The following is a 121896-nucleotide window of genomic DNA, read 5'->3' as shown; positions in this document are numbered from 1 at the left end:
TTAGAAAGATCTTCCTGAATTTAAAGAGTATTTGGTACTTCTTGCTTTTCTAAAGGCCTGAGAGGTGCCCTATGACATAAAAAAAGTGACATCAATTTTTGGCAAACTGTGCTGTTCCAGATGTGTAGCATATCTTTAGCAAATACAAAAATCAAAGGGGAAACATACAAGGTGCTAGTTAAACCACTTATTTAGTATTTTGTCGTCATGTTTCTTTGCAGATTTTTGGTCCTCATCATGGAAAAATGTGATCTAATAAAGTACTGATGTCAAAAATAATGTGTGGAGGTCCAGTTGCGCAGTAGCTTTTAGTTGCCTCCCTCTTTCTGCACCATGCAATATTGCATCCAGGAAGCAAAAGAATGATTTCTAGTCCCAGTGTCAGAGTTTTCTCTCTTCCATCCTAGCTCTCCACAAGTCATTTGCTCCAACTCTACCAGAGTCTAGTGTGAACATGTTTAAAAGTCTGGATCAAGTAAGGCTTTGTAGCCAGAGCACATCAGAATTGAGTCGGGTTTGTGTGTTTCTATCCATTTCCATTTCATGCAGATTGAAACATAACTGTGAAGAATAATAAGCAGCTCTTCTTTTGTGTCTTTGGTTGTGCTGGAAGAGGAGAACTAAAGAATTGAAAGAAACAAGTTTAGTGTTAAGAAATAACCACTTTCATGGCCCTCCCAAAAGTCCTTAAATATCTGCATGTTTCTCTTCTAGCTCAGAAGGTGACTGAGACAGCACATGATGCATTGCCTGATGCAAGAACTATGTTCAGTTAATGCATATTGCCAAGTTTGTGTCTGCAAACAGGAGCTTGATTTGCTATGTCTGGGCTGTGACTGATCTTACTCATTCACAAAGTGAGCAAACAAATGGTTGTATAAATGTCTGGTAGAATACAGGAAAGAGTGTTGAGCTTTTTGATCAATTATTCTAAAACAAGGATGATCAAATATAGGCCATAGGATTAAAACACAGCCTGAATCTGTCCTCATTTGTAATACAAAGTTAAACATTTTGGAATGATCTATCCCTTCCCAGTCCACCCACTCTTGTTAAAAAATGATGCAGTTGGATTTGCTGGTGAACCAAAATTCTAGTAAGCTATCGGCATGGTCTCTGTGGTTAATCAGGGCTTCCTGATTTGTTTCACTGGTTTGTTACCTCCTCAGCTGTTGGGTTACGAAGCAACAAGGCAACATTTATTATACAGCTTCTCTCAGATATCACTTCCTCTCTATTCATCTCCATTCATAGTTACATACGACATGCAATATTATTTTCAGCTATATTTGGCTTGCATGTAATCCAACTTTCCAGCTCCTCTCTGTATTATGTAAATACAACAGCAGGGAAAAGCAGCCTTTTGTCCCCTTGTGCCAGGAGGATATGCTGAACATCAACATGGACATGTTCCTGAAGACCAAACTGTTTTCTGGAAGTCTGCACACAGATTTCATAATCCATCTGTTTTCTGTAGAATGCAGTTATTTAAAGCAACAAAGTTCACTTCAGAGACATTGTACAGTAGCTGCTCTTTATGTTGATATTTCTGATGAGACTCAATATTGTCTATTTTCCATTATAACTCAACAGTGTCTGTAATTGCCTCCTTCCACCAGATTTACATATTATCCCTCCCGGCTGTTCACACACAGACTTTCCTTTACTTGGCAATCTTCCAGTCACTCCATACTACAGACAGAGGTACTAAAACAGCAGAGCAGTTGATAAGAGTCAAAATAAAACTACATTATGTTATAATACATAGCCTACAGATGGCTGAACAATTAAACCACAGAGCATCTGAGACTGTCATCAGAAGTTGTCTTCCTTTTCTTAAGACTTTGTTTTAAGTATTTTCAGGCACGTATGTAACAAGGTTGTAGAGGCTTAATAAATGTTTTTTCAACTGTTATTTGAATAATATTTCCATTATTTATCACTATTCCAAGGAAGCGTAAGTCAGAATTAATGATTCTCTTGAATACCAACTGAAAATTGTTCTTACAGGAATTGGCTCCATAACCCTAACACCTGAGACACCTGGGGAAGAGGAGACATTCCCTGGAGATCCACACAGATCATTAACACAGACAGTCTGACTCAGCAATACATCTGCGCGTGCCTAACTGCAAAATTATAAGGAAGCTTAATGGTTTTAATACGACACTCCACATAAATACATGCCTATTTCTTGAGTAGGTACATTCTTGAATTAAGGCTCTAGCTTCTTGCTTTCTAATGCACACAAACCCCACTGCTCCATCATTGCCACTAGCTGCTGGTGTCCAATGATACATGGAAACCAGCAACATGCTGCTGTATACCACAGTGAAGAGCTGCTTTGGCTGTGCTGCTCCTCTTACCTCACTCAGGCACAGGTGAAGCCCCCAGGCTTCTGGCAAACTGCCACTGTAAACCCAGCATAGTGCATGTTAGCTCAAGTGGGGATAAGGCCTCAATATTGCATTTCAAACACTGATTAGTAAAGCGGGCAATTGAAAAGAAGTGTTTATTTAGCTTATGGAGACGGCAGAAAGGAAAACAGCTCCAGAAATTGGAAGCTAGAAATGCTAGAGCAATGTGGTACGTCAGATTCCTAAGAATGAGCTTCCTTCCCACCACCTGCAGCTGCAAGGAGGACAGTCTGACCACAGTGTCTTTCACAGATGCTGTGCTGGACAAGCAGTTGAAATGCAGCTCAACTAAAAAACATTCAAAAAGGGTCAAGAGCAAGGATTCAGGCAGAAAAAATAAACACCTGGAGATGGAAAAATCCTTCTCCGTTTTTCCTCCCACATGTTTTGGAATCATTGTGCCAGGAAATTATTAAATCACATAAATTTCAATAATGAATGCATTGCTTGGATGGCACATGAAATTGCTGGGGAGTATGGTTAAGGAAAATAAAAACTTTCCAAAGTCAGTAGTGAAGAAGGATCAGACAGAGGAGCTAGGCTACGTGTTATATGGATTCTGAAAACAGTGCTGGTATGGGATGATACTCCCCTGCTTGATACAAGTGAGCATTAAGAGGAAGTGTGTGCATAAAAACCAGAGGAATGTGTTTAATATTTTGTAATTCAGCACAAAGGTTCCCCATGATATTTTTGCTCAACTGAGAAGACTCTGCCACCTAGTTAGGAGAGGGAGAAAGCAGATCAGCTAAAGCACTTCTGCATCTAGAAGGCCATTTTTATGTCTTTTGAGAACAAGGCTACTTTTGCTGTGACACAAATGCCAGTTTGTAGCACACTAGAGTTGTTCCTTGGCTTAATAAGGATTGGTGCATTGGTAACAGGACCCTGACAAGCTAATTTTCTCACCTGCACTTTGCTTAATGTTGCAGTTCAGTTTTAGTTCATTAGACCTTGCTAAACACATACTAATAAAAATTAACCCATCACTGAAATATTGCAACTATGTCATTTAAGAACAAACATCCTTCTCTCCGTATCACAATAGAGTATGTTCTAACGAATATCTTCTACCTGGCTCAGTCACAACTCAACACAAGCACGTGAAGGCGAGGTGGGAGGTGGCTCCTGTTTGCAACACAGCAAACCAGGCAGCTGCGTTGTCACTGACTGGGCTTGTGTTGCCGTTCTGAGCACACGTGGTGAGGTGGGGAGAATCCCAAAGGCAGGCACTGAGGATTAGCACCCACAAATGCTGCTGCCTCCTATCTATACTATATGACTGCATGAAGTTTTGGGAATAAAAATAAATGCCAGAAATGTCAACAGCCTATAACACAACAACATATGATGAAGCAGATAAAATGACTCACAGGTCTCCTCTGCAGTGTTGTTAGCAGCCTAAATATTTTCAGAACAGAAAGCTGCAGAACTTTGAATCTTTAATTGTCTCAGTTTCCATCAAATTCCTGCCTTTTAAGGGTTCTTGGCTTTCCACAAAAGTCAAGTTACAAGTCCTCAGACATTCAGTCCTGATCATCCTGCATGCATTATTCCAGGAGGAAAAATACAGGCTGATGCTGTCCCTCCCTCACAAAGCTTTCTCCATGGGCAGGTGAATGCAATCAAATTTTAAGCTTTGCTTTCTTACGTGACAATTTTGTAACCTTTGTATTACACTGCTGTATTTCTTGGCTGCCTCTCTGCCTAGACTTCACTCAGAGAGGGAAGAAACATCCTGTCATCATCATCCAAGAGGACCAGTGGGCAGAGATATAAACAGATTGGCCAATCCAGATGCAAGACAATAGTGAAAATGGGCAGTAAAGTTAAAGATTATCAAGACATGACATTACGAGTATTGGTATACGGTAACTTACTACTGACAGTACAGTAGGTCTTACTGGACGCCAATAGCAGACTGCATTGCCACCCTTTTCAGTTGCTTCACACAAGGGAATTCCTGCAGGAATTTTTCTTCAAAGGCACCCAAACATGCTAGCCAGGTAACACCCTCTAGCCAACAAACATGAGATGCAAACAAACACTGGGGTTGCACAGAAATTCTAAGAGAAATCTAGGGCTCAAATCTTTAGGGCAAAGCAAGTCAGACTTTAGTACCTACATAATTTGAACTCAGTTAAGACTGGCAAAATTAATACTGATGAGAACTTATTGAAGAAAAGTTCTTCCCTTAGCTTTTTCTTTCCCATAGGATGGAGAGTGAGTGAATTTAAAGGGTGAAAGTACAAGGAAGAAATGGGTGAAGACAGAGGAAATGTTCAGTGAGACAAAGCAAACTGATTAATGTCTTGAATGTAGGGAGAGGCTAAAAGTCAGGAATGAAGAACCGAGACTTTACCTATTTTACAAAATACATGATGTCAGTAAGAAATTTTGTTGAGTCAAACCAAAGGAAAATAAACTGTATATTTTTTTTCCAACAGCTGTAACATGCCTGTCCTTGAGTTATAAACTTTTTTGGGCAGTCTCTCCCACTCTCTAGAGCTGTCAGCACCCAACATACACATTCCAAGCTGTATTGTTTTCTTTCGACACTGAAGGGTTAATACAAAGAGCACGGCTCTGGTGGCACACTTCATAGTCTTGCTGTCCTAGCTGACCCTGGAAGGCTGTGAGACACACTGGAGCAGGACAAAGGTTTCTTCTTCCAAGAGACAGAAATTCCAGTGGCTTTTCAGAGTACTGATCTGCAGGCAGAGCCCACCATTGGCAAATGGCTACTATCCATTAACAGAAAGAGCAGATTTACAATTAATGTGGAGGAAAAAGAAGGATCATCTAGAATGAAGATGCCAAGGAGATCCATTGTTTTCCCAAAAGTATCCACAGCTAGAGCTAGAAGCCCATTTTCTAGAATGGTCTACCTCACCAACAGCAAAGTCACAATCCATCTAGACTTTTTATAGCTGAGGCAGGGCTCCAAAGTCACTGTATTTAGAAAACCCTGCCTGGCATTCAGGGATCTTCCTGATTTGGCAGTCTGTTTATTCTGGGGGCACCTCCCTGCTTTCTTTCAAGTGAGCCTTACCAAGCCTTGAGTGCTGGCCCTAATGCAGATCTTCATATTTTCCCATTTTGGGAATATGTAACATTTATTTGGAAGAAAACAAACAAATGAACCACCTACTAAAATTAAATTAAAATTGTAGAACTCCCTCCTAAAACCAAACCTCTGTTCAGAAGTAGGAAAAAGGGGGAGAGGCAGGCAGAAGCATGAGGATCCTTCATTCCAACAGCACCTGCTCTGCCTGCTTTTACATCCATGAGCATCTTTTACCTCCCCTTCCCTCTTGTTCTCCAGAAAGGCAGGGACTGTGTTGTAAGTAAGAAAGTCCTTGAGAAAATGGAAGGGTTGAAATGCCTGACCAGCCATAAACAGATTTGTGTGAGATACTCTCTCTTCTGAGACTCAGAAACTGATTGTCCCTGCAAGCAGAGCAAGCTAATAATATTCCCGGCAGAGATCCAGAATCCACTGCACTGCTCCATTCTCTACCTTCTTCACTGTGCTCTTTGCATTATTTTGATTTTTCTATATGCAACAGAGTACATGGATGGAAGAGCTCTCAATTCCCTTTTGTTGAAGAACTCTTAGTACAAAGGCAGCAAAACCAAGTTATCTGGATTTTAAAAAACCTGTCAATCTCTTTAGCATATTGACTTTCCCTTTCTAGAGCTTTTGTACTACCACTTCTGCATCTCTGCTTTATGGTATCAAACAAAATTAAAATCCACTACAAAAAAATTTTGAGAAGTCAAGTTCTTCCCTTCATATACAGATAAGAACCAAACTGAAAGTCAGGACAGTCTGAAATTTTCTGCCATCACCAAATCTGCGACCACAAAGGAATATTACATACCTGTTGGTTTTAAGTTTTCAAGCGGGTAATCATTTTTTTGCCTTACTCCTATTCCACTTGCCTTATTCATGCATACATCCAGTTTAGATTGTTCCTAGTAAAACCAAGCACTATGGCAAGATTACTTTTCAAGCAACATCTTGAATTATTTTATCATCACAAGTTTTGCAAATAAATGCCTGTTTGCATTCCTCTTCCCAGATCTAAAAGAATCTACTGGAGAGTCAAGTAGAAATGTAAACACCCTCTTTTTTTTCCTCAGAAATCAAAACCCACCACCTGCAAACTTATTTCCATTCTGGCACAAACTTAAAGTAGGTCCAGCATTCTAACAGATCATAGGAAAGAAGTGTCAATGAATTTGTAGTCAAAGAATTTTGGGAAATAAATGCAAAAACTCTCCATTAACAATAAGCACCTTTATTGACCATCTTATGATTCAACACTCATTTAGTTCAATCTCCTAAATTGCTGAACTACAGTCCAGTTTAGCATTTAATTAAAAGATTTCGGTTTGACTGGTATAAAAAGTGTCATACCTGGGTGGCACAGAATTAAAGTACTATTCAAAAAAGCCATAGACACAAATAATTGCTACCTGTGATTTTGAAAATTAAGCTCCATATATTTCAAAGTCAAAATTAACACATATCCTCCATATGATGTTACGCTTGTAAAAATGCCTACAGAAAATGTTTGTTCAGAAGGCAAAGTGGTTGGAAAGTATTTTCTATTTCACCATTTAACAAGTGACATCACTTTACACAAACTACTAGGCAGCAAAATATTTCAGATAGATTTCACACATTAAAAGAACAACCCAACATCATACAGTGTCCCAACAATTTCCATAGGCCAACAGAGTTCACCACAGCAACAAATCTGTGTAGTACAGACTAAAATTCAGCTATGCATCATGTTATAGTAATCCAATGCTCAGGAAATTTAAAAATTACATACACCTACGAATCTAGTGGTCAGATACCGGTTATTCCCACTTCTTTTTTTTCCCTTGCTGTTTTTAAAGGATGTCTTCTTATGTTACAAAGGGTATGTTACTTCCTGGTGTTTAAAACCTCTTCCAAAATTTATTAGCAAACTCTTTGAGAAACAAGAAAATAATCTCTTATAGAAATGACTTAACTATGTGGGGTTTTTGCTATCTTCTTCTGTCCTCAATATTAAACTTCTACTCAAGCCAGTAAGAATAAAATTAATCAGAGCTATTTTGCTGCAAGGACACCAGTTTCTATGCCAACACGAGTATTTAGGCAAAATCACTTAACTTATCAAGTTAGTGCTTAGTATAAATTAAATTTCTTCTGAAAGTCCTATACCCTTATACAAGGTAAGTTTTTCAACAACATCCAAGAATTAGAACTCTATCTCAAGAAACAGTAAGAAAAGCTTCTGAATTAAGTCCTTCATAACACATACAAAATGACATTTCCTCGAAAGGCGAATGTCTTTTTTTTTTTTTTCCCTTTTCTGCAGGATGCAAAGTTATTCAAATGAGAAAAAAAAATATCATCACTATTACAAAATAGCATTGTCTTAATGTCAGACTTAAGTTCTTTATCAGCATAAAGCATCTGAAACAAAGCTGAGAAAAGGAATTCAGTTTGTAGCAGGAATTCGTTTATACCCATGCACAATCTTTTTTTCCCCCACAAAAGAAATCCAATGTGAGAAATAATCCTTTAAAACAAGGCCAATATAACCAAAACAAAAATAGCAAATAGAGCAGGAAAGCCTAAGCAAAGACATACATTACTGAGACAGTGAATGGGATCGTTAGAAGAGATGAGAAGTTAGACCTCTGTATAACTTCCACACGGCTGAGATCCTGGTTTTCTAGGCTGCTTGAATAATGAGGTTCTTAAAGCAGAAATAGGGGTTTAATTTTTTTATTCCCCTTCCCTGCTTGTGTTTTTAAAGGCATCAGAGATCTCCAGGATGCAGTAAATGTTTCATAAGGCTAATACAACTAAACAGTTGACCAAAAACTTGGGTTTGTTTCATGAAATAATTTATACTAAAAAAAAAAAAAAAGGAATAGCTTCTATCAGAAAGGCTACATACTTCACTCTTAAATCAACAAAAAAATTTTGCTTGGATTCAAGCTCTACTTTTTTTATTACACATAACACAATCAGACCTTCCAGCTACATATTTTCCTCCATTAGCCATAACTTAGTGGAGAAAGTCTCAGCATACATCATAGTTACCAAAGTCTTACTTTGGAAAAAATTTAGTTGTGAAATAGTTCCATTCAGGTGAAGGCAGATTTCACACTAAAATGAGTATTATTAATTACCAGCAATTTTTGGTATTCTCTGTTCTGGAGAGAATTTATACACCCCTTCTAAGATGTAAGCATTGCTGTTAACCAGCGTTGGGATAGGAAAAAATACAAGTCTTTTCACCCTTTTTATTAAAAGGAGAAAGTCAAACAAGAAACTGAAACAGGTGTAAGTCTTTCAGTGAGGTACTTAACATTTTCAAAACTAATGATTGTATCATTTACTAAATAAATGTTAACAACCATCTTGAGACATCAAATCATATCATAAATACTCTAACAGAGTAAGAGAGAATTAATCATGGTATACACCCAAAAAGTTAGATGATACATTGATATCAATAAGGTTTTTTATGGTTCCAAATAAGCATAAATGACACAAAGTGAAAATTAAAAAGAAATTAAACATACTCAGTAGCTCAAAGTTTTATGTCCCTGCAAAACACATTTTCTTAAGAGACTGAAATCAATGACATCAATAACATAAGGTGAAACAGAGGCTCACCTTAAAATAAATTCACAACTCTACTTTGCTAGTAATCCCAGGAATAATATTTTTTTCCACAATACCATGTCCAAGAACTGTAGCTTTTTTAACTATTTATTTTTGTTCAGGTGAACTTTCATAAGACACAGTAAAACAAGAAAGGCTCAACATTTCTTTTATCTCCTTACCAGTGGGGTGCACTTTGTAGCAAGTGAGCTCAAGGCAACAAATCCCTTGAAAAAAGGGAAAAGGGAGGGTGTGCATGTGATGTTCATGAAGGATACAAGCTTGATAGCCCTGAACACCAAGGTCGCCCTTTAATTCACAAGATAATGTGGCACCAGCTCAGGAAAATCTCTCTCTTCTTAGCCACTCATTATCATTTGTGATAGCAGGTGTTGCAATACCGACACGGGTCCCTTGGCCTCTCCAAACTGAAATAACTTACTTGTTTTCAAGACAGACACAAGTTCTCATTGTCATGTGTTCAGGCTGGAGCAGAATTGTAATTCTTAAAACCAGTCACATTACCTAGGAAAACACAGCATCTGCTCAATCCCTAATCACATTTTAAATAAATTTTAAAGAATAATCTCCTATGATCGGTTTGTGCAGTATCAGACCAACTCTCCATTTCTAAAATGGAATCTATTTTTCCAATAACCACCTAACTGAATAAGCTGAGGAAGAACAGAAAATAGAAAAGCAGATGCTGACAAGTTCTGCAAAAGAATCTTTAAGAGCACATATGTTTAAGTCCTCATTTGTTATCCAAACTTTTTGTGTGTCAACCAACATTTCTCTCAGACTGTAAGATACCCATAGAGATCTTTACTGAAAATACTGTAAAGGTGATAGCATTTAGTGACCCAAACATAAAAACCACAGGTTGTGAATCTACCATTTGGCAGAATTAATCTTAGAAAAGGGAACACACAGAGAATATTATCATTACTGCATGACACCCCTGATATTTTACAACTTCCACAGAACGGTTCGTTCCTTAAGCCCCAGAAATGCCAGAGAACAGTCACTTCGAATTATTTTTACAGCTGGATATCGGCATTTTTTCAGAATTTAAAATAGCTGTAGGTAAACAGAATTAGCAACACTTGTTCTGAACAAAGAAGCACATTCTGTTCCCCCTGCCCCCTCCCCAAAAGAGGCAAAATGCAGTTACTTTTCTCATGACAGCTCCCAGGCCAAGGACACTGAAGCTTTGTAGATTGCAAATTCCTCCATGCACATGACACAGTTATACAATTGAGCAGGGTATCCAGCACAAAAGCATTTACCAAGTGCTGAGAGATTTTACTCAACATGCACTCTTCCCACATATATTAAGAAGAAATTTAAGGTATTATGCTGCACTTAAGACTATGCAATTTTAATGACAACAAAATCAATAACGTATCAGAAAAAAGAGAAACAGATACTGTCCAAGATTTTTTTAAGAGATTGGTTGAGCTAAAACATCCAAGAAGAACTGACGCTGGACAAAAAAATTTCTAAAAGCTTTTACAGTTGTCGGACTTTTTTATCAGTGCTTTTAATATTGACGTCCAGTGTCTCTACTTTTTTTGTTAGCCGATCAAGCATATCATCTTGCTCATCTATTTCTGTCTGCAGACCAAGGGCTAGGTTTTTCAGACGACTCAACCCAGAAGACATCTCATCTGTTAACAAAGAGAGGGGACCATAAGGAATCAAAGCAGTATAAAGCATGTTGTTTAAATGGATACTATCAGGATTCCTTCTTCTCCAAACCCCTGGGTTAGAAAATGTTAGTTACAACTGCTCAAGTCGGAATGTTCTTCAATAGTGGAAACACCAGTATTTTAACACTTTTACCCCATTACTACCAGAAATAATTGCTTCCTTCTTTTTCCATTACAAGTTAAGTACAAATGCTTAAAACTGAACTGGATCTTAAGTGACATACCCTGTAATGCAGTTTTTACTTATTTTAAAAAATGTGTTTTATATAAAATTTGGTACATTGTTTCTCAGCTCAGTATATGCAATATGCTCATTGTCTCAATTGTTTTTCTTTAAACTTCATGCAGAGACATGGGCAATACACTGAAGACTTAAGCAGTCAGTTATTTAACATAGATGGAAAAATCCCATTTTCAGATTTTCTAATCTGGCTACAAGGAAATAATTTTAGTGCAAGGCTGATTGGTATAAATGCTTCTGAGGCTAGTAAGTTTTGCACAGCTTGGGAGAAGAAATATGCTTCCGCTGGCTCTCATGCTTCACTATTTCTCTTTGATCTATTCCTTTCTGATTTCTTTCCAATCTCTTCTTTCTAGGTCAGCTAAACAGTGATACATGTAAGCAAAGAGGCACTTTGTATATATGCTGCAGAACAAAGGAAAAGAAAGTCAGCTGAATGGTTTTGGGGAGTAATAAAAGAAATGCAGCAAATTCACAAATTAAATATTCAGTGCCTTTCAATTCTTCTATTTTCTGCAAAACATGTTTATTTCAGAAGCTGCATACAGTTGTAAATTCTTTGGGTGCTAACTGATGTACATTTTAATATCTAAGTATCAGTTAGGTAAGCCGAATGCATCTTTAGATGTAAGTGGTAAGCTTCAGAAAAAGAGGTAGTAAATATCCATACTGGTACAATCTGGATGTCAATTTGAAGCAGTATTTCCTTATTAATATTACCAGTACCTGCTTAATAAGATTTTTCAGAATGGATAGATAAGCCTTCTTATCCCAGTGATATTCCAGTCAACTTATAGGATGAATCAAATAAACATTTTCATATCCTGAATGCAAGTGTTTTGGGATACTACAGCACCATCTCCTCTTTGAAATTACAGAGATTTGTTAGCACATTCACATTTGGTAAGGGAGTTTTTCTTATTGTCAATATATGATCTAAGGGGACTCATGCTTTTAGTGTGTGTTTTTTTCCCCTGGTCTCTTTGCTCAGGGACAGTTCATAATCTAACCATTTCTAAAGCACAAGCATGTTGCAGAAGAGTTGAAGTACTAATGCCAATCGTGTATTAGTTTCTGCAGAAGATTTATACTATTCCAGGCATCCTAGCCAGTTTGTTTCCAGCTGGTTTTGTGTGAAATGCATTTTCTAACTCAGATCTGTTATTAATATTTGCAAGTAGTTGACCCACATGACATCCCTCAGCATTCTACCAAATAACGTAGATTTCAATCAAATTCTAAATTCTGCTACATAGATAGTTTTGAAATGCAGAATACAAGCAAATGATTTTTTTGTTTTATATTCTCAAATTTCACATGTGAACTAAACAAAGAAGTGTTTGTTGGCAATATATTACTTAGTAATTTTCTCTGGCTTAAGAACGAAGTACTGAAAAGTGTATTAGATCAAACAGCTTCAATTTTCTCACTCACCTAAGTTGTTATCAATTTTCTGGTGGTAAGCTCGCAGGTGTTGGTTCTTTGGATAGGAATCCCTTTGCACTGAAGAAACTAAATCTGCTTTGTTGAAATCACTGTCTGTTATGAGTACAAAATACAGAATATTATATAATAAAAAAGCTAGCAAAAAGAGGCTTTAACGTTTTAGAAGGGCTATTAAAAATTAGTCTGACCACAGCTGCCATGTAATCACATAACCTGCTAACAGGAGTATCAAAAGTAGCCCAACACCACTATAGGGCACCCCTCAAGATGAACCATTATTAAGCTACACTTATTCTCTTTTGGGATGCCTTTTGTAATTCTACTAGGTAGGTCAGAGAAAAAAGAAAAAAAACCAGCCACCCAACCAACAAAACAGGTAGGTTGGTAACCTCTACCAGCAGTGAAATGTTCCCCCAGGTCAAGCCACCAGAGAGTTATTTGTGCCCTCTACTGTACAGACTTGTAATATTACAGGGAGTGGAAGTGACATCAGTGTTACCAAAAAGCATTTCTTTATTTACAGAACTACAATTATAAAGATACCTTACTGCCTTCTCACTCTTTAACAAGTAATTGAACCTCACTTAAAGAAAGGAACAGTTCTTTTGTACATAAAAGTCACTACAGAAGTTAACACATTGTGAGAATGGGGAGCAAGGCCAAAACCTGTGCACTTCCTTGTATATATCAAGTAATGACTCCTGTATGAAGGGTTATATTGAAATAACAAGGAAAACATATCTGAAAACTGTAACAAGTAATGGTTAAAAAGGAGAACCTCTGAATGTGGAAGTTAACATTCTGGCAAACCCAGGACAATGTGCCTGCACATTGTGTGGATTCTTGACTATAGTCTTCTCTGTGCAAATACAAGCACTGGATGCTTTTAAAGTCTTTAGTGGATATAGCATAAATCCCCCACAAGAAGGGCTAAGTAAAATCTATGTCAAAGTTTCAAGACTTCACTATGACTAGAAGGAGCTTTAGGGAAAACAATTCCCTAGAATTCACAGCCATGAAGGCTGGGATACAAATCTCCAGATGTTAGGCAGCAATGCAAGTCAGCAGTTGGGCAGGCTGAAGGGTCTCTGCCTTCACCACGGCACAAGTCTGCCCCACGATGATAGATACTCAGTGTATAATAAAGTTGACAAACCTGAATTATCCAGCTTCCTTAAATTTGGATGAGTTTCTTGGTATTTTGACTCTTGTTCTTTGCTAGACATCATTGCTTCTTTTAATCTAGTAATACAGAGAATAAAAAGAAAACATTCCTATGGACCACAGGACTCATTCTGAATCTGTTAAACAAGAACTGGTATCAAATTTATAAAATAAGAGCAAATTTGTTTGACCTGATCTAAAACATTCCTTTAAAATAAACTGTTGGCATTTGTCATCAGTGAAAGCAGAACTGTTTGCTTTAGTGATGAAAATAACACACAGAAACTTTTATATCAGAACCAGAACTGTATCTTCCATCTTGGAGGCAACCTGTTCCTTTCCTCTAGTGAGGGAAGAAGGAAATCAATCCATGCAGCACTGCCAGGTTTTACAGAAGTTTCTCAGTTAAGACAGACAAGTACTGTAAGACACATTAATTTAACAGCAATTTATTTTCAGCTTTTAATAGAAACTAGAGAAATACACATATTTCACTGGAAACATGTTAATGCTACAAATCATGATTTCCTGGTAAGACTGAAGTAAGCACAGTAATTCAGAAGACTGAAGAATTACTTGTGCAATTTTCTGTAATTGTTTGAAATAATTCCCCATAAATACGCAGTTATTCTTGCCACTACAAATATAAAAGTAAAAATATTTTTCTCAGAGTTAAAAGAAAAAGGGAGCTAGACACCATCTCAGGACTTTACTTGACAGAATCAGATCTTTAAGTTCTGATTTTCTGGTGACATTTCAGAAATACTGTGGGAGATAATTCCCAAGTAAAATGTTCATGTTACTTACCTACTGTTAGCACAATATTCAGGGGTTCCATTCTGCTCTGGCTTGCTCTCTGGAGGTTTGGCTTTGAAGTAGTTTACCAAGCCCCCCCAAACACTCTTAATGCTATTTATGTGCCTTTGACTAGTCTTCAAGTCCTGGTCCATTTTATCTACCATCTGTTCTGTGCGCTTCAGTGCCTCTCCTTGACGTACAAGCTCCTAACAGATATTGACAGAAAAAGAGAAGCTAGTAAAGCCAAGATAAACTGAAACATCAAACATTTAACAGACATTCTACAGAAAAACAACAGAGTTCCTCCATCTACGTAGAATATTTCTGAACACATACTGCTTTTTCACTCACCCCTCTTCCTCCAGGGCATTTCAATCAAGAGTTGCTAGTCAGCCACAGCATTAACCAGCTATAAAATCCTCATCACTTCACAAAGGTTCCTGACACCTACCACAAACAGCATCCAGGAATTTTCTGTATTGGTCTTCTGTCAGGTTGACATTTGAATCTCTTCTTGATGGAATAAGCATGGCACCAGATGGGTGATGTAGTGAAAATGCATAGGTTTGTGACAGCAAAATGAGCAAGCAGAATTATTTTTAGGTGTGAATGACACCTTCACTGGAAAGGGATACTATTTTCACATTACTGATGTTCCCAATAATGATGTTACAAACAGAATAACCAGAGAAAATAAACACAAACAGAATTTTTTCCTACTGCAGGAATAATCTTTTAGCTAATACTAACAGAGCAAGATTTAGACATTTTGATATATACAATTAAGCTATTTTATAATTCGACAGCACAAACGCTATTCCAAAGTAATCCAAAGATTAATTCTGGCAGGCAAGTTACCTGCAGCTAGTGCAAAACAAAGAACTTGTTTTGAATTCTCTCTAAACTTTGGGGAATTCTAGTTTAAATTGCACACACACCCTCAAGCAGCAAACACACACAGTTCAAGTTTCACCGCGAGCCCTGTGTTAAGTCTAAATTCTTGATTCCTCATGTCTGCTCTTCCAGACAGACAAATCACGAGCCCCCAAATTTGCAGAAGTGCTACCAAGAGCCCTCTCCAGCATAAGCACCTACTGCAGCTTCTGAATGCTCTCGGGTTAATTTAGGCAACCACGTTACTAACGCTCAATGAAACCTCCCATTAGCCGGTGACACAATGGACAAGACCTTTACGATGCCTCTAAGTATAAACTCTGTTCTGAAACAAGGCCAAAAGAATGAAGGAAATGATTAATCAGGATGAAGCCAGCACATCACAAACAACTAACAGGGCAGTTTCATCAAGAGAACTGCTGAAAACTTTTTAGTCTGATAAAAACAGGCATAATAATGCCATTGATAAGATTTAGTAATGAGTTGTTAAAAGCAGGTGAAAACACAGGTGAGTCCTAGTCTCAGTATTATACAGAGAGAATCTACCTGGGATTTTTTTTCCTCAAAAACCAAACTGCCTCCACCCAGAAAATCAGCCTGCAATAACACAGAGGGATATGTTGTCTCCGAGCCACTGAATAACTCTAAATAAAGAGATGTTTCGGGAGACTTTCGGGGGGAATAGAGAAAACAAGACACACACTCGCACCCCCCAGGAGGTTTAATCCGGACACGCGTGGCGGGAGGCGGCGGGCGCAGGGCAGCCCCTCGGCGGCACATCGCAGCCGCCCCAGGGGGAGAAGGCTCCGTCCTCGGCTCGCCCCCCTCCCCCGGGCTGCGCTGTCCCGCGGGGCCGCGACCCACCTCGGAGGCGGCCACGCCGATCCGCTCGGACTCGTAGAGAAGCGAGAGGGAGCGGGTGGTGCTGTCGGCGGTGGCGGCGGAGCGACGCAGCACCTCCTGCTGCAGGTACCGCTGCCGCGCGGCGCCGCTCAACTCCCCGCTGCCCCTCTCCGGCCGCCACGCCGCCGCCTCCTCCTCCTCCTCCTCGGCGAAGGGGTTGTAGCTCTTCGGCAGGGCCGACATGGTGCCGCCGACAGCGGGCCGCGAAGAAAGCGTCGGCGGTGAGCGCTTCAGGGAAGCGGCGCCCTCGCTCCTCAGGGGCCGGGCCGGGCCTGCCCCGCCGCTCGCCGCCGGGCCCCGCCTCAGGCCGCGGCCCGGCTCCTTCCGCCCACAGCCCCGCACCGCGCGCCGGGCGGAAGCGCCGCGCAACGCCCCCAGGGGCGGGGCGAGCGCGCGGGGTGCGGCGGAGCGACCCGCGGCTACTGGGCGGGGCCACCGCGGCGGGAGGGGGCGGGGCCACCGCGGCGGGAGGGGGCGGGGCGGCGAAGCCGCTGCGGGCGCCGCCATCTTTGCGGTGTGATTGGCGGACCGAGATCCCGTGGGAGGCGGCGGTCTCGCGAGAGGGGGCGGGGCTGGGCGGGCTGGCCCCCGCATTCCCCCGCAATATGGCGGCCGCGGCAGTGGCGGCGGCAGCGGCTGCTGCTGCGACGGCGGCGGCGACGGCAGCGGCGGCTGCGGCGACCACCACCACCACTACGGCGGCGGCCACGGCTCCCTCCGCGGGCGCGGGGCGGGGGAGCAGTGCGGGCACCGCGCGCGGCTTCTACTTCAACACGGTGCTGTCGCTGGCGCGGTCGCTGGCGGTGCAGAGTCCGGCGCCGCTGGAGAAGGTGAGGGGCGTCCCGCGCGGCTGCGTCCGGCGGGGCTGGGGCAGTGTCACGCGTGGGGGCGGTGGGAGGGCTGGTCTCGTGTGGGCGCTGCGTCCGTGGGGACCCTGGGGGTGTCACGCGTGGGAGCCGGCGGGGTGCGCAGGGGCGTCATGTGAGTGGGAGCCGCGTGTGTGTGCGTCACGCGAGTGGAGTCTGCGTGGAGGGGTCGGCATCGCGGGCGCAGTGGCAGGGGGGCAGGGAGCCCTTCCTGTGGAGGCTGCTTGTGCCGTGTGGGTGAGGAAGGTGGTGGTTCGCGGCCGGGGGGGGCGGGTCTGGGGCGCTTCCCTTGCTCCTGTCATGCGTGGGGACCTGCGGCGCGTGTGGGGAGCGGGTCAGAGCCGGTGTCTGTGCCCGCGGGTGGGTTTGTACCCTGGTCCCGTGGGGGCTGTGGCAGTGGGAGGCCGGGGCTGGTGTGTCCATCTGTGCCCAGAGCATGCTGCCGCCCAAGGTGGGGGCTGTCCTGTGGCCGTGGGAGTGGGCTCCAGCACACCAGCTGTGTCTGTGCGTGGTGTCTGCTGGGCCTATAGATGCTTGCATGGCCCATCTCGACCCCAACATACCATCGCAGCAGGAGGTGTGAGCCCAGCAGCCATGGCTGGCACCCTTGGAGCAGTGCCCATGTCCTGGTGAGGGACGTGGGTCCTCACAGTGGTTGCATATCCCTGAAGTCTGCGGGATATGGTCTTGCACATGTAGTTAGTGTCAGCCTAATTAGGGCTCTTTATTCCAAATATTTGGTTAAATGCAAGCGATGTAATGAGCTCAAGGTAAAAATCTACTAGGTTGTGATAAATCTCTCCTGAATGTAAAACCCGCCAGGGAGATCTTCATCTGGGCTGTTCCCCGCGTGGCACGGAGCAGCTGGCGTGCTGGAGTGGTGTGCTGCTGCAGGGAGGAGAGATGGACAGCCTGGTGTTTTGGGAGTTGGCTGCTCTGAGCACAAAGTGATTGAACTTCTAAATTGCCTCGTGCAATAATGAAAGATGACTAAATTGTTGAAAAGCACAGCTCTGTGCTGATGAAAACTATAGTGGTTGTTCTTGGCCAGCTGTTGCAGGCTTCTGTTCTTGGTCTTGTTCTAGAAATCTACCATTGGTCTGACAGCCAACTGTGAATAATTTTTTTAAGCCTTGCTGTTGGTTCACTAATGGTGGGCATTTCTTTTTTTTCTTTTTAGTTCGAGACACTACAATAACAGTTAGTAACAGTTCATATCTAGCTAAAGTTATTTACTCACATTATTGCAAATATTAACCTGATGTGGGAAGCATGCATCAGAAGTTATTTTCCAAAGTTTGTATTTCCTCTACTGTATTTTATGTTGAGCAAGAGAATGATTTGTGTTGTGTTACAGGTCTTGTAATTGTGAGGTCTGGCAGTTTAAGGACCAGAATCTTAAATTCCACTGTGCATCCAGTAAATTTTTCTAATCCTCTAGGGAAATAGATTCTTGGTTTAGAAATTTCAGGGTGGGGTGTTTAAAGTAACTTAACATTCAAATATAGTTTTTTTTATTATGACAGTCCTTTTTATGTAACATCAAGGAGGTTTACAAAAATACAATATGCTAGTTGCATTTTCCCTTTCTTAACAGTTCCATAGGAAAACAAAGTATTTGGGAGATTTGATATATTCCTTAGATAGTTGTTTGCTGAGTATGGAGTGAAGTAGTAGGTAAGTAGTGAGGAAAAAACTAGTTCTGGAAACTTAATCTGTTATGTTAAAAAAGTCTGGGCAGAAGTTGTACTCAGCTAGGTAACAGTTTGTTGTTCAGTGCTGTATATGAAGAAGGCATTGGTGCAGCTGTAACCAAAGCTCCATCCACCCGGTTATTGTTTATAGGGTCAGAGTGAATATGATACATACACCTGCTGCATATTTCTTGCGCACCCAGAATGCCCAATGACTTAGTGGAAGGAAAGTTTTGTTGTACCAGGGGTGTAGGAATGAGCTCTGTGTATGTGATGCTTTGAAAAGTTGCGTAAGTTCTCTTCAGATGTGGAAACACAAACAGCTTGACCAATGTTGAAAAAAACTGTTAAATCAACCCGTGTTGTGGTAAAAATGTTTGACATCTACTTGAGTCTTCTCTCTTTTTCTGGTTTCTGTCATTCATTACTCTTTCCTAGCCGCTCTCGTTAAGATTGATGACTAAAGGAGGGTAATGTGGCCATCTGTCTTCCAGAAGATGGAAAGGCTACTGTCCACTTGAGGCATGGGAGGTCTGAATGAGTCTTGAAAACCGCAGCCTGTCAGCTGTTTCTCTGCTGTGAAAATATTTGCAATTGTTGCTAGCCAGGCCTGTTGTTTGGCGTGCTCTAGGGCACGGACATGAAGGCTAGCTCTGCTCCTTCGGAGAGAAGCTGGGAGCTATCTGCATTGCTTTCCTGAGGTCTGCTGGTAGATTTTTGAAAGGCAGTTTTAACACACATACTGTTGTTCTCTTGCATTGTTTTGACACTTTGCATCTTGTTCCATTCCCATGGATTGTTTTGACAGTTTGGGTCTTGTTCCACTGTTCTTTTCCTCTGCTGTTTTTCAGGTACAGAAACTGCTCTGTATGTGTCCAGTGGATTTCCATGGGATTTTCCAGTTAGATGAACGTCGCAGAGATGCTGTTATTGCTTTAGGAATCTTTCTAATTGAGTCTGACCTTCAGGTATTTTTTTGCCCTTAGGCTAAGTCTATTTTTGAAAGATTTTGGATTAATTCCAATTTAGTTGTTCAATGAATGAAAATTTGGTATTTGCTTTTTATAAAAATAAATAGATGAAATATAACAGATGGATGCAGGCAGGAGAGCACAAAGAAATGAGGACAATACTGATGAGTGTGATAGCTGTCATGGCACTGCTATAGGCAAACTGCTGTCATGTTTTTTGGTCATCATAGCTTAAGGAGAGAAAGGAAAGGCTATTCAGGAGGATTTGCTCAAGCCATATGTGTTGTTGGGTGTTCTTCCCCACATGCCTCTGAATGATAGGTGTGTTCCAACATACTCCTGAACAATCAGGTTTGTAATAGGTCTTTTCATGCTTGGCACTAGCTGGGATAAAAAGGCAAACAATGCACATAGGCCATGTTGTATGTGAACATCCCTTTTGTATCTCTCAGCCTGTTTATGACAAGCTGGTTCTTTTCGCTTTGAACTCTGGACACGGTATTGTTTCATCCAAAGTCATTAGACCTCACTTTAAGTTTTTTAATAGGTTTACGTCAGGCCTGAATTTCCTCCTATTTAATATGTATTTACTATGATAGAGTTTACATCTGTATTATTAACGTTGTTCTTTTTGTGGTTTTTGTAGTATGAAGTTTAAATAAGGTAGCTGTTTTCATGTTTCTTAGCACTTTTATGATGTTTTTAAAGCCAGTGGTTAGTATTAATAAATCCAGCTCTATGAGGAAGGAATGTGCTGTCCTTTGATTTGCAGATTAGGGAGTTGAAGTGTTAACACAAATGTGTTAAGTAACTTGCATAAGGCAGTGGGATGGATCACATGTACTGAATTGGGACTGGCACTAAATTTCTGGATGTCTTAAAATTATTTTGTGACCTTGCTGTAAACTAGTAAATTGTTCAGGGTCAATCACTGTTCTGGAACTCTTTTCTCCAACTTCTGTGGAGAATGAACTGTTGCCTAGAATGAAAGGATTGGATTTATAGCACTGAATTGGTTTACTTTCATTTGCCTGTGTTGAAATCAATTTTGCAATATTCCAGAAGTAACGTGGAGTAATCATTAGAAGCAAGTTCTGTGTGTGGTTAGTGTAGTCTTTTCATATCTCTCAACTATCTTGAGATTGTACAGTTCAGCTTTTCTTATCCATTTTAAATATAGTATCTTCCTTTTTAGCACAAAGATAATGTGGTTCCTTACCTCCTCCGACTTTTGAAGGGTCTTCCCAAAGTCCAATGGATAGAAGAAAGCAATGCACGAAAAGGCAGAGGTGATGTTTGGGTTTTTTGATCATTCTCATGGAATGCCAGCCAGGAAATAGAAATAACAAAGGTCATTCAGGACATGATACAAGGCGAGATGATAGGTCTGGCTAGGTTCTTAGATACTGACTCAACAGCTTTTAATATTGATTTTCTTTAGAGGCAAAGAGGAAGTTGAATAGCTCCCAGCTTTCTTGCTTGACTTTCTGATAAATTGCACTTTTCAAATAATTCTACGCTCAATGTATTTTGTTACTAAATTGGAGAAGATTGTGTAGTGGTTAGAGCAGGAGAGTGGAAGCCAAGATCTGTATGCTCTACTTCTAGCTTTGATGCTTAGTTGTTATTTAAACCACTTCGTTTCTTGTTCCCTTAATATCTCTTAAAATTGATGTAAGAATATGTTTTCACAAAGGATATTATAAAATGTCATATTTTTTCAACTGCTTGAAAGCCTGAAAGAGTGTTTAATTATTAAAGTTATTCTTTTAACATTTCATGCTGAAATGATGATGGTTAGAGTATACTTCTAAATTTTGAATGTTACACTGCATTTTAATTTATATTTATACTAAGAACTGTATGACATGGGAATCACTTATGTCTTTTTGCGTTATTATTATTTACTCTTTCTATGTTGATTCTCTGTAACAGTGCTTAAGTGGCTTATTTTCTGTCCGTTACTTTACAGGCTTACTTCCAGTGGCAGAAAACTTCAGCTTCTGCTTGGTAACATTGTTATCGGATGTCGCTTACAGGGATGCATCTCTCAGAGAGCAGGTAGAGTTTAAGTTTGTGCTAATGTAGTACCCAATTCTCCAACGCTGCAATACTGGCAAGTATCTAGAGTACACCACAGCTGCTTCTTTCTTGCAAAGGGATTGATTGCTTTAACATGTGTACTGTTGCGTTATTTTGCCTGTCTTAATGAATAGTCAAGTATCTGGAAAATATTTGTAAGTCTGCTGTTACTTGTGTGTGTCAAAGGACGTCAGTCACTGAGCCCAGAGTTTTAGAATTCAAGTTTTGATACTGAGATTAGGGCTGCTGCAGTTTTATTCTGCTAATACTTAGCACCTAACTGCAGACTTCACAAAAGAAGCTCTGTAAGCTGACTGAGGGCACACAGCATTAAAAAAACCTTTTTTACAGAGGTGTCTACATTATCTTTTACTAGATCACTATACAAATGAAACTTGCAAATATTAATGATACCTCTTTGCCAAAAGTTATTTTTGTATTTCTGTCTTGATTACTTTAGATTTTGGATGCAATTCTACAAGTAATGCAGTTCCTCTTGGGAATGTGTCAGACCCCACAAATGCATGATAAAGGTATGATTAAAATTGTTATTGTATTTGTAACTCCTGTCCTCTCAACTTCTTTTGTGTGTTCAAATTATCAGGATCACTCCTGAAAGTGAGTAGCTTTTTCTTTCAGCTTCCTCTAGCACATATTTATTCTGTTTGTTGCGGAATGGTAAATACAGACGCAGAAGTGTATTAATTTGTGATACCTTCATGGTTTTTCCCTTACTTAGACAAATAAATCTTCGTAAAGCACACGAGGCTAAAACAGTTTAGTGAAGTGGTAGCAAGACCGTGAAGAGGAAGCTCTAAATTACTGCTGATACACTGTTTTATGTGTTTTTCTTTTCCAGAATATTTATGCAAGTATGCAGTCCCCTGCCTGATAGGAATTTCTCGAGCCTTTGGTCGCTACAGCAATTCGGAGGAGGCTCTTCTTTCAAAGCTTTTTCCAAAAATTCCCCCGCATTCCCTGAGAGTTCCAGAAGAGCTTGAAGGAATTCGCCGACGATCCTTTAATGATTTCAGATCAATTCTTCCCAGTTCTCTACTCACTGTTTGTCAGGAAGGAACACTAAAGAGAAAGGCTAGCAGCGTATCTAGCATCTCACAGGTTCGTATAACTTGCTTCATGTTGAAGTCAGTGCTTAGATGATTTTGTGGTCTTGGTGGAGTTAAGACGGCATTAAGCCTGATTGTGCAGTCTCTTAACACATTGTTTGGCCGTATACAAAGATCTTTATTTTGGTTCCGCAACTGGGTTTTGAAGTAATTTTGTAGTTTCTGAGCTACAGAAAAATCAGTAGCGATTAAATGAACAACTGTACTAATAAGTCTTCACGTGGAACAACTGGCAAATCCTATTTGTTGTGTTATTCTTGTGAGAAAGCATTGGAATGTATATCTGAGAATTTGGGAAGCTGACAGTGACTAAAGTTTTCAGAAGTACTGAGGATAGATGAGCTCTCTCTGGTTTCACCAGGAGCTGTGCGTGTTCGTTGTCTTACGGGAAGAATGGATGTAGATGCTAGTTTTGAAACACAGATTAGCATAGTTACATACAGTATAGGAGTCATCATTTTGAATTCTTCCCTTTAGTCAAAAGCACTGAACTAGCTTTTTAACTTCCCATTTTGAGTTGAAATTGAGCTGTTAGGCCCAGCAATACATGGTTCCTCTTAGTTTTACTTGAAGCTGTGTTTCATAATAAAGTGTATGAACCATTCTCTGAAAAAAATTTTAATGTTTTATAAAGTTTTTAAATTATGTCTTTTGTGTGATGTTTCAGGTTAGTCCTGAACGTGGAATTCCTCCTCCCAGCTCTCCTGGAGGATCTGCAATTCATTACTTTGAAGGTAAATTATTTTGCAAAGGAACAGTTTGTGATTTGAGAGTTTTGTGATCATTCGTAGGAAATTGAAAACCAAAATCCTTTGACCCCTTTTTCTGCCCTCTCAAATTCTTATAGTAATTCTCTGTCACGTACTGCTAGGATTCTGAAAAATTTTGGGGTATAAAGACAGTGGGAAATTATTATTAACACCAGTGGTTTCCAGGCTCAGTTGTTTCTGGCAGGCTTCTGAGAGAGACATCATTTCCTGACTGCTAGGCTGTGCCTAGTACTGAAGAGCTTAATTCAACTAAGCCAAAAATATTTCAGGAGATTAGGCTGAGGAACTTTAAGGAACAAGTGTTAATGTTATGCTTCACTAGACAACTAAATTGTTAGACTAGGGTCTGGAATTTTGAGACCTTTGTGGCACACTGTATAAATCTAAACCAACTATTCCTCTTGAAGTAAATATGATGTGGTTGTTTGGTAAAACCTAGTAATTTGCTGAAGTGAGAAATAATAAAGGAGACACTGAAGTTGAGTGCTTACTAATGTATGCTAATTACTGTATCATAAAAGGCAGAAAATTTAAAAATCTTCATGAGTTAATATACAAACCACTGGGTTTTGGTAGAGCTCTAGTTGTGAGTTCTGTGTCAAAGCAGGGCTTAAAACAAACTGCCATGAATAAAGTGGAGAACTAGCTCTGCATCTGAGGTGTTTTAGTGTCTGGTTTTGTCTGGCTGTTTGAGGTTTTTTGACAGTTTGGGCATTCTCTGTTTCTGGGTCATTCTCCTCTCTAGAGCCCTGGCTTAAATTAATTTCTTCCACATTACTTTACTTTTCTTTTTCCTTCATGTTACTATTTGTAGAGGAATTTGTCTTCTTCGGTTATATCATGGAATTGCAAGGTAATTCAAATATGATTCTTAAATTGCCAAGCAGGAAGAGACCTGTTTGTCGTCTGTCTACTCTGTTGAACCAACCTATACTTCTTCGATTTTATGGTCTTCATGTTCTGAATTTAAAAAAAAAAAAAAAGCTGCAGGTTAGAGAGAGGTTGTAGTAGTAGAACAAAAATAATCTTAAGTAAAACCATAGGTGAATAGTGGACAGCTTTATAAAAACTTGGGAATCATTTTAATTGTGTCTCTAACAGAGTTATGATGATTCTAATCAGGAATTTGGTTTCAGTACTGTTTTGCCAATTATTAGGCCTAGCATAAAGGACACAGCCAGCATAAAGGTGAACCAATAACCAAATTGTATTTGATACAAAAGGGTCAGTACATGGGTGAGCGCTGGGGGTACAAACAAGTCAGATTATGCATAATCAACATCAGTCCCACTGACCCCAACAATGACACCGCATGACCAACAATGGGTGGGATAAATGGTGAAATGCAGCCTCCCATAGAAGGGATAGGAGACAACCGAGTCAACAAGCCAAACACATCAGACCAAGGAAGCCACATACTGAATCTCTACACAGCCCGCATTTAGAAAGGCCAGACCTGACTGGAGCCCAGTTCCAGGGAGGTGGGAGGTCCTTCCCCAACAAGGAACTCTGCACAGGGCATCCACCTCACAGACACTGCCTCTTCCTGCAAGTGGTCCCAGCTTTTATCCCTAAGTAGGACACCTGACCCTTGTTTACTTAATGGGGGACACGTGGGGCTCATTTACCCAACGGCTCTCCCTGCTAGGCCGGCCCCACCCTGGAGAGAAGCCTAAAGGCAAACTCACCCCCCTTTGGGAAGGGCTGTGGGAATCACCCACATGTCAGCCTTAGTGTGGGGCTTGGGGTTGAAACCCCAGCATTTCAAATACTAACTTGTGCCAGGTATTTCAGATACAGGCAGCCCTTGTATTATTTCCAATAATATATTTTGTGATTATTTTCTGAGGAAGATGAGTAATGGCCTTCTTTTTATTCTGGCCAAGGTTAATGGCTTAGGAAAAAAAGGCTGAAAACATGTTTGTTTTTTTTTATCGTTGTTGTCAATAAATAGCGTTGCTTGAAAGCCTACTAATCACAAGAACATTACTTTAGCGCAGGCAGCTGAGAACTTTAAAAAGGCAGATAAGTAATTTCTAAAGTGAAACCAGTGCCAAAAGCAGTATGTTAGCAAGTTGTTTACTTAATAGAATACTTGAATCTGAAAAAGAATTTGATTTCTCTTTTTACCTTCAAATTGCAGTAGTGGATTGGTGCCTCTTCTAAGATGAAAGCTGTGCCATGTGTTCATTTTATCTAATATAGGGGAAAACCTTGCAAAATAGTTTTGACTTAACCTGTTCTTTGTATCTCTGTGCTTTTGAGCAAAATGGCACTTACAGATGTTTGCAGGTAAATGTACATCAGTAGTATGGGAAGACTTATAGTCAGGAGTGTCTCTGACATGAGCACAAGTCATTGAAATTAGTTATTCCATTGTGATTGTAAACTTCTAATGAACAAATCCGTTTTTCATCATGGTTTTCTGTCTTGATTTACAGTAGATTATCTGAAATGCACCTCTTGATAGCTTGCAAAAGTTGAAGACTGCCTGTGTTGAAAATAACTCTGTATTAGTAACTAAACTTTATCATTAAACAAAGTTTATATATCCTCTCTCTCCCTAAACTTTTATTTCTTTTTTTTTTTTTTTTTTTCTTCTGATCAGGTTCGTATCTTCCTGATGGGAGTGCACTGGATCCTGATTATTACTTCTGTACAATCAGCTCCAGCTTTTCAGTTTCTCCTCTCTTCAATGGCATTAACAATAAAGAGTTTAACATCCCACTGGAAATGCTCCGCCAGCTGTTGAACATGGTATATGACGGCTTCTTATGAAGGCTGCAGTGAGATTGCATTCTAGATATTCATGCTAGAAGTAGATGCAGTTTAAGTTTTTAGAATTGCAAAATAAAAGGCAGTGTTTGTCTCTCAAGCTTTGTGTAATGTTATTTTTATGGCATTTAACTTCATGCTTCAGTAGTATTCCTAAAAAGCTCTCATATAAACCATGAAGAGTTTGGAAAATCAAAACCATATATGTCGTCTTCCTGTTTGACTCTTGCAGACCGCTTAATCTGAGCAAATCTATGTATGTGTAGTTGCTGAAATTGAAGATTGTTTTTTGCTGTGAGAATGAGACCCTTTTCTAGAAATGTTAGGTGCTGGGAATTCACACAAGTGACAGAAACTACTGGTCCTTTCTGCTTCCTGCACCAGCTATTTTGAAACATCACACAGAGGCTCAAATGTGTTTTTTCTTGTTGCAGCCAGAAATTCTTATAGCCTTAACTTTATCTAACATTTCGCAGTCAAGTGGCTTGTGTTTTCTGTGCACGGGCAAAATTGCATTGTCTTCCTATCTAGAGTCATCAACAGGAAACATGCTTGCTTTTTTTTTCCCCTCTGTAGGTGAAACAGATCGTTGGGGATTCTCTTCTAAAGACTTTAGATGCAGTTGTAGCTGAAGTTGCAGAGGTATGTTTTATAATTCCTTTTCTAACAACCTGAATATTTTATTTTTTTGTCTTAACAATTAATACTTGGAAAATTAGTCTTTTACCTATGTAAGGTATGCCTTCTCTAGAAAACAATACTAATTTCCTGTTTGTTCTTTCAGTGGTTTAAATCTAGCCTTGGAATGTGCAAAAATGGGGTGAGGAAGGAGGAATGTTTTTCACTACCATAGAAGGAAATAGTTATTCTCTTTAAAAAATGAACCCTTTTCTTACTTTATCTCTATAATCCTACTAAATTACAGCATTGGTTGCCCAAAATTGGTTTACTGTAGACTAAGGTCTTTATTGCATATTGCAGTAGCATTGTCTTTTTTTCATGTAGATAAAATGTGTTGGTTCTTTTCTCTTTCTGGCTTGGAAATGAGTGCTGCTCTTCTGGGTGTCATTTCTACAAGTTTAGTAGTGTTACAGTTTGTGGACTTTACTTTCAGAGGTGGTGTGTTTCTCTAGGTCTGTGAGTCCTTGTTCCCCCTTTCCTGGGTGCAGTTCTGTAACAGCCTCCACCACGGTTTGCAGAGTTAGCCTTCTCTCCGTGGGGGCGTCAAGCTCTGCTGAAGGGAGTATCTGTTCAGTTGTTTGGGAAAATGACTTTGCTGTTCTCTCCAGCCTTCCTTTGAGTACTGCCATATTTGAAATGTAGGCCTAAGTGGAATAGCTTCAGGTTCTCTTTTTGCTATCTCAGTAAAATAATAGGTTTGAATCGTCCTTTTGTTTGTTTGGTTTTTTAACATCACTGTTAGAGGGAACATATATGTGCTCTTCAGACTGAAGGTGTGACTGAATCTCATGTAATGCACTGAAGGGCTGTACTTTTGATGAAGATGGGGGGAAGGCTGTGAGGTTACTTCTGGTACCTGTTTACATCGTGCAGGAAAACAATTATGTGACTGGAATAAGAAGTTTTGTTTATCCTTATAATGGAAAATACTTAATTTTGAATCTAGCAGGTTGCTTCTTTTCTCTTTCAGACGGGTGCTAATACAGATCTCTATTATAAAACATTCAGTGACCCCCTTTATCTTGCTCAGTTTAAAATGTTGAGAGACACATTATACTATATGAAAGGTACAGTATTTGTTCTGGGTTTTTGGTTTGGGTTTTTTTTCCTTCTTTATGTTTAAGATCCAAAGCGTTGTCTGCATTATATTGAGTGCTTGAATATTGGGGTTTGCATTTTCTGGGAACTCCATGTATGCTATGAAATTTGTATTATGAAATGTTTCTATATAAAAAATGTGCTATGGAAATAAGAAAAGAAATAATTTGAGCACCAATGAAAGGATTAATAGATGGCATTTCAATTGTCTGCTTTCTGGTGAGCTTTGCTATGAAATGTATTTTTTAGGTAGGAGATAAACTTCATGAAATCATTTAATTTATGACGTAGCAATGAATCTTGTATATGCTGTCATTCTGATACACTGACTTCTGTCCTAGTATAATGCTATTTCCTTTTATTTCTTTAGACCTTCCCAACTCATTTGTGAAGGAAATCCATGATTTTGTGCTAGAGCAATTCAACAGCAGTCAATCAGAACTTCAGAAAATCCTTCATGATGTGGATCGACTGCACAATGAATTGAGTCCTTTAAAACTGCGTTGTCAGGCTAATGCTGCCTGTGTGGATCTCATGGTGTGGGCTGTGAAAGATGAGCAAGGTAGAAAATCCTCTTCAGTCTTTGGAATGTCTGTCTTTTTTTTAAAGTTGTAGAAGTACTTATAAGTTCTCTGAAAGTAGATGATGCTCAGAGAAATATAAAATAAATTTGAGTATAATACTCTGCTATTAGAATACAAGAGAAAAACTTCCATCAGAAAGTTGTCAGATTAGTTGGCTAGGTAGCTAGACATTCCTTCATAGAAATGCAAGCAGAAACATCCTATTGGCTTATTTACAAGAGATGGTGTAATTGCTGTATTACATGCAACTGCTTATTTTATAGTTTAGTTTATGTTTCTAATTATTGTTCTTAGCATCTTAAATGTTTCTCAGTCATTCTTTTAAAGAAAATGTTTTTGTTGCTAGCGGGATTGGGAACCTCTCACTTTTTCTCAATCTAATTTCTTCTATAATTCTTACGTATTATGGATATGTGAAGGATTTTGTCCTTTGGACCTTGCAATACTTGATTTCTGTCAACTGTGAAGTAACACTTAATTACAGTACTTAAAGTTGATTTTCTTTCAATCGTAGTGTTTGACAGAGGTGTTTGGTGCAGATACTAAGTTTCCAAAACTGTTTTTTACGGAAGCAGACTAAATCTCTTTGAGGAATTGTAGTATGAGGAGAGTGAAGCTGATATATTTTCTTATTTTTCTATATGTTTTAGAAATTGCAGTAAGCATTGCATTCTGTGTGGCCTAATTACAAATCTGATAACCATAAGTTTTTTTCCATTGGATTTTTCATTTAAGGTGCAGAAAACCTGTGTATCAAATTATCAGAGAAGTTGCAGTCGAAAACCTCAAGCAAAGTCATCATTGCTCATTTGCCACTCTTAATTTGCTGTTTGCAGGTCTGTCTTTCCAGTATTTGACATTATTGTATCAGTGGGTGAGAGTTTGGGGAGTTTTACAGGTTTCTAGAACAACGCTTTTTATCTGCTATTTGTATTACTTTCCATCACTGTGTTCTCCACTTGAATTTTAGAGGTCTGGTGTGGTAGAACTGCAGTAGAGTAGTGCTTTCAAAATTTTCTTAGCTCAGCTGCTTCTTGAAGAGTAATGAGGTTTTCTTAACCAGTATTTAATTTCTGAAATATTTAGCTTCTTAGTCCATTACATGAACAGTTAAAATACTGGGACTGACAGATCACTGAGTTTTAAGACTAAGGCTTGGTTATTCTAATATTTATGTTGTCTTACTGGGCACTTATTCGTAGTCCTACAAATGTGGTGTTTTCCACCACATAGTAAATAATCAGGATTCTCTAAATGTTGGAACTTGTCCATTAACTTTATTTTTTAGAGAGTGCAGATCATTTCATGTAACTCCTGTGAAATCACCCAGGAAGAAAGCAGCAAGGCTTGACTGGCATGCAGCACTCTAGGATAACCTACTAAAAGAATTAGAGGCTTGAAGTGTCTAAATCTTCTGCTAAAAATTGAATCTCAGAACTATGTATAGTTTGTTTTGGTTTGGGTTTTTCTGTATTGAGCTGAAGTTGCAAGCTTAGTTGAAATAAAAATTGTGCTGTTATGTTCTAAAGTTACATTATTTTTTAATTTGCTTTCTTTTTTAGGGTCTAGGTCGCCTGTGTGAGAGGTTCCCAGTTGTGGTTCATTCTGTCAATCCATCCTTAAGAGACTTTCTTGTGATACCTTCCCCAGTGCTTGTGAAACTTTACAAGTATCATAGCCAGTATCACACAGGTAAAGGAAAAAAGGCTATATTCTAAAGGATATGCTAGTAATGGATTTCCAGCTTGTGTAGCTTTTTGATGCTTTTGGATATTTTGTGTGGTATAGCTGTAGTGGGAAATGGAGATTCATTTTCGGTTTTGGATTGGGGGTTTTTTTGAGGTGAAGAGGAGGAATGCAAATCAAATTCTGTTAGAAGTGTGTCTGAGGACAGGCAATATATATAGAACTGCATTTTATCCTAGCAGCAGTATTGCTGTGCCTCTTCTGCTGAAACCAAGTCTTATCTCAAGCACTTTTGTCCGGAGTGAGATCACCAACGACTCTACTGTGATCCTGCAGTATTGAAGGTTGTGTTATGTGTGTCAACCTCCTGCACATGATTCAGAGCAGTTTGCTTAGGGCTTTGTCCACATGGGCCTTCAGAAACCTTCAAGGACAGAGATTCTGCAGCGAGAGCCAATGCATAATTATCCTCATAGTGGGGGAAAAACCATCACACATTCAGTTGGAACCTCCCTTGTTTCAAGTTAAGGCTGTTGTGTCTCATTCTCCCATGAAGCCTGCTTCTGTCTTTTTGATAACCTACTTCATGCTTTGGAAGGCAGGTGTTAGGTCTGTCCAAAGCCTCCTCCAGGCTGAACGAGGCTGTGTTACTCAGACTATACAGCTCCCATGCTCCAGCCCCATGACCATCTTGATGGCATTTGGCAGGTTTTTTGTTGCTGTTTTTAAATTGTAATATCAAGTTATGATTTCCAAAAAAAGAAAATGTTCAATGTAAATCACTTGCTAATGCAAAAGCAGTAATGCTACAACAGAGTTGGTAAAATGAGAACTGAAGGTATCTAAATTTAGGAATAGTTAAATGCAGTAACAACTTGCATAGCTAGTGACAACACATGCGTTTATTTCCAGAGTTCTTCAGCTCAACTCTGAGCTGTAAAGTAGGCTGTTATGCACCTACCAGATACTGCTCTGCCTGCGTGCTTTCATCTTGGGGAAAAAAGCTGTTTCATATGCTGTTGATTTCCATACTCTGTGTTCTTAGTAGGTGGTAACGACATCAAAATTAGTGTAACCAATGAACATTCAGAGTCCACTCTAAATGTAATGCCTGGCAAGAAAAGTCAACCATCCATGTATGAGCAGCTGCGTGACATTGCCATAGACAACATCTGCAGGTAAGAGAGACTTGCACCATGTTGGAACACGTGTTCTGTTTCCCTAGCAGAAAAGTATTGTGACCGTTTAGAAGGTGCTGCTCTGTGCTGCTATAAAGGCTTTTTGCCTTTTTTTGATTATGACTTCATTTTTCTTCAGACATCTCTTTCTGTTTATGTCCTAATTGTAAAATAATAATTAAAAAAAAAAATTTGTTTTTTTTTCCCACGTATGTAATTCATGCTAGTCACCGTTTTGATATTCAGCAGGGTTTTTGTTTTCTGCTTAGATTATCATGTTGAGTGAGTTTCCTGTAACAAAAGGATTGTTACGTACCAAATGTGGGCAGTGTAATGATGATTCTTCCATTCTAGACAGCTACAAAGAGCTGGAGGGAAGACATAGTTGGTGACTGGAGACAACAGAGTGATGGATTCTGAATTTACCTTATTGCATATCCCCATCTTTATTGTTGCTGGAGAAAGCAGCAGTAGAAACTCAGCTCATTTTTTAAAATACATCTGCAGCATTCCTAGGCAATCATTTCTTATACTTCAGTATAAAATTTTTTCCCTTATATCAGGTGTGCATTTACAATAGTAAAAAGTTTAATGTTTAATTCATGCCTTTTTTTTTTTTCCCTATAGCTGTTCTAGTAAGTTTTCTGTTCATTGTTATTCCAGGTGCTTGAAAGCTGGCTTGACTATTGATTCGGTGATCGTTGAGGCCTTTCTTGCCAGTTTATCTAACCGTCTGTACATCTCTCAAGAGAGTGATAAGTAAGTTGTTAGTCATCAAACCATTTTTTTCCTTCACTCAGTGAACCTGAAGCTTATTCTAAGATATAAGTACAAAGAGCGTTATTTTAGAATTAAGTGTCTCAGAGATTAGTGAGCTTGGATGTGGGGTCAGGATCTTCCCATGCAAATCTCTGCAGAGCTGAGCCCTTGTTTTCATACTGAGAGGTATGGATTCATTTTTATCTGAATGTTTTGAGTCCTAGATTGAGTGATACACTCTTCTGCTTTATTCTTCAGGCTTCAGCTGTCTTTTATGTCTTGACACAGCTTATCACTTGTGGCGTTTGACTTGCCTTATTTTTAAGAGACTTGCCAACCAAGAAACCTCCAAGGGGAGATCCTGTTGTAGCTGGTCTGACTGTCATGTCTTAATGTTTTGAAGATCACTTTTACATCTTTTCACTGTTGTTTCTAGAACAGTTTGTTCATGGATTAGTGTGGGTTTCTTGCATGCATAGTGTGTTTTGGGGTTTTTTGTTTTTTATTTTGAAAACCAACTTGTGCAAGTATATCTCTGATGTTAATGTTGGAAGTAGATGGGTATATAAAGTGGCAATATTAAAGCTGTTAGTAATGTTTAAATTTAGCATACATGAAATGCCAGCATGCTTGGAGGTCTTGATAACTGCTGAACAGTTACATGTATGGTTTGGGGGTTTTTTGTTTGTTTTTGTAACAGGGAAGCTCATTTGATTCCTGACCACACAATTCGTGCTCTAGGGCACATTGCAGTGGCACTGAGGGACACCCCAAAAATGATGGAACCCATCCTACAGATCTTGCAGCAGAAGTTTTGCCAGCCGCCTTCTCATCTTGATGTACTCATCATTGATCAACTGGGCTGCTTGGTCATCACTGGAAATGTAAGGAGAGAACTGGTCAAGATTGTTGACAGTTCATGATCCCTTTCCTTTAGTTAAAAGGAAACATATTGAGAAACTGCATTGGCAGAAGTTTAAGGTTTTTATTGTCTTTTCTTTACCACAGGTACATGCCTGTACAATCCTTATGTCTCTGGGACATGAGAAAACAAAAGCTAATTAATAATGTATAAGATGATGTCCCTGTAAAGAAGATTAGTCCCCACAGAAAATAACAAAAGGGGTTTTTTTTTAAATATTAAAAAACCACCAAACTCAATGTTTTCAAAAGTTATTAAGAAGTTTATACATTTGGCCTATGTTCTGAATACATGCACGCTACCTTGTTTTGTATCAGTAATTACCTTTCAAAGTCTTCTAGGTCCATGCATTTAAAAGTATAGGTTTCCACCTTCTGTCATACAAGGACAAATTGACTTACCTTTTCCAGATGTTATTTGTGCCTCTGAGCAAGCAATTAATTGCCAGAACTCAGAAGCCTGAAATGAAGTTTTCCATCTGGAAGGTGGAGTTAAATAATAAATTTTTTGCAACTTGAACAATTAGAAACACTAATGAAAGCGCTTCCATGGTGTGCTTTATGGAAGCTGAAACTGTTGCTCAGGCTATGACTAGATACCTATCAGAAGAACTTTGTAGTACTTTTGTGTGTTATAAAGGGTTGTTCTTCAGAGAGATTGTATCTAATAAGCTTTACTTAGTGGTTTGGGTTTTGGGTTTTTTTACAGCAATATATTTACCAGGAGGTGTGGAATCTGTTTCAGCAAATCAGTGTTAAAGCAAGCTCAGTTGTTTACTCTGCCACAAAAGATTATAAGGACCATGGATACAGGTAACACTTAGCTGTGTCCCTTAAATGTATGAATATTATATCGAATATCCTTTATTTTCACTTTTTCCCAATATAAGTTTTATAATGATGTTATAAATAGTATTGTTCTTTTTTATGTTCAAAAGTAATACGTTAGTTTAAAAATAGTAGCACTTCACAATGTAAAGATTCCTAAAAACATTTTTCTATGTTTTTTTTTTTTTTCCCTCTGTAAGGAGTTAATGTTTGTAAGTGATAATTGAAATTGATGATTTCTGTTACCTGTAACTAGAGTAATTAATCCCTTAGCCTAGAAAAGCTAAGGAATTTCCATTGGGCTCTGTGTGTGTGTGGTTTGGGTGTTTTTTAAATGTGGTCCCAGTACTTTTTAGGGATTAAATGCAAACATTAGCAATTTAATTCTTAGTATGTAAGTATGCATTTTAGTACCTGTTATAATTAATGATTAGCACTGACTTCGTTGGTAGTTGGGGTAGGCTGGATATCTTTTAATGTCATATGTGAGTAATCAAGAAGAGTATTCCTGTCAATGTGTTTTAAGATACTGTCTGACCCAATGCAATCTCAGCTTTAACAATGATACTAGTTCTGATTCTGCTCAAGAGCTTTCCCAGTCCAAAAGCACAGCCCTTTGCTACTTCTTGTCTGTAGGCATATCTCCTACCAGAAAGTAATTTCCTTTTGGCCATGACAATATCAAAAATGAAATGTCATCCAGAGGCAAAGTTTACAAACAATTTTTCACTTAAGTACTGATTGCATTTCAATTATAAGTGATGTGTCATTATTCATAAAAATAAAAAATACACCCCATCCCCCAAAAAAATCTCATGAGTGAAAAAATGTCATTAGCTTTATTGCAAGAGTTACTATCAGCATTATGAAGAAAGCACTGAAAATATTAAACTTGGAGGAACTGTTTGTTCATTAACTGTCTTTTCACAGGCACTGTTCGTTAGCAGTCATTAATGCCTTGGCTAATATTGCTGCTAACATTCAAGGAGAACACCTTGTGGATGAACTACTGATGAACCTGCTGGAGCTGTTTGTTCAGCTTGGGCTAGAAGGAAAGAGAGCTAGTGAGAGAGCAAGTGAAAAAGGACCAGCACTGAAGGTCAGATATTCACTGGTTTTTAATTGTATGCAACTGTGCATTTATACAGGTGGCACTACTAAACACAGTCTTCTGTGTGTCTTTTGAATCAAACCCATGCCCTTACACTCACAGAAAGTATCATGCTTCTTTAAACCTAAGAATGTCTTCTGATTGTGGAATATGAATGCAGATCTAGAACACCTTTCAAACCCCTAATGAATCTGTGTGTATCTGAGAGAGCAGCAGTATACCTGTTGTTCAGCTGAGTCTGGTTTTGTGTGAGGCTAAGTAAACTGTCTGGAGTGTTCTGCTGTTAGAGGCAGAGCTACAGAGAAACCCAGAATGCTGACTGCTGAACTCCTCTTACTAAATCTTGAAGTGTCTTTGGATGTGACAGAATTCTACTTCTAAATCTAGTGGTGTCATAGGATCATAGGAAAATTCAGGTGGAGAGGACCTCAGGAAGTCATCTTAGTCCAGCCTCCAGCGTGACATAGCCAGTCTGTCATTCTGACTAATCTTGCTGTTATGAGTCAGTGCGTTTTGATTTTTTTTTTTTCCAAGATCCAAGTTGATGCAGGTCTATCTGTCTGGGCTTATAATGGAAACAGTGGAGTGAAGTGAAAATTAGAGATTTAATATAAATCTCTGCTGATTTTTAGGAGTGCTTTAGAGAGCAAGTTTATTCAGAAAAGCTTGCATAAGAGAGGAGACTTGTCTCTTAGATTTCTTTGTATGGTAGCAATAATTTGCAGAAGAGTAAACCTGAGTGGGTTTGCCTTAAAATAGAGTTATTTTAAAATGCAGTTTCTACTTTTGATTTGTAAAATTTAATACATACTGACATTTAAAAGTCTATGAGAAGGTCTGGAAGATGACTGTCTTTAAATGCTACCTAAATTTATATGCAGGAGCAGTTTATATGCAGTTAATTTATTCACTCAGAAGTCTCTGCTTTTTTTCTTATGTGAGGAATTTTTCATTTCACTTCATACTAGCTTTTCTTCCCATTTCAATAAAGTGTCCAGAGTACTCAATGTGCCTGTTCTATTTAAGAAGCAAACAGAAATCTCAGCCTTTCCCACAATACCTGCTTCTCATCTTTGCTCTAAAATACACTCATAAACAAGCTGTTAACCTTGACTTTTGCTCTTGAGATTTATATTATCATTTGAAAAGCAAAATGTGGTTGCTTCCTACTCATCAAAAATCAGAGCCTTGCTCTGGTTATCTTCCTCCCTAGTGTTCAAATGCTGGAACTTCTTGGCATTCTGAGCACTCCCTTAGGACAACTTTTAAAAACTCAGTGTTTGATATACTGATTTCATATTTAAAAAAATACACTTGTATGTTCATAATTCAAATGTGTTCATACTCGAAAGTTAAGGTTTTCTTGGAGATGCGGTTTGGGAACTGTTCCCTGCATTTTAGGGCAGATAGGTAACACTTCCTTTTGAAATAGGTACATTTTCCTAGTACTAAGAGGAACAATGGGTTTTTTCTTTTTCACCTTTTTTTTTTTTTTTTTTTTCCTCCCTTCCTGTACATGCTACAGTTTAATAGTCCTAAGTTCTGTCTCTATCCTTTTATGGGATGGATCTTTTGGTGAATCCCTCAAATTAATCTGTTTGCTTTGAAGGTAGACTGCATTTAATTAAGGATGGCAACCCTTTTCAAAGGGAACTAGGGCATCTCTAGAATCTGCTTTTCATGAGGTCTCTGGTGGAAAATCTCTTTCCACAGGTTTCATAGGTTCTTTTAACCATGGATAAGTTAGCTGAAATGGTGACAAACAGATTGTAAACATTGCTCTAAAATGGCATGTCTAAATTAGGTTCCACCCTCCTCCTCCTCCTTTCAGGGATTTTTTTTTTTTTCCAGTGTTTCAGTTTTGGAATCACTATAGGAAACAAACTGCTGCGCTGACTTAAAGCTTAAAGCTGCCTGCAAAAGGAAAAATATATGATTGATTTAACATGAATTTGAGCTAGGAGGCAGTGTTTCTTTATTATGAAGACACTGATAGTGTTTTTTCTTAGAACATTCTTTATTCAATTTAGAGTAAAAGTTATGAAAGGTATTCAAAACACTGAGTTACTTAATTTTCAAAAAGAGTTAAAGTAGATAAAACAATGCGCATACAGTGCTCCCAGAGAAAAGCAAGTTTTTGACTGATAGTTATTAGATAGTTTGCCTGTGTCCTCTGCTTCTCAGCATACCTTTTCATGCACTTAAATTTGTTCACTAACCATTAAAATGCCTCAGTGGCATATTTGTTATGTTTTAATACAGATCTTTCAACCATGCAAAAGTAGATTCAGTGAAGGGAAGAAAAATATCATTCTCTTTTTTTTTTTTTTGCTATCGCTGATAGTTAACACAAACATTCTCTAAGTATGCTCAGGGATGGAAGTCATTGCGTATTCTTCATCCTCAGTGCAAATACAGCGACTTTTTCCACGTGTTCCTACCTCTTGGAGTGATTTGAGTGACGTTCTTTTATCCCCTTATCCCCTTCAAAAATATTCAAGGGTCTGTCTTTTGTTTTGCTTTACCTTGGACACTACAGGAAAGAACTAAAATTGTGGTTTAGTTGGGTTGTATCATTATTGTTTTATCTGAGGACTTTTTGTGTCTCACCTCTCTCCCTTCTCCTTTTTTTTATTGCTTCCTTTTGGTTTATTCTACTTCATGCAACGCTGTACCCTGTTAGCATGTCTGCCTTGCCTCCTCCCTGTGGGACCAGCAGTCACTGTACCTGGTCTGTCTTTCGTAAGGAGGAAACTGCAGAGTTCTCTCCTTCCCAAATCCAAGATGGAGAGTATGGGGAGGTAGGGAAAGGCTTTAGAGGGAAGATATCAATGGTATCAATGAATATTTTCCCTCCTTTCACTCAGGAAAAAGTATCTGACTTCCAAATACAGAAGACACTGTGCTCAAAGGGGCATCCCAGCCTGTCATGAGCTGCCTGAAAAGCTTTGTTGAAAGACTCCTGTATGTCCCAGTCCTTTGGATTTCTGGAGTTGTCTCTCAGCCACCTCATGCATATCTGTTTGAAAGATACAGAGTTGTAAATGGCATAGACAGTAGGAATGTTTGATGCTTGAAATACATCTTGTAGTAGGTATTTTAGAAATGCTTTTGTAGATGTTTTGATAACTTCCTTTTTCTTTTTCAGGCCTCCAGTAGTGCAGGGAATCTGGGTGTGCTTATTCCTGTTATTGCTGTGGTGAGTATCCAGTGGTTGGGTTGTTGCAAACAGAATAATTTTTCTCGCATATATCAAAATATTGATGCTATTTCATGATCAAATGGTTTGGTTAACAGGTAGTGCAGAAGTAAGCATCCAAAATAAATATAATAGTACTGTAAAATAGTATTTCTTGTTCCCCCCCCCCTTAGAGCATTTGTTTAATGATGACATATCTCTCAAAATAATGAATATTTTGTGGTTGGGAGTTGGATTGTTGCTAGTCAGGAATTCAAGAGATTCGTGAGATAAATAATACCCCAGGGGATATTTCTTTGAATAGTGTTTTGCATACAGTGTAATAAACAGCACGTATGTGTGGCCTGCGGAGAAGTTAAAACTAAGTTAAAAATAAATCTTAGTTTGGCAGCACAGTGAATTCTTCTTCTTAAAAGGAAATAAAGAGTCATTGAGAAAGGAGGGAGGAGGGGGAGGAAGTATCCTGTGTCTTCTGAAACAAGAATTGGCTGTCAAGCTGAAAGCATTTTAGGAAATGTGCAAGGACACTGATGTCCATTCCAGATTAATTTATTTTGATGTATATCTGGTTTCAGTCTCAGATGACAACTTTTTCAGGGGAAAAAGATTTTTTTGTTTTTAATGAAGTATAACTACTAAGTCAAAAATTGATGTGTAACCATTCTAGAGCTCCAACAGAAAAACTGATGTATTCAAGTTGGGTTTCCAGGTCAGTAGGACTAGTTGCCTAACTGCTGTAGCTTCTACAAAAAATGTCTAAAAGATCCATAGATTACTTCAACTTACTGGAGAGCAAAAAACCATCATGTTACTTTTTCCCCTCCTGAAACTGAATTCTTCTGAGGAACTTTTCCTGCACAGCTAGTGAGACAGAATGGGAAAAAGTATTACATACTTGCAGTAGGCATGCTGCTTGTAACTTGCTCATACAGCACAGCTATTAACAAGCAGAAAAAAAACATTTAATTTCATACTGTGCCCTCACAGACCTCCTTACTGAAGCTTTTCAAAGAGAAGAGCTTAAATTAGCACTGGTTAAAGATCAAAGAACTGTTCCTTCCCCTTTCTCTTCTGCCACTTTCCAACATTAGTTCTTCCTGAATTCACCAGCAATCAGAAGGGCCAGATCCTAGCTTTACAGAATGTGTTTATAAATGTCTTGGATCACTGTTATTCAGTAGGCTCAGTTCTTCCATGAACGAGCTAGTCCTGTGTTGAGAGATGTTCTAGTGGGTAGTAGTTTTCAGCTGTCAGTAATGCCAACACTGATTTGAGTGAAAGCAAGATCATTCCTTACATATTGAGAAATATTAATGTTTCTTAGAGACTTAATGTAAAATTTATGAAAGTACTTTTCTGTTTCAAATTTTTATTCATAATATATTTGTTCTGAATAGCTGGTGATAACTGCATTTTTCTTAACCAATGTGACCTTTAAATAGAGTCAGATAGTGCCAGAATCTGAAGCAAGAGTTAATGGTTACATTATGGTTGTTGCAGCAAATATTTGACTTTCTTGCACAATATATGAAGATCATGAGGTTTGAGCAGTAGCTGATTTGCTTTTCTGCTTGAACTCTCTCTCTTGAATAATTCCTGTTACTTAGGTCTCAAAACCCCCATGTTTCAGATGGTCCAACTCATTTAATCATTAATAAACTAATTTAAATCTGGGGCATGAATATTTAAACTTGTGAATATGCTTTTCTTTTTTAATATAGATAAAACAGTAAAATGTTTATACAGATGTTAATGATTTCTGTTGTGAATACTGCAAATCGTCCCCCACATGGTGGGCTTATAAGTAAGCACAATGCGAGACAGGAATAGAGAAACAACTGAGATTCCTAATCGGTATCAGCTCTTCGTCATCCTTCATCATCTAATACTAATATTTCACTGGCTGTCATGTTAAAAAACTTTGTGTATCGGGACAAATAATTGTAGTAGATGCAAAATTACAAATGACACTATATAAAAGCAAAATTAAATCCATAAGTTAATAATGGAAAACACATTTTTATGAGAATTCCTAATCCTTAAAATAACTGATGGTTTATAGTTTAATTTGTGTATTTTTACTAACATAAGACAAGTTTATAATATGAACATATTTAGCTACAATATTTGATACGGTAAATAATTATAAAATACCCTCACTGGATTGTGAGGCACTTTTTAAAAAAAAAAAAAAAAAGGTATGATGCAAAGGTGAGTGTGTTCATTGGCTTTAATAACTTGAATGTAAGATGCAACTCTGTTCCTTATACTGGATAGGTATTAACATGCTACAGAATGCAGGTAAATATTCACTTTTTCAAATGTGAAACAGGCTTTTGGTACAGCATTCGTGTTGTTACCAGCATGATTCAGAGAGCTTTACAGTCTTAGTTTGACTTGAAAGGTTCTGTCCATTGAATCAAGTATGAAGAGTGTGTTTGAATTCTCAATAAATATTGTGATTGCTATAAAACACACTTTTTTGTAGAGAGGATTAGGTGATATTGAGCCAGTGAAAAGAGCATTTTGCTAGCTGCTTTCACTATAAAAGGTATTCTAAGGATCTTTATATCATTTTCCTGGCTGGCCTAATGGTGATACTGCTGATGACATAACTGTATTGAAACCATACAGGTTAGGTTGGGGAAAAGTAGTGGATCCATTAGTATTTCATTCCTCCAAGACGTTTTTATTTCCTCTTACTTGGTACACTGGTCCCTAAGTTTCATGGTGTGTATGAACGTTAAATGATGCAAGCAAAAGACAGAATGTAGATACCTACTCTTTTTCAAGTTAGATTATGTAAAATACACAGGGCAGACTTAGGCTTCTAAGACTGGTCCACTATTCAGGATTTCCTTATTCCTATTTATTATAAATAGGCATCCTGGCACAAATTTAGAGCTAAACTTCAAGAATCCAGATAGTCTAAATATTTTATTGATTATATTTTATACACTGAAGTAGAACACAAAGTGTAAGTTACTTTGTGATTTATTTTTTCTTAATACACTTGTATCGATACATGGCACTAACCATTTTAAATTGCAGTCAAATTATCTACTTCTATGAGTCCATTCATGTGAAACTACCTGTAGATAATATATTTTCTTTTGATACCAGTGGCTTTTGTATTAGCTAATATGACAATAAAATTTCCTTTACAATACTGGTATATTAACTGGTAATGATACAGCCCATGTGTAACAGCGTGTTGGAGGTCTTCTCTGCTTTTAAGACTTGGCTGGGTTGGCAACTCTGCCCATGAACAGAAGGCAACTGGTACGATGTTCATAGATAAGAAACAAAAAGGGGCGGTCGACAATAAAGCGAATCTGAGTAGAAAGAGGCATGAACCCGACGTTGGTTATTGCTCCAGCCTCAGTGCCTTCCTCATTCACAGTTATTGTGCCTTGATGATTGAACTGTTTAAACAAACAGAAAAAAGAAAACAAAAAAGAATTTGAGGATCTCCTAAGTATAATCAAACGATGTGCTCACAGCCTTCCCCCCTGCCTCCGTGGCTCCCTTGTGACACTCTTGCTGGTAACTCCTATGCGGCAGCAATCCTTTGCTTTTGGATTGTGAATAAACCTGTTTCTGACTGACCATGATGCTTTTAGTGTCTTTGACATCTGATTTAACATGTTCCTCATTATATGAATAGACAAGAACATGCAGAGAAACCCACATCCCTCCTATGTCCCCCAGGAAAGGTGAGAAAAAAATATTATTTTAGCTTACTGTGAATTATTTTTACTGTGTTGCCATGTTTTCAGGTGATTCAGTTTAAAAAGAAAGGGAGTGAAAAGAGGAGTAAATACCCTGTCAATGGTGACTTTCTCATCTGATATACCAGAGTAATCTCCTTTTTCATTGAACAGTTCTTCTATTCCCATGGATCTCAGATAATCAATCAAGTTATAACTCTTCTCCAGCTTAAATTTAGGCAGAACCACTTCTCTTGTTCTAGTAAAAATAAAATCAAAAACGAAAAAATCATTGAGAAGATACATATTTACATGACTCCTTTGTTTTCCCTATCTGTTGTGATTTGGGGCTTTTTTTCTGTTTTCAGCAAGCAGGACACAGAAATATACAGGACTGTTTACTGTACTTTTACTTTCAAAACTTGGGCATCATTACTTTTAAGCGGTGTTTGAAAAAATTAATTTGCCTGCTAAAACTTAGTTTGTCAATTTAATACTTCACTTATGATTTACATTATATATGTGTATGAGGTACAGCTTTGAACAGTTCAGTACATGGTTGGTTATGCTTGTAATAAATGTTCAACTGTCAGATTTTGAGTACTAAATTGGAGATTTGTCACTTATTGTATACAATAGAAATAGGTTGGGTTCCTGAATAGCCCATCAAATCAGCTTTTAGTCAAGTCTGAAGAGAGATACCACCTAGTCTGTCATCTTGCACAAGAGGAACGATATAATTTTTTCTCTCCCATAATTTTGATGTCCATTGTTGATTATTGAATGTGTGCCTTTACACTATATATTGAAATGCATGATGATGAAATGAACATAGGCTGCTTTCCATATGATCGAGATTATTCTGCAGAAATAACCTGTTATTATCACACTCCTGTTTCCTCCTCATTGTAAACTTTGTCAGTAAGAACTTTTTCTTTAAACCTACATCCAATACTTAATAGAAATAATTTTGGAACTCCCTTAGAATTTTCCATCTCAACCATCCTTGATTTCTTGATGACATTTAAATTTTGAGAGATTACTGGTCCATTTTTGATTCAATAAATCAGTCTTTTTAGGGTTTTTGTTTAGGTTTAATGTTTCTAATAAAAATATCATATGTTACCTTCTGTGCTTTTCATTCACATTTGCCAACCTCATCAAGAAAATACATTAAGACTTTAACATGATGTACTTCTCAGCAGATACCTGTTTGTCATGCTCTTCTGCCATTTTTCCACCACGTGAGGTGTTATCTGCTTCTCTAGAGCTTTCATGCCGGAGAGTTTGTGTGGAAGTACAATCAGCATACTGATGTTCCCCACGAACGGGAGCTGGATCACACCACAATCTAGCTCAGGGTCTGCAGCAGCGAGGAAGTTCCCTTTAGTCTGCATCATAGGAACCTTTACTGTTTGCTTCTCATTCAGTCGGAAACTTCTCTTCATTGTCATTTCCACTGGAAACTTATTCTCCCAAGTTCCTGTTAATACAATACAGAAGTCAGATAAACAAAAAAACCCTAAGATCCTTGTTTAATAAAATATTCCCAGAATAGCAGTTTACATTAAGTTTTCATTCATGTGAATTGGGAATAACTGTAGGAGATTGTTGATTTCAATTAAGCCTGAATAAGAAGACAAGTTTTAAAGTGACTTTAAAATTTATGGCTTTATTTTTAACTTAACATTTGTCCGATTTGAATGTTCTGAACTACAAAAGCAGGTAAACACAAGGAGATTTGAAAGGGCTTGGAGTGTACTTTTTTTTTTTTCTACGAGGAACCTGGGAATTACAAAGTTCAAACAGGTGCAGAGTTTTTAACAGGGTTTGCACCTAGTGAAACAACTGACACAGCTGTATTTTCCAAGAGATCTGAAACTTGAAACCAGACTGTTTCAAGCCTCAGAAACTTCAAGCTAAGTAATGGCTGTTTTCATTTTGCGGAAAAGATATTATGCTGAAGGTATTACCTTGACTTAGTCCTTTCAAGCCAGTTAAATTTCTGTGTTAAGACATCCTGAAGAGTTTGGGTGTTGACTACTTAATGCTGTGACCCAGTTTGATGTCATTTCAGCACACCTACACGAGCCTGTCATTTGACAGGTTTATGCCCAGAGAATACAATTAAATGTATTTTGCAGCCCAGAAAGCTTTGCCATCAGGGTTTGAATCTTTATATGTGAAGATTGTTTGGGTACCCCAGATATTTATCAACTGTGTAAAAGGTGCTTTTTAAAAGTGGCATTCCTATTGATGTCTTTTTTAGAACTGAGGCTCTGGAAAAAGCTGCTTTTTTGTTTGTTTGTTTTAATGGGCAGAATTTTTAAGCTAGACTTTTATAGTGGAAATAGGGTTACTGGCATTTCCTGTTAAAACTCCAGATTTTAGTTCACTGTTGGCAAGCAAGTACCTGGGGACTGTGGCTGTAATTGTGTAGAAAGACTGCAAATTTAACTTTAATTGGTAACCTTTTTTTAAAAGGTTACAAGTGATTCTGAGATCCTTAATCTGACTTTGCCAAAGTGTCTGAAGTAACAAAAAAAGCCTTAACTCTAACTTCAATAGTTTCTTCATATATTGGGCTGACACGGAACAGTTTGAGAAGTGATCAGACTGTGGTTAATATTCTGAAGGGAATGGTATATAATATGGATTATGATATGCTCAAATAAATTGTTTCACTTCTCAGGAAAAAACAACATCTAACAGTTCTTTAAGGAGCAGAATTCCCAGGCATAGGATTAGCTAGCTAAAGACAGGAACATGCTGTGGGTCGGGGGAGCTTCGCCAGCACTGTCATATTACCTGAGGAATGAGAGACATTTACCAGCTCCTCCTAGTAAAAGCAAGGAGCTGGGGAACTTTTTTCTTGAATTCACTTTTGCAGATGTGTTTGTCTTGGGGTAAAATACTGTTCATCAGCAGGAGGCATGTTGTCTTCTGGGGTCAGCTGAAACCAGCTGGCACTTTGACTTTTGTGGCTTCCTGTTTTGAATCTTCCCACCAAGACGTCTTTGAGACCCATCTGTGCTGGCAGAAGTTACCTCAGCTAACTTCTCTCCTGCATTTGTGACTAGAATCTGGTAGAAGCAATTTTGGATCTGTCAAAATTTGTCAGTTATCAAAAGCTGCCATGATCTACCCTGGCTAAAATAACCAGCTCCTAACTTGATGGGAAGCTCATTGTTCATATCTCTGTAGAATGGAGGGTAGCTCTCAGATGGAGGTAAACTGGACACCTGTACCAGATAGAACTTCCTTCTTACCAACATGAATAGTTTCCAGTAGTTTCTTGATGGTAGTTAATGTAAAAGGAGCTTGAGTCTTCATGGTGTTTGGAGAGTATCCCATTACTCACCATCACTTGTACTGAGCATTTCTGTGTACCTGAGAATAGTCATAGGCTTCTTAGCTCTTGAGTGCTTAACAGAACTTGTCTGCAATGGTACAGACAGTGTAAATATTGTAAATAGAAAGATGTGGACAAAAATTAGCATGTCTGGAAGGACTGGTGGGGAAGGTAGGAAACCAGGAGCAGAACTTGCTTTTAAAAAGTTCAGTTCCACTCAAAATGGCATTACCATGAGACTTGCTGTAAGATGAAAGAATAGGAGACAGCAATATAGAATTGATCTGTTTGGTTCTGAAGGTTAGAAATTACAGCCTTCAGCAGACAACACCGAGGCAATTTGGACTAACAGGACTTCATGGATAGAAGAAAAAGCCAAAAGTCTTTTTGATCTTGATGACAAGAGTTCCTAAATACTAAAACTGTTTAATTTTTATTGGTGTTTTTGCAATTTTGAGATAGCACAAGTATTTTATAACTTCAGAGTAAAATAAAAAGATTTGACCAATTTGTGAAAAAAATTACATGTTTCACTTTGCATAATCCCTTTCTTAGGACGGTCTAATGGACAGTAAAGCCATGTATTTCATATGATATGATCATCAGAGATATACTTAAGGATACAAAGTCCCTTTTGGATGGTACTTCAGAATAGGGGATTATTGGGATTTTATGCTAATGATTGCTTAAGATCTTTGAGACAAGTGGTATTATTCAAGGAAGTAATGCCTTACCAGAGAGTAGGAAAAGGTACATTTTGTAAACTTAAAGGAATGGTGTTCCCCTAAGTTCCTATAATCAGATGCTGAGAAGGCAGGTGTAAGAGAGCCCTTGAGCATTTGTTTTCTGGAAGCAGGGATGTAATTGGGAAAAAGAAACTCCTTTGTAAGTTATGGAAAGGAGTATGTTGTACTTCCAAAAACATTGTTAGCCTCATGTTTAATAGATTTTCCTTACGAATGTTTTAAGTCACCTTCATTTGTTTTTCATCTTAAACAGTAACTGTTTTCCTTTTTTCCCTCAGTTCATCTTTCATTGGCACCTTGCACCTTTTGCTCATTTAATACCATTTTAAAGGTTTGTAGAAAAATTAACAAACTTGCAATCTGAGGCAGATAACTAATGTTGAAATTCTCACCACAAATGCTTAGTTTAAAGAAGTTGAAAATAAGGATTCGTAATAAGAATATATTGTACAGGTTTCAAGCCTCTTTAACTGTTCAGCCTATAGTGATACCTGTAGAAGCCCAGACATTTCATGCTGGATGAACTGAATCATTCCATGTAGTGAATGTGTTTGGTTTTAGTTGTAGAAAAATACTGGTTTGGTTATTCTCTTCAGTCCCCTGTATAGGCTTGTTGCTCTGATAATGTGAAGAAATACCTACTTTAAGGTGAAATTCTTTATAGTCATTCCTATGAATCCTGAATACTTCAGAAATGTTGAGTGTTTTAACTGAAATTAACTTAAACTGTTTCAGTGAGGCCAGTAACTCGAGGCAAGACTGAATGTAACTAATAACTTGCACATGCATTAATATCTCACCATCTGAGACTCCTACAAAGCTTGTGCTATCTGAGACTATTCTGCATTCATATGTTGTTTTTCAGTCTCACTTTTACACTATAAGATTTTGGATTTAATAAATATTTGCTGTATTTGTACAATACCCACTAACTTCAGAGCATGACTGGAACATCAGTGTGCTACAGAAACATGCAATAATGGGCTGATAAGATAGAGTCTTCTTAATTAAGGAGTCAATAGGCTTTTTTGAACTGTAGACTAGATTTAAGTTCAATCTGGGATTTCTAATTAAGTATGCAGTGAATTGCAAACAGAAAATCCATTGCCAAGATTGAAATAATAGATTCATACCTTTAAAGTAAAGACAGTTGAGAATCATCATCAGCGTTGTAGGGTTTACGTTCACAAGTGCTTCCTTTATTAATCCTTTGGTCAGCTTCAAGATGCGTTCATTGGTTTTAGTTATGAAAGTGGGATCTGAAAAATCAGCTGGTTGGGCATCAGCAAAGTAGTATGTTTTCATGTTGTTTCTGAAATCATTCAGAATAGAAAAGTCCTTCTGAATGTAAAGATCATTGACAGACCTCAGGGTGTAACCAAAATTGCGCCTGAATAACCGATGAGTGAGTTTGCGGAAGAGGTTATGAACAGTCATGAGCTCATATTTGGTGCTGGCATTAATGAAATCTTCAAAGCCAAGAACAGATAATACTTCCTGCTGAGTTTGATCCTTCAGACCCAGAGAAATCATAGCCATTGCAGTAGAAATGCCAACGGGAGCCATGAGAATATTCTCTGAAGAGTTGGCTTTGTCTGCCACACTGCGGTAAAGGTCGAAGCCAAAGTTTGCGTTGAGGATATTGAGGCGCTGGATTCTGGTTTTGCCTTGGAATAGTTCAAGAATATTTCCTTGCTGAATTTCAGAAACCATGTATGGGCCAGCGTCAATAATGTCACTGTAGTCATCTTCACCCAGTATCTTGTCAAGATCTAGATAGTCCTCTTCCTCCTCCTCTTCAGGAATCAAGTCATTAGTGATAGTGTTTTCTCTGTGGAACTCTGGTGATAAGTTTGGCATATCATAGGTCCCATTTTCATGTGGCTGTGCATCTTTAAGGCTTTCAAAATGCTCAGTGAAGTCCTTGATTCCACAAAATGTGGAGGTTATGGTGAGAGCAAGGGCAAGCAAATGAAATAGGAACTTCATTCTGACAGGTCAAAACCTGAAAGGCAGCACAGTTGAGAAAGAATAATTGAATTTTGGTTATCTATTCCCTAATTTTAGGTCCATGCTGAATTCTGTCACAGCAGAAGGTCTATAGTTAACCTTATTCAACAGCATTTTTTTTTTTTTGGAACACAGCTTAATTAGATGTCCAAATCTGTTTTACTGGTAATTGGTTTTGCTTACATAATGCCTCCAGCCTGCCAAAGACCTCCTCCCATGGAAGTAGTCATTATTGGCATATTTCAGCAGTAACAAAATCATTATCTAAAATATGTGGGATTCTTTATTTATAAAGCTGTCACACTTAAAATGTGTACTGTGTTACTAGTGTGTTCTAAAAATATGATGTGAAGATAAGTTTGAAGATTTGAGCTGGGTAGGAGGAGGGACTAGGCATCCACTAAAGGAGCATACCAGAAGGCTGAGATCTACTGAAGAATTTGAAAAACAGACATTCCGTAGCTACAACAAAAAATGGGAGTTTTATGGGAGTTTTTTTGAAAGAGCAAAGCTGAAATTTGATGGAATAAAGAAGATGTAGGGATTTAGCAACAAATCTGGAGAAAGATGTGCATTTGCACTAAATACCATTAGTGGGACTGCACTGTTAAAACAAAAATCTTACTACAGTGTTGATTAGAATGTTTTTTAAATTAGCAAATAGTCCAAAATTCTGTTCTGTAGAAGTAAAGTATATAGGTATACATACCTGTACATCTGTGAATAAAACCAGTGCTTGAAGGAAAATATTTTCAAACATGTTGTAGCAGGACTGAAATAACTTTAATTAGTTTAATAATAGTTTAATTTTTGAAACTCTCCCCCTGAACTGATTAATCTTAAATTCTAAAAGTGTTTAATGCGATTATCCTATTAAAAAAATGAATTACTTTGCAACAAGGAAGGATCCACAGAAGGTGCTTTTAAAATGCTTTTTACACTGTGACTGAACGATTCGAGTCAGTCCTTTTCTCACTCTTTCTTCATAAATTCATTACTTTTTTTTTCCCCGCCCCCAGAAGTCAGTCCCTTAGGGCTGAGATACTCTGTCCAGTAACCATTGATAAATGTTCTCTGCTTTTGGCATAGAAGAATTTGCTGTCTGTAGTTCCCAACTTTACATTCTCATCTTCACCAATGTTCAATTATTGCTTAGCAGCACTTAACACAGGCAAAACTTTCCCCCACTCTACAATATATATGTCTTTGGTCAAATCTACCTAAAATAACAGAAGATGTAAATGAAGCTTACCTTTAAGCCAGTGTACAGAAAGGATGTGTTGAATAGCTCAAGTAAGGGGAATGGCAGGGTTTAAATCTGAACTTTGACGCTAGTTTTTTGTGTATCTCCCAAAGTAAACATTCTCTAAACCAAACACTGCTAAACTTACTTCGTCAGCCAAAATCCCTCCCTTGCTTAGTGATCTCTGCTGAATTGTATGTTGTTTGTTGAACTATATTATGGCTTTGCAGGTACTTGTTCACTTTTGAGGAAGATCTTTGAGCAAAAATTGGTGTTCATGTAAAGTTTCAAAGTCAAGCACACACATAAACTTGACTGTTAATGACTAGTAAAAGCCATGTTGCTGTGATTTTGTACTGAAATGGGGGGGGCATCTTACTGCAGATATGGTTGAGGCCACTTTGCTTGTGATGGTCAGGCTTGCTTCAGTCAGTGTTACACTGATGCAAATGTTTGTGTTGCACAAGCAACTTTTTACCATACTGCCATTCACCATCTTAAACTCAGATTAATGTTACTATAATGGGGGTTTTTCTTCTTTTTTTTTCCTAAATGAACAATCTGCCTCATAATTTACAGATATATCCAAAGTTGGCTTTATATGAAGTTTCGCTGAAATACTGCTGGCTTTCATACCTCAAGGGAATTATTGTACAGTTAGATAGAACTTCTTCAATCTAGACTGGAATCTAACATTTTCTTAATAAAGTTTACAGCAATAATACACAGTCATATTGAATAAAGCTTGCCGTTTAAATGGTTCATTTCTTTCACTTTTTAAACACTGCCTGTGCTTCTAATGCTTTTTAGGATAACACCTGATAAGCTTTGTTACATAAATTTGTCTAACATTGCATATCATGTTGGCTGGGAGTATAAACTATACTCCTCCAATAGTAGCAGCTATTTGTGCAAAAAGTAGCAGAGAATTTTAATAAATGTGTTGAAAATAATGCTCTTTTACTTGCTTGTTTAGATAGTAAATTCTCCAGAACTGATGTAACTGAGTGCGTGGGTGCAGACAATGAAACATCCCCAATTGGTGCCTCAATGTATTTCCACAAAGCCAATAAACAATAGCAACCAGAAGTACGTTTGACTAATGTTTATTTGGTTTTGAGTTCCTTTGCACTGAAGCAAAGCTGCATGACATTGTCTTCAACACAGTTTAAAGGACCATGTGGCCTCTTTCTCTCTGCAGTTGACGGTATATGAATATCAAGTATTCTCTTCAGAGGTTACTGTATCAGCATGGTATTATTCCAGTGTAAAACAAAGGAAACTCTTACTTTAGGCATCTCAGATGTTAGTAGTTGAGATATTCTAACAAGATTTAATTTTCTTCTGCTAGTTTTCATAGGTGACAAAGAATATTACCTTCCTAAATCATAGGAAAGAAGGTATATTAATCAATTCCTTAGCATGGATTTAAGTTATTGTAACTCCCACCATTTCCTGATGTTAATTTTTATTTCTTTGGTAGCTCACTAGACGCTTGCCACCCATCAAGGAGGCCAAGCCCAGGTTGCAAAAGCTGTTCCGTGACTTCTGGTTGTATTCAGTGCTGATGGGATTTGCTGTGGAAGGATCAGGTAGTGTAAATTCTAAGAGAGCAACATTGCTGCTCACATTCAAACTTTTGATGAATCTAAGTGTAACTGCAAACTGTTCACAGTAGGCTGAAGAAAAATTAGAGGCATAAGGACATTACAAAGCAAACAGCTTGCATGACAGTTTTCTGGTAGGATTTCTTTACATCTTTGCTCTGGTTTGCTGTGAGATTGAGCACAGTACAGTTTGTACTTAGATTTTTTTTCTAAGCTAATACAGCAGTTAGCCTTAGTTAAATATGAGTTTTGATAGCTAACTTCATAGCATGGTAGGTCAGCCATATGGGGTACGTTGGTCATCAGGTAGAAACTTCTTACCATTGAGAAACTTCACTGGGAATTACCTGAACAGGTTTATTGTTTGGAACATGGATCACTTGTGTTGAGTGTTTGTTAAGTGCATGAAAAATTTGCCCTAGGAAGTAGTACAAAGCTTGATAATGCTAGTTAACTTTGTGAATCTTAATACTGTTTTGCTCCCCCACCCCACCTTCCTCTTTATACTTGTCCTCCAGGTCTCTGGCCAGAAGAATGGTATGAAGGTGTCTGTGAAATTGCCACCAAGTCTCCATTACTCACATTTCCCAGCAAAGAACCACTTCGATCTGTTCTTCAGTACAATTCTGCCATGAAGAATGATACTGTGACTTCTGTAAGAGTTAATTTCTTCTGTTATCTCCTTCCATAATGTCCATCAGTGTTAATGGACATAGTAGTCATGATTTATTGAAATAGCACAGTACCCATTCAACCTGCTGCCTATTAGTGAAAACCAGCTTTTTTACACTACTCTGTCAACGGTGTACATAAATTACTTAAGTTTAGTTTTATCAAGCGTTTAGACTGGTAGCTACACTATTTTGATTAGGTGTACAAACCAAGTCTTTGTGGAAATGGAAGTCTTTTAATAGTTTTTCATTTATTTTGTATCAGACAGACAAAACTTGCAGTGTTTAAAAAAAAAAAACAACCAACCCACAAACAAAAAAAAACAAACAACAAACTTTGGAAGGAAAAAACACATTCAGCCCTTCAAAGAAATGTTAAGTTAGCTTTTTCCCTCCTTATCCTCTGGCGTGGTACTGGTATACTTCTCTCTCCCTAGTGTTTGCAGGATAGATTTTACCTGAGGACTATTTCTGGTAGCAGTCTAAGTGGATTGAAGAGTTGCAGCTTATGAAATGTCTTTGTCTGGCTCCCAAATAAGAAGGAAATCTGCATTGTGCCTATATATTTAGTTCTGTGATGTCCAAGAATGGCATAACAACCTCATGAAGTTTAAGGAGCTGGGCAAGGTTGATGTTGATCAAAATTGCACACGTTGAATGTAGGAACTGTATTTCTTCATTGGTATAACTCTGTGAAAACCAGAAGTTATTTCAGCAGGGAGCTTGACTCCAGTATTTTAATTCTGTTTAATTCTGTATTTGAAGAATTGTGACTTACTGAGTCAGAGTAGGTTGATCTTAGTCTGCAGACAGGGGCATCCTGGCATATTGTTTGCTAAGGTTAAAAAATAAGAAGAGTAATAGCTGAAAGGAAATGTTTTCAGAACACAAACTAATATAGTACTCCCACTTCAGATAACTTCATGTATTCATCTCTAGGCTGAATTAAATGAACTGCGGAGTACCATAATAAATCTCTTGGATCCTCCTCCAGAAGTGTCAGCGTTGATCAATAAATTGGACTTTGCCATGTCTACCTATCTCCTTTCTGTTTACCGCCTAGAGTATATGAGGTATATATGTACTTTTTTCACTAATTAATTTAAAAAAAGAATAAAAATTTAAAACTGTTACAAGGCAGAATTGCCAGACACTAAGATAAATGAGAATCAGTACTTTGAGTGACATTAATACTGAATATGCTGAGACTGGGAATTCATCTATGCAAAAATGCCTTTAGGGTAGATAAAAAGGATGTAATAGTATAGTAAGGCCAAAAAAATGACATTTCTTCTATATAAGAACTAATAGAAGATGGACAGAAGGGTTTTTCAAAGGAACATATTGAAAGTGTCATGTCCTGTGCACAGAATCTTGTGCTTGCGTCTCTGAAGGACAGTGTAGACACTTGCCTGTTCTGTAAGAGTAGTGTAATGAAGGACCTGAGAAAAAAAATTATAGTTTGCTTTTTTTCTTCTCACTAGTGTATATTAGGTTGTACTAATCAAACATACTGAATTCAGACTTCTTTTTTTTCCTTTAAAAGTGTATTTATTACTACTGTTCAAAGAAGTGTGTAGCTGAAAGCTGAGGTGGAGGTCTAGCAGTGAGCAGAATAGGAAGAAACTTCTCCATCACATTTTTACTTTGACAATAATTGACAACAGACAACCATTTCCAGAAACATTGTGAGTGTATTTTAGAAACAGGTTTTTTAATAAGTGATATTTCCATCATATGCAAATTCAACAAATGCAAAGCCTATAGAAATGCCGAAGACTGTACCTTATTTGTATGTTTGTGGTGATTGTATAAGTGCATCATCATCAGGCTTCCCACTCCTGAGGTGTGAAAGTTATTCTCTCCATGACAAACCAGAATTTTATGATCTCTGAGCCCTGTTAGTGGATGTAGAAATGAATAGCAATATCACTAGAGACTTAAAATCACCATGAAATGAACAATCACCATACGAGTGTGGTGTGTATTGTGACGTTTAAATACATGGATTTGTGTTGAAGATGTTTAAAAGAAAAAAATCTAAAACAAAAAACCCAAAACAATCCAATCCACAAAACTCTTCTTTTCCTAGGGTGTTGCGTTCAACTGATCAGGATCGCTTCCAAGTCATGTTTTGCTATTTTGAGGATAAAGCAATTCAAAAAGACAAATCTGGTAAGATTACCTGTCTGGGTTATTTTGCAACTTGAGATACTAGGAAGTTGTCTGCAAGCATGCAAAACTAAAACAAATCAAGCAATTGTATAACAACAAATAACCACGTTCACTAGATTGCTGTTGCTTTATTCTTGCCAAGAATGCTGGTTTTCTTTTAAAGTAGTTTGGTTCAGTGTTGGCTGAGTAAACATAAACACTTTTTAACTGTTAAGCATGGTTTATAAAGCAGATGTAATTCCAATAATCAAACCTGTCACTTCTCTCAATTCCTCAGGCATGATGCAGTGTGTGATAGCTGTTGCTGATAAGGTGTTTGAAGCTTTCCTGACAATGATGGCTGATAAAGTAGGTTACGTGGAAACTAAAATTTTAAATTTGTATGAATGTTCTCATTTCAGTTTATGAAAGCGTGCTTGTCTTTCTTCCTTAAGAGCTTCATACTTCTCTTTGCCATGCTTTTTAGCCTAAAACTAAGGAGAATGAAGAAGAGCTGGAGAGACATGCTCAGTTCTTGCTGGTGAATTTTAACCACATTCACAAGAGGATCAGGAGAGTTGCGGACAAATACTTATCTGGTCTGGTAGACAAGTGAGTACAGATTTCATTTTCCTGTTCTCTTTTCACACTGACTGCCTAGTGGTGTCTTATGCAATTGATGACAACAGTCAAGTGGATTTCTTGGCTGATACTTCTGCTGAAACATCTCCTTGAAAAATAACGTTCAATAGTATTTTTAACCTGGGCTCTGAAATCCCTGCTTAAAATCTCTGTGTCTGCTTAGGATTCCCAGGGATTGAGCAAAACCAAGGTGTCCATGAAATAAATGAAATCTCAGTTCCTATGAAATAGCTCTACTTAGCTTGGTCTTGGAGAGCTTTTGACTCTGTATTGAGCTAGACTGTTGTGAGCCATGGCAAGCTTTGTGACTTCCATTGAGTGTGAGCTTACCTAGTAATGTATACAGCCAGCTCTTTGAGCAGCTCCGTTTCTTGATAAAATAATTTCTTTCCTCAGCTCTCCATGGTTATTGTGTTTCTGAATCCTGTCTTGCTCTAGATTCCCTCATTTGCTGTGGAGTGGAACTGTGCTGAAGACTATGCTAGATATTCTGCAGACACTGTCACTGTCTCTTAGTGCAGTAAGTTCCTTTTTTTTAATAATGCTATTAGGCAAATAAAATGTATGTTTCCGTTTTTCTTTAGCAGAACTGAATTTTTTGCTTTGTTTTGCATTTATTTGGTATTTGAGTTCTTTGGTTTTGCTGTCATCACTAAGATTGATAAAAATCTTAAATTCTGTGAAGTAAGGAGTGCATTTGCACGCTTGTTTCATAGGTAGTAAAACTAGTGCTAGAGAGCTTTTGTCAAATGTGGTTTAGAAAGTCAAATTTAGTATCAAGAATAAAACACAGGATTACCCATTGTGGGTTGTAACTGTTGAACTGTCTCATTTAAAGTAAAACGTTCAGTAGTGCTTTTTGGTTTGTGTTTTCTTAATGAATTATGGTTGTCATATTATAGTCTTTCCAGCCTGTGTATGTGTATCTATATTCCTTGGATTTATTACATACTGGTATTTTTTAAGATGGAAATGCTTTGTAGAGTTTTATTTTTGTACTAAATGTTGAGAAGAGGGCTTTGGATTTTTACAATTGCTTCTAGGAAACCAACTGGAATAAAAAAATGTTTTAGAGCTGTCCAGACTCGATCATTGATCATTGTTTTTATTTAGGACATTCACAAGGACCAACCATACTATGACATTCCTGATGCTCCTTATAGAATTACTGTCCCTGACACACATGAAGCCAGAGAGGTAGGTGGTCCTCCTTGATTTGTCAAACAACAAAATAATGCCTGATAGTTTTTATGCCAAGGGGATAAATTAGTGAGCTACTCTGAATTGTCCTTTTCTTAAAAATACTTCCCTAGGTAAGCTTTTTTTCTAATACGACACTTTGTATTAATGTTTCTCTGATTCTTACTGTTTTACTTGACTTGAAGCATGACAGTTCTTTGCTTACCAAAGGTACATTTAATTGTTACAGAAAATTTTAACTGTATCATGTTGCTGCATCCTGCCTTACTCCCTATGTTTACACCTTTAAAACCAGTGCCTCTTGTTAAATGTCCTGTATTTTACCAATTGTGTTGATCCTTTCTAATTCTAGAGTATAGTCAAGGATTTTGCTGCACGCTGTGGGATGATTCTGCAAGAAGCAATGAAATGGGCTCCCTCAGTTACAAAATCTCATCTACAGGTAATGAGCCTGCCTCTGAGAGAATTTGATTTTTGCAGATCTTAAAGATGAGAATTAAATTATGTGATAGTTTTTTTTCAGGCTATCCAAGCATCATTTTAAATTTTTCTGTTGCTCTAAGATTTCCTTTACAGCATTTGCAGAGAATAATTACAATTTTTGATTTGATGTGACTTTTGATGTAGTCCAGACCTTAGAATCTTGAGAATAACAGGCTTGTAAACAGTTGATCATCCTGGATTTATTTAGTAAGTCAGAATTTTGTATATCAGAATCATCTGCCTAGCAACATTTGTTTAATGCCAGTGCATTAGCTGAAAATATCAGCTGGACTGAAACGAATGATTAGGATGTAAAACTTGTTTCTTGTTTCCCTCCCGGGAGGATGGTTTTTTTCTGTCTTTATGGTTCTTTTTTTTCTTTTTTTTAAATACAGAGAAACACAGCTACTATGAGGCCACTGTAAACTACAGATTTTAATTTGGGCATGGGTGTAGTAAATGCTCACATGTGGCAGAGCTCAGCAGAAAGTCACAAGACCACAAACAAAGATGGCAAAAGACTACTTTATGCTGTACTAATAAAATAAATAAAATACCTTTTATGTAAACAAAAAGTCTCACTATAGTAAAATGCAGATCTCTTAATCTTTGGTGAGTAGTTGAGGAAACTACATAGTCCAGGTTAGACTGGGATTCTCTCTAGAGGTGCCTAACTTAGTGCTGAAAACAGAGTTTCAGGGGAGGCTCAAGATTTTGGACACTGCAACACTACCTGAAGTTTTTATTTCCTTCCCTAAAAAAACCTCAAGGGATTCTATCCTTATGTAAAAGGATAACTATTCATATTCCCTTCTTCCATGGAGTACATTTTCTTCCATAAAGGTCTTTTTGTGAAAAGCGATTCTTTTTAAAAAATACTTCAGCCTTCAAGTATCTATTTTGATCACTTTATCCTTTTATAAAATGGAATGAGTCTTACTCTTTACATGTTTAGGAGGACATTCAGAATTTCTTATTGCCAGGGGAGCAATGCCTAAAAGGGAGTAGAGACAGTCTATTTATTGTTAGGTATGTGTGTATTTCTGGTAGTTTGCAAGGATGCAACACTTTCCGACAAACACTTCTTTTGTTTTGGTTTGTTTTGTTTTTCTTTTTTCTTACCAGGAGTACCTAAATAAACATCAGAACTGGGTATCAGGTTTGTCCCAGCACACAGGACTGGCTATGGCTACAGAAAGTGTTTTGCACTTTGCGGGCTACAACAGACAGAACACCACGCTGGGCGTGAGTATTAGGCACAATTCTTGTTTGTTTATTTGTGCAGCTGTATAGCAGTCATGTTAATTTTATAACATTCAGTGTAGCCACATAATACAGATTTTCTAAATTACCTTTGTCAGTCCTTGAACATTACTCAGAAAGGTACCTTATTTCTTTCCATCTCATCAAGGTATCTTCTAATCACGTTGTTCTATAAAATACTGAAAAGTAAGATGGCAATAGGCAAGAAAACAAAACTGTTATCTAATGCTGTTTAGGAGTTTTTTATAGATGATTTTTAATTATTTGAAAGTAGTATCTTTGTGTAAGACTGAAAAGAGCTGCTTTCTAGAATAGTAACATAGGTGAATGTTGGGTGACACCCATTTGCTCTGAGTTTTACGTGGGTTCACTCAAAACATGCTTTTGTATTGAACTTTTCATGCAGTTTTTCATGTAATTTCTTATCTCCTGAAGAAACACCCAGTATAATCTGTTCAATTATCAGCCAGCTTGTTTTCTGACAGCAGCTCTGAATCTGCCCTTCATGGCCAGCTTTAGCAGGATTTCCTTTTGGTTCTCTGTTACAGTCATCCTTCTAGACAGTGCTGGTCATTAAATTGAAATAGGATAAAGAACTCCAAGGACTCCTAAGTGCAGTCACAGAGTACCCTAAAGGAGCAAGGTGAAAAAAAAATGATAGAATAAAGACTATACTGGAAGAAACTTGAAACTTTACAACTGGAAAGAAATAAGAGAAACAGTTTTCTTATTTTCTTAATATGTTAACAGTATTTGTTTTGATTAGGGCCCTCCTGCATGTCAAGCAAGTGACAAAAGCTCTTTCAGAAAGCTTTCAGATTGCTGACAGTTTGTTTTTGCTCCTGCTTTATTCCCATGGACTGGACATTGCTAATACAGAGATGATAGCACACAAATATTACATCCAAGACATGTAATAAGAATAGTTCCCAAAAGCTTATCCACGAAAGCAAAGCCTTGCAGAAGTGTTGAATTTTTGATTGGCTTGCTGGCTTTGTATTTTAGTATTAAATCCTCAGTATAAAAAATTCATTTTACAGTATAAAGAATCATTCTTTTGTTTGCACTTTTTAAAGACAGGAACAAAACGGTCTCTCAGCGTTCCTGTCGGTTCAGCAAGCTGTTGTGTGGAGAGATCAGAACCAAGATTGTATCTTCTCTTCTGTCTTCTTCCTTACCTGTTCATGAAAAGGGAGCAGGAGCCCTAGGGATTCTACCCTTCTTATGCTTTTTTTTGTTTGTTTTTCAAAAAGTATATACAGATATGTATATATTTCAATCTGTATACATGGAATTAATGCACATGTTCCTCATTTCATTTTTATCAGTCCAAGTACTGTTACATTTAATAGTCATGATACTATTCTGTTTATTAGCATAAAGAAAACTAAACTTAAAACCTATGTGAATGTATAAATAGAAAAAAAGGAAGTGATTAGATACGAACAGTATAAACAGCTGTACCTGGTTTGGTCATAGGCAACCCAGCTAACTGAAAGACCAACTTGTGTGAAGAAGGACTATTCCAACTTCATGGCTTCTCTTAATTTGCGCAACCGCTACGCAGGAGAGGTAAGGAGAGGATTTCTTGTGAGTGTGGAGTGTCCATGAGTTCTGGGATGGCTTTTCAGGGGATGATATCCCTTCCAATCTAAACTGTGGTATGGTTCTATATTATGTTAAGCACAGACTCTAAAGCTAAATTCCTTCAAGAGAAAATGTATAATTTTCCTAGGTTATTAAACAGATCATTTTACTTTTGGTCTTGCAGAAAGTTCTTAGATTTCAGATGAGCTAAAGATTTAGTAAAATAGTAATAAGGGTGTCTCTGTGGAGTTCGTTAGTCAGCACATGACCAATACCAAACTAGATTCCTAAAAATACTGTTCTCTGTTGAAAAACCCATTCTATTTTACAGGTTTCTGGAATGATTCAGTTCTCAAATGCTACAGGACGAACATCTGACCTGAATAAACTGATGGTCAAAGAGCTGAATGATGCTCTTGAATCAGGCCACACTGAATTCTACACCCAGGCCATGTTTAAGTTGACTGCACTGCTAATAAGTAGCAAAGGTAATGAAAAACAAATGTAGTTCTGCTTTCTGGCTCTGAGTGCCCTGAGTAATGAATTATAAAAACTCTCTGTATACAAACCCAGTACACATCAAATTGAAGCAAAACTGTGGTTTGAGTTTTTTCAATTAGGCTTATATTGAGGGAAAAACCTTCTTAAAGTAGAAGCTCTTTGTTAGGAATTGATTATTGCGTACTGTGCACTCCAATTTCATGCTGATGTGAAAAGCGCTTAATTTATTCTGTTGGAGAAATCTGACTGAATGTTTGTTTTCAGACTGTGATCCTCAGCTCCTTCATCATCTGTGTTGGGGACCCCTGCGAATGTTCAATGAACATGGCATGGAAACAGCAATTGCTTGCTGGGAGTGGCTGCTTGCTGCCAAGAATGGAATAGAAGTGCCGGTAGGAAGCTATTTAACAACTCTTCTTCTGCCCCTGCAAGGGGGGAATAGAGAAAATTTTAAGACATTCACAGCTATTGTGAATCTCTGTCACATAAGTCTGTTAAATACATTGTTAATCACTTTAGCCTGCCAGGAAGTCTCTCTTCCTGTATTTTGGGAAGCCTGAACACCCTCATGAGGTGGATCATGGGAAATGGATCTTTCTCAGCTGCAGGAATGATATAACAAAGGAAATCTGTTAGAATCTCAGCTGTACAATTTACTTTGCTGCTGAGGTGCCTGAGCTGCTCATGAATGAGGTTCTAAACTAACACAATTTATAGAATGATGATTTAAAACAAGTAGAAATCAGTGTCCCTGCTCAACGGTCAGAGCCTCTGGTGTCTGGCATTGCACCCTTGCATAAAAAATAGGCTTACAAGTGTCCTAATCCTGTGACAGGCTAGATCAGCTGTATTTTGTGAGATGGGGATGAATGTTATAGTAATAAAGCAACTCAGCATGGTGTAGTGACAGCCCACACACAGCTGAGAAAGCTGCCTCTGGTAATTGCTCCAGTTAATGAGCATTAAGCGTTTCACTTGCTGGAGATAATCAATCTGAATTTACGTAGGTCAGATTACATGCACACTTCAGTGTTTAACATTTTAAGCATCAATTTCAATTTTTCTCTTAAGCTTCTGGGGAATTTCTTTGTATCTTGTTGAGGAGATCAGATAAGCACCTTGGTTGCTGGGCCTCTATTCTACCAGAGGATGCTGCTCCCTAGAGCAAGTTCACCAGAAGTGAATTATGTGCCATCTTTATGTTGTGCACTTCATCAGCTCTGTGTGTGCTCATGGACCAGGGTATGTCCTGCAGCACGTGAGAACCTGGCATACGCTTGTCTCTGCTGTCCTGGTGTTGGGGGCAGTAACCTTTAGTAGAGCAGGGGTATGGATGGCACCAGCTGATCAAACAGTTCAGTCTTCTCAACAAAATACAGCACTTGTCTGCTGTTGCCCTTAGTCTTTCTGCTACTAGCTGAATGTCTGGGGGGTCTTTCTTCCCTTTATAATTTAGGATGTGAAAGAAGCATTTTATTTCAGGTGGGATGTATAGACCTGCCTGCCTCTCTGTTAACATTGCAGTGAATTTTAATTGATGTGTTAGATTCATGTATGCACTACGGATAAAGATTGTGCTTTCCATGTAAGAAGATGCTCTTAAAACAAGAAACACAATTACCTTCCTTTTTCCAGTTCATGCGGGAAATGGCAGGAGCCTGGCAAATGACGGTGGAGCAGAAAGTTGGTCTGTTTTCTGCTGAACAGAAAGAAGCAGATCCATTAGCAGCTTCAGAAGAGAGCCAGCCGAGGCCTTGCCCGCCAGAGGTGACCCCACATTACATCTGGATAGAGGTGTGTATTTCTTGCAGAACGTCCCACCTATGACAGTGTTGCAGTGAAGCTGTGATTGAGCTACTCTGCACTACTTGTTCTCATGGTTCAGGGAAGGGCTGGAGTCGTGATGGTCTGTCTGCCTCAAAGCCAGGAGACACGCTCTTGTAGATGAGTATAATAATTGAGGGGGAGAAAGGTCTTTGAAACAGAAAAGACTGGTGTTTTTTTGAGATGAAAAAGGTCATAGGAGGCATGGCATGTTTGTTTCTCTTCCTCAGTTTTTGGTGCAGAGATTTGAAATAGCCAAGTACTGCAGTTCTGACCAAATAGAGATCTTCTCCAGCCTGCTCCAACGGTCTCTTTCGCTGAACATTGGAGGGGCAAAAGGCAGTTTGAATCGGCATGTGGCAGCAATTGGACCCCGATTTAAGTGAGTATTTTTGGTTTTTTCCTTGGTGGAAGAAATAAGGTTGTAGGGAGGTGGGAGAAAAGAACTAAATGTGTAACTTGTCCTTGGCTTCAAGCTGTGAAAATTCCCTTAAAAGCCTGCAATGATGTAGAGTCTGATCTCTATTTTCAAAGCAGAAGTAGCTAACTTTAGCTTGAAATTAATTTTTGGTGCTTCAGAAAACTTTGTGGGATAATTGCATACAGTGAATTGCCCACATCATGGATCTTGTCAATGTATCAGTTGGAGATAAGTTTGCTCCATCAGTTGTTTTCACTTTTTGTGACTTGAAGGCTTTTACTTTCTGTGGTTCAGAAGTTGCAGCTTTAGGAGCAGACTGATGATAATGTGAACAGTTTGCCAAAGCTCTGAAACAGACATTTTTCAATGAACTGAACGGAGTTACGGCTGTAGCTGTGGTTTGTATGGTGTGGCGTTGGTCACCATTTTGGGAGTGCCAAAATTTTAATTCTCTATTTTTCTTATTAGGTTGCTGACTCTGGGGTTGTCTTTGCTGCATGCTGATGTGGTTCCAAATGCAACTATTCGAAATGTTTTGAGAGAAAAGATTTATTCCACTGCCTTTGACTATTTCAGGTACTTTTTTATTTGCAACTACTCACTGAAAGTGTGTGTGTGACTTTCTGAACCTTCCATGATACTTCAAAACAGCAGCTGTCTTTCTTATCGAGTGATTTAACTTCTTCCTTTCCTTTTTCACCCATTTTAATGGAAACTTTCATTTTCCTTGTGCTTTTGTGTGGTTTATAAAATAGTATTTTCAGGACTGTTTCTTTTTTTTCCTTATTTTGGCATTTATTTACTGCTCAAAACTGTACCTAGATTTATAAGATTTAAAGAATTGCTGTTACAGAGCATGTGGCTGAAGAGCAGTTTTGTTGTTTTGGAAATACACCCACACTGAATCTGATGATTACTACATTTGACATGGGCACAACAGAAAAGAATATAATTGATAAAAATGTCTGAATGTGAGGAGATCAGTCAGTCATAACATTAAATTTAAAATGAATCCAGGATGCTGACAGACTGCTGCCTTAATTTTCAGTTATAATAGGAAGTTGGACTCTTCAGTCAGACATCCTAAAGTCTTGAAGATAAAATGTAGCGATGTGTAGTCTCATCCTTGTAGATTCTGGTCAGAATAAGAAACACAACTTGATTAGATTTGTGGGGTTTTGGGGGTTTTTTCCTAATACATTCAGCTTCACATTGTTTGTGTAATTTTTTCAAGTTGTCCCTCAAAGTTCCCTACACAAGGGGAAAAGAGGCTTCGTGAGGATATTAGCATATTGATCAAGTTTTGGACAGCAATGTTCTCAGACAAGAAGTATCTGACTGCCAGCCAACTTGTGCCACCTGGTGAGTTCCTTTATGTGCTGTTTCAAAAGCCTGTTGTTTCTTTGATTGGATTCTACATCAGATCTGTGCTCTGTTGTTAGATAATCAAGACACCAGGAGCAACCTGGATATCAATGTTGGATCTCGGCAACAGGCTACGCAAGGGTGGATAAATACTTACCCTTTGTCCAGTGGCATGTCAACCATATCTAAAAAATCAGGTATCTTTTTGATTGTAACCAGTTCCCAACTTTACGGTATATTTTATATGCAGATGTTGCTTAAGGTCAATATTTACCTTTGACATTGGGCTCAAGTTCATCTGGCAGATACTGAATTACCAATGTCAAACTCTGGAGAGGAGGGTGGGAAAAGTCTCACTGATATCAAGCAGCGACATTTTTAAATTACTTGCTTTTTTGATAGAATGTTCAATTCTGTAGTGCAGAAGAAATAAGACTGGAGGTCAAGATATACTGAAATCCTGTGAGGAAATTGCTTGCTCCGTGCAAACATGCCCCTCCTGCTTTTTGGGGACAGCACAGTGACATGAGATTGTGGGCTGTGTTTTTGTACAGTTGTAAACTATGTGCTCTTTCTTTTTAGTAGGCTGTTGTGTTTCCAAATGCTGTACTGGCTAAATTGATATCCCTGTAGCCCGTTGTACTCTCTATATTCAGAGAACAACTCTAGTATGAGTAGCTGCAATACTGACTTTCTGAAGTCACTCTGATCTAAATTCACAAGTGTCCTATGGTTCTTACATGTTCTTACATGTTAATGTTGCCAGGTGTGGACAGTTTGAAAGCACCATTTAACATACTGATCAAAAGCCACTGAAAACTTTTTTTATCCTTTTCTCAAGGAATGTCTAAGAAGACTAACAGAGGTACACAGCTACACAAGTACTACATGAAGCGAAGAACATTACTGCTTTCATTGCTGGTGGGTCATCAGAAGAATGGGGAAACTGCATGAATTTCTAAAACCCCATTGTTGCAGGATGCGTAAACTAAAGTATGAAATTGGGAGTGTGTTTTCTTCTTCCAGAAAACACTTTTTTGTTTGTTTCCCTCAGGCTACTGAGATTGAACGCTTAATCACATGGTACAATCCACTGTCCTCCCCTGAGCTAGAGCTGGATCAAACTGGAGAGAGCAGTGTAGCAAACTGGAGGTCTAAGTATATCAGTCTCAGTGAGAAGCAGTGGAAGGATAATGTAAATCTGGCTTGGAGCATTTCTCCTCATCTTGCTGTACAGCTGCCTACCAGGTGAGATGTTTCAAAAGAAAGAACTGGTGTAATTCCTGCTGCCCTAGAAGCTGTAGGAACTGATGGCACTTGCTCCTGTTTACAGCCCCCTCTCACAGCTGGTTGAGCCTTTTGAAATGAAAAGAACTACATTCCTTAATACACTCATTTGGCTCAGGCTCTAGTGGCGTCCAGCCTCCTTTCCTGCTGCCCATTCTTCACAAACACTTAGACAGTGTTTTGTTTAGAAGAACTCATGTTTGGTTTTTAATAGCATTTAACCAATTAGCAGGCATAGCATTTAAACAGTGCCAGAAGTGTCTTTGAATGAAGTGTTCTAGCTATATATTTGCTTGTACTTTAATAAGTATTATAGGAGAACTAGCATAGTTGGCTCTGGAAGGGAAAGGAAATACTTTCCCCCTTACAACAGTGATAGTTTTTGCCAAGTATAGTTCTGCACACTGGTTTCTGTGGAATCCCAGACAGTATATTTCAGCCAGGAATCCAATAGTGGGCTAAAATACTAGTGGTTTATACAAAAGCATTGGATGAGGGCCAGTTGTTCCTGAACCCTTTTGACAGTATTTTGGTCCCTCAGTGTCCATTATTTCATAGTTGGATTATTTGTTTATTAAGCACATACTTTTCTGCCTTTTGCTGTCCTCATCTTCACATAAATAAAGAGGCTGTCAAAATTTTCTAATAATGTTTTGTATTTCTGGTTATACTTAGATTTAAGAACACTGAAGCTATTGGAACAGAAGTGACCCGTCTGGTTCGGTTGGACCCAGGAGCTGTTAGTGATGTTCCTGAAGCAATAAAGGTACCTGTGAATATTTATGCTGTTACAGGGCCCCCTATCATCCAGTTAGATTAGAAAATACAGTCTTTACTTAACACAGTATGTTCTAGTGCTAACCATAGCTCTGTAGGAGAGAATGACAGAAGAGCTGTGGAAACAGGGTGCTGAGGCAGGAATCACAGCAATGAGTAGGTGGCTAGTTAGCTTATGGTACATCTTGCTCCTGGGAATGTTCTCACCGTACGCAAAATATCTCAAAACTCATCACAGCCACCATTTCTGTTCCTTTTGCATAATATGTAAAAAGAGCATTGGTGAGTGCTGCTGCTGAAATTATTTCAAGCTTAACCTGTTCTGTGTGTCAGGAGGCCAAGCCTTGTAAAATAGAGGAAACTCTTCATGCTGATCTGCAGTGAAGCACTCTAGCCGTGTGAGGGACGGTCTTGTCAGAGCTGCATTCTGTACAGCACCTGTAAAATAGATGACAGGAAAAGTGAACCTTCTTTGACTCTTACAGAAGGACTTCTCCTTTCTTCTTTCTCCCTATACTAGAACCCCTGTATTGTGCTTTTAGTAACTTGACTTCACTAGCTTCATCTGGTGATGTGGGAGGTGGAGCAATTCCAATGGTTAGATTTCCATGGAAAAAAAATGCTTTAGATAAAATAGCTGTGGTTTTGTAAACTAAAATGTAGCGTGTATCACTTCCCCTGCTATAAGGTGCTAGATGATAGCATTACTCTCTGATGTGTGTTACCCAGACGTTATTAACCCTAACATGTCTGACCTGCTTTTTCAGTACCTGGTTACCTGGCATACAATTGATGCTGATGCACCTGAGCTCAGCCATGTTCTGTGCTGGGCACCAACAGATCCACCAACTGGCCTTTCCTATTTTTCAAGCATGTATCCACCACATCCTCTAACAGCTCAGTATGGGGTTAAAGTCCTGCGATCTTTTCCTCCGGTAAGATGAGTTCCAAGAGAGCCTTAAGACCCCAAGTAAAGTTAGTGGCCTTAGTCATTGTGGCCACAGACTTAATTTTAATACCATGGAGAAACACACATGCTAAATGGGCACACCACACTGCAGAATGTGAATATGTTGGGATGAAAAGTTAAAGTTAATTGTCCCACAAATACTGGCTTGTGTACTTGCAACTCTTTTGTCATAGATCTCCCTAAGCTGAATTCTTCAGGCTGCTCTTAATCAGATTGTTCCTTTTGAATCTTCTCTCAGTGGAAAGGTGTTTCTTCTAAAGTAGAAGGCTGGATTTCTAGCACTTGTCAGACTTGTATTAGGATTGTAAAATACATTATTATTAATGGTATTTTTGAAGGAAGTAACTGGACAGAAAAATAGTTTGATTTGAGGAGGTGGCATGTATCGTTTAAGTAGCAGAAAAACAAGTAAGTTTTGTTCACCTAACTGAAGGGAGCTTTTCTCTGTGCATGTGACCTGTCTTCCCTTCAACTACTAAAACAATAACATCCCTGCCATTTTTTTCAGGATGCCATTTTATTCTACATTCCACAGATTGTGCAGGCACTTCGGTATGACAAGGTAAGGATATGAAACAGCTGCATTTGAACAAACCATATTTTTAAAGCAGCTTTTAGACTTAAAACTGCAAATCAAACAAAATTTAAGCTTAAACTAATGCTGCTTATTGTTGTCCTATATGTCTAACACGTAGAAGAAATTATTGTCTCTAGAGGCTGTCTTGCTTTGGATACACCTCTTTTATGAACAGATAGACTTGAGAAACCAGAGGCTATGTAGCTCATCTGTCAGGAAAGAGATTTTGTTATGGGAAACCACAGATGAGGACACTCTGAATAAAGCTTTTGAGTGTTTGCATGAGACAAGCAGTAATGAAATTAAATCCCTATCCTTAATCATTTTGCTGTGGAGTTAACTGGAGAAGACATCTAGGAATGTCTTGTGCTCCATCACATATATGAAATCGCATTTTAGCTTCATCTTGCAGAAGCCAGAAGTAAAGCTTGACGCCCAAGTTCAGAGTTCATTAATGTGACATTACCTGCCCACAAGGTATGTGAACTCTGGTCAGTGCAATATTTTCAGGTGAAAATAATCCCTAGCCAGTGGAGTAGGTGACTGTATTTAGTTATTCTTCGAGACCTTTGCATACATAAGTATCCTCTGCAGTGCAGAGCATGAGCATCAGACATCTTGTCTGTTGATGTCAGTCAAGCATAGAAACATCTACAGACTACAGAAGCAGCTGCAAGTAAAGGGAATGCAACTTCTGGAATGAGTAGGATTCCCTTGTCCACTTCAACTTCTTTTGTAAGTTTGTTCTTACATTCCAGAATTACTTTGGAACTGTGCCAGCACGTGCGGTTCTTGCCACCAAAATGTACACTCCGTATGATGCTGCCTAGATTTCTGGTATTACAGGAGCATTTAGTGATACCAGGCAAGACCAGCGACTCTATTGCACTGTGCCTTGTATACTTACTAGGAGATGCCCTAAGCAAAAAAAGGATTTTAAATCCAAATAGAACAGATAGAAAATGGTACAGAAGTGGGAAGAAGGTTGGTTAGAATAATGAAGTGAGTCAGTAATAAAGTTGAAGGGAGTTAGGTCAATTTACTACCTTTTAAAATATGCTGTCATTCTTCAAAGGTCTTTTTAGCAATATGAATGAGAGTGCAGAGGTCTTCTTTCCATCCGTTAAGTATTTTTGAGTTTGAAGAATAGCTGTTAGAAGTCTGCTAGATTTGTAATGATCTTTGACCCTAACTGGACTGGATGTGGTTGCAGATGGGTTATGTTAGAGAATACATCCTGTGGGCAGCTGCCAAATCCCAGCTCTTGGCTCACCAATTCATCTGGAACATGAAAACTAATATTTACCTGGATGAAGAAGGACACCAAAAAGATCGTGAGTGCTTTAAAATATAATCTAGCTTGGCTCCTTTCCTTGTCTCAGTTCAGACTAAATCTCCTTCCTGCCTCTCTCTTGGCATTTTAGCTAGGAACTTCTTTCATTTGTAGAGGTAGGGCCCATTCCTTAGAAGTTCCTGACAGAACACATCAAAAGAGATGCAGCAGTGTTTGCCTCAGTACCCTTTTTCGAATACTGTCTGAAGGTGGCTATTTCCACCACCCATATCATTTAGCTTTCTGAAATACTTCTGACACAAATGCTTCCTTTTTCACATGCAGCTGACATTGGGGAACTTCTGGAGCAGCTAGTAGAGGAGATAACTGGCTCATTATCTGGCCCAGCCAAGGAGTTCTACCAACGGGAATTTGATTTCTTTAATAAAATCACCAACGTTTCAGCCATTATCAAGTAAGTGCCCTACTTCAGAATTGCACTTTTTTTGGGCTCATTGTTCCAGTGTCCTGATTAAGAGGCTAAGTTGCTTTCAGGGATAGTGGGATGGTGTGTTTCAGAAAAAATAAATAATTATTTATATGATGAGAGATTGATTTTTTTTTTCTTAAATGTAACTTAATAGTTGTAATAGGATGCAAAGGCTTATTTAATTTGACCTTCTTATCTGCCCTGCTCTCAGTGCTCGTGCTTTGAGCTAACAGTCCATCTGAAACAGCCAGGTTTTTTTACTTTGGAAGCAGATGATTCTAAACTTGAACTTTAGTTTTTAATCTGATTTTATCAAAAACACTGTGGTTGGTAATAGTGGTATGAGGTTCCATAGAAAAATGCACTGATACGTTATAACTTGTTATCAGCATTTTGGGAGGAGTTTAAAAACAAGCAAAGAGAACAAAACAAAAAAACACCACAAAACTGAAAAACCTCGGGCGTGGGTAAATGGTTTACCTTCTGCTAAAACTCCAAATTGTCTTTTCCTCTTAAAGAGATTTGTGCAGTGCAATACAAAGACGATTGCTCTTTTGCATATGTAAGTCTTTTTCTTCCATTCCTAAATTGTGGTTATGGAGAAAGATTTGATATCCTAAACATTGGATCACTGATCTCTTAAAACTGAAAGTCCTGCTCATATTCTCACTGTTAAGTCAAGACTGCAATAAGCTACATAATTTAACTTTTATAAAGCTTGCCAGTGGATGGCAGCAGCTCAGCACACAAGTTGTCTGTAACTGTGGTTTCATTGCATATTTTTAAAACATTCTCTGGTATATGAAATTATTTGAAATTCATATAAAATGTATGTCCTGGAACATGCCTCCTTTAAAATGAAGCTTTGCTAACCACCAGTATAAGGGCATCAGCCTAAAGGATACTTACATCACAGAAACAATCAAATGCCCTCTGTGTGCATGTTAAAATGCTTTCTCCCAGTAGGATGAGTTAAAAGGGCAGGTTAGGATCTGAGTATCTTAATATTTAGAAGTAAGCCAGTCCTCTGTTTGTTAGTATGAAGTCATAATTAAGCAACAGATAATAATTGTGCTTTACAAGCATTGCAGTTTGCACTCCAGCCTTAAAATGAATCTGTTTTTTGTGCATCTCCAATGTAAAGACAACATAGAGGAGATGCTGTTTGCTTCATAGATGGCATAAATGAACAAATGTATCATCTGTGATCATTTCATCAAGTGTTATGTTGCTGCTTCAGTAATCTGCTGTACTGCTTTAAACGAGAGCATAAGTAATACCTTTCAGTTGCGTGCTGCTACACCAGGTGAGCATGCAATTGTGTGACTGACTTCAGTGGATGGTTAACAGGAGTGCCTGTGCAAATTGGGTAATTGTATATACTGATCGTTAACCATGTTACCAATTATCCAATTGACACCTGCAGTCATGCTAAGTATGTGAACAAATTAGGCGTGTAATTGCATAGGCATTTTGCTGGCTTGTCCTTTTTCAGTTACCAATGTTCTTATTCTAGAGTGAGTTCCACAAGGGAAAATGATATTGATATAACTGTAGCTTACAAAGGTATAATTATGCCCAAATTTCTGTGTAAGGAAGAGCCTTTGTGTATTTCATTCATCTCTCTTATGCTCTTTGGGTTTGTCAACAACCTGTGTGTCAAATCAATGTTAAATCTACAAAGACTGTAACCTTCATTAAGATAGAAAATGTTCTGGTTAGGTACTGAGCCTGTAAGTTCTCTAGATATGGTACAGTAAGAGATCTTTGTTGTTACAGGAAGAAACATTTTCACTGAAGTAAAAATTTGAAATAAATTTGAGACTAGTACATAAAATAATATATAGTATGCAGATAAATAAAATACCAGTCATCTTTCTAGGCCATTCCCTAAAGGAGATGAAAGAAAAAAAGCTTGTTTGAGCGCTCTATCTGAGGTGAAAGTGCAGCCTGGTAAGAAGTGATTTAATCATTTCATATAGTGGGCTTTTTGTATTCAGCATGGGTACTGTATTTTCTGCAAGCAAATCTTGAAATCTCTGAAAGTGACAGCTCTAGTTTTGATGCTGGCGGGTGTTCTTCTGTTACAGTTGGATTATTTTTCTCTTGAAACAATTCAAATATTTTTACTCACCAAATAATTTGTATATGGTGCATCAAAATTTGCTCAAGAGCACATCACAGATAGAAGTAGAAATGTATGTCTGGAGAGGGAAGATAAATAAGCTCTTTTTCTTTTGACCACTTTCTTTTTTGAAAAGATGAGGTGCTTTTGAGAAGTTATGTTATCTCAAGAATGAAGCGTGTCCAGTCCCTTTCATTATCCTTTTTCTCCCATCAGGCATTCCCTTGAAACATCATTGCCTGAAGGTCCTTACAAATCTTGAACATAAATTTTCCCAATCTGAATCTTCTCTTTAAAATGGAGTTTGATGAAAGCTGTTCCTGATCTCTGACTAACAGATCTCAATTCTCCTGCCATGTGTTGGTTGCTAAGGGCCCTCCCTAGTGCACTGGGACATACTGCCACATCTTATTAGGGACTATTGTAAGAGAAGTCCTGTCTGTACATTTCTGTGGTACAGAGTCTGCAGTATTAGTTCAAAACTGTATTCTATCAGCTTCTGGCAATCACTGACGCAAAGAATACTGTATCCTTCGTGGCTCACAGGCTGTAATCTCGAGTTTAACATTTTATTTGATTCAAAACTATGTACTGAAGCTCTAGACACCAGCATTAGTTATTCTCCAACTTAATTGTTCTCAGCTGTCTGCTCTGTTTTGTAGGCTGTTACTTGCCCAGCAATCCTGAAGCTATTGTTCTGGACATTGATTACAAATCAGGAACACCTATGCAGAGGTACCATGCTCTTGTAATAATCTGCCATTAAGATAATTAGGTATTTTTCTAGAAATTCTTGTTTGACTAACTTGCGCTCATCATCATCTTTGTTTTTATTACAATTTAGTGCAGCAAAAGCACCCTACCTGGCCAAATTTAAAGTGAAACGATGTGGAGTTAGTGAGCTTGAAAAAGAAGGTTAGTAACTGTGTCTTAATCATTGACACTACTAAGAGTCAGCAATTACTTTAAAATTGTCTGCTTTTATGACCTGTACTGCTGTAGTGAAATTATTTCCATGTTGAACTTCATCTGCGGTGGTTCGGCTCAGAAATGAAACTGCATCAGAGGAAGAAAGAATAAAATTCTGAAAACTTAAGTCCATTTTTTGCACTAATTCCCAGGGAGCAAGCCACATGTATCTTGAGGAAAATTTAACAGTTACTTTAGACTAACGTATAAATTGATTGCCTTTCCCTGTCTTTTACACTGTAGCAAACTGCACTTTTTGGCAGTTTTTTCTCATAATACATTTTGTGGAATGCTCCAGCTGATTAGCTTAATGCAATTCAGGCATTTATCAGGTAAATCATGAACACTATTTTGATATGTTCCAGTAGACAAAAGTGAACTATCTTACAGCATTCACCTTGCAAGGCAGAAATATCTGTAGTGCACCTGCAGTGAAATGTGGTTTTGAGTGCAGAGGACTTGTCATGATACTAATTAAAGTCTGTGTCTGGGTTTTGCTTTGTACTCTTTTTGCAGGTCTGCGTTGTCGTTCTGATTCCATAGATGAAAGTGCAGAAGAAGGGGTGGACAGTAAGAAAATCTGTTGGCAGGCAGCTATCTTTAAAGTGGGCGATGACTGCAGACAGGTACAAAGCTATCGGGCTTTGCAGTTATAGAAGACAGATTTGTAGGTGACAATATGAAAATTTTAGTACAGAAATATTTTTCTTTGGAACTTTGATAATCTCCACTAGTAACAGACTAAGGGAGAGAACTGTGTTGTGCCAGTTAGAGAAATGCTACTTTGGAAACAAAGAACGTTTTTTTCGAGACAGTTTACCATGACTTAAAACTCTTTTTTAGAGTTTGTTTTTCGATGGAACTGTTGGTAACAGCAGTATTTTCCAAGGTGGTATCTTGCACATTGAAATTTGATTGGTTTTGATGAAGAGGGAATGCTAGCTATTAATCCCTGGAGTTATTACTAGCCCTCTTATCAAAGAATGATGGAAAAATTTGTTTTTCATAGGTCAGCAGTTAAATCTTCAGTGTTGTTTCTACACACTTAAACAGCATTTAGCTTTTCCCTTTTTGATTTTCCCCAAAGCCACAATGCACACACAAGCACACATCTGCAGACCTGCTGGGGTAACTTAATGTTCACTTCAGAGTTCTTCAGAGCATTTTTATAATCTAACTTATGATCCGTAACCCCTGTAACACTTGTGCAATTTTTTTCTTGTATAACAGGACATGTTGGCTTTACAAATCATCGATCTCTTCAAGAACATATTTCAGCTGGTAGGCCTGGATCTTTTTGTGTTTCCTTACAGAGTGGTAGCCACAGCTCCTGGGGTAAGTGGACAATTAACTGTACTGCTGTAGAAAATAGTTCCTAATCAAAAAAGACTTTCTCTTCCAGCACACATAAAAATTCCATACTGCAAGGAAATACTGCCTACATCACTTCTGCCAAATATTTGGAGTACCAGCAACAAAAAGAGTCTTTCCTCTCCTGCTTTTCTAAAGCTTTTGGCTCTGAAGTTTTTCAGCCCGTGGTGATCCATGTTTGTTGTTTGATTTGATTTTTTTTTTTTTTTTTTTTTTTTTTTGGGACTGCATTGTGCAAGTCAGTGGAAAGTCACAGAGCTTGTCTTATGTTGCACAGAAATCCTAAAAAACTGGAGATACTTTTTTTTGTGAATGAACTAGAAGTTCTGTATTCAGTGATCTGTAGGCTTCCCCACGTTTCTCTGAGGACCTGTATGGCTGCCGAGAACCATGAACAGAATACATGTTGGGAGTGTGCTTTACAGACCTGTTTCTCCTCTTCCCCTTCAGTGTGGTGTTATTGAATGCATTCCTGACTGCACATCCCGTGACCAGCTGGGCAGGCAGACAGACTTTGGGATGTATGATTACTTTACAAGGCAATATGGAGATGAGTCTACCCTTGCATTCCAGAAGGTAAAATATCAGTTGGCAAGCACAGCAAAATCTCAGCTGAGAAATATTTTAGCTATAAGAAATAATGACAAATAATTGGATAACGACTACCATAATGCTATATCTGGTTTCTGATGCTGATAATCCATTTTTAGCTATGAGTGAGTTAGCTAAAGTAGTTACTGCAGCTGTAGATGTGTGGGGAATATCACTGAACGCTGCTTCAAACTAAGCATGAATGGGAAAGAAGAAAATAACTTTGTTCAGCTCTATCTCCTCCTAGGATGGGGAGTTATTAAATTTTCTGTGTTCTTCTGATTTGTTTTAACTTCTTGTTTGTACAGGCTCGCTATAATTTCATCCGCAGTATGGCTGCATATAGTCTTCTCCTGTTTCTGCTCCAGATTAAAGACAGGCATAATGGCAACATCATGCTGGACAAAAAGGGACACATCATTCATATCGGTCAGTCATATCCACATTCAAATTTCAGTAGTTACCTTTTCCTTCTGCTGTAAAGTATTGCTCATAGAAGACAATAAGCCATTCCCCGTTTGAGATCAATCTGTATACTGATTTCACAGTTTCTAAATATACATGGGACTTTTTCATGCCTCTTCAGTATAATATGTATATTTGTGTTGGCTGCTTCTGTGTAAATTTAGCTTTGTAAGTTTTACCAGCTTCAGGAAAGTATATACATACATACGTGTGGATTGTACATGGATACATACTTATGCATACATACATATATGTGTGTGTATATATGTATAAATATATAAAAGTATCTTGGGTTCTTTTCACCACTATATGGGTATGAATTAAATTTAACAAATAAATTTATATAATTGTGTGAGGCTGTAACCTCTGCTTTAGGTTTGCTTTTCTAGAACTGCACATATGTTTCAACACAAGGAGTTTATTTGATGTCATCATTCTTATGTCTAGTCTAATGCCATGGTGATGATTCTTTTGTTGGTATTCTTACACTTCACCAAAGCTCTTTTCCAGTTGGAGTTGAAATGTTGGTAGAAAAAGTAGGTATTAATAAGCAAAATCCACCTCTTCTTTCTTCTGTCAGCTTTGACAGTGCACAATTAACCAACAGAGTTTATGAGGCAGATTATCTTTTGTGCACAGATTTTGGATTCATGTTTGAAAGCTCACCTGGTGGAAATCTGGGCTGGGAGCCTGACATTAAGCTGACTGATGAGATGGTGATGATAATGGGAGGAAAAATGGAGGCAACTCCATTCAAATGGTTTATGGAGATGTGTGTCAGAGGCTATCTGGCAGTCAGGTAAGGTGTTCTTAACTGCTTAAAAGTGCAAGTGCTTGTGTGCCTAAAACCAGATAAGAAGATATATAATAATAAACATTTGTCTGTAGAGGGTCTGAGCCTGACAGACTGGCCTCTTGCAAACTTTGAAACAATTTAATAATCCTGCAATTTTACAACCTAACTTTGTGGGGTTTTTTTCTGTTCTTATGTTATATTTGAATATTTTATAGATTGTATCCAATTTATAGATGCGTTATTACACACATTTTGTATGCTGTTAAAACTTTGCAGTAAGAATCAAAATCTTTCTTGTTTTCCCTAATAGGACAATCACATTAATCATCGTTTCAACTAGGGTTAATTAGGTAGGAGATGTGAAAAAGTGCTACAATTTCGCATTGTAGTTACTAGTTTCAGCCTTTTATGCTGTTCTGATGCACTGATTCACCTTTCAGATGCCAAAGAAATGTTGTTTACTAAAGCATTGCTTTGTATAATCCTCCTTGAGACTGTTCATCTTGCAGCATTCTGAGTATCCAGTAGTCCAATGTAAAGGAGTGAAATCTAAAGTGACAGATTGCAAGCAATGCTGTAGCTCCACCAGCAAATGTAAGAGGATTATATGTGTTGATTTAATTACAGGAAAAGGTGTGATCCAGCTCGTTGAACTCCTCAGCTTGCCTGCTTTACCTACTAAGGCTGCAGAAGTTTGAGTGCTGTAACCTTTTTGTCCTCTTTCTCTAGGCCTTACATGGATGCTGTAGTCTCCCTGGTTACATTGATGTTGGATACAGGGCTGCCCTGTTTCCGAGGGCAGACAATCAAGCTGTTGAAGTAAGTCAGCATATGTATGAACTGGAAAGTGTTTGTATGTTCTTCACAGAATGTGTACTGCCACAACTTGTGCAGTGAGTCATGCTACTCAGATATCTTAAATGACTTAACATTGTAAAAATGGTGACTTTTGTTTATAGAATATCCCAGAAAGTAGGAATTCCAGACGCCTTCTCATAGAATTAAATTCAAACTGTTCAGTGACTGTTGCAAGTACATGGATTATCTTTAAATTCATAGGACTAGCAAAATAAGACTGTAAAGGAAAGATCTGCTTTAATTGAGAGGTAATGTGTGCAGAGGCTGATGTCCTCTGAAACGGTGTTGGACTCTGAAGAACAGCATCTTTAGATTTGTTTTACACATAATGCAGTACTGAATGGGACTATGTTGTAACATACATTCATAACATAACATACATACATAACAGCTTAGGCAAATACAGGTTCTAATGTCACGCTTTAAACAGCCCTTCAGGCTTACGCCTCCAGAGTTAGCTCCAAAGTGAGCAGAGTTAGCTCATCATGTCCTGCATATAACTTTCTACAGTTTCCTGAAGATTTATAAAGTATGATGGACTGGAGCTCAAGGGTACTGTGAGGTACAAAGACACTTTAAAAGCAGCAGCTGCCTAGGAAGTGGGATCATCTGTTCCTAGAGATACCCCTAGACTGATGAAAAGTTCAGCCTCTGTCTCCACTGTAAGACTAACAGCAAATGCTTATTTTAAAATGTAACGTAGTTTGTACAAGGTAGTCTCACAAGAAGTAGGTACTTGCAGCAAGTGAAATGAACACTTTGCTGAGCTTGTGCAAAGAGACATTTGTATCATGCTGAAAGGAAACCTCACTAATTTTACTCTTTATTTTTTGTGATTTTTCTGCATATAGACACAGGTTCAGCCCCAACATGACTGAACGGGAGGCTGCAACTTTCATCATCAAGATCATCCAGAATTGTTTCCTCAGCAACAGGTTTGGCATCTGTGCATGTCTTCCCCTATGGCTAAAGAAAGGTCATCAAGCTTTGAGCAGAGCTAAAAAGTAGAGTTTTATCAGTCAGATACTGAATATTTTTGAGATGTTGATATTTAGATAAAGCAGGATAGCAGCTTTGCTTCTGAACATGCTGCATTTCCTCCCTTTTACACTGGGAAGGAAGGCTTAAGCCCAGGCTGATCAAATAGCAAGGCTGGCTAGTCTAAAGAACAGAAGATTTTCTGTCAGAGTGAATTTTTGGCCCAAAAGTTAAGCATTTTGGCTCCTGTGTTAGAGCATGGCCAACTGTACCATTAGGGTTATATGTCTAGTGGTGGTATCTCCTTTTATATAGTATAGGGTAGGGTGACCTCTATGAATAAATGGATAAATAGGAAATACTAGTATGCCTTCTGGTCAGAATGACAAGGGATTGATCTTGAAGCTTGTCTCTTATGTTAGAAGTGTAAGGTTTCTTAAAAAACAGTATGCATGGTCCGTTGGTCTGAGCAAGAATGAAGCTGAAACAGGTCTAGAGTGACTTTTCAAAATCCTTTTTATAATTGCTTGTAGGCATTAAGTTGCCTGAATATCCTCCTGAAGTTCAAAGCTGCTATTCTGTGCAAAAGTGTATTTGATTCTTCTCTAGAAATGAGTTCTAATCTTTTTACTAATTTTTTCTTCATGACTTGGTACTATATTAACATATTAATCATTTTGCTAGACTGTATGTTACTTACTGTGTAATACTGGCTAGGGAAAATGCCTGAAGTAGAGAACACTGGCAGTGTGGTTTTTGAGGGTCTTTGTACCTGGGCCATGTTTATTTGTCACCTACTATTCAGTATACTGAATGGAATAATCAGTTCTATCACATAATTAGCAATTTAAAAATCAGCTTAATCACCAGCTAGCCAATCAGCTGCAGGTTTTTTCCTTCCAATGTACAGATAGTTTGCTATCTTGTGCAAAACTTTTTAGAGGGAATGACATCTAAAATATGATTTTATTACATTTAATACTTTAAATGCAGTAAATTTAATACTTAAACATCTTAAGTGCATGTTTTATTATTATCCCAGATAATACAGCTTTTGTGGGATATATTGGAGAGTCTAATACAAACTCGGGTGTAGTTCCATATGGGGTCAGCTTGAGACTAGTAAGGCTCACTGGCTCAGATATAGCCCTGCTAGAACTGAATTGGATTTTCTAGTGCCTGCTGGTGCATCTCCTCAGAATCTTAGATTAATATCGGGGGTCACACTGCTGTGTGAATGCCCACAGCCAGCTTAGTTCTGAGAAGCTTGAGCTTTTCTACCTGTAGCATGATTAGTCTGTGACCTGAATAAGCTCTGCCCATGGATAACTGAGTTATCTGTAACAAGGCTTAGATTTGCTTGTTCAGTGACTCATCAGAGATGCTGCTATTAATGCTATTATTTCCCCTGCACTTTTATTTTCATTATTAGCATTCTCCTTAATTATGATTACTTTTATTTCCATATAATCCTGTTCCATGCAGCCCTGATGTTCTTGCTTGATTCATTATGCATTTCCTTCTCCTAAAACAAACTGCTAGTGCAGTGTGAGGTGCTTCAGGCTTATCCAAACACAGGGTCCAAGCTGCTGTTGCTGTTGCCGCACTGAGAAGCATGGAAATACATTATTTTTTTTTTACCTAGTTTAAACAAGAGCAGGATGTTTTGTGCTTTTCAAAGCAGCAACTGGATGGGCCTTCACAATGCCTTCAAAGCATGTAGGGCTAGTTTTGATTAGCAGTTAATTTCCTTCACCCATGTTTTGTTTCTGTGGGATCTTGGTGTTTGTTTCAGTGACAATGGGTGCAGTGTTTTTTTAAACTTTTACTTACCTCTGCTTTGCTTTTCTTCTCTAGGAGTAGGACATATGACATGATCCAGTACTACCAGAATGACATCCCATACTGAGAGACACTAGAGATTCACTGCCGAAGTGAAACATGCAACCCTGTGCCCTTGCTCCAAACTTGTAATGAATAGGAGATTCTCAGTCACACCTCACTATCTTCCATCTTTTGTGTATGTGTGTGTACATGTGGGTACATGTTTCCTGGACATTGCAACAATCAGTCCGATGCATTCCTTTCTCTTTACCTGGTTATATATATTTCTGGTTTCCCCTGCACTTTTGGAGTTGGGCTGCAATCACAATAAAAATTGTACAATGATTATGAATATGTGAAAGAGGTGAAGCTTGTGGAGTTTGATAATTTTTCATGCAATGCAAGGATTTTATAATACCTTAAAACAAAAAAAAACCAAACAAACCCACAACCCAAACCAAAACTTCCCTGCACAATCCCACAAAATGCCATGGAAGGGAGGGGTATGGATTTCTCTTTGGAGGAAGAAATGTTAACTTGTTCTAATTTTACTGTAGAAAAAGCCTGATAATCATCCAAGGTGGTGATGTCTGTGTAGCTGTGTTCATACTTTGCACTGTACATGGTCCCTGCTACGTGGTCAGTATTTCATATGTACATGAAGAATGTATTTTTTCCTTTTGTGTGTTTTAAAAAAGAGACTCTACTGAAGATATATTTAATCTATAAAATGTAATAAAAGACCTTAAACTTTGTGTCTATTGCAAATCTTTTGTCATACACTGAGTTTTAGTTTATACAGTACAGCATCTTGCACATTTGTGTTCTGTTCATTATATGGTGACCTTTCTAATGGAGAAATCGGATTTCTTCAGCTTCTTGTCTATCTCAAATGATGGTTTTTATTCATAAATGTTTTGTGCAAGCCTCACGTACTGAGGAGCTGAAACATGGGACCAAGGTATTGCTCCCCCTCCCCTGCTTAACAAAGGAGCCCTACCCCGGGCTGGGATGCAGGTCTTGCAGATCTTTCTTTTTCTACACGCTTGTCCTTCTACACCGTGCTCTTCAAAGCACGCTCCCCTCTTCAGGGGTTTTTTTTGCTCCAGCTCCGGCCAGGGCTGCTCCCGCGGGGCTCCAGCAGAAGCAGGGCTCGGAGGGGGCTCAGCCCTGGGGCGGGGGTGCCGTGAGGGGGGCCCGGCCGCGGGAGCGGGTGGTTGTCCACACGAGGATGCCGCCTCTGAGGGGCAGCCGTGGCCCCCAGGGGAAGGCCCGGGGCTGCAGTGGCCCAGGCCGGGCTCTTGGGGTGACGGGGAGCTGGGCCGTGGCGGCAGGCCCAGCCTTGCAGGGCGACCTGTGTGTGAGGGCGCGGGTGGGCGCCTGCCCTGCGCTGCCCGTGATGCGGTTGCACAATCTTCCCCTTGGTGCCCTTTTGAACACCTTTAAATCAGCACCTAAGTCTCCCAGGGTGAGTTGGTGCTTCGCTGAGGGAAGTCCCAGCGTGTCCCCTTGGCCCAGGGCAGCTGGGGCCGCGTGGGGGGGCGGCCCGCCCGAAGCCGGGCTGGCCGAGAGGTCCCTGCCAGAGAGGGAAGGCCGCCGAGGCGGGAGCAGGGAGATGAGCTGCTGCGCTCGCAGTTGAGGGAAGCAGGGGCAGGCGAGGGGGCAGCCAGGGCAGCATGCTCTGGCGCTCTGCGAGCTGGGGTCTTTGTGTGTGGTGCAGCCGCGGGCTGACCCTTTCCCAGTATGGAAGGGCTGCAGCCTGCCTGTTTCATTCAAAAATGGCTCCGGCTTCTGCCACGGGTGTTAAGATGGTTTTCGTGCTGCGTCTGTTGGCTGTGTGGCGGGTGGCTCACAGCAAGGTGGGCTCTGAGCCCCTTTTCAGCAAAATGGGGAGGTACCACTGGCTTTCTAAAAACACTTGGAAGTTCACCAGGGAGTAGTGTGCAGGAGCTGCTTAATTATTGATTTCATTCAGCTTTATTATACAAGCAACTGGGACAAGGAGTAATTTTTATTGCTCTGTGCCTGCAGCTAGTTGTACCTACTCAGGCTCCATAGGAATAGGAGCTGATTGACACTACAAATGTGGTATCTTCTTCACACCTTTCCTGTCATGGGGAGCAGGTGGAGTGATGAAATGTGAGGGCTTCTTCTCAGGGGAAGTGGTAAGGAGTTCTAATATTTTGCTAATTCAAGTTAATGCTTGTGTGCATTTATTTTCCTTTTTTGCACCTCAAAATAAATGTGTTGTGTAAAATGAAAACCCAAATGAGCGTCTCAAGCAGTCTTATGACAAGATCAGTTAAGAGCCAGCGTAAATGGAGATGGCATAAGAAGTTGCTCTTTTGAATGAGTACAGGATAAATGAATGCTATTAGATGTAAACTTCCTAACAAACACTTGTGGTAGTATTGTTAGAAGTATCTGGGGCTAGAAGTGACTATCAGGTGGTGAATAATAAGTGGAGCTCTGCTAATACTGGACTTCAGAAAGTCACTCCCAGTTGCAAATCTTAACCCAGACAGCAATTTTTGTGTGTTCTAGGATGCATAGAATTTGCTTGAGTGCAGTTAAAGTTGTCCAGGGTTTTGTATCAGGAAGCGAATGAGTTTGAGTGTGCCTCACAGTGCTCACTTATTTTACATACTTCACTCAGGCTGCCTGGAGAGCTGACGTGGTCTTAGTTTTTTTCTGTCAAGTTTGTCCAGAGAAATGAAAGCAGCTGGAGCCAACTGCATGTAGAGGTCAACTGGAGTTATCACAAGAACAAGCTGGTTTGTCGTAACACTCTTAAAAACTTTAAGATGACTGCCTTTGAGATATCTTGGTCATACTGTTTCTTGTGCTATGAAGCCTGCAGAAATGTTGTGGATGTGTTAAAACTATGTTAGTGGAATGATGAACTCTTGTGACTTCTTCTCTTGCTGTGGTTTCTAGTGATGGTGTGTGCCAAAGCTCACCTGCTGACAGCTACAGATCTCATTTTCACAAACTGACTCTGCCTCCTTTCCCTCCCCTCAGGGCTCCTGCCCACAGCACAGAGGTGGGAGAAAACTCCCCTGTAATTGAGCATGCATCGAGGTACAGAGGGGATTAGGCAGTTCACATTTAATCATGCAAGGCAGTACCCTAGAGATGATTCTTCCTAAATGGGATGTGTTCTGTATCTTCCTCCAGGGAGACTGAGGAGGTGAGAATACTAAAATGCTCCAGAATATCACAAGCACTTAGAGATACTGAACCAGTGCAGCTGGAGATGGCATAGACCTATTTCACTTTCACTCTCCCACCAGGGAAGGATACAACCTTTATGCAAGGAGGCTGGCCGGACTTTCAGAAGCTGCTCAGGTAATGAAGAACAGATAGAATTAAGACCCACATGAAGGGTTTTTCCATGAATCTTGTGTCAGAATATGTTCTGATGCATTCCAACAGCCCTGGGAGAAAAGAGGCATCAAAAAGGGGGGGGGGGGGGGGGGGGAAATGTTTTTTTTAAAAAAAAAAAGTTTTATCTAAGAAAAGATGCTCCTATGGTTTCTTCACTCTCAGAAATTCCAGGTCATGGTGAGAGACAGACTTCCCTGGCTATACCCACTGCAGTTCTTTCTGTGTTGGCCGTGCATATAAAGAGCCCTTAAGAAAGGAGCAAAATTTATAGTGATTCATTTGCATCTGATGGACCCAGGGTTCAGTGCTACTGGTAACTTGATCAGCACTATTCAAATGCTAATCTCATTATGTGTGTAGAGACTGAAGCGCAGCAATCCACCTCCATTAGCACAACGTGCCTGGGTGATGTTCTGGCTGGTGCGCGGGGTCGTGGTACCCCCCGCGGACACCCAGCACATGCTGCACAGCATCAGGGTTGATACGGGAGAGAATGGGAACTCGGTGGAGGCGCCAATGAAATGAGCAAACATGCAAAGAGGAGCTAGAGTCCTCTGTGGAAATGCTGGTGAGGGGGGAAGGGATTGTGGCCAATGAAACAGTTCGTTAAGACTTTTTTCCCTTTTAAGTATGCCCATCCTTTCTCCTTGCTTCCACATGAACACTGTCAAAAAAAAAAAAAAAAAAAAAAAGTAGTAAACAAAAGGTTTTCTTCCAAAATATAGATACAGCTTAAAAGGTTTTTTTTTTTCTTTGACCTTATGAAAAATTTGGGAGGTCATAGGAGTTATAATCCTGAAGGAGCAAGATTTGTAAGGTGACATAGTGTACTTATTAGATAAGCTACTTAGCTTATCTAATCAAAAGCAGATGAGCTCTGATAACGTGCAGTCCTGGCATCAGCTGGTTATTAAATAGTGCAACCTCCCCAAAAGGACTGTTTTTCTGAGGGGCTGTTGCAAATGCAGCAGCCCTGTTGCTAGAGCTTTGTAGTTCTAGGCGATGCCTTTGTGTTTATTTCTGGTACAATATCTGTTGCCTAATAGCAGTGATAGTGTTGCTGTGAGTCTTGTTCCTCTAACTTGTCCCTCTTCAGGGTCAGCGTGGCTGTGGTTAGCCTCAGTGCTTGCAGTAGCATCAAGAAACTGTGAACATGCTTATGTTAAGGTTTATGAACATTATGCGTGGCTCTGCTGCCTGCCTGGGGAGAGCAGAACAGGGCGGGTGACACAGTGACATAGATAAGCAACCACAGTAATCACGCAGGAGGACAACAATGGCTGGCAGCTCACTGAAGGGAGAAGTTACCTACCTGACTGCATTCAGGTATCTCTTCCGAAGGAAGCCTGGCAGCCAAAAGGGGAAGGGAATTGAGGGTGACTGTTGGGAAAGTGGGTGTTAAGTACCCACACAAACACTATGTTATACGCCCTGACACCCACACACACCTTGGGGAATTAAAAAACCCTAATTGGTGACAGATACAGAGCTAGGAATGTGTCTTGGTCTGTTCTTAAGCAAGTTGTCTCAGTTTTGCAGTGACAAGCCTGGCAAAACAAATTGTGCTTTGCTGTGGGAGGGAAAAAATGTCTGAATTGTAGAAAATCTAGGAGACAATCCCAGCTGCATGTATTGATTAGGAGTGAACATGTGGGGTGGTAACTCTGACCCTGATGTAAGAAGGGGTGAGTCATGGGATTCCATCCTTGCAGAGCTATAGGAGTAATAGCTCACAGAGAGGAATATGCCTCTGGATAACAGAAAGATAAAAAATAAAATCATATATTGCTATTGTGTAGTTCTCCTCCCCGGTGCAAGATTTGGTGAGTGGTATTTTGACTGCCACATCTAAGCTTTTTTTAAGGTGCTTGCTGTTAGCATACAGATGAGGGCTGTGTGAGCATGTTCACATGCAAACCATTTCCTTGCTGACAACTTCACATTACTCTTTGGAGCACAGACACTTTGGAGCACTAGCAGCTTTGCAGTACCCAACCTCATTGCACAGAGAATCCTGCACATATTGCAAAGCTGTTGCTTGTGCAGGACAGTGCTGTGCCTCGGTGGCACGCTGATAGTGCATGAGTGAGTGATCTAATAAAGCTACTTATGGATGTTGCGCTTAAAAGAACTTTATTAAGGTAGGTAAGTAACAAATTGCAGGAGCACATTATGTTTTGGCATTGAGAATCAGAAACATGAATCTTACTGTCAGGCCTGGCTGCCTGCACCAGTTTGAACAGGAGTATTAGTAAGGGTAGGGTAAGGATACTTGCAGCTGTGAGGATAACCGACTGACTAAACAATTTTGCCAAGTATTAGAGGTTGTAAGTTAGTAGAACCTTCTAGAATATCTGACCTCTTACCACCTAGATAGAAACTGTTTCTGTGCAGTTTTCAGAGGCCCCCAGCCCCCCAGGGAGATTCCTGGCTCCACATCTTGGGCTAGGGCAGGATGAAAGTCAGCTTTCCTATTTTCTTTTGGAGACAGAAGTTTCTCATCACTCGATGACTTGGGCTGAGTGGAAGTGCAGGGTAAAGCTGCCTCCAGTGGCTGCGAAGGAAGGATCCCAGCAGTGCCGGTGCAAGGGGTATCTATCTGCTGCTTTTTCTGCCCAGAATCCCAAATGATAAGAACAGGGCAGGAGCTCTGTGAGGTGTGGGATGTGAGATGACGTACAGCTGCCCCAGAAAACAGACCCGAAAATCAACTGTCTCTGCAGCCCTGGTCGGTGGCAGTGCTTTCCAAACCTGTCGCCATTAGATCTCTGGTAATTAGAACCAGATGCTGAGCTCAGGTCTCAGCTCTGCACGGGGCCTCTGAGCTGCCTGTGAGGCTGAACGGTGCTGACTGCTCTGTCCTTAACCAAGATCTCGCTAATTTTCTCGGCCTCATTAACTGCAGCCCCGCAGCGCTGTGGGCTGGGCGGCAGAGGGCACTCCGAAACAAGCGATGGTGCCTGGGACACACGGACCGAGCGACTGAGGAGAAACAAATCTGCCTTCCCTGTAAAGCGAGCTAGTCTGGCAGGGACAACCTTGGCGTGACCTATAGTTGTGACATATCTGTCACGGCAGGCACTGAGTGGTAGAGCTAGCGAGTACCTGAATATCAGATATGAAATTGCTCAAGAGCCTGGCAGTTTGTATTCCAGCATATTCTGCTGGGGAGGGGTTTTGACCTTCCAAGAGACATAAAGGAAATGCATTTTGCTGACTCTGCATTGTTGTCTCAGGTGAAGCCTTTAAATATATGGGTCTCCTCTGATATAGCAAGTGTGCAGAAATCCATAGTGCATTTACAGAAAAAGCAGAGGTTTGTTGTGGACAGTGCAGTAGTTCTCCTTGTTACTGCACTGTGTTGGATGAGCAGCAGCTGTATTCAGCTCTAGAGGTGGCTACATTTCTGTGGTTCTGTGCGTGTACATTTTTGGAATGCTGCTTTGGTGTAAAAGGTGCTATATATGCAGGCTCTGATGTAAGTTGTCTGTTATTTTAAGGTTCATGAGTACTTACTGAAAAATAACCTCTCTTACCTTTGAGCAGTTTACCTCGGGCTTCACCTTCACAGTAGATATAGTAGGTAGATGACACTGTGAAGTCTTTAAGCCTCACAGAATAAGCAGAACACAGGTGGTAGGATTGGGGAAGAAAACAGGTCCAAGAGAAGAAAACATTTTGGTGCAGCTATGAAGAGCTCATTGATTATAAATAATTCCTGGGGTCATTTTGAACCCAGGCAAGCAGTAGTTAATAGTCTTCCCCATGCAGTCTGTGACAAAGGTGGGATCAGGTGTTTGGAATCCTCTGCCATGAAGATAGCCCTGGTCTGTGCTGTTACCAGGCTTGAAAAGCACTGTCTCTAGGGATGGATCCCAGCAGAAACCTGGGCACTGAAAAGTGCTTTCTCCCTCTTACCCCACATGTAAACTGGGATTTGAATTTCAGTATTTTTAGCATCAAGCCTGGCCTTTAGGCTGCAACCCCAGACAATAAAGAAAGGAGCAAGTCCAGCTACTGCTGTGGTTGTGTCACAGATCAGAGCTCAAACAGAGGGGCACACAAATATACAGTAATTTCAAGCTCATTAAATTGCAGACAGGATGACTAGATCAGAGGGAGGGATTAAGCTCTAGGTAAGAAGACAAACCTGCCAAGGAAACACCTGAGCTGGATCAGTGATGAAACCTCAGGAACCTGAAAACCCAGTTGGTTTCCAGGACAATGCTGAAATTAGTTTTTTCCCTGCCTCTCTGCTGACACTGTGATCCTTCTTCCAATTTGAAGAGAGTTTTCTTTCCTTTGAGATGTAACTCTTATCAGCTTGTGGGACAAGTGACTCAGCGCAGTCCCTGAGGCTATGGGAACAGGGCTGGTGGTAACCGAGCTCCTACCCATCAGCTGAGCCTGGAAAACCAATCATGTTTGTCTTCCTGTTTTGTCTCAGCTGAAAGGTAAAACTCCGAAATTTAAATCTCACTGAAGGTTCCTTAAAAACAGAGCAGGCTTAAGAGCAAGGATATCAGTTCCTAGCTTTTTTATGTTGTCATAACCCTATTGCATGGGATATATGGTGGGCCAGATTCCTTTAGAAATGCTTGAAGTGAGATACAGGGAGCTTGATTTCTTGCAAAAGGTGTGCTCTGAATTTGGGAGCTGCTTTGGCTGCTCAGTTCTTAAGGGAACTTGAACCCAATAGGATGTAAGTTGGCAATTCAAAAATTAGCTGCCATTTCTTGAGATCTGAGCACATTTATGTGCTTATGCAAGGGAGCTCTCAAAGTACAAATCGAAATTGGAGTCCTTTTTCCTCTAACATCTGTTACTAGGATTTTTGAGCATTATTGCTAACAATATCAGTAAAAGTGGTATTTCAGCAGATGCAACCATTATGCTGAGAATGGCTCTTAAATTTAAAACTTGTTTACAACTGAGCCTGCTGCTGATTGCTGTCCCTCAAATATTGTGGTTTGTGCTTTTCCCAGGAGATTGTGTCTACTAATTGTGTCAAAGTGACAGGAAAAGCAAAGCTTGCCCTTCACTTTATTAGGGAGACTTGCCAAAAGTTCTCCTCGAGTTGTGAATGGCTTTCTGTGAAATGGTGGGGCTCTTCTGACTCTCAAAAAGTTGATGTACTTTGGGAGAAAGTTGTTTGGAAGTGGAGGTGGGTACTGTGTGTATGCCCATACAAGTTGTCACCACTAGATGACACCATGACTCTGGCAACAAGGTCCAGATGAACCCTAAAACCAAGGGCATTTTGCCTGTTTTGGAGGGTTTGTTGCAAACCCAGAACATGGGCTGGATTTGCAAACCTTTCAGTGAACCGGGGTCAGGTTTCCCCCAAATGCAGGCTGAGGTTTGAGCAAAATGGGCTCAGTTCCAGGTGACAGGGTGGGATTTACGATTTGGGGTGGAAACCATCTGAACATTTGACTTGCAACCAGGCTGATCTTGGCTGTGGTTATGCTTGGAGGGCCTGTGTGTATTTGAAACAAAATCTCAGACTGAGGTTCAGGGAGTATGAGTCTGCCAAAACCAGAAGGGGTTTGCACGACCCTGCTGAGAACTGCTGTAAGAAGGTTTCACGTGACTTCATTGCTCACCCAAAGCGGGTCAAGGCACAAACCCAAAAGCAGTATCCAGACCTGGTCAGCGGTAGCCCCGCTTCCCTTTTAACCCGTTGTCACTGTGGGTGGTAGGGAACTAAACACCTGACAGGGGGTCAGCGAGCACGCCTTGTGGTGCTGCTGCTACACCGAGCTTAACAGCCCACCGTAGTGTAATGGTGGCTCAGCTGCTCCAGGGGCAGCCTTATCTCCAGGAGCATTTTGCTTTCTGATCAACTGACTGGCTTGGTACCTGCCAGCAGAAGGTATCTGTTTCTCCTGGAATGTCTGTCTGGGCTCTCACTCTTTAAATTTCACAGGGTCTAGGAGGTACAACTCTGCAACTGATCATTGAGCAGGGACTGTTGCTTGCTACTCATTTCTCTTTTTTGGCAGAGGAAATAGTTATTCCCTAGCCTGAAAAAGCTTCTTTCTGCTGTAATTACTGTGTCTGTACACCTACTCAAGTCACCCTTCCATTGCTTTTTTCATCCCTTTCAATGAGACTTGGAGGATGTTCACATGAAGCGTGTTAACAAACCAACCTGCATGCCTTCTGCTCTTGCAAAGGGTATTTCTGCTTCCTTAAGTTTGGCAACTGTCGTGTAATTATGTGGCTCCAAGGATAGATCCAGAGAATTGATAATTTAAGAGGTTTTCGTACAATGCTCTGGTACATCCTTTGAAATTCATGTCTTTCCACTGCCACCTCAGCAACAACCCTCACATGCAAACCGGTTAAATATCTTGTAGCAAGGAGTCATGACAGAGCAAGGCCACTCACCTAATGAGCACGCTGTGTGTAAGCTACCCCGAAACGCCTCTTGTCCTTGTGTCCCACGCTAGACGTAGCCTAGAGGGATCCCAGCAGTTTGAGAGACAGGTCCTTCTGATAAGACTGCAACTCCCAGTAGTGCTTGGAGATTTGAATTTTATTTTGGTAAACTTGCAGTGCATGGGAGTTTCCTGAGTTATTAACTTCATACGTTGGTGTTTTCATAGGATACTCAGATGGCTAATGAAAACAAACTAGCCATATTAATATGGTTATTTTATCCTCATTTGTTGTTACATCTGTAGAAAGCTCTTTCAAAATAACATTCATAAAAGCTTCATTGCTATTGTAACATTAAGCATCACAGAAAACCCCACTACAAATGTTTTGGTTTACTGCTTGTTTTTGTGCACAGAATAGTGGGGTGTTTACTTTGAATCATCCTGAAGCTTTGCTCCGGCTGGAAGATGTTTTTTGTGGAAGCCAGCTTTTACATAAGGCTGGAATTTGTATTTCTGTTGCTTGATGAGACAATGTCTTTTGCTATATTCACTGATGCAGTCAGAGAATTCTAAAGGATGAGTTTTACAAAAACTCTGTTCATAGCCCATCATGGAACAGCAATATCACTATTCCTATATTTAATTAACATCTAAATTAATTTACCAGCTTATAGCATTTGAGTCTCTAGCTCTCCAGAAACCCTGAAGGGCCTTTTTGAAATACAGGTACACTTGTTACCTTGCAAAGCTGTAGCTGATTTTAATGACAGCATGGTTTTATTCACAGTTTAGACACTTCTTTTTTAGGACCCTTTGCATGATTAGGCTTTCTTTGGTTGGAGGGGCAGGACTCTAGGCAGGAGAAATAAGAGGAAAACTCCTTTCTAAACTGTGATAGTTCAGCCCAATGCTCTGCCACAAGTGTTGTGTAAAACTGTCACAAGGAAAGATCAGGGGAGGCAACAGATAGGGGTAGGTAATAGAAGTAAAACAAATGGGGGCTCATGGCCTAAATGCCAGTTGTAGTATGGATGTGTTGTCTGTATCAGGTTGTTCCTGGAACAGCAGGAGGGGTATTCAGGTGTGTCCACTGGATTATCACAAGGGGAAGAAAGGAGCTCTGTCTCATGTGTTACTTCTCCAGGCAGAGTGTCAGGTAACTTTCATTCCTGATAAGCCTTCCAAAATTCATTGCAATTTTTTTTTTTGCACTGAAAGCCTCTTATTGCTTCAAGAAAATTACTGCTTTCCAAGCAGTGTGTCATACTGCAGAGACTTCTTGCTATGTCCAAAGATATAAGATACAGCTATATCCAGCACTCAGCACTATGTTGTCTAAACTTATGCTACTTTAAATGTTTTCCTGAACTCCCGTGTGAGCTTCTGTTGTTCCAAAGGGCCCATATACTACAGGCACAACTGCTTTCCTTCCCTTGCAAAGTACCTCTGGAGCAGATGTGTGAGGGAGCTGAGTGGAGCTGCCACAAGCACCCTCCAGGGCTCCATGCAGCTCTGACTGCTCCAGAATTAATGGGCCATAGTCTCTGTCAATGTTGAGACCATTCTGTAGGTGTTACTTCTAACCCTTAACCTTTCTTCCTCCACTGCCACGGGCAGAGTATGGATGTATGGGGAAAAGAATAATTCCTGTACTTCTTAGCCCCACTCTGCTCCTCATCTGCCAGGCTTACAGAATTCAAGGGAGCTTTTCCCAGTGGTGGAGGATTGACAGCCTCCGGTACAGACATTGGAGTGAGGAAACTCCAAACCTCTGGGCTGGTAGCACTGTACACCTTGAACCTGAAGAACCTTACACCTTGCAGGAAACAGCAATGTTATTGAAGCATCATCAGTGCTTGTAGATGTGGATTTCTGATTTATTCTGTGAGTGACTTTTATTTATGAGCCTGGACACCTTCTGAAAAGCTGACCCTCCTGCAGAATGCCTAGGAGGCTGAATGGGACTGCCTAACAGGATGAAATGTCACTGCAGCAAGTCCCTTTGGTGCAGATTCCTCTAATGGTTGTAGCTTCCTATTCGGCTGGGGGTAGGGAATCTTTTGCCTGAGAACTGATACTCTGCAAGTTAGTGGTTGCAGCCTGCTCACTTTCTGCATGCTGATGGGATAGAGAAGCAATCCAGGAAACTGATGGCGAATCAGAGAACTGTTGTAGTTTAGAGAAGAGGGGAGACACTTGTGAGGATCAGCATGGTCTTCCCTCTGTTCTGCTGCCTGTGCCTGATTGTTCCCTCATCTACAGATGAGATCGCGAAGTGGGTAACAGCTTGGCCTTGCATTGGGTCCTCCAGCTAAAATCAGGAGTTGGTGTTGTCTTTGCTAGCCAATTTTCATTGGTGCTGTTTTAACACCATATTGCATCCACTCTCCAACCAGCTTCTGGAAAGTTAGCTTCCCGTGGGGATGCGAGAGGCCCACAGGTTGCTTGTGCAGATAACCTAAATGATGTGAATAGCGCACAGAGATGCCAAAAGGAGAAGCTCTTCTCAGCATGTCACTTGATGGGCTGCATTATGTTGGGAAGGTCAGCGAAACATCCTGCATCTGTTTGCCTGTTTCTAATGATGTGAAGATGAAATTGCTCTGTCACCCCTGGACTGGAAGTGCCAAGGCCTGGCATTTCATCAGAACTGTTGGGCTCCTAGTGTTGCTCCTGTTTGTTGGGCCTCCTGAGTCCACAGTGGGGAAGGATTTTCATCTTCTCTTTTACAACTGGGAAAACAGAGGCCTAAACTGACCTGAGTCAGTGATGCAGACTCCCACGTGCCTATCTCTAGCCCAGGAGCTGCTGGTGCTCATCATGGAGAGATTTCAAAGCTGAAGAGCTTAAGCAGGGCACTGAAGCTCTCCCTAAAAGTGAAGCAAAAGGCTGGGGGTACATTCAGCAGGGCCACAACCAGTGAGTTGTCAGTAAGTCACAGAGACAGTCACAGACAGACTCCCCGCTTCTTTAGGGGATGAGAGTGTAACTGCAGGGAATGAAGAAGTAGGCACGGCTTCTTGCTTGAAGTCCTGCCTGTAGAAAAGGAGCTCCAGCAAAGGCTGTCACTTTGGTTTTTCTTTCTGTCTCTCATTCTTCCATCTCCCAGTCTGGCCATTTGTGCTGCCTGCCTGTTTGTTTGTTGGCTGAGTGCCTGCTGAATTATTTACCAGCCTGACTGAATTAAGTAGCAGCAAAAGCAGGCGAGTGAATCCCACCTGAGACTCTTCCAGGGAGAGGGGGGTGGAGAAGCGGGGTGTGCGTATGAGGGTGTTGATACATAGTGCTTAATTAAATGTACCAGCCCATTCCAGGGAAAATCTTGTGGGAGGAGGAACTCCTCTATTGCCCTGAGACAGGGCTGAAGAAAGCTGAGTGCATGGCTAACACACCAGCTCAGGCGGCAGCACGCCCGTCTCCAAGCTGGGTGGGCGTCCTGCCACTGGGAGTTGCCTTCAGCCCTTGCAAGTGTCATGTCAGCAGGCTGGGATGTGGCAGGGCTGTCAAGCGGCCATTTCCCTCCACCACATCAGTTACCTTGTTTGTGATGGTTGTTGTGCTGTGTGGGGTTAATTGGGTTAATGAGAGCATTGTACGTTATTAGAGGCTGAATTGGCAATTATGCTAATTATTGTGTCTCCCAAAGTGCCGTAGTTATTGAGGATGTTTAAAAGGATAGGGCTTCTTGTACCACACACTAAATCAGAGCTGAGTTTCTGGATACCAAAGGACCTCTCTCTACCAAATGGTGGTGCACTGAGTGTTTGATATAAGGAAATGTCTCCTGGTTGGCACATCCCACCCAGCAAGAATGCCCAAGCTTAGCACACAGTCCTTAGTTCATGCAGTTCCTCTCCTGTCGGTGTATTTCTCAACTATGAAGTCTTAAGGATGGGGAAAATGAGACATAGCTCATTCTGTGACATATCTGGTCTGGTTACTCTCTCACTAGAGCATGCATGCTCCAGTATGGCTGCTTTCTCCAAGCCAGTGCTCTCTATCCTGTGGTGGACACCAACCTGTGACTCTGGAGTGTGCCCTCATCACAGTTCTTCAGGCCACAGCACTTGGTTCAAATGCCAGAGATGATCCCAAGACTGTGTTCTCCTTTCTGTCACACCCTGCCTGTGCTGAAAAGCAGCCATCTTCTCACAGGTTGCTATTTGCCCAGGTGCAGAAGAAAATTCTAATTTGTAGATGTGCCAGTTGGGATTGTTCTCTAGGTTGCGTCACTTTGTCATGTGATTGTTTATTACTGTCATGCAACTGTAGTAAAGCCATCCTGGCTCTTCCTACTATGTAGCTGTCCCAGTAAAGATAACCCAGGGATGTCTTTGTGCCCTACAATTGACTTTAGATGGGTACTGAGCAGTTGCAAACTACAAAGCAGTATGGGGTTTGAAAAGGGTTGTCTTCCCTGCTTCCGTGGGCTCACATGCAATGCTCGCCAAACTTACTGCTGGCTTCAGTGAGAGCAGAACTGAGGCTGAGAACTGGGGAACGCCACAATGTGCTCTGAGTCATCCTTAATGCTGATCTGAAAGGTGCCTATTCAAAGCAATATAGTACCAGTGGGTGGGCTGCACAGCCTTTCCAAAAGGCTGGTTAGGTGTCTGGTGGTTAACCTGTGCCAGGCTCCATGCTGGTTGCAATGTCTCTGGTTACTCCTTAGGCGTAGCCATACTCATGCAGTATAGCTATAAGCTGGGGATGAGTTCAGGCTGCAGAATTTATGATGTCTGAGGGCTAAACAAGGAACTGATGCACTTTTAAAATCTATAGACTGTTTCTCTCATACTGTCTTTTACCTGAAAGGGTTTTCATCTCACCTGGTTTAGCAGGGAAAGTCATCTGTCCATTAAGTGACTTTTGAACCTGGGAGTGATTTAGTTGCACATGTACAGTACAGAGCATCTTTGTCTTAGGCCGGCTGATTGAGAACTGGTCCTTGCCAGCCCTTTCTTCCACATATGGATATACATGCTTGAGTATATTAGGAGAGACTTAACCCCTCAAGTCAGGCAGCTTGCACTGCTCTCTCCCAGACTTCTGACTTCTTAAGGCATCTCTTCCCTTCCAGAATGTGGCATGTCACAAGAGGCAACCAGTGCAGACTAGTCCTTATTGTCTGTAGCATCAATTTACCATGTGAGGTAGAATACTGTCTTCAGAAGGTGGATAAAGAAGGAGCTGGAAACGGCAAGACATGAGAAGAGCACTGTGTGATCAAAAGCACATGCCTCATGAATTTATCATGAACTAACTCTGTGGGACTCTTGCTACATAAATCAACTGATAACTCACCATGTAAAAGATCATATACAACAATTCACCATTTCCTTCCCATTTATGCTATATCCCTCTTTCTGAAATTCACTGCACAACCAGTGTGAATGTGCTCATGCACACTGCTCTGTTGCAGAGATATGTATGTGGCACGTCGAGGTAACGGATTTTTCTTGAATAACCTATGCAAGTACTGTCATGTTTTGCATCAACAGTAAGTGATTTCATATTGAATAAAGTAAGGAGTTAAAAAAAGTCGATGACCCTTTCTGGCTTTATTCCAGATGGAGGTCATGTGTCTGTGTTACTGTCCAACCTCTTCCAATGAGTTAATTCCCACTCTTAGAATTGTAATGGCTGCACTGAGCTGTGCTCTCCTCCATAATGATTACTTACATAAAAGATAAAGTGCTTTTTCTCTGGACTCCAGCATTCCTCCTCATGCCTTGCCAGCATTTTGTGCAGGTGCCTACACTTTGCACTTGCTGTGAAAACTGTGGCATCAGGTCCAAAATTGCTGGTAGTGTGAGCATACATGTCACATTCTAAGGCTCTGCAGCAACATTCAAATCAACCAGTTCTATACTGTCCTCCTGTCTACAACTAATTCAATATATTTCTTTAATAAGAAAACTTAACTGTCTTGGATCATCAGCAGACATCGTCTAGCTGGATTTCAGCAAAATACTTTATAAGGCATCTCATGGGAGTCATGCTCTCAGAGAAAACAGGGATTAGCACATGGCTTGTACAGTAGAAGAGAGGTTAACAGCAGGAGGCTGCACAGGAAGGAAAGTCATAAGGGTGGAATTCTGCCAGCACAAGGTTGATGTATTTATGAATGTTAATCCTACTACTTACATACAGATTCACTGGACAGTATTAGGATTCTGCAGAAGCATCTGTATATACAAACGTATCAGAGTTGCTGAGGGCCCCTCTTCCTTTGCCTTTGTACCCATGGAACCGTACTTGCCTGCTCTAGTCTCTGCAAGAGGAAATGACCCTTTCTGGTCCTGCCATCCCCTGCTGTGTTTCAGAGAGATTTACTGATCTCTGCTCACTGACTGTACTCCGGAGCTGGTATAAAAGCAAATACCGAAGGGATGCATACGTCAGCAAAACTTCTTCTCCCTGATTACTCAAGTTAGGCCAGGGATGGGCTTTCTGTCAAAGGAAGGATTGTAAGTCTGGACCTGTCTTCCTCGTGTAAGGTCAGAATTTCTCCCTAAGTCTGTTCACGTCCACATGTCTGAGCTTGGAAAGGAGAAGGGGATAGTCCTAGGTAGCGTGTCAAAGGAGAGACAATGTCCCTGGCTGATACACCAATGTTGAAGGGAGACTCTCCTTTTGTGCCATGTATAACCAAGCAGATAACTGTATGTGAGCATCAGGGTCATCCTGCCTCACGCTCATAATACCCAGTGTAGCTGCCTCTGCTGTACAATGGCAAAGTAAAGGTCATTTCCCATCTCCAGACTTAGGGAGATGATGGAAGAGACACACCTGATGGAGCAAGTACTTGGGCAGAATGACTGAGGGAGTCCCAGATAGTACAAGAGCAAAAGATTCAGAGATGGCAAGGGAGAAGAGATCATGTGGGACTGGAAGAGAGGAAGGAAGGTATCCAGAAAAAAATTAAAACAAGGCAGGGAGTACTGTGGGAGGATACAGACAGGGACTTACCTTGGCAGCAGTCTGGAGAGGATGTTTTTCTTCCCTTTTTCTTTCTCAACCTCTACCCTTCCTCATCTTTCCCACACAGATATCTGAATCAGCTTCCTCCATGGCAAGTCAGTCCAGCATGCATTCCGCACTGCTCAGCTCTCAGCAACTGGTTGATCTGGGCTGTTTCTCTGTGTTGAGATGCTCTTCTCCCTTTTCCATTTTCCCGTGTGGGAATTTGATAGCAAGAACAAACCTTTGGATGGTGACAGGAGGTGATGTGTTAACAGGGAGACGTGAAGGGAGCCATCCATGCCTAGCACTTGGGAGCTGCTTCCTCTCCCACTCACGGATGTTTGCTAAAGAGGTGTTTTGGTTTAACTGTAGCTTATTGGATTATGTGATTATGGCATTTGAATTCTTTATTAGATCTTTTCTATCTTGGTCCCTGGGGTTGAGAGGGACTTGTTTTCTGGCCTTTGATGTGTTTGAAAAGTCAGGCTATTTGTATCGCTGCTCCTTTGCTTTGATTCTTTGACTCCTCCTCTGGGGAGCATTCTGATGTGCAGAGCTCAGCTTTGTGTGCGTGTGCTGCATGGTATGTCTTTGGTTTGTTTTTGTACTGGGCACAAATCACCCCTCCTGCTCCCTTCTTTGCAAGTTGTCATGAAAGCAGGCTATTGCTGAACAGTTTTTCTGGAAAATTTGTGTTTGCTGAAAACTGTACAGAAAATTCAGTATTTTATGAGACACACAGTATCTTCACTTGGAGAGGATGGGTGGCATTGCAGCAGTGCTCCAATTTTCCCTCAGCCCCTTTCCCCTGTGTCCAGAAAAAAATCTTATCGTTATAGTTCACTTAATGAAAAGAATATTCATCATGTTCTGCTGTATCTGTTCTTTCCTGATGATTTTGACTGAGGCATCAGAAGAGGAAGACTCCTAACTCCATAGTGGGAAGTGAGAAGCTTCTACTCCAGTGCTTTGCTACAAAGCAGCATCCTGTGAGCAGAGTATCAGAGAAGGGAAATTTGCTTAGCCTGCAAGAAAAGGTCAGGCCCAGCCCAGTAAACCCTGCCAGGAAGGGTTAGTGTGGTGAACCAACTTAGGCTTCATTTGTCACCTGTCAGTGCTGAGCACGATACGCTTAATAGCATGGTGGTGCAAAGGACAAAGGGGATTTCTGATGGGGAAAAGCAAGGTAAGCCATAATTAACTAAAGCACTGGAGGACCTGCTGAGTTTCTCTTGTGAGCTCAGATGTTTTCACATGCACTCCTAAAACACAGCATAGTCTCTCCTGTATGCCCCAACACCTGTCCACGGTTGCATTCTTCAGTGTGTGTCATATCAGGAAATGGGACCAATTAAAAGGGTGACTGAACCTTTATGGACATAGGCAATGAATATAGTACAAAAATCTGTGAGGCTGAGTGTTTCCGCTGGTGCAGAGCACAGGCTCAGTCTGAGGTTGACTGAGGGAGCAGAGAGGAGTCTCCCATGCTTATGTTAATTCTGGAATTAATCTCTCCACCCAACGGGGGTGAAAAAGGGGCTCATTGGCCCAAGGGTGGTGTTAATGGTCACTCCAGCAACAAGAAACAAGAGGTTCCCCCCTGCCACCCTTCCTTTCCCTGTAGGATGAGCTAATGTCTGTATCTGTAGTGGCTGGTTGTGTATAACCTCTGCTGCATGAATGGTTACTGCCACACTCCTGCTTTTCCCAACACTGAGAACATGCATGTTTTCTCCTTTTGTTGCTGAGTAGCTTCCAGCCAGTCCCATAACACACCTGCACATACTCCATGGCACAGACTGCTTCGGTGTTGAAGCACATGCTAGCTGGAAACAAGCAATTGGGTGACCTCCTCTTCTCCCAAGGCATAGTTTGGAAATAGCTTTGCAAGGGTGGCCAGTGCCCAAGCAGTGGTTTGGTTCCCACATCCTGCTCATCATATGTGAGAGCAGCTCATGTTTTTGCCTGGTGACAACTGGCAGGGCAGGCTGTGAACACTGAGCCTGCCATTCCACCTCACCCCCAATACTTGTAGCTTAAGTGGGCCTGAACTATTTTTAAAGGAAACCTTTCAACTGTTGTTAACAACAAAGTCATAATGGCAGCCTCTGACACAGCTGGAAAGCATCTGCAAACACTTGGAACAGGTAACAGTTTGATGAGGGCAATGTTGTATCAGGCTGCACATGGCTCTTGGGGATTCAAAGCCTTAGCTGGTGGGGTTAGCACGACCTCTCGTTTGGCTGGGAAGCACATTGTGTTCAGGAAATACTGGTAAATCATGGCAGCTCCTCGCTTCTGGAGAGTGTCAGGATACCAAATGGAAAGATAATTCACCTGACAAATGTAGCCTTACTCTTTATGGAATTTTCTTCTCGAATTTGCTCATTATTCAAAAGTTGTTGGATTTCTGTGTCATTTTAAAGGGTGGAGAATGAGCTTTTTGGATTGTCATAGGCTGTCTTTGAAACTGCTGTCTGTGCTTGGTAACAGTGGTCATTGGTTGTGGTTAAATGACTAATGTTTTACATTCCCTAAACTTGAAGATGGAAATGGTGCAGATTTTGCTGGGATTAGTTTTGTTTTCTGTTTCTGTAAAGTCTTAGGCAAGTGACTTTCTGCTGATGCAGACAATCATGGAGAGCATCTTTGAAGCTTCATTATTCATGGAAATTATGTCAAGAGCATAGCAGTGACAAAAAGAGTGATTCCCGTGGCCAAATAAATACTTGTGATGTTTGTTTTGCTACATTAGCTCTGGGGAGTGTGTGTATGGTCAGGATGTCATGATTTTTATATTCTTGCTATTTTGGCTCGAGATCTGTGTGGTGATAGGAACACTCAAAGGTGTGAGGAGCACATCATGTTGTGAATGTAGCAAAAAGACAGTGTTGTGTTCTGTGTCCTTTCCACCAACCACATCAGGATTACTATTGTCTCAAAAACATTATTATTTTGAATCATTTTAGTTGAAGTGCCAAGTGAAGTAGATTTGGAAATCTAGGTATTTTTCTGATCATTACAGAGCCATTAAACAACACTGCCCCATACATAACACTATTTATTCCCTGTCAGGAAAGCTACAGGGCATCTTTTTACTCCTCTCCTAGTAAGGCACACTTCTTACTTGAAGCAGGCACAGAGCATGGAGCACCTCCTAAATACAAAAAAAAAAGAAAGCAGAGCTTCAGTGCTGCAGCTATCACTCATGGTGTTCTTTGGACCTGTGTAGTGCTGGTTGGCAGAGCAGCTCAAACTGCTACTAGATAGGATGTCCACTTAGGAAGAGTCTAGTTTTATGGGCCTCACATTTTAATTTTAGCAGATATGCTTTACACAGAGTAAACAATGTCAAAAAAACCCCTTGTTGTAACCTGTGTGTTGGAGACACTATTAGGGTAAATCCAGGGTTTACCAAGGTCAGGGTTTACCAAGAAGACTTTTCAGGGTTTGCAAAGAGGATGGGGAGGGGGCTTGGGTTATTAAGCTTAGCTAAAGGGGGGAAATCAGTTTAAGTATTTTCTTCTAGTTTCAGATCTGATTAAGGTGATCTAAGAGAACAACAAATATTCTTCCTCTTCATCATCTCCTTTTTAAAATTTACTGTAAGTACCTGGTAATACTTTAAGTAACTACTTTGTGTCCCACTGTATCAATCATCATGGACTAATTCATGAGAAGGCTTGTCTGTGGGATGTCCAGTTGACCTCAATTTAAACATTCCTGGGAGGGGAGCAAGGAGGCATGTATCCATCGGCAAAAAGGAGAATACCAAGCTACAGAACTTGGTTTGCATGACACTTCTGTATCTACATAAATTATATTGGTAAGAATTAGGGTTCTTCATCAAAAGCACTGGGACAGCCTCTAGGCTATATAAAATTATGTGGGTATGGGGGCATATTAACAAATGCAGATGTTAATTTGTTAACATTATTCTCTTCCCTTAAAGAAAACACTTGCATTACAGTCAGATTAGAGGCAAACATTGTCTTCCAGATTCAGCTGTGCTAGTAAAACATGTCACCAACTGATGGTACTTTCTACACTGATCACAGGAACAGCCCCAGGCAAAGTTGAGTGTCTGTCTTAAGCAGTTTCAGTTATTGGCCACAGCAAACCTACCCGTTGGCTCTCCTTGAAGAATACTAGGGAGTACTCACAAGAAGTGGTCCTTTCGCAAATCAGTAGAAACACAACCTCTGTAAGGATGGAAGGAGGAGGAAGGCGTAAGTGAGCAGCTGGGGGAGGTAAGCGCTGGTTCTGGGTGAGGATGGCTGGCTGTGTTCCTTAAACACCTTTGTACTGCTGGAATGATAGCAGAAAACTGTCTGCATGTAGACACATCTCTTGTTATTACTGATAAAGGAAAGTTTCATCAAATCTTAGATGACTTCTTCATCTGTCATAAAGAAGCAAACTAGGGTAGGTGCCACCTTTACATAACTTTGGGCAGGCACCTTAAAGGTTACGTGAAGTTAGGGGCAGTGACAGACCTAGAAACAGAACATAGGAGTCCTGGCTTTTCAGCTCTCTTCAGTAACCATTAGATGATACTTCCTCCAGATGTTTCAATAAGGGGTGCTATAAAAAGTTCTTGACATTGCTGTTGCAATTCCTCATTTCCAAAGGGCTGCCTGCCTTTATGTTTTTAATATCATTGCTTTGAAGCACCATAGCTAGAAGTGACAGTGCCAGAAATAATAATAATAATCTGCATAGCACAACAGGCATTTTACCAGCATGTAGGAAGACAAAGGTCTCTGTGTGTTTTGTATTAGCACGCTGAAAAAGTCTTATTGAGTCTATCTGGAATGCATAGGTGGGAACCTTAACCCCTCATATGCTGAGAAGAAAATTGTATGCAGACCTGGGAGCTGAACTGAATGAATAAAAGGGCACATGAGCTTCATTCCTTTGGCGGTGGGAGGTCTTTCTGGACCATATGCCTTGACAGCCTTGTTCAAGCTTATGTATTTAATATCCATGTGACACCAGTGTAGTTAATTTACAAGTTTTCTTCTCGTTTCTTCAGTCATATTTAATTATTCTCTACCATAGACCAGACAAGACAGAGTAAAGGCAAAAACTAACCCAAATCTTAAAATTCTTTCTTCCTCTGCAGATTCCATCCTTATTTCTGCCATGGCCCATGCTCAAAACCGAAACAATAAAACATACAGCTGTGACATAGGGGAATCGTCCAAAAAGGACGATGTCTGAAGGTTTATGATTAGGTTTTATATTCCCTCTGTCTATAGAGAAGCACTTCCTGAATGTTTCTGTGGTGGGAAAAGCATCCCAGCCATTTCCCCTTGTGGATGATGGTGTAATTAGAGCTGTAAAGAAAGAACCCATGACACTAAAAGGCTGTAAGTGCTGCAGATTTAGGACAACAGGTTTCTATGGAAACTGAAGTGAAAATAGGACCTCAAATGGGCGAATAACAATAATATAGAGTTCTCAATTTGGATCAGTCTGTAAGTTGCACTAAAATACTGCCTTCCTTTCTGGCAGTTACTTGTATAACCTTTTCCATGGTACTCTCAATGAAACCTTTCCCCCCTTAACTCCTAATTTCTGTACAGAAGCATTCATTCCTTTAAAAAGAAAGATAGATGAGGAATTTCCAGTGTATGGCATGCACGGATTTACAGATGTTATCAAAAGAATTTGAGTTTAATATAGGGAAATATGCAACATAATAATTTATGAGATCCATTGTCATCATACTACTGCTGTGGAGTCCTTGGTAGTAGCTGAAAATTTTCCTGCATCAGATAGAATATGAAGTCTTCTTATATCTTATCTTATTCAGTGATGGTGCACTGGAAAGATGGGGCAATGCCAATGATACCTTTGCGATACCTCTGTGTAATTCATTGTGTGCTGTACTTGCCAGTTGTTGATAGCTAATTGTCTCCTGGAATGCTTTGCAGTCTGAGACTAGTTCTCGTGACTGCAGTGGGAGATCCTTTCCTTTGGCTGTCCAGTTTCTGAGGAAATTTGTAACAGTCTTACTCGACAGGAAAGCTTTCCAGGATTTAGAGTAGAATATGGTGTCTTGCATTGCCTGTGCCATGCTCTAAGCAACATCTGAAAATGTCACTGTTAGAAATGCTCCAGGAAAGAATAAAAGGGGCTTGACATTCTTTGCACTGTGATTTAATTTTTTTTTCTTGTGAGCATTTAACAGTAGTGGAAGAAATGAAACTGCAACAAGGGAAAGATTGAACTGCTAGTTCAATCACAGAAATACCCATACGGTCCCGTTTGTTTCTGTAAAAACAGCTGTGCAAACTTTGTAGTAATACATACACTAACTCGGGGATATTTAGGAGAAAGCTGTTGAGGATTACAGACTTCTCTGCAATGAACCTATATAGGCTAAATATATAGAAATATATATATGGAATTATTACTAAAATCAGTGGTACCTGAACTGGTATCTGTGCAGTATTTGATCCTAAGAGCTTATCTCCTGGCACTCTGAATGGTTCACATTCTCTACAGCCTAAAACATGAATTAATTTTGCAAGCACTGGGCTAAAAGTCCCATAAACTGCAATTTAACTCCTTGCAAACTGTCCCAGAAGAAGAGCCAGCCTCATAACATGCTGGGGCTCTTTCCCTGCTTGTATTGGTGCAAAACCACTGTTCCAAATGGGAACCACTTAAACCAGTCTGTGCCAGTCACTGAATCTGAGTCAAGATCCTGGTTTGTGGGAATGGGGTCTACAGCAACAGCATGTGTCCAAATGCCGGTGATTTCTGGGCTGAAGCTTGTGTCTTACCATTTGAGTTTTAATGAAATAATACAGGCTTCCCTGACTCCTGGCTTTATGTTGCCATAAATGAGAGAGAAACCTCTCCTGTGTGTGTGTGTCCAGATTCTCTCATTGCATGGCAAGCCAGGCGGATTCATGATTCTGGCTGCTCTGCTTGCAGGCTTGGGGCATCATCCAGATGCTGACGTGCTGGCTCCAGACAGCCTCCCCACAGAATAAATGCTGTTAAATTCTTGATCTGATTGGCAGCCCAGGGAATTCAATTCAGGTCCCTAGGGAGAGGCAGGAGAGCATTTCTTTTCTCTGTGGCTATTGTCATGAAAATGAATAAATCCTTCTCCCCCCCCCTCCCCTCCTTAGGTTGTCACTGGCCTGGATTAATTTTGTGTACATTTTTCATATTCTTTCCTAGCTGCTGCTTGAGGAGGGGATTGCCTAATTCTCTATTTGAGTTCAAAGCAAAGCCAAGCAACCTGGTAGATGTGAATCCAGGAAGGGAAGACGAACTGAAGGCTCCCCAGCCTGACGGCTCTGTGAACTCCTGGTACCTGGGTAGAGAGGCTCATCTGGCCGATGGGAGTGAGGCTGGTCACACCACTGGTCACACCATCCGTTTCCTTTAGCACACCTCGTCACCGTTCTCTTCTTATCAAGATATTACTTGACGATATGCCCATGGATTTACCCGTTCTTCTAGGCAGATGTAAGTTATTCATGGCTGGGCTGGGGCCTAGTGTGCTCCCCTTGTCTGCCTCCTATTCATCTGTGTGACATCTAACACGGGGTATTAGCTCACGGCACACACCAGTGAAGAGAGCAAGGCCCGGCGCCGCAGCGTGGGTTAGGTCAGGCACAAATGAATTGGAGGTGAACAGCAGCTGGGACCCAGCACAGGGACTGGGCTGCAGCATTCAGCAATCCCCGAGTGCCCTGGGGATGCTGCACTGCAGACGGGTAGCCAGCCCACAGCGTCAGAGCAGAGACTACAGGGACCAGCCCTAACATGCCTATCTGAGGAAGCCCTGTCTAGCCTTTGTTTCAGCAGAGCATTTAAGCATAGTGAAACTTCACACTCACAGAAGAGCTTGCAGGGGAAAAATGGAAAAACAGATTTTTGCACTGAATTTTTATTCACTGAAACTTTCTGCTATGTCTCTTCCATTTTGAAGGAAAAAGTGAACACATAAATTTTTTTGGGGGGGAAGAAACTTTTTAGTTTTGAAAATGCTTTTTATAGTTACTGAATAAACTATTTTAATGGAAATTAAAAACTCCTCAAGAATTTTCTTTAGAAAAGGAACCAATATTTCTCAGCTGGCTCTATTTATATGTTTAAAATTACTTACATGCTTAGGCATCTTGCTGAATCAAAACTTTAAAAGACAAACCTTATCTTAGCTACAATACCCATACTTATGTAAGACATTAACTGTAATAGTTATATGCTCTCTCTTTTATGTCATAATTATAGGTCTTTAAAACCCTTTTTTTAAAACGCATATGTAATTATTTTGGACTTTTTACCTTTAAATGCCATACATTTGCATAAAAATTTACATATATTAATGCTAATCAGGGACATAGGAAGAGAAACAGAATTTCACTAAACTCCTTGCTCTGAATTAGAACTCCAGTGTCAGAGGTCAGGCTGAAAAATACAGATGTTGACACCAGCTATATTCCCCAAATCCTTGCACAATTGCTAAATTGTCTGATGTTTATGTTGGTCATCCTTCTGTCAGGCTGGTTAGGAGTGCTGACACATGTTGTTGGGGCTGCACTGTAGTGTTAACACCTTCTTGAGCTGAACGAGAAACTTGCACCTCTTTCCAAGGCAATTGATTTAGTGATTTATAATCTGCAGGCTGGAGGCTCCCGGAGGCTCTTCTGAGAGCACCGAAGGAAAGTGAGCCTGTTGTCAGTGTGCTTAGATTTGCTATACAAAGCCTAGGACAGCCACTGGGAAATTTTTGGGGTCTGCAACCTGGAAAAGGTTGATAACTGTTGATTTAGACTGTCAGCAGTCTCAGCAGCCAGAGCTGCTCCCAGTTAAGATCTGGACATTTCCTCTGCAGCCTTCACCTCAGGTTCTGGGGCTGATCTCAGTCATTCTGTGTTCACAAAAGCATTATAAAAATAGTGTTGAGGGAGAAGTGATTATTCTTAGAAACTTGAGGCAGCTTCCACAGAAAAAGGCAATTATTTAGGTTGGAGAGAGGCGTAATAATGGAGAGTTATTCCGGAAGCATGTGAAATGAGGACTAGTATGATGATGGTAAGGAACTCCTCTTTCTGTGTTTTACAGTAGAAGAGGAAGGAGATGTTGGATATCTTTGAAAGGCAACATTTTTAAAATGGCTAAAGAAAATGTTCTTTTACATGCTGCGGAACATCTTGCCAAAAGGGAGCACTGGGCTGGGAGTTCGGCGGGAACCAAAGAACTAAAGAGGAGAATTTTCCAAGGCAGAAAAAACTACCTGAGCATCAACTCCCTTTGGAAATTGATTGAATGATGAACGTGTATTCATGATCTTGAGACCCCTCGTTGTCTTTAAATGATGAGAACCTCGACAGTTGAATTAAAAAGGATAAAGAGAAATAAAACGGTAAAGCTACAAGAACCCTCTATGTCAAGACCTAAACGTCTGACTTGTGCTGGCTAGGAAGGAGCTTTCCCTCTGGGCAGATTGTTCTGTAATTTGCCTGCTGTGAAGCTCCCCACATTTACATCTTTGCAAGGGATTGTTTGACCAAAAGGAAAACAAGCAAAAAAATTTCCGTTTATGAAGCACTGAAATCCCAGAGTGCATGAAATCCTGAGCAGCTGAACAGAATTTCAGTGCCTGTGAAGCGGGGCGAGGCGCGGCTGTTCCCGCGGGTGGAGCTGTGCTGCGCTGGCCGCCTGCCTGCGGCCGTCCCACCTGGCGCTCGCCAGTGGTGGATTTGGAATAGGAAGGAAAGCTGAGCGTGCTTCAAGGGGAAATATTTTTTCTGAACTTGTTTGAATGTTGATGTTAATTTGTCATGTTTTGTGATAAATACCTGCTTATCGGGAAGCTTTTCTTCTCTGATGATCAGCGCAACAAATCTGCACTGGCCCAAAGCAGCCTTCCCTAGCACCTAAATCTCTTACAGAAGGATTTCTTTCATATAAAGGCCTCTCAGAAACAAGCTAAATGAACATATTTCATTTATGAATTAAGTAAATTGTGATGACCAAGGGCTGAAAAGGAGACAGTTACAATGGAAGCACTGTAGCCAAGTAGCCAAGCATTTAGGTACAGCATTTGTATCTGTAGATAAACAACAATGCTATGATAGTATTGTTCTGTCCATCTGTGTAACGTGAACATGGCACATACACAGGTATGAACACACATACACAGGTGAGTATTTGGAAGGAAACCATGCTATTTTCTTTGAGACCTGCCTTTGTGCTATTTTAAGATGGCATCATTTTCTAATAGTGATAGCGGCAAGCTTGCTGTGGTTTATAAACCTTTAACTCGGCAGTGGTCTGGGATGGAAAAAGAGCCCACCTACCTGCATAAAAGTTATCCCCCTGCATCTTGCTTGCAGTTTGAATACTAGAAAAGCATGGCTTTTTCAGCCAAATTAATATGTAAAAGCTGAGCTGCATCCAGTTGTGAGACATCTAAGGCAATTTTAGTGTCAGTCTTTGGGATTATGATTTACACCATGTATTCCTTTTGACCATGGCATAGAATAGCTTTAAAGTATGTTCTGATTGAACACGTGCCACTGCCATCTTTGTACTGGTACGGGCAGAGTCAGAATCCACAGGCATCTAGAGTAGAGCTTAGTGTCTTTATTAAAACATACTATTTTTTTCTTGATGGCTTTGATTTACAATTTTTGCCCTCTGAGTCACAGTGAAAAAAAGACTAGAATTTTTGATAAATTATTTTTTGTGGAAAAAGGCAAGAAAGCATCTTTCACTGTAAAAAGAAAGAAAAAGTGTTTTGGTACAGATGAGGCCTATGTACATTCAAGGATCATTTCGGAGAGCTCAGTACATAACACCACTCGAAAGGGGCACAAAAAGCAGAAGAATGCGTTCCACAACTTCCATTCATATTAGTAGATCTGCTTCTGCAACCCTGGGTACCAGTTTAATCCAGAACAACCCTGATTGTCTAGCTAAGGAGAAGAAGTGAGCGTACCACCATGTTCATGCCTTAGGTGAGAAAGGTGGAATTGGGCCCAGTGAATGTTGAAAGTCAGGCAGAATAAAGGTGGTGGTATACTGCAGGGAGGGCATCTTGAGTTTGAGGCTTCTGTTGACATGTACAGCCACTTTGTGCAATATACTGCGGAGTTCTGTGCATGTGTTATTGCTGTAGAGGACAGTGCATGCCTTGGCTATAAGCATTAATTGTTTTTACTGCTCAGTGTTTGATCGTTATATTAATTTGCTAGATGCAGAGCAGTTGCTGCAGATTACACTAGTGGCATCTGAACAGATTACTAGGACCTGCAGTTCGCTTCAGGGCAGCAACCCATGTGATAGAGATTAGGGGTCAATTCTGCTCCCCTGTATACCGTTGTAAATATCAATAATCCAATTGATTTTATCAAAGTAACTCTGAATTTAAACTGGTGTGATTAAGGGCATCTGACCTTGTTGTTTTATTATGTTTGTTAATACATACAATACTGTACAGCAGCAGTCTGTGTAATGGGTAGGAGGGGAATTGATAGAAGGGATTCCAATATGTTGCTGAGTTTTTTGAAGGAGTCTAAAGAACTGTAACATGAGCCTTTCATTAACTTCAATGGTCCCATGTTTAAGTGTCTGAAAATCTCATCCATACAGTGTAAAATGGAGATGCTGTTATAATGCAGTTGTATGCAACATCCTCCAGAGAGAATGCCCTCGTTGCAGCCTGAGCTGAGGAAGAACAGCGTGCTGCAGAATGTTGCAGAGACAGCATGATGCACAAGATACATAACGCTGATTATACAAGATGAACAGGCAAGTGAATGCAAGTAACATTAGCAGTTACTCATGGATTTAGTACTTGATCTTATTACCGCCAAAGCCTGTAACAAAACTTCCCCCAGTTCTAGGGGGCGGAGAATCAAACCCTGCTGTTATACCAGTAGAGCACAGCCGTCTTATATGGGCTGCAGAGAGAATAGTGCATCATAATGCAGACTACGTTGGTCTGCTGCAGTCAGGGAATCTCCCGGTGGTGTGTGCTCCGTAGTAGAAATGCCACTTAGCCTGCCTGCTTTTATAAATAAGTGTAGTTATTTTAATACTACTCTTGTTAAATTCACAACAGCTAAACCAGCTCTGAGTGGCAGGGATAAGCCAGCTTTACCTGCAGCCACCGCAGAAGGCTGCAGGATTTTGATGCTTGTTTCTCCAAGGGAGACCAGCAATTTTGTTTTCACACCTCCCTCCTGACCTTGCAGTTCCCTGTGGCAGGGAGGCTCATGGTAGGGGTGTGGGACAGACAGATTTCTTCTTGCAAGGGAAAGCAACCTTTGCCCACTGTTGCCTTGTAGCTCTGCTACATGCTTTGCCTCTCTGAGCAGAGGGAGCTAGGGACTAGTGCCTCTCCTGGGCTTGGAAGTGGGTGCCATCACTGGCAGTGTAGGTGGCTGCCTGGGGGGCTGGGACTCACAGAGGAAAGAGCAAAGCCCCCTGCTAAACCTGGATCCAGGGTCTTGTCGCCTGCCCAGGGCCACTTCCCAACATGGGTTGTGTGTGTGTGGCTGCATCCTGCTTTGGAGCTGTTTGCAGTGTGGGTAGGCCAGGATGGCCAGCAGCCATTGACTTACTAATGGTGCCATAAATAATGCATGTGCCAGAATTTAACTGGATGGCTATTGGGCCCTGTGTTCAACCCCTTCAAGACAGGGTCTTTCTTTGAGCCTTGTCATCTTTTACTCTTTGGATTTCAGGGTTTCATCAGGTGCTGATTCTTCCTGGGAACTTGGTCCTCCCATAGGTGAGCAGCTATCAAAATGACAGTCACAAACCTGATAATTGATGGGTTTTTTTTCCTGGTGCTTAATACAGGAGAGGACTTTCCCCCTTTTCCCATTTGCCAGAGACAGTCCTTGACAAAACACAGGCTGGGCTGGTTGGAGAAAATGGTGCAGGCCAGCAGTGACAGTATGATCTTACCCTTGTGTTCTGCAAGGCAAAACATGAATAAGGCAGTGGCAGTGTGGTGTCTTGGTGAAACCCTGAGCTTAAGGTCTTTTCCCAGCCCTGTTTCTGGTCTGTTCTATTGCCTCGTTCTCCACGTGTCTGGTGAAATTTTAAGATTTCAGAGCCAAGGACTGTAGCATGTTAGCGTGGCATCTAACAGGGAAGGTAGGGCTTTAGTATTTGGCTGGAGTTTTTAGGCCAGGTGCAAATGTGATCAGTGTTTGGTGTCCTATCTGGCTTGTTTTAAAACACCATATCCTGTCTGGGTATTAGTCTAAATCTCTGGCAGTGCCAACCGTTGCAGCAGGTGGTTAACGTGGTTGTAGGCGTTGTCATACAAACAAGGAACAGGTCCCACAGATGAACACTGCAGAAAGGGTCCTTTCACTCTTGGATTGTAGAGAAACATGGTAACTGCTTAGAATGCAAAATGTTCTCATTTTATTCATTGCCTTGTCTCCTTCTTCTGTTCCACCCACCTGTTGTGCCTGTCATTAACTGAGAGTATAATCAGTTCAGAGCAGTTGCTGCTTAAATAAAAGCAGACATAAATGTTCATAGAATTTCTAGCATAACATTCAGCATATTACTACTTTTATTGCCAGTATTAGCTAATAGAAACAACAAACCCCCGCTTTGTTCTCTCATCTCTGCATTATCTATGAATCTGGACTGCGCTCTGCTTAAAAATTATCAATAGATGGATTACAGGGTCTTTTCTCTTTGGCCTGTGTCCCACTGAAAGCGATGGGGTCACAGTCTTGCGGTAACTTAGACTGAAGGATCTTTTATTAATGGAGTTGATGCACCAGTAGTAAAGAGTCAGAGTTGAACATGTGGCTGAATTTGCCTTACTGACTGCTCATCTTTTTGGTCTAAAAACTGATTGTGTTTACACTCTGGTTTCTGGAAGACAGCTATGTGGAGCCCTGTGCTGTAGATTTTAATTAGCTGTCTGAGTAGAAGCAGCCTCCAAAGGAAGTGTTGAGGCTTTCATTGAGAGGAAAGCTGTTGTGTTGTGCAATGGCAGTGATGAGTGTGCCAAGACTGACTTAGCTTGCAGGTCTTAGAAGTTTCTGTTACCAGTTCTCCCATTCATGAGAAGAAAATCCCATTCATCTTTCTTTTACTCAATTCTACCCTCTGTGGGTTAGAGGGATTTAACCCACAGCATTCAGAGTAGGAATTTTGAGGCAGTCATACTCATTTGCTTCCTTGACTTTCCCGACATACCACCCTGACTAGCAGCTGCATACTGACCTACTAGGACTGCTAGCCCTCAGTGCATTAGTTTATCTCACAATTTTCTGCCCTCAAGAGCTAGGCTCTGTAATAGACCAGGGAGGTTAGAAGATCTGTGTGAGTGTTAAATGGATTTACACAGCTTTGACACAACCAGAATCACTGCTTCTCAGCTCTGCCATTATTACTCTAACAAGTTAATTATTTGATTTCCAGTTGCTACTGTATTGTTGTTGTAGGCACTGTATAAACATACAAAAAATTATGGCCTCTGCCCTGAAGCTCTTACAGTCTTGCATACACACGGAGACAGCAGACTGATGAAATGAACATGTATCACCAGACAATTAGAAGTATAAAGCAACAGTTGGGTTTTAGCCTCAGGTCCTCATGGCTGTCAGGTGCTGGTCTTGTGGTTACATTCAAGTTTGCCTTCTCCTGGATGCAATGGTGCAGGCTTGCTTTGTGTATCACTTATGCAAGTGTATATACTTTGTGTTTAAACAATGTAGAACATTGCTTTAGTGCAAAGCTTGAATGAGACAAGAAGCCTGAGATAACTAGTGGGGGGGACTGTCCTGTGCCAGCTAGAGCTGAACAGCTGCTGACAAAAGCTGCTGATGGACAGTTGATGGTTTTCACTGTCTGTCCCAGTTTCACTGGGATGAGTTATCAGAGTGTCATCCACACGATATCTCTGGCTTCCCCAGGTTACTCTGATCCACACAGTTTAGTTCATAGAAATGTTGGGGAAAGGAGACTCTGGTAGATACTTACATTAACCATGGACATGTGCAAGTGTTCATGTTGAAATAGTCAATAGCTACTGTGAAGGCTGATTTTGATCCTGGCAGGTGTCGAGTCAGGCAGCAAATCCAGAACCATGATCTAGACAATTAGTTGCACTGGACAGATAATGAACTCCAACAAAGAACTCTCAAAGTCAACAATTGTAGCAAGTTAGCAAATATTCCAGATAAGTAAGGTATTCCAGGAAGTATTGGAAGTATTCTGGTATGTAGTATGTTTGCATAAACCGTCAGATAAGGCTGTGTCACACTGTTAAAACAATGTTTGGAAGTATCTATTTCTGTGGTGGGTTTGGTTGGGGGGTTTTTTTTGGGTTTTGGTTGTTGGGGTTTTTTTAAATAGTTTGACTTAGGCTTGGCTTGAAATTTTAATAATTGAACTCATTGTGGTTAGGCAATAGGACTTTTCACTGGTATGGCTGCAGTGGTAAGAACTCATAGTACAAGGGCAGGTGTAGTGATATACAGGTTATTAGTAGGCTGTATTCCAAGCCAGACAGGAGAGGTGAGGATACAGTCTGTGCTCAGGAGGAGCCAGGAGGGATTGCCTTGCAGGGAGGCAAGATACAGCCATCAGCTGCTCCCAGTGAGCAGCCGCCCGGCTCCTGCCTCGGGGCTCTGACTCCTGCAGCTGATGGGTGGTGTTTTGCTTCTGTGTGAAACTGCAGCCCCTGCGAGGTCCTTCCAGGCATTTAGTGTGCAGCTGTTTGACTAAAAAGAAGAGGGGAGGGGCAGCGTGGTAGTGTTGCAAAGAAGGCAAAAAGAAGGGTAACATGCCTCTGCATATCACTGTGCTCTGGGCAGTGCTGTGGGGGGCGACTGTCCCATTTTCCCTATAGGAATAGCGAAATCTGCATAGAATGCCTTAAAGACAAGGTCTCCTGGCTGGGGAGGTTTGTAGGTATCTTAGTATAACAAAGTAGTGCAGCTTTCTAGTGCAGACCGAGCCCCAGGCAAAGTGCCAGACAGGAGTAGTCGTGTTCCTGTTTGACATTCTGTGACTTGCTTTTAGAGATGTGGGGAACCACATGCTGTATGGGTGTTTTCTTCCTTCATAAAACCTGATGTGCTCTACGTGACACCAATGAACAGGGTTAATCATTTCTGGGAGGTAGCTCTGTGTATGTCAGTACCTCAAGGCACTGAAATCTGATGAGAAGTTGCTCTGATACTTGTCTGTTTAGTGTCAGTGCTGGAGTCTGATAGATCACAGTTTTATAAAACTGGCCTCTCTTATTTTCATGTCGTCTTGAAAATCAGTTTTTCTTCCCTTTCTTGCTTTTGTTTCACTGCTGGCCAAAGCATGATCTCTTCAAATGCACCATCCTGCACTGACATCCAGTCTTTTCGGCTGTTCTTGATTTCAACAGACTTTGCAGAAGAAGTTATTTATATCACTGAAGTTTGCAGGATCCAACTTGTCTTCATCCATATGTAACTAGTAACTCTTTGATAAATTAAAGTTCTACCCAAGTAAGCATGTAGAATCTCATAATCTTTGGAGTAAGTGTTCTTACTCCCTGGTTTTGGGAAAACATCAGCAAGAAACAGGTTTCTTTTGGTACTTTATTTAACAGACAAAAGAAACAAGCTATACCACCAATCTCTGATTTAATTCAGCCATAAGAGGCAGTGTTTGTGGTTTTTGTTTGTTGTGTGGAGTTGGAAACAATTACAAAAGTAGCTTTTTCCAACATGAGAGATCTTTCCTGACACACCAGCCTTTTTGTCTTATCAGACTTTTTTTTGTGGTATTGCTGCTTTCATGTTATTTTCTTAAGACCTCTTTGCTGACACTAAACTTTTTGATACCTGCTTTTGAAGTACTAGTTATTATTGCCCATTTTGTTCTGTCTAGTTCTAGCCTTGCAGACTGCTATCCACTTGCTTTTAACGAACTTTCTCTCTTTCTGAAGCTCCTTCAGAAATGATGCCTGATATGCTGTGAGATTAGATGTAACGAGGAATCTTCGCCTGTTCAGAGATTTCTTTCTCCATGGGGCAGATTTGTGGCTGGGCTTTGCAGGAATGCTGTGGATAAGGAGATGGTTGAGAATCTTGGATTTCTGTGCTGCAGTTGCAGGCTTTGATGGGCAAAACATGGAAGGTAAGTACCCCAGCAAAGGAGTGTGTGTGAAAGCAGGCAATAAGCCTTTTCTTGTTGTGAGTTGCATGTAACTTATTCTGAGTTGAAATCAGTACAGTAGCTAGTGTACTTACACATGGCATGGGAAAAATGGCAGAACTGGGACCATCATTTTTTCAGGAATGGCCTTGAAAAAAGCAACACTGAACTAGGCAACCCCTTTACAAATGGCCTTTTCAGGTAAGCCTGTGCGAGATAGACCATGCTTCTCAGAAAACCTAATTAGTCCAGGCAGAATGCCATATTAACATAGCTGTATTGCTTCTAGTTCCTCACTAGTGCTGAGCAAGCTTAGCTGGAATTATCTGCCTGGCTCTATGTGGCAGAGATTCATCTCCCGCCCTCCCCACTGCTTTGGTTACTTCCCCGTTCAGGAAGGAGCTGAAATGAGAGTGGCTCTTTCTGTACTAACACGGGTTGCTGGGGTATCCACACTGCCCTGTATTGCTGATCCAGCCCTCTTTGTGAGCCTGGCAAGAATGACGGTTGTCAGCAGAGCCTTGGGACTGCTGTCTTTGGGAATGCTGCTGCTTAGATGCTAAGGAGGGAGTACAGAGTGCTGGTTTTATGCTGCGGTTAAGCAGTAGTAGGAGTAATTAGATTTCATTCTCTTTGCTTTTCATGGTGGCACAAATAGCTTTCATTTTTAAAATAAATAATTTTGAATCTGGAGCACATACCTCATCAGTTTGCTATGAAGGTGAGACTTGGGGTCTGAAAACTTGGGTGGAGTCTTAAGAAACACTCTAGCAAATAAATGGTTAACCAATAAGGCAGCTCATAGAAATAGGATGGAAGAGTGTAATTATCATGGGATAAGCAAATGATTAGAGTGTTATGATGCTCAAAGTATAGCCCTAGAGTCAGGTGCTTAATTATTAATATTATTATTCATGGATGGGTCTTTATGATGTGGGAAATAAATATTTCTGCCACTGGAAGGAGATGTAAGACACCAGTTTAATATGCCAAGCAGGGTGTTCGAGAGAGCAGTGTGCTTCATAGATATTAAATCTGCCCGTTAGCCACGTGCTCTCCACTGGGGATGGAGTCTTCATCCACTTGCTTCCTAAAGCTGCTCATACAATGTGAAATTAAAAAAAAAGTATCTCCTTTTAATATTTTTGCAGGTAAATCAAACTGTTCAAAATGGAGGAGAAAGATGGGTTAAGGAAGACATGGGTGAAGGCTCTGGCCTCAGGGGAGGCAGGGCTGAGAGCCTGCTCTTGGTGATGAGCCCAGGTCTGTTTTTCAGGTGGCACTGGCTGTGGTCTCCTTTCATTTAGGTACCTCATAACCTCACAGATCCACAGTGTGCATGTGGTTAGCAGCTCGTGTCAGAGCAGACACTGACCGGTGCTGACACAGCTTTTGTGCTGACATAAGCGTCAGCTGCAGTGTCCCCATGACCAGGCACGCTAATCTTTGTTTTCGAACTGTTGTCAAATCGGATGTTTTGGTGTGTGTTTGTTGTGTTCTTGTGCTGACCTCCTTCATAGCAAAGGCTTGTTTGTCTAGGACTTAACTGTACATGGTAGTGATTTGACTGATACATCTGTGGACCACTTTGTGTAAAGGGCTTGGTTAGTTCTTATTTGTACTATAGTGTAGACTTGATTCAAATGGGCATCCCAAGCATGTGTGGGGAAAACAGCAAATGAGATTGCTGTAGTGAAATAAAGGGAAAACATTGTTTCATTTGGACTCCAGTCACTGAGGGCCAACATCAGCCTTTGCTGCTCCCCATTGAGGGACAATATGAATAAACATACTGCTTAGGCATCAGATGTCCTTAGAGCAAAGGAGTTGTGTCTCTGTGTGGATAAGGGGGTGCTAGGTAAACCCTCGTCTCTAGGCAAATAATACATAATTTAGCAAAAGGAGAAAAAGTGGTGTATAAAGTCTTCCAGGGAATGGAGGCTGTGTGCATGCTGAGAATGCTGCCATGCTTCTAAATGAGCAATGCCTGTTTTGCTCCCTCTGGGTCTCTGGCTTTTTGACAGTGTGGCTGTTGAATCCGTTCATCTTTCACTCAGTTTCTACAATGATGTGCTCTTGCAAAGTGCCTGTGTGCGTGGTGGGGCAGAAGTGGGAGAGATACCTTTCCTCCTTCTTTTCCCCTCTTTTTTTTTTCTTTTTTTTTTTTTTTCTTTATTACAATCCTGCGTTTTTGATCTTGCTTCCTGCAATATTATGAGGACTGCAATGGATTGCTATGGCAACTGGCCAACCAGGCCTGCATACTAAATGGAGACACCTCCATGAGGGCTCGCAGGGGAAGGAGATAAAAGTGTAAAAGATACAAACAAACAGAACAAACTCCCAACAACAGCAATAGCACCACTTGGATCTGTTACACTGTGGGATGGGATGGGGGAACATAAAGAATGAAGCCCAGTATTGCTGGCAGTTTCAGGGCCAGAACTTTTTGTCAGGTACCATCAGGATAGAAACATCACATTCTTCTGCTCCCCCCTCCCTCTGCAGCCTTCATCACAAACAGATATCTAGCAGACATGTTGGTCTGCAAATGTAGGTGGACTGTTAATTTGCGGGGATGGCTGTGTGAAATCGGGGATGCAAATATTCAATTATTAGCTTGACAGTGATGAATGGAGAGGGGAAGAGGGGCTGCATGCCTGGGTTCCTCCTCTGGGTACTTCTGTTCTGGTTGGTCTGAGCTGCATCCCTGTCCCTGTGTCGGTGGCTCTGGGGAGTGCTGGGCAGGAGGGGGGAACATAACAGAATGAAAATGCCTGTCTGGCATGGGGCAGGGACAGCTGACAATAGGGTAGGTCTCTGTTTAATGAAACAGGGCAGAGATGTTAGTTCCCAAATATCTGGCAGAGGAGGCAAGGAGGCGGGGAGGGTGTATGTTGTTCTCCAGCATGCTTGGCTTTATCTCCACCTTCATCTGTCTGCTGTATTGGGTGTCCCTCCAGCCTTCCAGCCACAAGCCCATATGGCAGTTGCCCCTCCCCACAACTGGAAGGAGCCAGCCCTTTTGCCAGAGAAGGAGGAGGGGGTGGTGATGGGAGGGAGGGGGAGGTCGGTGCTGCTGTTGGGGCCAGATGGCCCTGAAGGGCCTCCAGCAGCCTGAGGTGGCTCATTGTATGCTGCTCTCTGGCTCAGACCTTATCAGCTCCTTTATCTCTGCTTTTCTCCTCCCAGATTAATGGGAAATATCTGGTGTAACAGGGATCATTTGAAACTTGCACTACCATTAAGAACTCATGGCCAGTTTCATCCTGCTGGGCTGTGGGATGAACTGGGTGAGCAGGTGCCCCCAGGCCAAGGGAAGTGGAGAGTGCTGGGTATGACAACTAGTGCCTTGGTCATGCTTTTCTTCCAAAGAGCTCCATGAGCCTTTCCCAGCTTGCCTGTCTTTACTATCTGTGCTTTACTGGGAGCAAACTCCCACTTCTCTTCCATGGGGTTGCACTGGTGCACAGGGAATGAGAATTTTGCCCATCAACCAGAAGGAAAGCCACTGTGTGTTAAAACAACACATTTTTACAGGCAGGACAAAGTGCTTGCCCGGTCACCAGGCAGCTTCTTGAAATCAGGTGCAGAGACACAGATTTGATAAAGGAGCAAGACTCCACAGAGCAGAACAGGTGACAGTGAATGCTGGAGAGAGAGGCAGACCTGCTCTTCCATAAAACATAGCTATCTTTATAAATTAATGAACCCTGCTGAAAGACATTGTGCAATGAACAAAATGTGCATTTAGTGGTACTTTTACCCAGTTTTAATGATTTGGAGCCTGCACAAAAAAATCAAGCAATGTTGTTCTGGGGTTCAGATTCTGGCAGGTGCTTTCCAAACTGGCAGCCAGCAGAGGGGCTGTGCTGTCCTGCAGCACGCTGCTGTGATGGTGAGAGAGACAGCACATTTATGGTGTGATTCTTCATACAGTGCTTCATACATATCAGCCTGCCTTTACAGTATGGCTTTGCTGCAGAATAAATGGGCTTTTTTTGTCTTGTCATCCTCCTTGGCCTGTTCTAGATAGCCACACTGCAGAACCGCAGGTGAGCCAACTGTGCTGCTTTATTCACCAGCAGCCACACTTGTGAAGTTGTCTGGGTTCACATCCCACATCTCTCTGTGCTGTGGTAAGATGAACCACTCCTGAATGAATTTTCCAATGAGTTCATCCTGTTGTGTATGAAGGTGGTGGAGAGCTATTGGAACTTGAGCAATTCAGTGGATTTGAGTTACCTGTGGTGTTACATACCCTCCTGAGCTCCGCAGTACCATGTTGTTAAAGTCGTGGGGCAGCTCATAGCAGACTTACTGTGTGTGTGTAGCAAAGAATCTCATCCAGTTGCTATGTGCACAACATTAACAGACTTGTTAAATCTGAAATGCTGAGGAAAAGATTTGCATCACTGATTCTTTCCTCTGCTCGTTGCGGCTAGAGTATAGCTCACACGTTTGTATTGTATTACTATGGCCTCCCTCCTGCTCTGTGACCTGTGCCCCATGTTGTCACCATGGTCCTCCTATCATCATGTAACCGGGCACTCTTTCACACGTGAACGAAGATGACTCTTCAGAGATTTGCCGAAAGGGTTCCTAATGCATTGGTGGAGTGGCATACAAGGGCTAATGTAGGCAATAGAGCCAGCCGCCCATCTGTTGGTAATACTAAGATAGCAGGAACCATCTCAAATACCATGATTGGTAACAACTACATAAATATATAACTAGAGTTTCTAACTGTGTATAAAGTGCACTGAAGAGGACAGAGCTATAACAAGTGTTCTGTATTAACCTCACTGCTGCACGCAAGCCCCTTTCAGTGTGGTAGCTATGTAAAAATAGTAGATTCATCTCTCAACCTCTGCAGAGGCTAGGGAATGCTAATCCCAAGGCGTGAGTCTGAGGAGCTCTGCAGGAGCCAGGCTTTGAATGCCGACATCATGTTCCCATGAAATTCTGCATCCTTCCAGAAGTGGGCTTTAACTCTGTGGCCCTTCCACAAAATATTTTCAGTTGGTTTTCCTTTGCCAGTTTCAATATGTTGTTATTCCATTCATGGGGCTGTACCAGGCTCCCTGTGGTTGGTAATTAAACACACTGGAAATTCTTGTGCTTTCATTTTTGACCAAAGACCCTAGGCTGGCTGGCACAAAGGGATAAGGTTTGCTGACTTTGGTGTAGGAGGCCCTGAGTTCAGATTCTCTTCCCTTTCTCAGCACTTTTCTCTTTCTAATGAAAACAATAAAAAGAAGAGAGATGTGATCAGAAAGCACTTGACAAGTACAAAAATACTGGAATGGGATGTTCGCTGCAAAAATGGGATGAAGTTATAACAGGCTGAGCCTTGAAATGGGCCAAGTTAAATAAGCAGCAAGTCCTGATAGCTTGGCCCTTTTTTTTTTTTAAGGTTCATACACCCACATATGGGATCTCAAAAGGGTGAGCCAATGTAACCCTAATTGTATCTTATTTATCTTGGCTGTTTAAACAGCTCACCATGCCGTAACTTGGCCCCTTCCACAGTGATTGCATCTTTATACAGCTGACCTTTTCTTCCCCCTCCAGTTTTTTTGTATGTGCTACAAGTTTTCATGTCAGATATAATTATCTGAACCCCCGTAGGCTGTAAGGATAAGGTTTCAGCCATTTTTGGCAATGGGGTTCTTTCCCAGGGCTGCAGATGGGTTAGGTGAACCAGATGTACTCAGATAAGTTTGTTGCAATTTCTTTCTGGTTTTTGGGTTGTGCTTCAAAGGACGGCCTCTGCGCTTAGGGGTTAGTTGCCTTATAAATTGTAACTTATATTTTCGCCTTTTTGATGAGGGCATTTTTCATTTCATTGAAGCCTGGCTTAAACTATCACATTCTTGTAGGTTCCCTCCTAGGACTTGGGATGTGATAGTTGTGTGTGTTTGCTGGTATGTCAGTGCTTTGACTAAGGTTGAGAAATAAAATATTAAAAGATGTTTGGGAATCAGAGGCAGGGCAGCTCTGCTGCTGCTGTACTGTATCACCTGCAGCGAGCTCTGTGTAAGGGGCCACTCTGTAATGGCACCGGCGTTCCTCCAGAGATAAAGACAGTGCCTGGGTGTCAGAGCTGTGTGTACCACTGCATAGCCAGCCTTCCCCGGCCTTCCCCTGCTGCCCCCCCTCAACCCAGCCACTCCTGCAGCTGCATCTGAGTCTGATTCTTACAGATTACTGGTGGGCTGGAAAGGAGACAGATTGGTGAGCTGGTTAATTAATTCTGGTTTATTATTTTTTATACTGAGAGACTACAAAGAGCTGTCTGAGGTCAGGCTGCCCCTTGCACTAGGCACTAGAAAAGCACACGGGCAGGACACCTACTTTGATTTGGTTTCTATCTTGGTAGACCAGGGTAGAAGAGAAGGACATGTTGTGACCCTGATTTTGTGGAGGGTGAATGGGGGAGATGGCAAGTAAGGGATTTGGTCAAGGCTGTGCAGAGACTCTGGCTGCACCAGTCAGCTTTCCCCAAGCCCTGTGCAGAGCCTGTATCGCAGGGCATCCTTGGTTCTCACTGGAGCTTTCTCTTTTGAAATGTTTTCATTTTAGTATTTCCATGCTGAGTTGCAAGCTCTCTTCTTCCACCCCCCCTCCCTGCCCTGTCTCTTGCTCTCTCACTCTTTCACCCCATCTCCCTGAACTCAGAGCCACGATACCAATATGTGCAAGGGACAGCATCATTTTGGAAACGGCACCAAATGTGTTTCAAGCGACAGCCCTGTTTGGCTGCACCACTTGTAAGGGTGGAAGGGAAGTGCAAAGGGCTTGCTGGCTTCTTTGTGTCAGTGAGCTTGTGGGGTTTTTTTTCTCTTTTCTGCAGATGCCACTCAGGAGCACCTCCTGACTTCTGTTAGAGCCCCGTTCCCTGACAGAGCCATGGGCCACGCGCTGAACTCTGCTGAGCCCCAGCTGCGCTGACTGAAGGCCGTCAGAGCCCATAGTGCTTAGACCCCTCAGGAATTGGCTCCAATTTTTTTTTTTAATTTCATGTTTTTGTCTGTTTGGGAGGTGACCAGTGGCACTTAATGTGGGTCAAGCCTGGCAAACTGATCTCCATGGCAACCCTTAATGAATGCCATTGGCTCAGTGGTTCCATCCCTGCATCTCATTAAATTTCAATGACTTTCATGGGGCTCGGACATGTAATTAATATCAAACACATGGTATTCAGCAGGATAAGGTTTAACAGCAGGCAACGTGTGCAGGAGTGGGAGAGTGACGTGAGGGGGAATGTTTGGGCTCTGTCCCCAAACACCACAGGAACAGACAGCCCATGAAAAAGAAGCAAAAGGCAGAGCCTGGCAGTCGCTGCTCACGGCCTGGCAGAGCTGTGAACAGGCTTTTTAGCCCTGTTTGCTTTGGTGGAGATTGGGAAACGGTCCTCTGATCAGGACTGATGCTGGCATGTTAGAGAGTGGTTCTCAGCTTCTTTGTGGCCAGTGGCCATCTTGCTGAAGGCGACATAGTCCATTGTAGGAAATGGGGTCGTATGTGCTGACTAAAGGAAACTCCTCAAAGGCTGTGGAGACTGGAGGGAGCAGCACAAGGCAGGAAGACAACTTCAGTTGCATTTCTTTGATTTATTTTCATGTACAGGGACAGCCTCTGTGGCACATAGCAAGCTCTTCCCCATCCCCAGCACAGCACCATCACAGAGTAGCTTCCAAAGCCCTCACAAGAAACTACTGTGGACTGGGAGAAAATCTTGTGCTTATCATTAGGGCTGGGTGAACCATAAGACTCTCTTCAAAAGCAAGCAATAGAAATTCAGGCTGGAGATGCAGCAGTAGGAGGAGCACCACAATGTCATCACAGAGACCACCTGAGCTTCGTACCATCCAGCTGCCCAGTAGGGCTAGGGAAGGCTTATTCTCTAGGGGAAGGAACAGATGCCAAAATACAGGGGGGAGTGGTGAGGCGTGGTTTTTGGTTTTGCCAAAATAAACTTGATTTTCCTAGGATTTTCCTGCCTCTAGTGAAGATCTCAGTCATTTCAGCTGTATTAAAACCTTGCAGCATCTTATCTCCCATGGATTAATGTTATCAGACATGAAGTGAAACAAAAAGGTGGGGGGAATGGAGGAAATAACCTCTGCTAATTACTAATATGCAAAATGAGTAATGAGATGAAGAAATAATGTGCTATCAGATACAATCCTGGGGTTTTAAAAACGAATTATTTCATCTTCAGCTGCATTGCTGCTATTCCCCAGGGAATAATACACAATTCCCACAAGGATATGAGGGTATAATTCAGTGGCAGCTCTGGTGAAGTTATATTCAGTTTAATGAACGTCGGTGGGAAGCTAAGATTGAATTATTGCCTGAGTGCTCCGTCAGGTTGCCTCATGTTGTTATGCAGGATATAAAGAAAATTATTATTGACAATACTAAGGAGATTCATTTTGTCTGAGTGAAGGAGGCAAAGGAGGTGTATTGAATATGTGACGTAGTAGGAGAAGGTTAATCATGACTGTAATGTGGGATGGGGAGATCGATCATGCGTGGATCACAGGGATGGATATTTAATGTGTATGTGACACAGCGGGGGAAGTTTTACTGGCTGGGATGCATAGAAGGGACAGAGTTGGAGGCAATAACAATGACTTACAGTGTGACTAGTAAATAACAGTGTGGGGAGGATGGTATTCAGGGATCCGTATGCCCACTGGAAGGTGCAGCAGTGGGGGGAGAGTGAATGGTATTTCCGCCAGAGTTAGGCTAAATTCAAGACATCTCTACATCTGCAAAAAAAACCCCAGGCATCTGCAAGCGTGCAAATGGCAGTCGGCAATTTACCCAGGTGCTGCTCGTCCTCTCTTGCCATTAGGTGGCAGCATCTTGATGTGCAAAACGCACTCCTGGAGCATTTAGAGCCCTGTCACTCCGGGAGTCCCAAAGGCCTTGAGAGGTTTGTGTTTGGACTCACATCACCTATTCACACCAATAAATACTGTGCCCAGGTTTCCGATGGGGGTGCGGCGATGGTTATGGCCTCAAGTTGCGCCAGGGAAGGTTTAAATTGGGTATTAGGAAGAATTTCTTCACAGGTTATCAAAGATGTGTGTAGATGTGCTACTTAGGGACATAGTTTAGTGGTGGACTTGGCAGTATTAGGTTTACAGTTGGACTCAACGATCTTAAAGGTCTTTTCCAACCTAAATGATTCTATGATTCTATGGCACTGCAAGTGAGATGTAGCAGAACTGGAACCTGAACTGTTTCTGTAGGTCCCAAGTTGTGTCTTTACTTTCTC

The 121896-nt window shown here is 40.5% G+C and overlaps 3 protein-coding genes across 7 annotated transcripts; 1 reads left to right on the top strand and 2 right to left on the bottom strand.

Annotated features, from left to right (window-relative positions):
• Positions 1–6671: 6671 nt before the first annotated feature.
• On the bottom strand, positions 6672–16594 carry SNAP29 (synaptosome associated protein 29). 3 transcript variants are annotated; one of them, XM_074920915.1, is made up of 6 exons: positions 16216–16594; positions 14467–14663; positions 13652–13737; positions 12709–12711; positions 12484–12588; positions 6673–10766 (listed from the first exon to the last, which is right to left on the bottom strand). In XM_074920915.1, the coding sequence occupies exons 1-6, from the start codon at positions 16435–16437 to the stop codon at positions 10609–10611; spliced, it is 771 nt and encodes a 256-aa protein (XP_074777016.1). In that variant the 5' UTR covers positions 16438–16594; the 3' UTR covers positions 6673–10608. The 3 variants fall into 3 exon arrangements, with proteins under 3 accessions (XP_074777017.1, XP_074777016.1, XP_074777015.1); XM_074920916.1 differs by lacking the exon at positions 12709–12711 and having other exon boundaries at positions 6672–10766; positions 12484–12567; XM_074920914.1 differs by lacking the exon at positions 12709–12711 and having other exon boundaries at positions 6675–10766; positions 16216–16593.
• Positions 16595–16841: 247 nt separating this feature from the next.
• PI4KA (phosphatidylinositol 4-kinase alpha) lies at positions 16842–79469 on the top strand. 3 transcript variants are annotated; one of them, XM_074920897.1, is made up of 55 exons: positions 16842–17084; positions 19666–19782; positions 20981–21074; positions 21758–21846; positions 22328–22400; positions 22727–22986; positions 23662–23728; positions 26373–26521; positions 27116–27181; positions 28191–28287; positions 28689–28880; positions 29638–29738; positions 30465–30594; positions 31634–31766; positions 32430–32525; positions 33226–33409; positions 34156–34259; positions 35205–35373; positions 38534–38584; positions 51129–51237; positions 51771–51907; positions 52863–52996; positions 54016–54098; positions 54376–54446; positions 54565–54689; positions 55158–55239; positions 55833–55916; positions 56272–56361; positions 57528–57647; positions 59145–59237; positions 59584–59740; positions 60018–60145; positions 61389–61547; positions 61808–61959; positions 62467–62574; positions 63233–63360; positions 63441–63560; positions 64205–64284; positions 64418–64611; positions 65326–65416; positions 66195–66362; positions 66906–66959; positions 68188–68308; positions 68593–68722; positions 70620–70690; positions 71525–71597; positions 71707–71777; positions 72348–72457; positions 73062–73166; positions 73653–73778; positions 74102–74222; positions 74898–75057; positions 75784–75873; positions 76764–76847; positions 78748–79469. In XM_074920897.1, the coding sequence occupies exons 1-55, from the start codon at positions 16860–16862 to the stop codon at positions 78797–78799; spliced, it is 6378 nt and encodes a 2125-aa protein (XP_074776998.1). In that variant the 5' UTR covers positions 16842–16859; the 3' UTR covers positions 78800–79469. The 3 variants fall into 3 exon arrangements, with proteins under 3 accessions (XP_074776998.1, XP_074776999.1, XP_074777000.1); XM_074920898.1 differs by lacking the exon at positions 27116–27181; XM_074920899.1 differs by lacking the exon at positions 59145–59237.
• On the bottom strand, positions 40235–49814 carry SERPIND1 (serpin family D member 1). Its single transcript, XM_074920908.1, has 5 exons — positions 49655–49814; positions 47526–48397; positions 43504–43777; positions 42409–42553; positions 40235–42009 (listed from the first exon to the last, which is right to left on the bottom strand). The coding sequence occupies exons 2-5, from the start codon at positions 48379–48381 to the stop codon at positions 41818–41820; spliced, it is 1467 nt and encodes a 488-aa protein (XP_074777009.1). The 5' UTR covers positions 48382–48397; positions 49655–49814; the 3' UTR covers positions 40235–41817.
• Positions 79470–121896: the final 42427 nt, after the last annotated feature.

The sequence above is a fragment of the Athene noctua genome, chromosome 17 (genome assembly GCF_965140245.1).
Source record: "Athene noctua chromosome 17, bAthNoc1.hap1.1, whole genome shotgun sequence".
Lineage (NCBI taxonomy): Eukaryota > Metazoa > Chordata > Aves > Strigiformes > Strigidae > Athene > Athene noctua.
The sequence above is the reverse complement of the archived record's forward strand: the minus strand, read 5'-3'. Positions and strand labels throughout refer to the sequence as shown.

What these genes read in the sequence shown, in the direction of transcription:
- SNAP29 (XM_074920915.1), bottom strand. Translation starts at nt 16,437, where the DNA reads ATGTCGGCCCTGCCGAAGAGCTACAACCCCTTCGCCGAGGAGGAGGAG. An exon ending in TCGGCGTGGCCGCCTCCGAG is followed by an intron (nt 14,664 to 16,215) that starts GTGGGTCGCGGC and finishes AATATCTGTTAG; the next exon opens with GAGCTTGTACGTCAAGGAGA. An exon ending in GAATATTGTGCTAACAGTAG is followed by an intron (nt 13,738 to 14,466) that starts GTAAGTAACATG and finishes CTGTATTACTAG; the next exon opens with ATTAAAAGAAGCAATGATGT.
- PI4KA (XM_074920897.1), top strand. Translation starts at nt 16,860, where the DNA reads ATGGCGGCCGCGGCAGTGGCGGCGGCAGCGGCTGCTGCTGCGACGGCG. An exon ending in TACCGCCTAGAGTATATGAG is followed by an intron (nt 52,997 to 54,015) that starts GTATATATGTAC and finishes TTCTTTTCCTAG; the next exon opens with GGTGTTGCGTTCAACTGATC. An exon ending in ACTGCTAATAAGTAGCAAAG is followed by an intron (nt 59,741 to 60,017) that starts GTAATGAAAAAC and finishes GTTTGTTTTCAG; the next exon opens with ACTGTGATCCTCAGCTCCTT.
- SERPIND1 (XM_074920908.1), bottom strand. Translation starts at nt 48,381, where the DNA reads ATGAAGTTCCTATTTCATTTGCTTGCCCTTGCTCTCACCATAACCTCC. An exon ending in CAGAAGAGCATGACAAACAG is followed by an intron (nt 42,554 to 43,503) that starts GTATCTGCTGAG and finishes TATTTTTACTAG; the next exon opens with AACAAGAGAAGTGGTTCTGC. An exon ending in AGAAAGTCACCATTGACAGG is followed by an intron (nt 42,010 to 42,408) that starts GTATTTACTCCT and finishes TTGTTTAAACAG; the next exon opens with TTCAATCATCAAGGCACAAT.